A 144179-nucleotide genomic window follows, 5' to 3' on the forward strand; every position below is an offset into this window, starting at 1 on the left:
AGCTCGAAGTGCGATTTCTCGGTTTTTTATTTTAACGATTTTTCCTAATTGGCGGGAAAGATAGGGAAAAAGTTAAACATCCTATCGAAACGAGATAACATTGATTGTATTCGGAATTAAATACTCTTCTAGTTGAACCTAAAAAACCTTAAGAAAGTTATGATTAACCCACTTTTTAAACAATCTAAAGTGAATTTGTTTTTCCAAAAAAATTAATTTTTTTTAATTAGCGAAAAATTGTTGAATTTCTCACTTTTTGTTTAATTTGCTTGGTTTAACTAGAAGCTATAAAAATAAATAATTGGCGCGTACACTTCTGTTAGGTGTTTGGCCGAGCTCCTCCTCCTATTTGTGGTGTGCGTCTTGATGTTGTTCCACAAATGGAGGGACCTACAGTTTCAAGCCGATTCCGAACGGCAGATATTTTTATGAGGAGCTTTTTCATGGCAGAAATACACTCGGAGGTTTGCCATTGCCTGCCGAGGGGCGACCGCTATTAGAAAAATGTTTTTATCAATTTTACTAGAAGCTATACTATACTAAAATACAAATTTTTTGGGGTTTTTGGTTTCAGATGAAAACTGCGACCTGCATCTTTCTCGCTGCACGACACATGCACACTCGAGGCGCCTCGGCAAAATGCTTGTACCAGGCATAATATTGTATGACATATATTTGAAAGAAAAAATTTGATAAGACTGTTGAAATATATAACAATAAAACCTGAAAGTTTCGTTTCAATCGAATATTTCTTTTCTTCCCAAAAAAATCCACGAAAACATCGATTTTTTGAAGCCTCTAAAGCAGGCCCCCCTTAAAGACAAACAATCTGTGGTTGATATTATACCTATTAATTAAAATATAAAATGACATGGGATATATTGTATATGACCTATTTTATGACATATTTAAGTAATAAACTATAAATTCTTTATAAATCTAATCTATTTAGAACTGAAAAACAATTAAAACACATATATTTTTCGGGAATGTCCCACCAGATCCTTATTTATATATCATATATGAAAAAACCTTATTTCCTTTGGCAGTGACAAACTAAATTAACAACTTAAGGAAATTTGGAAACACATTCGTGACATAAAAAATCGCCTGTCCTTTCTTTTGTGCTCTTTTAGTTTTTCTTCGTCCTTCTTTGACTCCTTGTTGCTGTAATGGCATAAGCATTCTGCATGTGTGTTAGGGAAGTGTTGCTGAAGTGACCATTCTTGGCCAGATATATCCGGGTCGTTACGTAGAACTACTCTCTACACCGTTTTTTAGTCGGCTAACTAACACTTTTACTTTTATTAAATGTAGTTTGATATATTTACTTGCATTTAGTACTTAAAAAATCATACGCCACAAATTTGAAGGTTTACAAAAGTTTTTATTATGTCAAGTTGAGAAAAAAATTGCATGAATGTTTTTATAACACAACTACCAATTGCCTGACATACGTTGCTACTCCTTAAGTATTGGAACTGGCTGAAATTCGTTTACTGGGTTTACGTTGACACTTTATTATATTTTATAAAATGTATTATATATTATTTATATAATCTTCAAACTTAAATATTAGTTCCTCTAAAACAATACTCCATACCATATATATTTCTAAAATGAAAAGGCATTTAAATCCTCAAGGTGCAACCATAACATAACACTATTCAAAAACAAAAAAAATTGGTAATAATAGTAATAATGATAATAATAATATCCGAATAAGAATATCCAATAAAAAAAATAGTAATAAAAACGAGTAAATAACAGAGGAGCCAAAAATAGAAAAACTTAAGAACTTTGTAACCGTTAATTTGTGGGCACATTATCAAAACTTTTTCTTTTCTTTTGCTCCATATTACCTTCTTAGTTACTTCCTTAAACATTTTGCATTCTTTTTTTACACTCTGCATATGTAACAGATGAAGCGAATCTACTCCAAATACGTTGTATGGAAATATCCCGTCTCCAGTGCCCCCCACCGAGTCAACTGTTGGCCGAAACAATTTCTTTCTCACCACTTTTAGTAGGGATCTCATATTGAAATTATTAAATTTAAGTTGCGGCTTAATCTCTCATACTGACCCGTGGTGCTAAAACTGCTAAAATCAATCACTGACATTCAACTTTAGTTCTGGAACTATTGGAGCGCATGTTGCATACAAATTAATTATATTAAAAAAGGTGGCAACCCTAAAATTATTTTCGTAATCAAATTTTTTATTCTATTTAGGGATTACCATCTTTAGGTCTTGAACAAATTAATTGTATTAAAAAGAGGTGGCAACCCCAAAATATTTTTGTAATACAATTTCTTAAACTACTTTTCGTTTGATCCTTATTTCAGGTGTATTTTATTTGCCAATCATTCTAAGTATTTAGCGTACTTTTTAGAGAAGACTTAACCAAAATATGTATATTGGCTTGAGAAAATCTATCTTGGAAAAATATGAACATGTTCACAAAAGACTTCCATTTCACCACTTTGACAGCTGAAAAAAAAGTTGTAAGGTTACAAATGTATTTTAGTTCAGTCAAAGGCAAAGAGAAATAAATTACTGAAATGACTAAAAATTAATAGAAGAGGAAGTAAGAATTCAACTCCCATTTGACCTGTTTAACGATCCGTTTTGCATCCGGGTCAGGCCAGACTGCCTTTTTCGACTTTGGACATGAATTTAACATATTTTTATTATAGCTAACCACTTGAGCTTCCAGGTAGCTTCCTAAAATTTATTTATTTATTTAAATCCTATCGATTTTAAAAAAGATCCGCGAGCAAGACGAAAAAAGGCCAGACCCGGATACCCAATCGAAGGTTTTAAAAAAGGTGTTCAACGGTAAATTTGTCCACTCTTCTTCTCTTCGTAATAAATTTTAAAAATCACATCATGCCTTTTTATTTTGTCAGTCGTGGGAGACATTTTCATGGAAATACCCATATGTTTGTGCTAAGTATGCTTAATTTAGTTTTGTTTTCAGATATGTGTGTGTGTGTATGTATGAGAACAACATATGCATTGTACATGCGTGAAATACAATAATAGTAGCCTAACCTTGGCAGATTGAGACGAAGCTTTCTGCCGAGTGCCTGATAGCATTGCACAAAATTCTTCGAAGAACCCTAAATTTTATTGCGCTGTTTCGTATCTGCTTGAGGAGGTCATTGAAACCATAACTAAGATGCTTGTCGACGCACATTTTATTTGGTATATTCAGGGTGCTTTCCTTGACTCTAGATTTTTCGACCTATCTGCTATGTTCGGGAACTGAGATGTGAGCCACTGGTTTAGGCTCATGTGGATACCCTGTGTGCTAACGAAATATGTCAGGCAGCCACGTAGGCTTATATCTATGTAGGCATGTCGGTGTGGATGTATTTGCATGTAAAATGCATTTGTACATGCTTGTATTTTAATGAGCGAAAAGCAGAAATAGCGAACAACGATAGAAACAACAAGATTAGCATTAGCATAACAGAGAGGTAAGGTCAGGGCACAAGATGGTACAGGTGACGATTCTTAAGATAAAAAAGTGTGTATCGAATCTTCGAAAGCAGACAAACTGACTTTAATTCATATTATATGGATGTGACATATTACTTTTTTCTTATTAAGCATTTCAAATTAATCAAAATTAATAACAAAAACAACACACACCGCACAAGAAATGCAGTTACGACAAGAGCAAAATAGAGAAAAAACCAGCGCTGTAATAGTTTGCCAGAAAATTTTTTGAGCCCAGTGAATTTTTTCATGGGTGGAATGCGCAGAGAAAGTGGCGAAATAAAGGGTGATTTTTTAGCTAATATATTATCGCTTTAAATAGTTGGTTTAAGCAGCTGACGCACGTTTCGTGTTTTGTTTCACTGTCAAACATCTTCAGTTTGGTCTATAATTTAAACATGAATCGTCTTAGAAACGAACAACGCTTGCAAATCATTGAATTTTATTATAAAAATGCGTGTTCTGTTAAGAAAGTTTTATGATCAGTTTAATCAACCCACTGAAGCGGCTATTCAAGCTATTGTGACTAAATTTAGAACCAAATTTGCACTATTGGACATCAATGTTGGTGGTACGCTTACGTAGATTGCGAACTGAAGAAAATATCACAGCTGTATCGGCCAGAGTTAATGATGACCATCAATTATCGATTCGTCGCCGTTCGCAGCAATTGGGCCTCTGTTACTCAACAACGTGGAAAATTTTGCGAAAGGGTTTAGATGTGAAGCCTTTCAAAATACAGCTGGTGCAAGAATTGAAGCCGAACCACCTACCGCAACGCAAAATTTTTGGTGAAAGGGCTCTTGGAAAGTTGGCCGAAGATCCACTTTTTTATCGAAAAATTGTGTTGAGCGACGAAGTTCATTTTTGGATCAATGAGTATGTATATAAGCAGAATTGTCGATTTTGGAGTGAAGATCAGCCAGAAGAATTGCAAGGGCTACCAATGTATCCAGAAAAGGTCACAGTTTGGTGCGGTTTATGGGCTGGAGGTATCATTGGACCGTACATCTTCAAAGATGCGGCAACTTTTTTTTGCCCAAAATGCAAGAGCTTGACTGGCATGACATGTGGTTTCAGAAAGACGGTGCCAGATGCCACACAGGACGCGTAACAATGGACTTGTTGAGAGGCGAGTTCGGTGAACATTTTATTTCACGTTCGGGACCTGTCAATTGGCCACCCAGATCGTGCGATATAACGCCTTGAGATTAATTTTTGTGGGGCTATGTTAAAGCTCATGTCTATTCAGACAAGCCTGCTTCAATTAACGCATTGGAAGACAACATTAAAGCATTTATATGTGAGATACTGGTCGAAACATTGGAAAGAGTATGCCAAAATTGGACTAAGGGGATGGACCATTTGAAGCGCACTCGCGGTCAACATTTGCATGAAATATTCTTCAAACATTAAATTATATGGACTGTACTATCGATTTAAATAAAAATTGCATGCATTTTCCTGAATTTTTTTTAAAAACTTTCCTATAGCTCTTAAAAAATCACCATTTATTATCATAACGCCTACATATATTTTTTAAGCATATGTTATATACTAAACGTAAATATAATCACTAGGCTGACTCAATTTCTCTAAATCCGAAAATTTCACCGCCAAATAAGTGAATGAGTGAGTGACGGTATAAATGTGCGCTAATAATTATGGACAGAATTCTTCAATTTGAACACGGTTTCTAATTTCTTCTGGAATGTTTTTGTTAGCATAAATTATATAAACTATAAGCCAAACAATTTATTTGTAGGCAGTTCTCATCCGAGTCTTCGCTTTCGTTTTCATCATGACCGTCCTAATGTATGGCGCACAAGCTTGGACGATGAAAATATTCGATGAAGCGTCGCTTGGAGTGTTCTGAGAGAAATATTCTGCAGAAGATTTCTGGACCTTTTTACATTGGTAACGGCGAGTTTTACAAGCATTAAGTATATTCGATACGGCACCAGCTGGTGGTAGCAGAGGAAGAGGAAAGTCTCCTCTGAGTTGAAAAGATCAGGTGGCGAAGGATTTGGCTTCACTTGGTGTGCCCAACTGGCACTGGTTAGCACGCGGAAAGGAACGACTAGCGTGCTTTGTTAATCTCGGCAAAAATCGGATAAGCGGTTGTCGCGCTAATCAAGAAGAAGAAGATGCCAGAAATATTTTAAGAAACTATAATATTATTTTTGAACTGCAACAAATCAAAAATAACAACCGGTTTTTAGCATTATAATTTTTGAACTTCTTCTGCGTTAATAAAATATATGATTTATTTATTATTATTATTAAAATTAAAAAAAGGGAAAGCTTAAAAAAGAAAAATACAGTTTGGGTGTATGTTCGATGTGCGTGGAACTCCACGAAACTGGGGTGGACAATGTATGCTCTCCGACTTCTGTATCTGCTAATTTGTTATTACGCTGCTGACTGCTTTTTCGTACATATTCTGCTTTAACGGTATCGCAGCGAATAGTGAAAGTATACATATATACATATAAATATGTATATAAATTTTTTTTTTTGTAGTGCGTTTTGTTGTCCAATTTTAACACTCCTTTCCTATGGAAGCAAAACAAAAATATGAACCACCTTAATGTATTCACATATTCATGTATGTATTTCGGTACAATTGTTTGTTTATTTTTTTTCTTCACACAGGCATCATTAATGAGCTTAAAATTTTATTAACATATTGCCAATGATGGCATAAGCCCTTTGCTCTTACGCCAGCCACAACAGCAACATCCAACCCTTCTACTCGCCAATAGAAACACACTTCTTTGTATGAATTCACATGCATAAGCACAAGATTATATGAAAAAGTGCAATGCTTGAGAATTTGTGCTAAATTTAATTTAATACTCATTGAAATTTTGTCGACGGTGGCGTGCACCCTTTCGCCATTGAACGCGCAGGCCATATACTTTTTGTTTTGCTTACAAATGATTACATAAATGCTCACACATATTTACATATAATATATACATATATATAAACATATATATCTATGTACATGCATATGCATTATATATTGTCTTCTCCATCTGCAGAAATTACGACCACTACTTAACCGCAACAGCTTAGCGACGCGTCTATTGCATCGAAAACAACTTCGACCAGCCCGGCCAACCAGCCAGCCAGCCAAACAAATTTCCGTTCTATTCGCTCGCAGTTACACATCAGCACGATTTGGTGACAGTCGCCGTTGTTAAATAGAACCAATTGTTCACAGTTCATGCAATTTGCTAGTCATTTTTTGCCTCGATCCGTTCAATCGTTACAAAACACGCTCCGACAATTGCTCGACACGCAGCGATAAAGCCTCATCAGTTTTTACATTCAGTTGGCGCGTAATTTCTCGCCATTCGTTTGTTTTGATAATTTGTGCGTGGAATTATCTCCGTAAATTGTGCGTCACGTGGCATGCAACTACAAGCAATAACTTTCTAAAATCGCAAGTGATTTTACTCAGTCGGTGCGCGCTTTTCTTCCTCACACAGTGGTACAAAAGCTTACTTCGGAGCAGAAAGTTGCTTGGAGCATTTCGCACATACATACACACATAAAGGACGCTTTGTGAGTCCTAGAAAATGTGAATAGTTTTTTAAGTGACCTTTTAACTGTATGCGTAGTTACGAAAGAAACGCTTTTTGCGTGCGATTTTTTGTTTGTTGTTATTTTACTTTTCTTTTCACTAAAATGTTTATTGATTTTTAATTAGCATATGGCGCATACATATATTATGCATTACATACACTTGTGTTAGCACTAAGGGTATACAAATTTTCGAAGGTCTTCAAGTATTGATTCCCGACCACTCAAAGCTAAGAATATATAATTCAAGTGCGATCGGTTTAAATTTGTTGGAAACGTTGTGAGATCAAAAGTTTTGATGCGCTTTATTGTTAATTTTATCATTTAATTCATTACGCAGTGGGTGCATTTTTTAAGTCCACATACAAGTACAAACAAGGTTTGAGCGCAGCTCCAGCACAGCATTTAAGAGTTTCATAAAAGACGCGTTGATATGCCCAGAATGTGACTCGGAAGCTTCCACCGATGTATTGAAGGAGGAGGAACATTGAAGGAGGAAGCATTTGTGGTATTCTCTGTCTATTCTCACAGTGCGATCGTAAAAGTTACTCAATTATTTACATTTATTTATTCAACAATTCATTAGCACAAAAGGATCATGACTGCATCAACAAAGTTTATGAGTAGAATAAAATACCAAATTCACAGGAATATCAGTAAAATAAATGGAAATAATTTCAAGATAATACGGTTGCATACTCGACTGGGATATATGCAGATAGCAATACTCATAGTGCAATATTATGTGTCAGTTAGCGAAAGTATGAAAATAGAATTTTTGGGGTTAGCTTATAATTTCGATGTTAGTAATCTGTGTTGGTTCCTCCTTTTATTACATATTAACTTCTGATAGTCGTCGAGACATCAATTTGATTCAGTTTTTTTATAATATTATGGTTTGACCAGTTTTTGACCGTTCGAGATTAATACTTTTGAGTTCAAAAGTTTTGATGAATAAAAAAAACAAATTTATATTCAATCAAATTTAAACTCTTCTTTATTGAATCTATCTTAATAATTCTGTTCTAATTCTGTTTAATTGTTTACCGTTTATTTGTCAAGTGCCGAAAATGCAAGTGTGGCTAAAAGGTGAATTTATGTTCAATAAAAATATAAGTTGCATTATTGCACTTTTAATTCTGCACTGCAATTCCAGACGGCACATGGCGGAAATGCAAGTTTAGTTAAATTATGTACATATGTATTAAGGGGTTTAACTATAACATCCCCACCGTTAGTTTGAGGCTCCGACGAAATATACAAAATAGACATCTTTTTTCTTGTGTTATTCGAAAAAACTATTGTTAACAAAATAATTATGACTATGATTATTGCGCTAATGCTGATATTAAGGTTATGTTCAGAAACGCATTATAATGCGTAGTACTTGCAGCGCTGGCAGCACTGTCAATGTGACAATTCATGCAACTGATAGATTTGTTGAAAAATTCCAAATAGATTTGTTGCATTTATGAACGCGCTGTGCAGTAAAATGGAATTGTTACTAAGTTTGGTCAGGGACGATGTATATGAGGAAAAAACCGATAGTCTTTTATTAAATTTAAGAAAAAAAAAACCGTGTAAAGCTTAAAAGAAGGACATATCTTGTCAAAAGTTAAATATCAAAATGGAAAATACCCAAAAATAAGTCCTTTTTTGAAGCCATGATGTTGATTCTCTACCGGATGTATTGTTTCTTTTTTTTATTCGCTTATATGTGATGAGTAAATTAGAAAATTTTCGCTGGGCGATGTTTCTATCTATTTTTAAATCTTTATTAACTTTTTTTACTTCATCTACGACCTTAGCCCAGAGCACGCTCTTTTTCCTCCTTCCCGACGTGAACTCGTTCTCCATGCTCAGTCGGACTCCGATGTACTAAAGTAATCACTAAAACCAAGAAAAGTATAATAAAATAAAGTTTAAATATCGTATTTTTCAGCAATTTTTGCATTAAAAGCTAAAATAAATAATTAAATACCCACTTTTCATCAGACATCATATTAGCGTAATCAGCGGCAGTGTGAAAATTTTTGCTGCAAATAATGCACGACTTTTGATACAAAAATGACGTTTAAGAACGCGTTGCATTTGCAGTACTGCCATATTTGCATTTTTGAACGCACTGCTCACTCTGAAATGGTATGTTGCGCATTATAATGCATTGTTGAACATACTCTAATTAAACTTTAATATACATTTTGTTTGATAATTTGTTGAATTGACATGTTTTCCTTGTTCTAAGTACAGCGATTCTAATTTTAAGCCGCCTATTGTTTAATTTCTTCTTTCTTTTATTTTTGTTAGGGAGTTTGGTAAAATGAATTTGTCAAAATTTTTAATTTTTGTATTAAAAAATATTATATTAAGTGTTTGGATTTCATAGTTTTCAAATTTAATCATAAAGTTTCCTTTCTGTTTTATTTCAATTTTATTATGTGTTATCTTTGAATCAAAATTCTTAAATGTAAGTATTCCGGGGATTATGTCTTCTACTTCAGTTTCTTTGCAGTCTTGCATATCGCAGTATGCTTCTTCAAAACTGATAATATTTAATAAATATGAGCCATTATACTCTAATTATTTTTATTTACGTTAATTAATAATTAATTAATTAATTAATTTCCTAACAAAATCTTAAGTTAATTAATTTCCTAATTTTCTGCTATCTCTTTGTTGTCCTTGTCGAAGTAAATTTAAACTTTTCCTACCTTTGTCTGTTAGACTGGATGAGTCCTTTTGATGCCCTTCCGTTGGGCGGAATGAAGCTGTTCTTCGCCTTTTATTTTCACTTTGTCTGTTAGGCTGGGTGGGTCGTTTCGATGTCGTTCTGTTGGGCGGAATGAAGCTGTTCTTAGCCTTCTTCACTTTGGTTTTAATTTATAGTAGCAAACCTTTGCTTACTATGTTTTCAGTGGAAACATTTTTTTTTTGTTTTTTTGGGTTTTTTTAATTTATAGGAGCAATCTTTTGCTCATAAATATTTTCACCGTTGTGGCAATCTTTAGCCCACAATTTCGCGAAAAAAAATATTTTCGGTACCGCACTAAGAAACATAAATTCACTTATCTTCACTTTTATGATGGGTAAGATGATTGGGGCATTTTACCGACTGCGCGACTTTTGAACAATTCTGTAGAATTGTTTACCGTGTATTTGGCAAGTGCCGGAAATGCAAATTCGGCAAAAAGGTGAATTTAATGTTCAACATAAGTTGATTTATGTATGTATTAAGGGGTTTAACTATAACAATTAATCACACTCCTAAGAGTTTTAGCGCTATTGTCCAACATTTTCATTTGGGTTAAGGTCAGAGCTAAAGGCAATCCATTCTAAAATTGGTCTGTTTTTCGCAGCCAAAAACTCTTTTTGCTTTGGAAGCATGAAGGGCTGCGTTTTCATACTGGAAAGCCCTCTCTTCAACGAAATTATTAGCAAAAAAAAAAAATAATAAGTACTTCGTCTAGAAGTTCTATAATACAGGGTGGCTGATGAATTTTGCTACATTAAGAAACTCAAATAACTTTTTTTTTAGTGTATGGAATTCATTTATTTTTTTTTCAAGTTGAAGGTCATTAAATTTTATTAAATGTAGCTTAACTAGTTTTAAAAATAATTGAATTTAAATGCCCCCCATGCTCGTTGACACAAGTGCGGCGTCTTAGTAAAAAGTTGTTCATTGCTGCTTTGAGAGTTGCGACAGGAATAGCCGCAATTGTTGCCCGAATGGATTGTTTTAGTTCATCCAAATTTGTTGGCTTTGTTTTATAAACTTCTTGTTTACATAAACCCCACAAGAAAAAGTCAGGTGCAGTAAGGTCAGGCGACCTGGGGGGCCAACGAAATTCGGAGTTTCTTGAAATCAGTTTATTGGGAAATTTTCGTCGCAACTCTGTCATAACAGTCTGGGATATGTGAGACGTTGCCCCATCTTGTTGAAACCACACAGAGTTGAAAGGAATTCTCTTTCGGCGTAGTTCTGGATAGAAAAATTCTTTCAGCATTTTCAAATAACGGTCTCCAGTAACCGTAACGGTGTGACCATTTTCTTCAAAAAAATAAGGCCCGACAATACAGCGTGAAGAAACCGCACACCACACTGTCACGCGAAGAGAATGCAATTCCGTCTCGTGGAGTATCTGTGGGTTAGAAGTACTCCATATTCGACAATTTTGTTTGTTCACATTGCCGTTTAATACGAAATGGGCCTCATCAGACATGAAAAGGCAGTTTAACATGTTTTGGTCTTCTTCCACTATTTGCAGGATCTTCTGGCAAAATTCCAAGCGAATCGGCAAGTCTGCTGCATTCAGTTTGTTAACCATTTGTATTTTGTAGGGAAATAAGTCTAAATCTTTGTGCATTATTGTTTGCAAAGACTGTCGGCTGACATCAAGTTGAGCAGATAAGCTTCTTGTTGAAACCCTTGGATTGCTTTGTATAGCTGCAGCTACAGCAGCGATCGTTTCCTCCGTCCGAACTGGTGGGTTTCGATGATAAGGCCTTCTTGCGACTGTTCCTTGCTCAGCAAAATTATTCACCAGTCTCATTATGGTCCATCTGCTCGGGGGATCGCCGCCAAATATCCGCCTGTACTCTCTCTGTACCAAAACTACGGACTCCAGTTCGTGATAGTGGCGGACTATCCAAATTCTTGTTTGCGTGTCCCAGTTATCCATTTTAATAAATTTTAAAGATCAATCTGCAAATTAAAACAAAAATGGAACAGATAACTTAAAAAGAAAAAAAGTTATTCAATTTTTTTTTGGTAGCGGCTTTCATCAGCCCCCCTGTATATACTTGACACTATTCATTTTTGTGGATATAAAATATATGGGCGCTTTGCCTTTGACACTAACGGCTGCCAAAGCTATGACAGAAGTCTCTCCGAAGTTACGAGCTTCGTCTTTGTCTAGCTCATCTAACGGTTGGGCCTGCGGGGTTAGATGAGTGGGTTTGATGGGGCATGTGCCTTCACATGCCGGACATACGTTTAGTATGTCGGGTCGATTCTGGTAGGGTAGGAATTTAACCTGCTACAGTATCCAGAAAGTAATTGTGCCAGTGATACTCACGGGGCACTCACGAGGAAGCTGGAGTTCTTCATCTACTATGGGTGGCGGTGGGACTCCGATGACGGCATTGGGGGGTCGGGAGCTTAAGAATGTGGTAAGAGTCATCCGATGAATGTCGTTAATTGTGTTTCTGTACACTGTTCGATCCAGTAATTGTCGGTCTGTTTCGTCCTGGATCTCGTCCGCGTAGTTGAGGAGGTGCCTCCTGACATGCCTGGCAGGCAGCTCAGGCTCAAGCAGGTGTATGCGTGGATGGGACCTGAAGTAACGTGGACTTCGAGGGGGAAAGTTGTAGGTTCCTCGCAATGAAGAAGCGAGAAAGGTAGGCGAGTTAGTCGTTTGCCTTGGCGCACAGGCCATCAATTTCATTGCCCGACGCCATTATCGTGCAGTCGTCGGCGTAGGAGGCCAGGGACTCCCTATGGTGGCTGGGGGAGTTTGGGTTGAGCCCGCGGCTTATCTGAGTGTTAATGACGGTGAGTGCTGTGGTGGTACTGTACACTCTTCGGAATCCATGCTGGTGTGAGGCTGCGATCAGGTGTTTCATGTAGAGTGGGAGTAGAAGAGCTTTAAGAGTCTTCACTACTGGGAAAGGAGGGTTATCGGACGATACAAAGTATAACAGAAGATTTCATTTTAGCAGTGGCCCCCTTAACCTCATCGCTGGAGGATTCAAGTGATGCCCTGTTGTTCGTCAGTTTGTGCAGCCATCTGGTGGCACTTCGCTTGGGTCCGTCCGTCGGATGATGCAATATGAATTGTCGACTAAAATAGCTCGCACATCTCTTCGAGTCCTACGAAATACAACCGTTGAAGGTGATATCCACCTTGTCGTTGTGCTTAGTCGGGTTCGACAGGCCCTTTACGGTGGACCAGAGCTTACTCACACCAGAGGTGAAGTTGCAATACTTCACTTGTTCTTCCTATTTAGTGCGTTTGTGTTGGATTACCAGTTGCCAGATCTCCAAATTGAGATCCTTTATGCGAGGATCCCCGGGATCGGCTTGGCGTAGGTGGTCACGCTCGTTTGACAGAACAGCTGCATCAGCTGGGAAATTGGGACACATGTCCCGGATCCTTTCAGCAGTTATGAAGCGGCAGGTCTCTCGATCTAGATGATAATGGGCAAGTGGTCTGATGCAAGCGATAGCATAGGCCTCCAGGTTATGCTATTTATCATACCGGAACTAGCAATTGTAATGTCAGGCGAGCTGCTGAAATTACTCACTATCCTGGTGGGGGCGTCGTCGTTTACTGTGCTAAATGTTCAATCGTCTATCTGCTCTGCTAATTGTGCCTCCTACGATCATTTGGTAGGCTTCAATGCCAAAGATCGTGATGCGCATTGAAGTCACCTACTACCAATCGGTTTTCACCCCTGATGAGCGCACCTACATCAGGGTGATATCCTGCCGGGCAGCAGGTGACAGGGCGTATGTATATATTAAAGATTTCGAGCTCGGCTTCGTCTGACCGGACAGTTATACCTTGACATTCTAAGGTGCTGTCCCTGCAGTAATTGCCTTCATCGATGAGACGATACTGCACTGCATGGTGGACTATGAACGCTAGCTCTCCATCATTGTCTCGCTCACGATTCTTTCTGTGCACGTTGTAGCCATCACTAGTGATCAGGGAGGAGCTATCTTAATTCCATGACGGCTCATGAAGTCGACTATCTCGTCTATCTTTCTCATGAGTCCATTGCAGGTCGGTTGGAGGAGCTTGAAGGTCCTAGGGAGTATAGTCGTAAGTCGGGGAGTAAGGGTCGCGTGAGGTTGTCTGCGTTGGTCCTGCTGTGCGTAGTTGTTGCGGCCTGATGTTGACGAGCGGCCGCGCCACGGGGGCAGTTGCGGGTACAGAGCCCTGCAGCAGGGGGCAAAGAAGTCACGTGCCCACCTACGGGTGGTGCGCAGGCCAGAGCATCTCCGAAAGTGGCACCAGCTATTGCAAGAATTGCACTTGACTGATGTCAGGTTCCGAGGAACCCTGGTCTGACTATGCGGGGGGTTTGTGAATATGCACTTTTTTCTGGATAACAAAAAAATATGATTTTTGCCGCTCGGTACCTTCTTCGATTAAAATTTTTCTGTGCAAGAAAAAGGAAGAATGGTGGAACGCTTAGAATCCTTAGAGGCATTGATCCAAGTGAAGATTTCCGAATTTTTTCGCCTTATTTGGACTTGTTAGTAGAGTTTTAAGCCGATCACAATGTAATATTAGAAAAGCAAGAAGAACAAAAATAGTTGTTACTGCAAACAGTTAAATCGTAGATCTGACTTGAATTTCATATTTTAGAAGATCCTCCTCACTTCCCTTTTTTCTGAAAAACTTGTGTAAACAATTTTTGGGTTTAAAAAAATAGGTTTCTTAAAAATTTGGAATCCGATCTTCTTCTAAGCGAAATTCAAAGTAAGGGTAATTAAATTTAGCGCAGGAATGTAATCACCATAAAAAGTAAAACCGAATTCAATAGAGAAATTGATCACAAGCTAAGCTTCAAATTTTATATTCTAAGTTTTGAGTAATTAGGGAACGGAAAGATAGGCGGAAATTAAAAATTGGAAGAGTTTGAAAATTTTCCATACAAATTTGGACACCCTTAATGTGGGAATACTCTGCATATATACGGGCATTTGAAAGGCACATTACGTGTATACGTAATAATTAGAAATTCGTTTGAAACATAGATTATAAGTGAACGAGCCGAAAATAAGAAGTTAAACATATTTATAATAAAAATTTGTAATGAGGTCTTCAATGATTATACTATGTCACATACATACGTTCACATATGTCACGCTTTTGACGAATTGCCTATGTATAGTAATTAGTTTTTTGGCGAGTTCAAAGCTGAATCACCTTTTCTTCTAAATACATTATATACACTTGCGATTGTGAAATCACGTGAATCTTGACAAATGTTTATATGACATCAAACAATGGTCCTGGCGGAAAAAAAATTCAGCAGTTGGATGAAAACTTTTGAAACAAAATTAAAGTTTCGGAAAAGGAACCATTGATTTTTAGTCTACAGCATTTTTTAAAATTCACGCCAAAAGCGCATAAGCGTTCAAAATAATGTTTTCAGAAAACGTTTTATTAATTTATTAGTTGATTAATTAATGAATTTTAATAAATTAAATTAAAAAAAGTTCCATTGCGGTACGGAAGGTCGTCACATTGGATTGATTAGCTTTCCTCAGTAATTCGGTTTTAGATATGAGGCGAGGCCAGAAAATTCGCATTATGCAGCGATTAATGAATATTTGGAGACGCCTTGTGATCATTACCGTGACCTTCGACGTTGTGCAGCCGAATAGCAGGACCGACTTGAAGCATGTTTTAAAAATTTGCAGTTTGGTGTGCGTAGGGGGGTATTTTTGATTTAGAAAACGTGTGCCAAATTTGAAAATAATCGGTTGAATAGTTTCGGAGTTGTGATTGGCACCGACTTTTTAGAAGTCGTTTCGGGAAAAACGCGTTTGAAAAAATGACTCTGAGAAATTATCGATGCTCCGCATTCGAGGTAGAGTGCCTACAAAGGCTATAACTTTGAGAGTTCTGCTCCGATCCACTTTAAATTTTGACACAACATTCTTGAAATGATTTACTATAAGATAAGTGAAGAAAAATAATTTCGATTTTGTAACCCTACCCCCCCCCCCCCCCCCTTAAGGCTTTTTAAAATTTTTTTTATAATTTATATGAATGTACGGCAATCAATACCACGAAGGTGCAGGACATCGGCCTAGTGCAGGACATTCATTCAATTTGTCCTGAATTTTCAGTGTCCATTTCGGCAGATGATGGCCGCAGAAAGACCAGTCTTAACTGTACTCTGCTTAGCGAAAGTATAATAGCGTATTAGAAATTTCTCTGTTAGCCATTAGGAACTGTTGCACTTGTCGCTGACCGATAGAATTTGGTCAGTGTTTAACGACTTTATTCTCCTCCCACTTTCTGCGAAATACGTAAATGTGGACTTTTGTAAGTCCATAGAAGGGCTCATATCGCTAATGTTCTCAGCTTAATAATACTGTGTTGAAGTTCCCTAACGTATTCAGAGGGTTCAGGCACTCAATTACCATTTTTGAGGTGATTGCAGGTGGTAGAAGACTTTCAAAGCCACATGACTATCTAAAAGTATGTAAATGTGGGTTCCTTTCATTTTCCTAAGAAACGTTCCCGGACACATATCTCGATGCCATGTATTTCTACCTGAAAGATTGTTGGGTATAAATCCATCGGAATCGAATTGATTGAATTGAGGCCTACTGATTCCCGCCTCTGTTTTACCATCTTCCTATTTCGATCCATCAGTAAATCATGTCTTACATCAAGCTACCTGGCTGTTTCCTGATCGAAAAACAGATCGATAATGTTGTGATAGATGGAAGACTCACTTCTAGTGTTTTAGATGTACGTACGATACGAGGACCCAACATCGACTCGGATCATTGCCTGGTTGCAGCGAAACTACGCACAAGCCTCTGTGCAGCAAAAAACATACATCCACCTACGCAAAGAATGTTCGACATCCAAAAGTTGCAATCGCAACAGACAGCCTGAAAATTCGCCACTCGACTCTCACTCTTGCTTTCAGAGAGTACTGCCCAACAATCCGGCATGCACGTGCAATGGAGCAACATTTCTCTCGGGACGTACCGCCCCCGAAGAAGAAATCGGATTCCGGCGAGCCGGAAAAAACAATTGCTACGACGAGGAATGTCATGCTGCCGCTGAAAGAAAAGATGCTGCCTATAGAGCCACGCTGCGATCGGGCGCACTGCGAGCCATGTGGGATCGCTACCGAGGGCTAAGAAAGCGAGAGGCCGAAATACGTGAGTGCAAGGAGCTTGCGCTGCTGGCCAAAGAAGCAACGCCCGAAAATTCTACCAGAAATTTCAGCGGCTAACAGAAGGTCTTAAGACCGGGGTGTTTCCCTGTAAGAACAAAGATTGGAATTTAAGTGTGCTCTGCCCAATCCATAAGAAGGGCGATCCTGCAATCTGTGCCGATTACCGCGGGACTACTCTTCTAAATATTGCCTATTAGGTTCTAGCGAGCGTATTGTGTAAAAGGCTGAAGCGCATCATCACCCAAAGGATTGGACCTTACCAATGAGGCTTTAGACCTGGAAAGTTCACAATCGACCAGATATTCACAATACGTCAAGCCTTGGGAAAAACACATGAAAGGAGAATCGACACACACCACCTTTTCGTTGACTTCAAAGCTGCATTCGACAGTACGAAAAGAAGTTACCTACATGTACGATATCTGAATTTGGTATCCCCGGAAAACTAACCCGGCTATGCAAGATGACGTTGCTCAATACCAGCAGTGTCATCAGATTTGGAAATGACCTCTCCAAGCCGTTAAATACCAGTTTCATATAGGGTGACTCGCTGTCGTGTGATTTCTTTAACTTGATGTTGGAGAGGATCATGCGAACCGCAGAACTTAATAGCTCAGACACAATTTTTTATAAGATGATATTGACATCATCGTCCTTATCAACCGCGCTGTTAGTTCTGCCTTTTCCAAACTGGATAAAGAAGCAAAGCGAATGGGTCTGGTGGTGAACGAGTACCTCCTGCCATCAAACAAACAGTAGGCGCACTAGCGTATCGGCACCCACGTCGCAGGTTGGAGGTAAAATACTTTGTTTATTTAGGAACCATCATTAATACCAATTCACGTAAGCGGTTATGGCGTCAATTAAGAAGAAAAAGAAGTACTTCATGTCTGGCAGCCAGGTTTGGAATGATATAATTATTTCTCCAGGCCGTACGTTCATTAATACGTACTTCAAAGTTCCTGATGAGAAAGAGTGTGGGTGATAATGTACCAACCCCATAAAACATATGCTGGGAAACCTCCCTTGTGTCCGCTCAAGGGGAGGGGAGCTTATCTTAGAACATTTTAATATATAATAATATTTCTTATTTGAATAAAAGATATTGATATTATATCATTCAAACAAAAATGTATGCAAGTGCATATTTCATTTATTCGAATATAAGTATATAAAGTAGTAACGAGAAATAAAAGTAAATATTACACTTCAGTCATTAAGCTACATAAAACTGGATAATTTGATTCATTATTTAAAAACTTGGAAATTGATGACGTCCGTCTAATAGAGGTGACCGTTAGGAGAGTTTCCACATTATGTATATGTATACCAAGTTATAAAAGCATATATGTATATATACAGTAGATTCTGTTTTTATGCGGTTTTGAAATAGTGCGGTTTTAAACAAAATAGAAAATGCATGTCGGCCTATCGGGAATTGTACATATAAACAAGATTCTAAACCAGCTTAGCAAAAACTCATCACAGATTACATCAGAAATGCTTACCCTACAAGTATGGAACCGCCTGCATCACCATCCAGATCAGACGTGTGCATTTCCTCAAGTGACGGAAGTGATTTAACGCCAAATCCTAAACGAATGCGTAACATGCGGGTATTGTCTGATTCTATTTCTGACGATGTAAATTTATTTTTCGATTCTAACGTTTCTTAAATAAAGATATAATTTTCAAAAATAAAATTTTTTGTTTATGCGATTTTATTGAATTATTTCAGATTCATGCGGTCTATGGAACGTATCTATAGTTATAATATGGGACTAGTACCCTTTTTTTATGCGATTTCATTACATTTTTCAGATTTATGCAGTTCTTAGCACTTTTGAAACGTATCTATAGTTTTACTATAGAACTGGTAGCTTTTTTTATGCTGTTGCTTGCGGAACGTATGTACCGCATAAAAACAGATTCTACTGTATATTAGGCCGGGTCGATTTGTGGGGAGGCAAAAATATCGCCCATTGCTCTGTGAAAATCATATTCTACGGATCAAAATAAGAAACTTTGCCGAAGGAACCATACCTCTAAAACGAATTCTGATGTCCCCCAATTTGGGTCGAACTTTTTAGTTTCTTTTCTATAACTCACTTAAATTAATTTTTAATTTACATATCGCACCCTAAATACAAAAGGGTCACAACTCAAAATTTTCCACACTCGAGCTTGACTTGTTTACAGTAGCACAGAAAACAAACTATGTGACATATCACGCTGAAATTTGCCATGTAAGCTTATAACAGTCCTACCAAAAAACAAAAAATGTATTTTTGCCATATGTCATCTGCGGACCGTTTTATTGATAACGTCTCGTTCATATTTGAGCAGAAGATACATTTTGAGTTGTGACCCTTTTGTATTTAGGGTGCGATATGTTCTGACTAAATAAATTTCTTAAGAGAAAAAATAGATATTATTATAAATAAATAATAAATATTATTATAATATAAATAAATAAAAATAAAGAAAAAACATAGCCATTTAGCTGATTTTTTCTTGTAAAGGCCAAAAATTGTGATATTTTGAAATGATTGTATGGGGAACCCCCCAGGAGAGTTCCAGGGGGTGTGCCACTGGCAACGGTGGATCGGCCGTCCAAAGTTAGTGGGGGTCGGTCATACATTTGGACTCGATTGGAACACTCTAAATGGGTCAAAGTGGGATTTTTCGTTCGACCCAAATTGGGGGACATCAGAATTCGTTTTAGAGGTATGGTTCCTTCGGCAAAGTTTCTTATTTTGATCCCTAGAATACGATCTCCACAGAGCAATGAGCGACTTTTAAATCGACCCGCCCTAGTATATATATACCAAGTTATAATTGCATATATGCATATATATATATATACCAAGTTATAAATATATATAAATTCTAATTAATTTTAAAGTGAAACTAGCAAACAGAATAAAAGTTTATAATTGCTTCTGGCTACGGATTTGTACCCCTCTTATTGTATGATAGTATGGAGGCTATGTGGACCTATGTGGACAACTTGCAGAGTATTTTTCAAAGACGGGAATCCGGTTATGATCAGCTTAAATTAGAAAAATTTCTCTAACGCTTGTGGTACCCCCGAAGTTCCATTCTCATATGTCCTTGAGCAACTATTAATTTCTCATTCGCAATTTTCTTATTGTGGGTCAGACTGTGCCTAAATCATATTAGTAGTGTAGTAAGTATCACGCCCCCTTAGCCGTATCTACTGCTTTTCAAGTAGCCGTGGTCACTCTCTCGGAGCGTACTATTAGGCAACAATCGTGTAGAATATTGTGTTTACCCCTTTGCTAGGATTTATAAAATTCATAACTGATATTGAAATCTATTGGAACCTTAAAAACTGGTCCTATTCGCGAAGGAACCATAGCAGTGGTTGTTATTCCTTGGGATCTACGAGTAAACTGTAGTTACATAGTTGGTTACATAGTTTTAGTGAGGGAAGTGTTTTTTGTGCTGTCATCTGTTAGATTTCTGAAACAGCTTTGCAAGGTTTCCATAAATTATATTAACTCATTTATTCGCTTTCTCCGTTAATGATACGAAATTTAACTAAAATGGACCATAAATACAATTTTTAGAAAATATCTCCAAAAGGGCCTCTTGAATTTTTAATTGATTAAAATTATAAAACTTTTAATTTACAATATTAAAAAAGGTCTTATATCCCAAATAGAAATATAATAGACTTGCCACCCAAATTAGGTCCCCTAAAAAGTAGCCTAGCCAGGGTACCAGCCTGTAATCAGTTAATAGTTGTGTGATCTCAATTTGCTTATGCGTGGTTGGCAATTTTAAATTAAACATATATATTGAAAATCATTTAAAAGTATTGAAAATTTAAAAATTGTAATTAACTTCCTACACACATGCATTAAAACATTTTCAAGTTCTCTTTGTTTTCTTTTCTTTATTATTATTGCAGTAAAAACCACTACAACGGCTACAGCGGTGCAAAGAATTTTGAAGTTGTTGATGCAACTGCAGCACAAATTGCTGCGGAAACTAGTGAGCCTAAGTGCGGTGGCGATACTTTAGTTCAATTAAAAAATAAGAATTTAAACACGATATCATCAAATATACGCGAAATTTATTAAAAAAAGTATAGTTGAGTAGTCGGCTTGCATTGCCCATTTGCGTTTATCTGCGGAGTCAGAAGAAGCGGCTTGAAAAAAGTTTAACAAAAAGGTTTAACACAAAAATTGCAAACTGGGTAATTTGTGGTTAGTTGTTAAAGGTAAGCTTTTTATTGATCCAAAATAAATATTCCTGGAAGGAGCGTAAATGTGTACAAAGGAGAAAGTTTGAAAGAGATGACTTTCCTAAAAAATTACTAAGCAATATAAAATATAATTGTGTTGGTTCAAATACCTGCTGCAGTGTGAGTAAATGTATTTTGCCTTTCATAAAAAATGTATGCACTAAATTCTATGACAAAACGTCCGAAAAGGCAAATAATGTTGAAAAATATTATTCAGTGCAGTGTTTATTACTGTTAACAGCATTTCGTGAAGAAACGCTAATTCTCAAAATATTCTTTTGTATAAGAACAAAATCAAGGCGCACGCCACAAAGGAGGAGGAGCTCGGCCAAACACCCAAAAAGGATGTAAGCGCCAATTATATACGAAGCGATAAAAGCACAAACAGTGCATCACCAGTGAAAAAGCTCTAAATGTGTATGGCTTTGCTATATAACGTTGGACTGCTGCCAGACTCAAACCTTATTATTATTTTCTATGGTTCCAGGGAGAAGGAAAGGGATTCAAATATAATGTAACACAAATATTACCAATTTTAAATACAAAATAAAAAATAACAAAATAACAAAAAATTAAATCAGTATATGCGAATGTAAGTAAGAGAGAAAATCCAAATACAACAGAGCGGATATTGCATTCTAAAAGTAACACGAAAGATATTAATCTTGCCCAAAACCTCGTTTGATCTCGAGACATCCGAAATAGTCTTTTTACGGCTTGGACGTGCCTGAATATTATCCTCAACGTTATTCTGCGGTTGCCAAGGCTAATAATTTATGTGGGTATCCTTGAAAGTAGACATCTCTTTGTGATGCCAGAAGCGGTTTAAAATCGAAAAAAGGTGGCGTATGTCGATTTACTTGTTCAATTGTGCTTTTGCCAGGCACGCATATATTGAATTGGCTTCAATCTTTCAAACTTATCGTCAACAAGACCTGGCTATAGAAGTTAGTAAACAATAATAAATTATCTATACTAAGTGGTACATCTGACTGTATTCCTTCTAAGCCATTCAGAAAAAGAATTGAACATATAAAAGGAAGTATTTGTAAAACGCTTAACTTTTCAGAGCCACTGCCTTTATTTAATTTTCATGTCAGCTTTTGAATTTGACATCACTATATCTTTTCATATTCCTTTGTATTAAAAGAGCTACTAAGTGGTTTTGATTGCGCTAATATCTTAAGATTACCTGTCAGGACGTTGCGCCAAATGGACAAATTTCACGAGCAATTGAATAAATTTAATTATGCGAAGAATGCCTTTTATTTACTGGAGCGGTAAAAACTCAGTCCAAATCGTATACAAACTTATAGATCCTATTTATAAGTGAACAGTAAGTAAGGTTATAATTCTATTTCATAGTTAAATAAATACATAAATAACTAAGGACACGATTATATGCAACAACCAAAAGATATTAAAAAAAAATCAAAATATGTTATATTAACAAATATGAACTAAAATGATAATATAGCCATAGGTATACATTCTGTAAAAGTACCCGAAATTGTTCAATAAAAACCCAATGATTAGTACAGTTATCAAATCACCTTTTAAATTCGTTTCAAGAGATACTCTTCAACTCCTTCAGCGAATTCTCCTTAATGGCCTCTATCGACTGAATGTGGCATCCGCGGAGGGACAATTTAAGTTTTGGGAAAATGAAAGAGTCACAGGGGGTAGCCCCGGTGAATACGGTGGTTGTTCTGTTTGATGATGTTTGTCGGGTTTTTTGACAAAAAAGTGTTCACAATATGAGCGTTGTGAGAGGGTGCGCTATTATGGTGCAGGATCCATGAGTTTTCTTTCCACAAATGGGGCACATTCTCACTCAAATGTCGATTAACTTCCAAATAATATTCTTTATTTACCGAAGAACCATTTGGAATGTGTTCCCAGTGCACAACACCACGCTAATTAAAGAAAACGAGTAGTATGACTTTTACTTTTGACCGACTTTGACATGGTTTTTTGGGTTTCGGCTCATGTGGATAGCGCCATTCAGCTGCTTGTTGACTGGTTTGCATGTCGAACTCATATACCCATATCTCATCACTATTATGATACGCTGGATAAACGATGCTGATTTTTGAAAGAAATTCAACTATCTTAGAACGAGTCGAGCAGCCACGCGTCTCACAACCCATTTATGATGTAAAATATATCGAAAAGATTTATGAGCCACGCTAAGATCACTAGCTACCTCCCTCAAATTTAAGTGATGGTTTTCCAGCACCATTTACTTGACTTTGACGACGTTTTCATCCATTGAAGACGTCGATGGGCCACCAAATCGGGGCAAATGTTCCACAACTTCTCGGCCCTCTGCAAAAGCCGTATACCACTAGTAGACCCGTTTTTTTGATAAAGCACACTCGTCATAGGCTTTCTGCAAGATTTGCAATGATTCGGCACACGAAACCCCGTTCAAGACACAAAATTTAAGACAAATTCTTTGTTCGATATTTTTATCCATAGTGAAAATCGCAGAGCATACCTGCGGTTGACTGATATAATTAAATGCCAAAAACAAGCAATTGGCAGATCATCCTCAAACTCTGCGACACTATAGAGGACAGTTGTACCAACATTCCAGCAAAAAAATCAACTAGGTCACGGTGGGGGTCGGACATCGAAATGGAAAAAATGGAAACATTGAATTCGTCGCTACTAGGTTGCATGATAATCAGCGAGAGAGCGGCTATCCTTAACTACCACTACTTGGTTCTTAGACTCCAAAACTCAAATCGTGCAAGTGCTTAAGCCTAACTACCACAATTTACGTAAAAATTTTTGTGAGACAATGTTGGAGCAATTCCGTGCGGTAAGCAATGCCTTTTGAAGTCACGAATTCCATTTTTATTTAACTAAGTAAAATTGCCGGTATTGATCACCTAAAAGATATAGGAGAAGAGGGGAAGAACTAATTGGACCATCTGTTTTTGAAAACGTCGAGGCCAAGCAATTTTTGTGGACGGTGCTGAACAATCCTTTTCTGCCAATACTGAGAGAGCATTCTTCCTTCAGTAAAAATATATGGTTTCAGCAAAGTGGCGCTGCGCCGCACACGGCCAGATACTTTTTCTGTGAGGATACCTCAAAAGTAAAGCCCATGAAATAAACCCAGTTCCCAAGACTGTATCCGATATATCGGTCAACACTTTCTCGTGCTAAACAGCGCCAGTTGGACACACCAAGTGAAACCAAGTCCTTCTCCATCTGATCATTCCAACGCAAAGGAGGCCTTCCACTTCCTCCTACTACCGCATCGAGTAATTTTAGAGTTAAATAAGTCACACGACAGCGATTTAGATTTATTGAAGGTTTGCACTTCGACCTCATAGTCTTTTGTGCCAGGATTAACACTTAGTGCCGACATAAAGTACTTCGGGCTGATTCTAGCCCGTCCAAGACAGGTCGACAAAAACGGTCACTGCCCTATATGCATTCAAAGCTATTTGGCGGACAATGTTGGAAAAGATGGTATCAAAGAGCAAACTGGAAAGATTACAAACGGTAACCTTCCTGCCATAATTACCAAAACTCTTGGTACTCTATTAGACCTCTCCTCCATAGAAATCTATACCAGTTTCCAGGTTATTTGTAACTCAATACATGGAAAGATTTCAGATTTGGGCACTCAAAAATCCTAAGAACTCTACCGGGACCACATAGCGAGCTATATTACACTACATCATAATTTGAAAATGATTTCTCATGAAACACTTGGGTGTTGAGCAGGTCCCACGGATCTCATGAATCGGAGTGCACCAATTTATCAGCCAGTTTGGGGCTTTGAACACCACAGTGATCCGGCACACACATAAATTCCAAATTCAGCTTATTCCAGCTTCCAACGGCGTTTGGCCTCAACTAACATTCATCAACAATTTTGGAGGCGGTGGCAGGGGTGGCGCTCACAAAAAAAGAAAAAGTAACGAAATATTTAGAGGTCATTAACAGTTATTTTGACAAAATAATATAAAAACAGCAACATTCTTTCCTATGCCTTTAAAATAGTACATTTCTCGATTGGTTGTTCCCCACCCAATAACCTCAAATCAATAAAATAAGGTTCATAAGGAAATTTACAGGAAAGTATTTATAATTATAGTAACTACAAAAGTGTTTAGCGGCAAATTAATGGCCAAATGAACCTCCCACCCATTCTCAAACAAGCTGAAGAACATTTCAAGTATAATTCAGAACACAACTAAATAGAGAAAATCAATAGCAATTATTTTCTTTATTTTCTTTTCTATATTTACCTGCTTACATTTGTATGTAAGTATTTTGTATATAAATCCAAGTCTTTCGTTCGCTGCGACACGGAAGCAAAAGTGTCCATAAGTGTGACTGACCCCACTTGAACTACAAATGTAGGTATGTATGTATGTGTGGCATAAGAACAGAGAGTAAAAAAAAGTGGATGATTGGTAGTTTTAGATTCTTATTTTTGTTTTGCTTTTTTTCGACAGACATATTTTTATAGGTTTTTATAGCAAATATAATACTTTTTTTAATGAAGCTAGTTGTATTTAACCGTGCAAATATTACAATTTTTTTTTAAAATGGTCACCATTTGCTTCTACACAAGCCATCAAACGATTAAGCCATTCAGCTATTGCAGCGCGCACAGTTTACATGGATATTGACGTCCCTGCTCGAACCAAAGATTGTTTGAGACTCTCCAAATTTCTGTGAGTTCTTCGACAAGTAATGTTCCTCAATTCGGACCACAAACTCTGGACTCCCAAACGACCAAACCTCTGCGGCTATGATCCCAGAAATATTCATTTTTAGCCACTGCTGGGTGGTTTTTGCCTTATGGGCTGGGGCGAAATCTTGCTGGAAGATCCTCCATTGAAGAGAGTACTACCCAACTGCTTCAGCACGCCTAATAAGAGATCCTCGCACTTACAAGGCACTCACCACCAAATTATTGCAAGGGCTGGATGGTGGCCACGCTGAACCCTTGGAACAACATTTTTTGCATCTTTAGAAGTTTTAGCACAGATTTTGTCATTTTGCTTATTAAGAATTTCTTCAACATCTTTATTTCTTATACACTTTCAACATTCGTTCATAAATTTTCTTTTCTTTTAAGCCTTCCAAAAATAAAAATTCAATCACTGACTTCACATACGTTGATATGAAGGGAATATCAACACAACGAAAAAAAACCAAAAGAAAATTTAGGCAGTAGGCTTTGAAATTTGAAATTTGAAAAGGTCGAGCCAAGGAGCACCAGGAGTTTTGGTGGCTCCTAAAACACTCAGGCTAAAGAGCCCATTGTATTTAAAGCTCTGGAAAGGGGGTAGATAGTCAAGGAGGGAAGGAGAAAAGTACCAGAGAAAGAGATAGAAAGGAATAGAGACAAAGATAGAGATAGAAATAGTAGGCTTACTTAATAGCCTAGTATTATAGACAGCAATGGGGTGTGAACAGCATAATAAATATGCCGTGCACTCTCTGCGTACGGTCATTCGTAGTTTTTCTAATGCGGTCGCTAATTTTCTCTGAGCTAATTTTTTGTTAACATTAACCTTAACGCTAACGTGTCTTTCTTTTCACAAGTGTTAATCCAAAAATATACCTTATTATGTGATAAGTATGAAGTTCTTTCAAAATGACCTCTGGGGCTACTTACCTAGGGGAGAATAGGTTAGCTCTTCTATCCACTAGTCCGCAATAAAAAAAAAAATAATAAACTCCAAGAATCTTTTTCTGATTTATCCCAGGTTAAAATAACGGCGCGCGCCGTAGCCGAATGGGTTGGTGCGTGACTACCATTCGGAATTCACAGAGAGAACGTAGGTTCGAATCTCGGTGAAACACCAAAGTTAAGAAAAACATTTTTCTAATAGCGGTCGCTCCTCGGCAGGCAATGGCAAACCTCCGAGTGTATTTCTGCCATGAAAAAGCTCCTTATAAAAATATCTGCCGTTCGGAGTCGGCTCGAAACTGTAGGCCCCTCCATTTGTGGAACAACATCAAGACGCACACCACAAATAGGAGGAGGAGCGCGGCCAACTACCCAAAAAGGGTTTACGCGCCAATTATATATAATATATATATATAATAGCCATATGCGATGATCCGAAATTGCTGAGCTCCGCGGTTTAGTTCTTACAAAAAACTAACGAATTGCAGAAAAATTCTTGAACGCGAAAAATCTTCCTGGCATTTGCCGCATTGAATGTTCGTATCATGTCAATCTGAATTGCGTTAAAGGTACAATATTTGCGCCTTTTCTCAAGGATATGACAGAATCTGAAATCGTGGAAGGTTTAAAACCACATGGAGTAATCTCCGTATACAAATTTCAAAGGAAAATTTCCCACACCGTATGTCCAACAGGAGCCTTTTGACTCATGCTTTTTCCCCGAAAAAATCGACGTAGCTTGATGGAAGCTCTCAGTTCGACCTTATATCCCCAACCCCATGAGTTGTAGGTCATGCCAAATCCCTGAACATACGATGAAGCATTGCAAAAATCTCCCAACTTGTATATCCTGTAATCTGCCTCCTCATATGAACACCGAATGTACCAGAACAAAGTGCGCAAACTGTTCAGGTGGCCATCTATCAAATATGTACCAACACATGCCCATAGTTTCTTCAAGCCTTAGGAATTCTTAAAATCAATGTAATGGACAAATGTTGCTTCGCGAACACAAAAATACAAAGCAAGAGCTCTACAAAACTCTTTTCCTCAAACAAATTTTAGCTCTCCTCTATAGCACAAAGAGAAATAGTTAACAAAAGCAATATTGACAGTTCGTCAAATATATCAACAACATTTTCAAAAAATATAACAGATCCGACTTGAAGCATTAACCCTACCACAAGCCCCAAAAAAATATGGGGAGACATAAAAATCTTAACTGGTTCCCCGCGAATTTCAACCTTTTCGCACATTAACTCTTCAAACGGGGATCTATTTTCCCTAGCCGATATTTCTTACTTCTTCGCTTCATTTTTTTCCTCCCTTTCCTCCAAAATGGTGCAGGTCTTAATAGTAGCTTCTCTAAAATAAAGCAGCGAACCCCGAATCCAAGATTCAGTTATGCTGCCTACTGACGTCAACTGTATATACGCGTACTTATATCCGCCATATACTTATTTGATATAAAGTAAGTTAGAAGAGGTAAATATATTTATAAGAATGCTTTAGACAACGTGTAAAGGCGTGATCATTTCGGTTTTTGAAATATTGTTAATGGATGTGCAATTTTGTAAAACATTTTTAAAATTTGTTAGATTTGCTTGATTGGAATGAAATTATTTAATAGCTATGCGCGTGTGTCTGACAAGAAGCTATTTAAATTAACATTTTGCTACATTAAAGGGGTCATCCCATGTGGCGGGTGGCTTTTTTGTATCTTATTCTGGTATCTGCTTTTCTGATGAGCAATACAAATGTAAAAATTGAGTTTTTGACTACATATTTACTGGCAGTCCGACCGTGGGCTAAAATATTTTTAGACTACAGTCCTCACCGTTGCCCCAAGCTAAAGGCACTCGTACCGAAAAAATTGTCGCCGGTCTACATGATTTTGGCTGATTGGCTCATTTAAAATAAAAACCCATCGGTATTTAATGTATGAAGCTGAGGTTATCGAATGGACCCAAATCATTAGAAATTCTTGACAATGATCTATTGACATGTTTTTGAAAATAAGTTTTAAAATTATTTGTTACTAGCAAACCCGGCCCGCTTCGCTGGGCAAAGCCATGGTGGGTCCACGTTTTGGCATATATTTCGAGACCCTAGTCATCAATAGGTATGAAAATTACCCCACATTAAAGCACTTATCGACAGCTTACATTTGATGCCCATATTGCACATCCACAACCAAAGGTTACCCGGGCCCACGTTTTGACCTATATCTCGAGACCCCAGTCACGGAGCGGCATGAGAAATACTCTGTACTAAAGCATTCACCAACAGCTTTCAATTGATATCCATATTGTACAAACACATTCTAGGGTCCACGTGTTGGTCTCTATCTCGAGACCCTAGTCACGGAGCGGCATGAAAAATACTCTGAACTAAAGCATTCACCAACAGCTTCCATTTGATACCCATATTGTACAAACACATTCTAGGGTCCACGTGTTGGTCTCTATCTCGAGACCCTAGTCACGGAGCCGCATGAAAAATACTCTGAACTAAAGCATTCACCAACAGCTTCAATTTGATATTCATATTGTACAAACACATTCTAGGGTCCACGTGTTGGTCTCTATCTCGAGACCCTAGTCACGGAGCGGCATGAAAAATACTCTGAACTAAAGCATTCACCAACAGCTTCCATTTGATACCCATATTGTACAAACACATTCTAGGGTCCACGTGTTGGTCTCTATCTCGAGACCCTAGTCACGGAGCCGCATGAAAAATACTCTGAACTAAAGCATTCACCAACAGCTTCAATTTGATATTCATATTGTACAAACACATTCTAGGGTCCACGTGTTGGTCTCTATCTCGAGACCCTAGTCACGGAGCGGCATGAAAAATACTCTGAACTAAAGCATTCACCAACAGCTTTCATTTGATACCCATATTGCACATCCACAACCAAAGGTTACCCGGGCCCACGTTTTGACCTATATCTCGAGACCCCAGTCTCGGAGCGGCATGAAAAATACTCTGTACTAAAGCATTCACCAACAGCTTCAATTTGATACCCATATTGTACAAACACATTCTAGGGTCCACGTGTTGGTCTCTATCTCGAGACCCTAGTCACGGAGCCGCATGAAAAATACTCTGAACTAAAGCATTCACCAACAGCTTCAATTTGATATTCATATTGTACAAACACATTCTAGGGTCCACGTGTTGGTCTCTATCTCGAGACCCTAGTCACGGAGCGGCATGAAAAATACTCTGAACTAAAGCATTCACCAACAGCTTCCATTTGATACCCATATTGTACAAACACATTCTAGGGTCCACGTGTTGGTCTCTATCTCGAGACCCTAGTCACGGAGCCGCATGAAAAATACTCTGAACTAAAGCATTCACCAACAGCTTCAATTTGATATTCATATTGTACAAACACATTCTAGGGTCCACGTGTTGGTCTCTATCTCGAGACCCTAGTCACGGAGCGGCATGAAAAATACTCTGAACTAAAGCATTCACCAACAGCTTTCATTTGATACCCATATTGCACATCCACAACCAAAGGTTACCCGGGCCCACGTTTTGACCTATATCTCGAGACCCCAGTCTCGGAGCGGCATGAAAAATACTCTGTACTAAAGCATTCACCAACAGCTTCAATTTGATATTCATATTGTACAAACACATTCTAGGGTCCACGTGTTGGTCTCTATCTCGAGACCCTAGTCACGGAGCGGCATGAAAAATACTCTGAACTAAAGCATTCACCAACAGCTTTCATTTGATACCCATATTGTATATACACATCCGAAGGTTACCCGGGTCCACGTTTTGACCATTTTCCCGGCAATTATTCGAATTTTTCTCACCTTTAAAACCTTCCCTAGACCTCCACGAATAATTCAAGACCAAGATAAGATAAATCCGTTCAGCCATTCTCGAGTTATAAGCGAACATAGGGACAGATTTTCACATTTATATATATAGATATATATAATATATTGTTATTTGTGAGGTTACTATTTTAATTCAATCGATGATGATTATTTGCCAACCTACCATTTTACAGCAATAAGTCGACGCGTTTTTGAAACATACAGACATGACTAAATGGGCTCTGCTATGCCTATAACTACCCGTATTTGAAGAAAATTATAATACCCTTGTGTATATTAGTGCGCGCGGGTATACAATTCATAAGCGTGAAGTTCATTGGCGTGTTTTCTTCTCCCCACAGAGGAGCGTACATATGCGATTGTATGTGCAATTCGACGTGAATTTTCAATTTTATTTTATATTATAAATAAACATGTTTAAAAAGGTTCAATTTATCTTGCGGTTGATTTTTATTTGTTGTTAAACTTAGATTTTCCGCGCTTATGTGCCATAAATATTTGGGACGTCAGTTTGCACAAGCCTCTTTAATAAATAACTGTGCCAAATGGCAAAATGTCAAAGAAAACATTGGGTGAGAATTTCATACATACGTAAATACAATCATGAGATTTACAAATAGGGACTAATTTGCGAAGACATAAGTACATGCGAAACGAATTCAAAGCCAAAAAATCGGACGAAAGCAGCAGCGGTAGCGTTCGGCAACTAAATCGATGTCAGAAGAAATTAATAACAATTAAATCTATTTTTAAGTTGTCTGCATGTACCTAAATGAAATTGCAAATCTGTTGTAAAGGGTGTGTCCAAATGCTTTGGACGAGTTCAACAAAGCACGTCAGTTAACTGGTGCCTGTTAGGCGCCCCAAGTGCGCTGAGGTTGTTCTCCACTTGATCCTTCCACCGCAAAGGAGCCCTATCTTCATCATGTCATGTCAAGTCATGTAAGGCAATTCTTTAGTTGGACCACATTAAGGCGGGCTGCGGCATTTTCCCCTAATTTAATGACGCCATAACGAACACCCCTTAACACTACTCAGTCAAAGTCAAACAGTGACTGATGATAATTGATAGAGTGAAATTTGGTAATTTTATTTATTTGACGTATTGACTAAATTTAAATGCTGACAATTTTTCCAATGCAATAACCAGTCGGCACAGTCTATGGTCTGCTGTCTACGGTTCTTATAAGGAAAAACAATAAGATTTTTCCTCACAGATTCGCAGTTCAAAGTTCAAAACACGCAGCCTCAATGGAGCATCCAATTGCAGTTCAATGCTACAGACTTATCTCTGCTTCCGGGCCAAAGATTCTTGTAATTTATTTTTCTATAAGTTGCTAAACGGAATAGTAAATAACCTCCTTGTTCTAAAATTGTGGCTTCTTAAACTATTGTCAATGCCAATACTTTAATAATGGTGGTGGTGGTAGTTGAGGTGACACAGCCCATCCCAATTAGCACGAAATAAGCCATTTTGATACATAAATTGTAGAACTACTTGACTATGAATCTTGAATAAGTATGTCTTTCCTGCAATTTCTTTCAAGTTAACCATCGAGAATCCCCCCACCATTCTAATGTCGTAGAGCACCCATACTCGGGCACTCATACAGATAGTTCAAGACTGTTTCCTTAGATTCTTCTTGATTGCAGCTTTTACATCTTTCGATGTACGGTCACCTCATCTTCCTTGCATGGTCTCCCAAAGGCCACTGGCCGTATATTGTTGAAGCAATTCTGAATATGTCTACTCGTGGCTTTTTTAACAACTCGTCAGTTTAGAATTTGTTAAAATTGTGCCACATTTAGTTAGTTATTTTGCAGGCATCCGTGTTAGCCTATCTGACAACGGCATGCTTCTGGAATAGACTTTAATGCTACTCTAGGTAAAATATCAATGAAATGACTCGATAACCGCCGATAGAAGTGAACTTAATTTTGGATCCTAGGGCTCGGATCTGTGCTGTGTTTTTCTGGATCAGAGCATTTTCTAAAATTCTTTGTTTATAAATCTATTTATTAATACGTTAGCATAAATTCTGTCAGCGTTCGTTTTGCGGTTCTACTGCCTTGATTTTGAAACCAATAGCAACATTGGGAAATTCATCTGTAGACGATAATTACTGCAAACTATTCAACTGCAATTTTGCGTACTTTTAATTTCGGAGTTTGCTATTTATTTAAGGTAGCAAATTTAGTTAGTGAATTTTGTTGAAAAATAAAAATCCAAATGCATCGTAACCGCGGGACCATAACTAATGCAGTTGAAAAACTGAAAAATAAAAATTAGAACAGAATGTCGGAAAATGTTAGGAAATGTATCGAATAATGAAACCAACGATTTAAATTATTTATTTCAATCTGTTGCTAGCTAAGTTCCACCAATATTTGAGTAGTTCAGTTGTGGTTCGTTGACATTGCGTTGCTGCTATTGCGGTGTTAAACAATTCACGCCAGAAATTACATTCCATGCAAAATATTGGTTTTAAGGAAGTTTTGACGGTCCTCTTCAAATACTTCAATGACAAACAGTTCAAAAACTATTCATCTTTAGCCAAAGTGGGTTCGGAAGCTAAGCTGGATGAGAAAGTTTTATGTGGACTGTACCATTTCAAAATTAATGACTTGACACAGCCGTAAAAATCAAATTGGGAATGTGAATTACATTTTGAATTAGATCGCGTTGATAAATTTATGGTGCGGAAGATAAAAAATTCTATTCGTAGGTAAAGTACTTTTAATATGCGGTAATTTTCACCAAATTTTACCAGTAACGCTTCAACGTTTTCGTCAGATCCAAATTGAAAATTGTGCATTTCAAAATGTTGGATCTTCATTACGCACACCTGCATTTTCTCACGAACAGTTGTATGTTGCTACCAGCAGAGTTTTTTTGTTTGGTTAAAAAGAAATTGTTGCCCATTTAACTGTTAAGAACATTTAAAAAAAGGTAAAGAATACATATATTTAAAAAATTATTTTAAGAAATAATACAATTGATTGATTGATTAATTTTTCCCAATTGCGTGCACATTTTGACCCACAGTGTGTCCGGTGGCAAAATTAGGAATTAAAAACTAAATTAACAAAAAAAAAATAATTATCTCCTCTATCTACACTTTTGGAATCTGGCTTCCGTACTCGCTGGAGAAGTAATCTCAGGATGCCATTAACGTCGCGAACGATATTTTTTTTACTGTTGAGGTGGTCGCTGAGCTTGTTTTATAGACTTTACTTTTGAGGTACCCCGACTGAAAAAGTGCAGAAGGTAAGATCGGACGACCTAGATGGCCAGCATGTGCCACCAAACGGCTTTTCAGTTTGTTAAGAAAGAAATAATGTGGTATCGGAATAGTCTCTTTCGCCGTGTGCAGCGGGCGCCATCTTGCTGAAACCATGTGTGTCTGCTCAAGGAAGGATATTCTCCCATTAATAGCAGAAAATAATCGTTCAGCATGCGCCGATAAGAGTCACCGTAGGGCACTATGATGTCGAAGTGCAAACCTTATAAAGTATTTATTTATCTAAGAGTTACGGTCCACATAAATTGCTTGCCCTCGATGATTTTCAAGAATGTAATAGGACTATGAATAAGTTCGTGCGGTTTTTTTTTCGAAATTTGAAACTTTATTGACGTAAAATGGTTACAAATTTAATATTCAAAGTATTGTCCATCGCTTACTACTACTTTTTCCCATCTTTCTGGCAATTCACGGATTCCCTTTGTGAAAAATTCGGTCGGTTTTGCCGCAATCCACGAATCGATCCATTTTTTGACTTCATCGTAATTACGGAAGTGCTGGTCAGCCAGGCTATGTTGCATCGATCGGAAGAGATAGTAATCGGATGGCGCAAGGTCTGGACTATACGGCGGGTGGGGTAGGACATACCATTTGAGCGTTTCTAAGTATGTTTTGACCACTTGTGCAACATGTGGCCGAACATTGTCATGTTGCAAAATAACTTTGTCGTGTCTATCGGCGTATTGCGGCCGTTTTTCTCGCAGTGCTCGGCTCAAACGCATCAATTGTCGTCGGTAGACATCCCCCGTAATCGTTTCATTCGGTTTCAGTAGCTCATAATACACAACACCCAGCTGGTCCCACCAGATACACAGCATAACCTTCAGGCCATGAATATTCTGCGCCGACGTCGATGTTGAAGCATGGCCAGGGTATCCATACGTTGCCCGACGTTTTGGATTGTCGTAATGGACCCACTTTTCATCGCCAGTCACAATTCGATGCAAAAAACCCCTTTCTTTTGTGCCGTTGAAGCAGTTGTTCGCATGCCATAAAACGGCGTTCAACGTCTCTTGGCTTCAATTCATACGGCACCCAATGGCCTACCTTTCGGATCATTCCCATGGCTTTTAAACGTTTGGAAATGGTTGATTGATCAACTCCCAAAGTTTTTGCAACCTCTTCTTGCGTTTGAGCCGGATCTTGATCGAGCAATTCCTCCAATTCGGTATCCATGAACTTTGGCGGCGCACCCTCGCGTTCTTCGTCTTCCAAGCCAAAATCACCACTTTTAAAGCGTGCAAACCACTTCTGGCACGTTCGCTCAGCTAGAGCATGCTCACCATAAACTTCCACCAAGATACGATGACTTTCGGCTGCTTTTTTCTTCATATTAAAATAATGAAGAAGAATTCCCCGCAAAAACACATTATTTGGCACGAAATTCGACATTTTCAAGTGTGGTAAAAATATTGTTGTTTACGCTTCAAATAAAAAACTTATACTGACGTTCGTGCCTTACGACAGTAGCTCTCCAATGAATGTTTGGAAATGTGGATCGATGGAATAATAATCAAGTTACGCCATCTGTTGTAAAACCGCACGAACTTATTCATAGTCCTATTATATGTATATATAATTAGCGCGTACAACCTTTTCGGGTGTTTGGCCGAGTTCCTCCTCCTATTTGTGGTGTGCGTCTTGATGTAGTTCCACAAATGGAGCGACCTACAGTTTCAAGCCGACTCCGAACGGCAGATATTTTTTTTTATTTTTATGAGGAGCTTTTTCATGGCAGAAATACACTCGGAGGTTTGCCATGGCCTACCGAGGGGCGACCGCTATTAGAAAAATGTTTTTCTTAATTTTTGGTGTTTCACCGTAATTTTTCTTACTTACATTTCCATTTGAATGAAAGTGGGTTTCACCATTCTCAATGGTAGTTTTTTCCGTAAAAAATCTCTCCAGCATTGCCTCGCAGAAACTTTTGTGCAAATCACTTGTACGATTTTAATTTGGTGAAGTCTAAGACCTTTCCTCAATATTTCATGCGCAATACGTTTTGAAAGTTTCAGGGCAGCCGCTTTCATGCGCACGGCCTGACCCGGATTATCGTTCAAACTTGAAGCAACGAGTTCAATATTTTCATTTGTTTTCGATGTTCGGCTGGGGCTCTGCCGTGAGCTATTTGCCACCGAACTTGTTGCCCGGAACCTTCGCGCCCATGAACAAATCAAATTATCACTTGGAGCATTATGTAAATGTCGAATATTGTAATGTGAATAAAATCTACGACGAGTAGTTGCTACGAATCATTGGCCTTGAAGCACGCTTCGATTGCGCACGCTCGTTATTCACCCGCCCACTGTGGCATCGAGACTAAATAACCCGCACGTATAGCGAATCAGCTCCGCACTCATTCGCTTAGCAGTTAGGACGAAACTTAAACTTTAAAACCTTATTCATCCCCCAGACACCCTGCATTTCTACGAAATTTTTGTATTTAGATTGTTTTGTATTTTGCATCAATTTATTCGAATTTAGTGTTATTAGTACACATTACTAGTTGGGATCAAAACACATTTCTCAGCCTTGTATTGGATCTATAACTTAATTTTAAGGATTTTCTGAGAGATGGCGCTACCAATATAAAATCGCAACAGGTCATACATTAACTAACGTCATTGTGAAGCGTTATTATTGCGCTTTATTTTTCAGTATGTGTCATTTCGTTAAAGTGTAAACAATATTTTTTTTGTAGCCATCAACGTTTCAACTTTTGTGCCAACAAAACGCAATTTGCGGGAAGCATTACTTTTCTGTTTCAGTTGGAAGAAAAAAGCAGCTGAAAGTCATCGATTGCTGTGTGAAGTTTATGGTGAACATGCTCCATCGCAACAAACGTGTGAGTACTGGTTTCGACTTTTTAAGAGTGGAGATTTTGACTTGGAAGACAAGGTACGTCCAGGACAGCCAAAAAAGTTTGAAGATGAAGAATTAGAGGCATTACTTGATGAAGATTGCTGTTAAACTCAAGAAGAACTAGCAGAATCATTGGGAGTCACTCAAGCAGCCATTTCAAAACGTTTAAAACCAGCCGGATTCATTCAGAACCTTGGAAATTGGGTTCCCCATGAACTGAAGCCGAGAGACGTTGAAAGGCGAAAATGCATGGCCGAATTGCTGCTTGAACGCCACAAATTGAAGTCGTTTTTGCATCGGGTTGTGACTGGGGATGAAAAATGGATCCATTATGATAACCCTGAGCGCAAAATATCATACGTGAAGCCCGGCCAACCAGCGAAACCGACGCCGAAGAAGAATATTCATTGCGCCAGGGTAATGCTCTGTATTTGGTGGGATCAGAAAGGTGTGATCTATTATGAGCTGTTGAAATCGGCCCAGACGATAACAGGGGGCCTCTACCGAACACAATTGATTCGTTTGAATGGAGCAATCGCCGAAAAACGGCCGGAATATGCGACCAGGAACGATCGGCCGCATGTTGCCCAACCGGCCAAAACATATTTGAAAAACAGTGGATGGGAAATTTTACCTCACCCGCCTTATAACCCAGACATTGCCCCGTCCGACTACCATTTGTTCCGGTCGATGCAGAACGCTCTCACTGGAATGCGATTCACTTCAGTTGAGGGTATCAAAAATTGGCTCGATTCCTTCTTGGCAGCCAAGCCGGCGCAATTCTTTTGGGACGGTATCCACAAATTACCAGAAAGATGGGAAAAAGTAGTGGCTAACGATGGGCAATACTTTGAATAAAATATATTGTACTAAATTTTTATAATAAAGCTTCAAATTCACTCAGAAAATCCTTAAAATTAAGTTATAGAACCAATATCTGTTATAAAATTTGGTGCTAATAACTTTTGACGATATTGAACAGTTATTTTTCTCATTAATTATAATTTCTGTTTATAGGAAAATGACATAAAATTTCCACAAAAATTTCCATCGATTGCAAGTTGCCTTTAGGGCAACAATTGTTTTAAGTAGTCAGTTCGATTGAAGGGTTCATTAATACTTATAAATAACGAGCGGCAAGAAGTTAATAACTGTCATTCATTTGTAGCACAAACTAAATAAACAAAATTGTAATAACTGGCACAAAATTTGTAGATGGAATGTCGGCACGAACTGTAACAGTTGTGAGTTTTGTAACAGCAACAAAATATGCACTGGTGGTCAAAATAATAGCAACGTGATGTGTTAAAAAGTTGCGAGTATTTATTTATTATATATTTTATTCTAGTTTTCTATAAAATTACAGATCATATTACAACACGCACTACATATATACATTTCAAACTTTATATTGAATTAAGAAAAAAATCACAAAATTTTCTTCAAAGTCATATTCTTAGATCTGAGTACGCAGCCTTGTAGTCCAATGCATTTTGGTATAATACTGTGCAAGTTTGAAATGACTAAACATAATTTTTGAATTTTGTTTTTTTTTGTTACAGGTGTTCTATGTAATAAAATATCGAGTTTTCGTTAGAAGAAAGAACATACCTACTAAACTCGGTCTGAAAAAAAGTATCAAAAATCAATAAAAATTTTTACTCACTTTTAACTTGCACTTTATTATAATAGATTTAAATCGGCTGTAAAGCTATATACTTAAAATGTTCTAAATATTCTCTATAACAGATTTAACATTTTATGAACATTTTTTAAATATTTTAAAATTTTTCACAAAATCGTATAAATGTTTTGATTTATTTGAACTCTATTTTTATAAATAAAGCCCACAGCTTTACTTGCGCATAAAATAAAATAATTTATGTATTTATTTAACAGTTATAAAAAAATTAATAATATTAAACTTTTGAATGGGAAACAAAACCAATTTCTATTGTTAGTTCACATATTCTTTATATGAAATAAGGCAGGTCCAAACTTGTAGAATTAAAAAATTGGTAGCGTCACCAATAAAAAAAAACGTTACACACAGACCAACTTTGCAAAAAATTATATAAATACATATATGAATGTGTACAGATAAGTTAAAATTAAAGAAAAAGTAAATATATGGTCAAAATTTGCAATATATATAGTATGTCGCACTGCTTTTTTTTTAACCGCCGCTGTATGTAAGTCAACAGCAATGTGACAATATATCACGAAACTTGATTATTTGAAATAAATTATTTGGTCGCAGTACAATTATACATGCACATAATAAAAATTTGAAGCATCACATTTATTGAGTGGAAACAATTTCCATTATTAACTGGAGTGAAGCGAAAACTAAACGAAAGCGATGAGGTTAGAGTTGTATGGCGCCTGGCACTTGGTTGCTATAAAAAAGCGCTGTAACCGCTTTAAGTGCAGACAACGCATAGAAAAGCTTCTCCTGTTAACATGCTTTTCTCAATAGCTCCTGAGAGTTTATCCTGCGTGGAGAGCGCCATGTATAAAAAGAATATCCATGAGCCGCGACGCTCATTCGCTTTAGGTATATTGAATCGGACGAATTGAAGCGTTTTGCAAACTGTGATTTGTGTGAAAAGAATTTGTGAAAAAAGTTATTAAGTATTAGAAAAGTAAATGAATGAAACAGCTGTGTCGAAGTAGTGAACATTTTAATAATTAGTGAATGGCATTTCGGAAATTGCTCTTCAATCGGAAAATTAAAGATTGTGAAAAAGAAGACAGTGCAACGCCCTTTTGTGTACCCACAATCCGCCGGAAAAGCACAAACATTCATATTTGGCCGACACTTGACACAGATTAATTGTGCAGATAGAACAAAAATCGATTTTTTCGTCAGAAAATTCGGGATAATGATACTCGTATAGGGTGAACATTGATTTTTTATTGTAACTAAAGCTGTTATACCGAAAAGTCGAATTTAATATTATAACTCGTGCATTTCACTTTGCAGATTGAATTAACTGCCAAAGCACTCGAATCAATAATTTACTGGATATACAAGAAAATTGCTTATAAACTGGTCTTTTTTACAAATAATCGACAAGTGAATAACTGTATTAGGAGAATTCTCTTTAACTAAAAACGTTTTAAAAGAATTTTTAACACAGTTTTCAAACAAACTACAACAACGGAGCCAATACTAAAATTCCAATTCCAACTAGACGTCCCGGACGAGTCCGCCTATCCAGCTGGGCGGCATTCACGTCCCAAAAAGACTACACCGCATCGGTAGCCGAACAGCATCGAAAGCCGCCATACCTATAATATGTCAATTATCGGTAAAGCCAGCTTAAATATCCACATATAGAATTCTGAATCGATGGCGTACTTAATAAATATCCTTAAATTTAATGTGAAATATTTAAAAAGCAATTAATAATCGTAACACACAACTTAATAACAATAACTGTAATAAAAGTAATAGACTGTTCACTGACGCACAAAGTACGCTAATAGCAGAGTAAATAATAAGATAAAAACAGAAACCCGTTTTTCCCACTATGGATCAATAAACAATTACATTAATAACCCGCTGGCGATAGCAAAAAGGAGAATTAAGAAAGCAGCACTTGGAAGAAGAAGAAGAACCTCTTCGCAGCAGAAGTCAATATTGATTAGTGTTGGCAAAAAAACAAAAAAGCAAAAATATACATTTCCAATTTATTACTCAGTCACTGCGTACCTTTGCCGCTTGGCAAGCTTTAGACATTTTTCTTTTGGACGCCACTTTGTCCTTTTCTTTACAACGCCGCCCACTGTACACATTTACGCCCTACGCATAGGAAATATATTGAATTGTCCAAATTGGGGCAAGGCGTTGAATGATACAATGGAAAAATCTGAACAATTTTCAGATTATCTTTTTGCGAAAATGGGTCCGCCCAGTAGTACAACTGTCAATGGTACCGAGCTGCCACCAAAGACCACTGAACGTAGTGGGGCGCCGCGTGAGCTTATCGGCTACCGGAAATGGCTGCGGGAGAATCTAATGCTGCTGGTGACGCTGTCGGGTGTATTGCTGGGAGTTATTTTTGGTGAGTAAACACGATATACATACTATACATATGGTTTGCACGTTTCTTTCACATACATACAATTTGTGAATTTAATATACTCGTACTTATATATTCATTTATGTGTTTAGTGAGTTGTACGAGTACTTATTCAACTAAATTGATAAAGCGTGCTTCTAGTAATTGCGAATGCCCCCATTTCACGCGCACTTCTTTTACCCATACATAGAGTTTCTGTTTTTCATATAATTTATCGAAATAGGAGGAGCACTTTGGCCCGTGCCTCTTTACTACAAAATAGAGAACACAGGAGGACAATAAACTCCAGTTCGTTACCTTAACAAAACTCGAGTGGGAAATGTGTAGTATTCATCGATTTCTAAACTTACTATGCAATATTTTAGTTCTGTATACATAAGTAAAGTTACACACCTAATAAATTAGCAAAATCTCGGAATAAATCGCTGAAATGGCACTCGCATCCTAAGGCACATGAGCTTCAACATATCATCGAGAGATTATTATAATCTTCTGTGCACAAAGTTGCGTATGAGTGATATACCGGATTGCCAAATATTTTTAACAATCTTCAGCATCGTTCTTTTATATTTGTTTTTATGTATTCCTAATAATTAAAAATTATCATTTTTAAATTTACACATTCAAAACATTTTTATATATGTATGTATGTATGTATGTGTATTAGGGCGGGTCGTTTTAAAAATCGCTCATTGGTCTGTGAAAATCGTATTCTAGGGATCAAAATAAGAAACTTTGCCGAAGGAACCATACCTCTAAAACGAATTCTGATGCCCCCCAATTTGGGTCGAACAAAAAATCCCACTTTGACCCATTTAGAGTGCTCCAATCGAGTCCAAATGTATGACCGACCCCCACTAACTTTGGACGGCCGATCCACCCATGCCAGTGGCACACCCCCTGGAACTCCCCTGGGGGGGTCCCCATACAATCATTTCAAAATATCACCATTTTTGGCCTCTAGCAAAATTTTGATTTGTAAATTCAATAACAGAAGGCGATTTAATCAGTTTCGAAAATCTGGCGACAGATTTAAGTTGAAATTACCAGGAAAACATACAATCAATTTTTTTATCCTACATGCAAAATGTATAAGTGATGCGGTTACCAAAATATGTTAACTTACTAGCAAGTAGAACTTTCGTAGCTAGTAGTTGTGATGAATGAAATAGCATAAATATAGCAAATAGTTGTACTCGTGGATGTTTTTCATTTATAATTTAGATTAAGAACGATTTAGCCAGACGAATTCAAATCTCAATCAAAGAAGAATGTATATGGACATGGAGCTTAACCTTTTCGTTTTGTAAAATATAACATAATTTATTGACTCAACCTAATACGGAATTAGCGCTTACGTTTCCATATCTTCTATGTGCTTGTAAAAAGGGAGAAAAGGAAGAAAATATACATACATGTATATGCATAGGTATATCAGACAAGTACGAATTTGGTGCTTACTAAAAGGGCTTTACATACAAACATACCCAAATACAATTTTGTACACCAGATCAATGGCATTAAATTATATGCATTGGAAGATAAAATATGGTATAGGGTGGGCCATGTAAAATTTGCTTTTTGAATCGGCTATAAAAAAAAACTAATCAATATATTTTCAATTTTTTTTTTTTATTTTGAAGATTGAACATTGTCATTTATGAATAAAAAATAATATCGTTCAAATGACTGCCACGACTGGCTTTACAGTAGAACATTCGATCAACCCAATTTTTAAGCACATTTTCGATTGTTTGGGCTCCAATTTCATGAATGACAACTTCGATTTCGTGTTTTAAAGCATCAATCGTCTCTGGATGGTTCGCATAGCTTTTGTCCTTAACGGCTCCCCACCAAAAATAGTCCAACGGGCTTAAATCACAGCTCCGAGGCGGCCAATTGGTATCGGAATTTCGGCTGATTATTCGGTTTTCAAAAACGGTAGCCAAAAGTTCGAATGTAACTTTGGCAGTGTGACAAGTTGCACCGTCCTGTTGAAACCAAATGTCGTCCATGTCATCCTCTTCAATTTTTGGAAACAACTCGTTGAGCATGTCACGGTAAAGCTCGCCATTTTTTTAGGTTTTCAATATTTCCCAATTTTGTTCAAGCGTATAGCGTCCCATTTCGTAAATGTCAAACCTTTTGGTATTTTATGAACCCATTTGACATGCCATTTGTGTTACCATTCTTAAAAAAATAGATGGTTCAAAAAGCAAACGATATATGGCCCACCCTGTATTTCTTCCCCTTTTTGGTATTCTCTTTTAGTTTGGCTGTTCGAAGGCTGATCGAGAAACATAGAATATAAAAACTACAGTTAAAGTATGCTCACATATGCAGTAATTAGCAATAAAGAAACAAAATTATTCTTCCCGGCAGATTACTTACTGCTGGTGGTAAACTATTGGACGAAATCCGTAAGCGAAATCTACTGAGGTTTCAAAAAGTTATGGCAGCATTACGCATGCGATATTCGTAATTACATTTTATAATAAGCGCTAAGGTAAATACAAGCTGGCAAAACCTCACAACATGCGAACTAAGCAGACAGACATGGCCGAACTGGAACAGCGGTCGATCGAAGATCTTGCTGCGTACTCTTGATACAGCGTTTCTAACCGATGTAGCGGACATACTCCATCTAAAACTAACGAAGCTCTGCTCGTTTATTAAACTACCGGATGGTTTGAAAAGGAACACGTAGAGTAAGGATAAGCTCCAGTGGTATCACAATGGACCTGCGAAAGGTCTAAGTGTGTCTTTATGACAACCACCCCACCTACCTACCTACCTATGTCTACAAGCCTGTTTTCTTTGCCGGCGTCCACTTTATTTAGTTTTTCCTGCGACGTTTCTCTTTACATTCGTAAAAATAATTATCGATAAAACAGTGTTTTATGTAAAAAAGTATGGTTATAATCTCAAATCTCAGCAGAGAAATTTTATATGGGTAATCACGCTTTTTAATTACGGATTGGGAGTTAAGCACGAAAAAGATGATAATCTACTTATATGTGAACGTAATAATACGTTACGCATATAAATATTTTTAATTTTACTTCAAAGAAGAGTACAGTAAAGCTGCAGTTAGCGATGCCGTAACTAAAAAGCCATATCCATCACCATAGCAGCAATTGTAAAGCATGTTTCGATTAGTGGTGCCATAACCATAAACAGCTGATGTCGAAGTAGACTTAATTACAATATTTGCATTTTGTCATAAAACCCGAATGATTTTTCACTAAATCACTAAGTGCGTAAGCTGGTTTAAATGTAACCACACTTTCGCCTCATTACTTCAGCACAAACCATAAAATATTCAATACAATATTTGCTCGCCTATTTATGCATGTGTGTATTTGCTATTGTATTTGGGGATGTAGGTATATATGAAAGACAATTTTCATTCACGCAGAAATTACCCCATGCTGATGAAGTCAAACAACTTTCACATGAAGGAATAACAGCTAACGATTTGCGTACTATTCAATTTGCTATAAATAAACGATGATCATTTCATTTCGCTTTTTCATGTACGAGTATGATAAAATTATTTCTGCGAGATTAAATATGTATGCATATTTTCGTTTTGTTTTTGTATGACTGACTTTTACAAATGAAGAAAAATTTTGGTGGGCTAGTTGTGTAGAATCCTGTACGGAGTGAAAGCAATCTTCACATTTCGAAAGGCGCTTACTGAAAATGCTTGTGATGGCAGCTTCGAAATGAACTGTTATTAGTTAAGAGTTGGTTAAGAGTGAAATATCATTTTCGGTACATCGCCGACTCAAAATATATTTAAGAAGTACGAGCGAGCTTAAATGTATCTTTATATCTATAGCAAAATCTAATATATATGAAAATAAGTGAAGAGTCTAAATCAAAAAAACAATTTTTAAATTTTATTTTTATTATTTTTTATTTAATTTTTTTTTTTTTAATTTTACTTCATTTATTTGTTTGTTCCATTGGATTTATATTGGTTTCATTAAACGAATTTTTTTTGGTTTTATTTTATTCATAACTTTTTTTTAAGACTTTGAGCGAGTCAGCCTGTCGATAAAAAATATGTTGCATCATAAACTCAGGAGCAAATATAATTCAGAAAAGTCCTGATCTGGGTCAAATTCTCGGTATATGCTTTGTTAATTATGTACACATTGGTGCCAGCAATGTCAATAAGAGTAAAAAAGAGCCGCAATACTAGGAAATTGTAGTATAAATATTGTAAAAGTGACCGTTAAATGCTAATCTTAATACCCAATCACCTGCACAGTTCCGATTGTAATAAGTGCTCGGTAAAATTTAAAGCACAACCTCTAATGAAGATGAGCCCAAAAACACCAAAGAACACATAAATTGTTAGCCACTATGTAATACCAGTGGAAACCAATTTCGGTGATTGGTAGCGATGAATGTCTTTGAGTAAAGTAATTAAAGAAGACTGAAAGTAAGCAACTAAAACGACTTTTTTTCTAACAAGTAAAAAATTCCAATTTGTTTTTACAAAAGAACAAAAGATGAGATGATAGATGCAATTGTCACGCTAAAGAGCCCGTATCCTATCACACTTGTTGAACACAAGGTGTTTGTTAACAGGAGAATAGAGGCCTAGCGGGATGAATTTGCAGTAAGGAAAAGTTATGCCACTTATTCATGTCTTATACTGCAGGATTTTATCTCCATAGTTAAACCCTTGCTTTAGTATCAAATCGTCCATAAATATGTGGCGAAGTTAAAATGGGAAATATTTCCACAATGTCTCCCAAAGGCGTACAGAAGCTAATTGCTTTAGTTTTTTTCTGGTCGAAACGTTAGAGAAACTCATTGCCTTTTATATTACATAATATAATACGCGTACACCCTTTTTGGGTGCTTGGCCGAGGAGCTCCTATTTGTGGTGTGCGTCTTGATGTTGTTCCACAAATGGAGGGACCTACAGTTTCAAGCCGACTCAACGGCAGATATTTTTTTTTTAATTTTTATGAGGAGCTTTTTCATGCCAGAAATACACTCGGTGGTTTGCCATTGTCTGTCGAGGAGCGACCGCTATTAGAAAAAACTTTTTCTTCATTTTGGTGTTTCATCGAGATTCGAACCTACGTTCTCTCTGTGAATTCCGCATGGTATTCACGCACCAACCCATTCGACTAACGGCGGTCGCCTTTTATATTACCGGCAATTGTTATCTGAATGGTAAACCTCTATGTGACAGTCAATATATATCAGGTAGCCATACAGTGAGTAACTCTGGGCATTGAAAAACATTTGCCCAATTGATGCTCTGCGGTCATATTGGGTCTTGAAGAAACATTATTTAATAATCTCGTTATATTCGGATATCATGCACCAAAATTATAAAATAAAATTTATCATAATTCCTGAAAGAGATCACTGCCACCTCTCGATGAAGGATCTCAATTTTGGTATAGCGATAGATCAAAGCTGGCAGAGGCTTAGGCATAGGCTTAATACATAGTGACGGCAAACCTCTTCTTATAAATTGAGTATCTACTATAAGGTACATCCAAAAGTTGTAGTACAGAAATATTAAGAAGAAAAAACTTATTATAGTAAATGCAATTTTGTGTATTTTGAATAGAGTAAAGGTTCAATTGACTTACATATACAACAGTAAATCATTATCTTTATTTACAGCTGTATTGATTTTGGTGAGCTAAACGAGTCATCTGACTAATACTGTGACTACTATCGCGTAACAGTATACTTAAATTTTCATTTAAGCGTTTTTATTTCTGCACCTAATTTCAAATCTCCCCTCGTTGCTGAAATCGAAAATTCTACGCTACGTTTTTGTGGGATGTTCCATACAAATTGTAAGCCATTTCTGATACTTGGCGCACTTATTCAGAGAAAGCTGTACAAATAATTGGGGGCGTAAAGTTATTCATCAAATTTTGTTTTTAAATAACTCTTTTACTAATTAAAAAAGTGATTTTGAGCTATGTAATTTTTATTTTGGCTTGACGTGCATCCGTGCTACGTCTGTTTTTATACTGCAGCTGATGCTTTCCATTTCAATTCAACCGGGCTATTCGGGTCATGGTCATCGATTTCGACGTAACTCATATATGTTGCTCTCTGGTCAAAATAATGAGACACGTATTTTTTTGTTCGCCCGAAAAAATTTTTTTTCAAGATTTATTGGCAATTTTGTGTTTCATTTAAAAAATGTTCAATTACTTTTTTGCAATTGTTTCTACATGAAATCGCTCGTGCAAGTAATGACGATCATTTTGAACCTAGAATCATTAAAATCGGTTCATTTTTGACTAAGTTATGAGCATTGAAAAAAAAATTTCTTATATAATTAAAAAAAATTGATTTTAGCCGAAAAACAAAATTGCCGATAAATCTTAAAAAAAAAAAATTTCGGGCAAACAAAAAAATAAGTGTCTTATTATTTTGACCAGAGAGCAACATATTTGAGTTACATCGAAATCGAAAAACCTGACCCGAATAGCGCGGTTGAATTGAAATGAATTGAAATGGAAAGCACCAGCTGTCTAGTTCACAGGTGTCAAATACGATTGACGTACAACGTCATTTGCAAAAATTACTAATCTTCCGATAGGGTGATTAATTTTGTGCTACCGTGTTTATCACGAACACTCAATTCTCGGATCATACGAACTAAAATAACTTTGTAAATATTCAGTCAGTTATTTGTAAATATTCAGTCAGTTACAAATATAAACATGTTCCGTGTGTAAATCACCCTAGTAATTTTTTGATGACAAACATAACTTGTTGCAATTTTTAAACACGTTCTAGTGGTCACATTTATTCATAAACTTAGTCATTAAACACGTTTGAATATTGCATTTTACATTACTTTACCTTAAATAAAAATTTCAAAAATGTATGGATAATATTTTTTTTACAAACAACACCATTCATGTGTAATTTGCACGCAAATAAATAAATAGCTAATTTCAAAGCACAAAATTGTCACATACACTCGTAGACACTAGCATACATACATACATCTGTTTAGCGAGTTAATAGTAGTTGGTGCAATTCGCCGCAGCGTAGGTATAGTAGATGTATATAATATGGATTTTATATAAATTGTGACATGCATTTAATTTTTATTTTTTGCCATGTTATAGTCTTTTTTCTCAATTGTAGCCCTTATCCATATCGGCCTTATTTTCTCAAAGATGAGTTGAGTTAAGTTGACTGAAATATGATTTTTTAGAGGGTTTGTCGATCTCGAAATAAAAAATATTAAAATTTCTGAGCCAAATTTTTTACAAATACAGTTTTTTGCAAGTATGCGGTTTTTAAAACTTATATGAGTATTTTCAAACATATTTGGGTATTTTCAAACAATAAAAAAATACATATAGCCAAACGAACGTTTAGTTTGTTAAATGAGTTTTTTTGCGATATGGCAGTTCTAACAGAAACACATTTCTTTCTCCCCTGTCAAATTTTAGTAACAAATAATTTAATTGTAGCTTAGTTAATTCCTCTGATAAGTAAAAAATCAAAATGCGAATCAGAAATTGATGACCAAATCAACCGTTACCCTTTCAAGTCACTTTAAAACGCAAGCGCCCTATTAAAAATTTTATTAATCAAAAGGAGAAGGAACAAATAAATGGAATGTAAATTTCTGTAACTGCTGTCACCTTAAGAGTGCTGTCATATCGAACTAATGATTTCACGCTGATTTTTTTTATTTAGCATTTTTATTAGTGGCTGTTCTACCAAAATCTAAAAAAAGTCGATTTTGAAATAAAGGGAATTGCGATCTTTCCATATTGAAATAAAGTTATGTAAATAAAAGAGGTTTTTTCAAAAAAGATGATTTAATTTTTTTTTTTAATTTTTGCACCGAGTAAACTTGTACCAGACCCTTTCCAAGCCTCTGATATGCGTTTCCCCCAATAGTGGGAAATCTCCGGACTCTTAACATTTTTGAGAAGAGGAGATACAATGCTATGAATTAGTGGATATGATTAAGGTTTTGTTTTTGGCAAAAAAAAAAAAAATAAAGTGCAGTGATGCATTAGCTGGCGCATTATTATGGTGCAGTACCTATGATTGGTTGTCCCGTAATACCGGTTGTTTCTTCGTATTGATTAACGCAAACGGCGCATAAATTTCAAAATACAACAACTTTTTGCGAAGAGCTCATACCAATACACTTTTTCCCCCTAATGCCACAATTAGCTTTTTAAATACTTTAGAGCTCTTTGTGTCATTTTGCTCATACTTTCTTATCCAGAATCAATCAGACCAAAAAAACACATATACCTATGAAAACACACATACAAAATACAAATACAAAATATATTTGAAAATAGACTTTGCAAAACCTGAGTTCTTTTTTTACATTTTTATAAAGATATTTAGGATATGTTACTGGTAAGTGAGAGACCTTTTGGAATGTATCTTAATTTAAATGCGGATACATATTTTGTTCTGTTTAAAAGTTTTCGCATACTTATTTGTTACATATGCAACAACATACATTCTATAATACAAGCCGTGTGAGGAAACTCCGCTCTCCTCCTTGGACAAATGCCAATTTCTCCCAGTGGTCTTCGAAACATTATTTTAAAATCTTTTTAACATAACTCAAACTCCATTACAGTCCGCTAAAACATTAACTTGGAATGATTATTCCCCCTGTTTCTAATGAGAACTAAAATCAGCTAAGGATCCAGGACCCGTTTTTTAATGTGTGATTCAAAGAAATCTTTGCTGCATTGTACAATGCGTGCATTCCAGAAGGACATATTCCTTTTATATGGAAAAGGCAGAATTTAAGCCAAAGAACCATTGACTTACCCGCCTCAACTCCGTTCGCCTTGAATATTCGACTTGGTGGGAAAGATATTATATTTGAACGTGTTATACCCGTCAAAATAAGCTCATAAAAGCTTCTGGGAGAAAGCCAACTTTTGAAGTCATTAAATTGGTAAAGAATATGGCGCAGGATGCCTAAAAATCGAGAAAAAACAGCAGCTCGCGCTAGGCTTAACCATCAGAATAGCGGCCATTATGCTCGACACAGCTGGAAAGTTCCTTGAAAGATTGATCAAGCCTCGGCTGGCCGCAGGCATATACTCGTATAACGATGGCTTTATGTGTGGAAAGTCCACTATAGGGGCAGTATTCAATTCAGAAGCATAATCCTCCTTGCCACCTTATATGTAAAGAACGCTTTCAAAAGTGTAAGACGACCGGAAGTATTAACCGCCTTAGAGCAAAGGTTCAAAATTCCGACATACCTACAGCACATAATGAGGAATTACTTGAGAGACCTATGTATATACGTCCGGAGTGGCACAACGATCAATTCCCAATGTTTTCTTAAGGAACTAATCGAATACGCAGGCGATATCGCCGCAACCATCACAGCATGAAACCTTAAAGAAGCAGAACAAGAAAAAGTGGAAAACTTAACCAAGTCATGGTAAAAGACATAAACGCGGCTAGATTCAAGTGGCCTAAAATTGGCCACAGAAAAAACGGAGTTAATGCTTCTAATAAGCTTCTAATAAAGAAGCACATCCCACTAGAAGTTAAATGTAAACTTGCCTCCAATATGCATCCCTGCTCATTAGACTGATGACAATAATGATGAATGGAAATAATGATGGCTACAATGCTCTCTGTTCTCTTAAACGGAGCTGAACTGTGGGCAAATTCGGCAGTTTTTCCAGAAATACCTATTCAAAATAGGAGAAAGTAAACACTCTACATTCATATACGGTGATACATCCGAAGATTACGCGAACACACCTGTACGCGTTGGAAACAAGAATGCCGAACGTCGGTCATAAAACCACCGAAAATGTGATCGGCAAGACGCTGATCAGCGACGAAACGTGAGAAATTATCAATGGATTCGCGGAAAATATACTCCTCATGAAAAAGCGGGATCTGAACGCAGCCACACAAGCACAGACATTGTAGTGAGAAATATGGAACGCCACTCTGAAGTTATGCGAAAGCGGTTCTAGAGTGGGTGACAGTTTAAAAGGAAGTTTTTTGTCCCTGATATACCACTGCTGGCGGCAGAGAAGCTGGCGTGAGTTGTGCGTAGCTGCGCCATGAGTTATCAGTATGTTTTTCCCTTTTTGTGCATTACAATGAGATGAGTAGACACGTTTTTGTATCATATTTTATATTGAGAAATGAAATAAAGCAAATAAATAAGATGCCGCAAAATATTGTGAAATATAGAACTTTTTACAAGAAAATCGAATCTGTGTCAAATCAAGTGTGAGTGACTGTACCTATATACTTGACATTAAAGATATGTTTAACTCGGGGTCCTAGCGAGCCCATGTAACTCCCTGGGGTAATAGCAAACTATTTTAGTTTTAGGGGGTTAAAGTTTTAAGCTGGCGAGATATACAGGCATCTAATGCCCCACCTCTGAAACTTTCAAAACTCTTTAGTACACACAAGTGAAATTGACAGCGCGAAAAACTAAAAATCAAAAACAGATGCATTATTTTAATTGATGCATCCTTTCTTATTTTCAAGGTAACATAACAATTATTATCACATACATTTAATACCGATATTTTTAATAAATAAATAAGTATTTACCAAAGATTCTACATAATAACTTAAATGCCCTATGGCAAAAGCTATTTAGAAAAAGGAAATTTTAAACTTATGTAAACGAAAACACAAACATCACACAACAAGTTGCAAATTATGCAAATGGTCATGTGTATGTTCGTGCGCATAGCCATTCTTCAAGGCATATGCTTTTTCATAACGCTAAAATATATGAACAACAACATCACACCAAATGGCTGTAGGAGGAATGCATTGCTTGGCGCGGATGTGCGCACTCCTGACACTTGCGGCATATTTGCCTTCTGACGTGATAGCGCGATAAAAATGTTTTATCGCAATATAATTAGCTTCATTACATCCTCATGTCAGCACTCAAAACAAAAAACAAAATCATTATTGTTATTGCTTTCCATTCATTACACCGCTGGTCTCGCGCCCGCTGGCGATTAACGCAATTCCTCAGTTTCGGTGTGCACAGACTGCAATCTAATTTGCACTCAAACAAATTATCTTTTATCGGCAGTCCCATAAGGCTCTATTCGCAGTTCACTGGGTCTGCGCTCAACACTTGCACACTTGAGTAGCTGTCAAGTTCAGTTGTGTTTTGAAAACATGGAAAAAATAGCAAACCACTTGCAACAGCGAACGAACGAAGGTGGCCTTGAGCTTGTTGACCCAGTTTATTGCACGAAGCAACACTCGTGTTTGCCTTTTACTTACATAAATACAAACACGCAAACATACAAACATATGTGTAAGTATGCATCTACATACATGCATTACATATCAAAATTGATGGATGAAAATGTTTCTCCTGTGCGCTTGCCACAACCCTTATTTTGAATGAGGTCAGATGTATCCATTCTTCCTCTTCCTCTTCATTGTTTTTAGTTTTTGTTGAGGATGTCTCTCCTAACAATGGCAATAAAGAATACAAAATTTAATTACATTAAATAAGCACAACTTCCAAGAGGGGGTCAGACGACTTGGGATGTATTTAATTAAAATAAACAGCATTCGATTGAATAGTTCGTAATATCATTAATGTGACATCTACAACGGCTGCTAAAGTGGCAAGGGTCAGAACTACGGATGAAATTTGCTCATTGAAAAATCTTAAGCTTTTTTTTAAATCGAAAATTAATTAATTATTAATAAAGTCAGCTCTAACTCACTTGACGGTAACGGTATAACCACGGTGTACAGAAGCTATCTATAATTTTTGAAATAGAACCAAACACTTTTTGCTGTCCTTTGTTGTAAATAAACCGCTACCATCTCTCTGATTACGACAGCAAATCAGCTGATTCTTTCAAATCAGTCAGAGCTGAATGTCGGTTTAATTTTGATCACTTCTTTACATTCTTTCGTGAGTTGAATATTTTAACGTAATAACGTCTTATAATTCGATTTAGCCGGCTGCACGCTCGAAAAAATGCGTCGTTATCTTGCTCATTCATCGTTATGGTGCTCATGCGTCGTTAACCTTGCTTGAAGTGCAAGCGCGAGCGCGGAACGAACGACAAAGCGCACAATCGGCACCCGCGTTCGGAAACGTTCGACATCTGACTCTCTCCTACTTGAGTGAGCATATATATGTATGTATATGTATGTATATGCGCATGTGTATATAAATTCACATATTTGTATTTGCATATGCCTTCTTCCTGTGTGCATGGTAATGAACCATTTCTCTGTTGAGAATAGGACGATGATAGAAAAAGTAGGAAATGAAAGGGGGTGTTTCGAGTATAATGTGTCTTGAAAAAGGAAAATCGATGATGTTGCCTCTTAGTGTTGTTGACTTATTAACGTCTGATGTCCAATCGAAATTGAACATATCTTTCATGAATTTGATAAATGTTTCGTAATTTTTGACGTTTGTGTAACTTGACCTATTCCATTGCGATTCCTCCTCCATCTCTATATCCATACAAAATATCTATCAAACAAATAAAATTAAAATTTTGTTTTGAAAATTGCAACCATTACATCAGTGTTTTCTTATGACGTTGTCACGTTAAACTATCGTCAGTAAACCGACTTTACAGAAAACCTCTTTCTTGTTTTTTACCTAACTATTCAAAAATTATGTGCTCCGGACTAAGTCACTTTCTGAAATCCCGTGAAAATGGATTTGTATTCTTAATTTACTTTCTACTACTTCAACAATTCGCAAAAAACTCAGATTAAAAGCTCAATAATGTATTTGTGTCTGCCGTAAATGGTTAAGCTCAGCCGGACTTAAAATTAAGGACCGCAAACCAAAAAATATGTACTCGTATGTATTTATTTCCATAAAAGGTTTGGCTAAGCTTTGACTAGCTTTGGTCCTTGGTTGGAGTTAAAAATAAACGAAAGGGCTCTCGTGTAATCGCAACGGTTCTTCTCATGTCTAACATACAAATATAGTTTACATACATACATACATGCATGGTGTTTAAGTGGGAAACGGGAATGTAAGTACTCGACCAAGTCGAATTGTCAAACCTGTTATTGACTACATAGCTAAAATTTATTAATGCTTATATTCAAACTTCAACTTTTGTTTTATAATAGCCGAATAATAGTTAATTAAATTTCAGGATTTTCGCTACGGCCTTTGAATTTGCACGAGGACTCTATTATGTTGATATCCTATCCGGGCGAGCTGTTCATGCGCGTTTTGAAGCTAATGATTTTGCCATTGATCATATCGAGTTTGATTGCCGGTTCTGCTAGCCTGAATGCCCGAATGAATGGTAAAATCGCACTTCGTACTTTGGTGTATTTCGTTACGACTTCGTTCTTAAATGCGCTGCTTGGTATTGCTTTGGTGCTACTCATTCATCCCGGTGACCCTAATCTTCATAACGCTGTCGATCGCTCCACTGACAAAAGGGCTGTGAATCTGTTGGATAGCCTTTTGGATTTGGGAAGGTGAGTAGGCGATTTGCATTTGTATTTCTACGGTTTTTTTTACATTTCTTGTACTGGTTTAGCTGGTTTACAGGTTTAAATAATTCACATACCTAAATAGAGTCATATAAAAGCCATAAATGTTATTATGGTCCTCTTTAATCTATTTTAAAACTATGGGTATAGTTACTATTGGGTTGGTCCTGTACTCGATGTGCCTTTTCGCCCTTCGGCAGGTGAAAACGCTTCTCATAAAATTCAACCTATAGGTTATTTGCCCCCAGCAGAAAGGAAAAGCTATTCGGCTACTCGGCAAAACAGAGGAAGATCAAGCAAGGTATTCCGCAGGGTGGTGTCTTTTCACCCTTGCTGTTCAACTTCTATATCTCGAAACTCCCCCAGCCACCAGAGCGAGTCTCTCTGGTCTCATACGCTGACGACTGTACAATAATGGCGTCGGGCATTGATGGCCTGTGCTCCAAAGTGAACATCTACCTCACCGACCTTTCTCGATTTTTCACTACGAGGAATCTCCAACTTTCCCCCAATAAATCTATGGCGACCCTCTTTACCACCTGGGCAATGGAGGCCAAGCCGGAACTCAAGGTAAAAGTCGATGACACACCAATTCCGACTGTTAACAATCCCAAAATTTGAGTGTAACTTCGACGGTTTGCTCTCCTTCTCTGCGTACACAACCGCAATTGCCACTAAAGTCCAAAATCGCAACAAGGTGCTCAAATCGCTAAAGCTCCAGACTTGCTAAAACACTGCCATTCGGACAGCGACGGGTTGCCTCCTGATGTCCCCTCTTCAACACCTTCACAATGAGGCACAGATGCTCCCTGTAATGGAGCACAACAAACTGCTCAGCATGCAGTTCCTGTTAGCGTGCTACCGCAGGTTTCACTCTTGCAAACACCTGATTGAGTGAGAGCCGCCTCCTAGGAACGTCAGGAGACACCTATTAAACTACGCCGACGGGATCCAGGACAAAATTAACAGACATTTACTGGACCAGACAGTCTTTAGACCGACATTTATCGGGAGACCGTCACCAACTTCTTAAATTCCCGACCACCGAATGCCCCAACTTCCGCGTGAGACCCGCGCAACACTGGCACAATTACGTTCTGGATACTGTAGCAGGCTAAACTCCTACTTATCCAGAATTAACCCCGACATACCAAACATACATACATATGTCCGGCATGTGAAGGCACCCCGCACGACACTAACCACCTTTTCACGTGCGGGGCTTGTAAAGGGTTTTTCAATAAGGGCGGGTAGATGTTGAAATGGAATAAAGTGGCGTTTGCTGTGTGGCACGTAGCGCCGTCCTGCTGGAACCACATGTCGTCTAGGCCCATATGGTTCAATATGGGCCATAAGAAATTGGAGGGGCCATCACGTTTTGCGTTTATGAACACTAATTTTGATAATAAAGTTTTATCATTTGAACGTGCTGTTCAATCGTGTAACTTGCCATGATGATTTGGCATAAACAACTGAATAATAAACAAATGATTTGACAGATGTCACCCAAAACAAAATGGCTCCCACAGGGCGCCAAAATCGACCCGCGCCAATTGAAAAACCCTTTATTACTGCTACAACAACAACAGCAGTTCGGCCATTTGCCCGATAGAGGACCGCACATATTTGTATTTGATAACTTGCATACACCCTGTCATCTTCAGTTTTAAGATTTTTTTTAATTTTCGTTTTATTTTCCTTTAGGTGTTGAAATATTACATATCACATATTTCATTTTTTCCGAAAATTAATTATTATAGTTTATAACAACATATCAAATAAGGAATTAGCAGCCTCAAATTTTGAAGTTTATAAATCTTTCTACAGCCCTCATATTTGTGATCTATATTAATCACCCTGTTAGTACAGTCGCTCATTTTGGGTTTAGGAACTTACGTTCCAGTTGTGGAAGCTATGCAACACAGGGTGAATGCAAACAGAGAACTTTGTAGAAAAGGAACAGAGAACTTTCCGAAGTTGTCTGATGAGAAGGCGGAAAGTTAAATGAGCTTTTACCGATTTCTAACTACAGAGGCCGCTGCTAAGAAGCTTACCACCTTGGTAAGTAGCTTACTTCAGTAGCGAGCTATTCACCACGCTCGTAGAGAAATTAACACTTTGGGAAGATCTTTGCTTATTTACTTGGTGAAAAGGTTAATATTAAAATCAAAATAGATTTGTTGTGGTAGATAAGGGAATAAGAGGAAACAAATCTTTTTTGTAACTGCTATAAAACTCATAATTTTTGTGTGTATTATTTTATTTCACACTTTTTACATATTGCATTTTCGATCTCATTTATGCAATATAATTCTACTGATATTTTTAAATTATCAAAAAAACTTCTCCATCAAAATAAACAAACGGGATTTGTATAGTTTTCACAAAATTTAATGAATTCGCTTCACAGTGCTCAGACTGCTGCACAGAAGCATTAAAGGAGAAAATACATACATAAATATGTGCAAACGTATCCATATGTGTAAGAGAAGAGCATTGACAACTTCTCCCTGTGAATTAGTGATTTAGGCCCGGTCTTTTAGTGCTACTTCAACTGCGGTGATTTTTTTAACCCGAGCTTAAGCTTGCAAAATTCGGCGTTGAAACATTTGCTGTGCAGTTGTCCCGGTCTAGCCAGAAGTCGACTCGCTCTTCTAGGCTCTCCAACAATTGACAACCTTTCAGTACTCTCGAACCTGAAAATCGAATCTCTCATCAAATTCTCGAAACGAATTAATATCTTTGACCAAAATCTACAATAAAAATCTCGGTTAGGTGGGGAAATCATATAACATAATGAGCTCTAGGGCAACACAACGGACCCAACTTGCGGTGTACTACTGTGTCCAAAAAATAAGGTGACATTTGATTTTAAACTGCGCGCTTTGAAGGATTAGGAGAATTCTTTTTTTTTTTAGGTTGGTAGTACTGTGAGTGACATCTATGTCAAATTTCATGTGAAATATTCATTTACTGTTTGAGATACGCGTCGTTTTGTGAGCTGCTAAAAGTGAGTTTCTCGTTTTTTGCAATGTCGAAATTTGTTGAGCAAAGAATTTGCATTAAATTTTGTTTGCGGAATCAATTTTCGGATACGTTGAGGATGGTGCAGAAAGCCTTTGGTGATGAGGCTATGTCTAAAAAAAATGTTTACAAGTGGTATAGTGAGTTCCAAGCCGGTCGTGAACGTGTCGAAGACGAAGAGCGTCCTGGGCGACCATCAACCTCAACTGACGAAGCTCACGTCCAACAAATCAAAGATTTGGTGTTGAAAAACCGTCGATTAACGATTAGAGACCTTGCTGATGATGTTGGCATATCGAAAGGCTCAGTCAATACCATTTTGAAGGATGTTTTGGGCCTCAAGCGCGTCAAATCTCGACTGGTACCAAAACATTGAATTTTTTGGACTCGTAATTCGTGATCATTTCATCAAAAACTCAACCCATATCGTTCCGCAACCACCGTATTCACCTGATCTGGCACCGTGCGACTTCTGGCTGTTCAGCAGGCTCAAAAGACCGCTCCGGGGACACCGTTTTGACACGATAGAGGAGATTCAAGCCGCAACGAAGACGGAACTGAAGGCCATCCCGGAAAGTGACTACAACCAGTGTTTCGAAAATTGGAAAAAACGTTGGCATAAGTGCATTGTGTTGGGAGGGGATTACTTTGAAGGGGATGAAATTGATTTGGAAGAATAAATAAAGAATTTTCAAAATAAATACAATGTCACCTTATTTTTTGGACACAGTAGTATGTGGCACTCCGATGCGGGGTCACCCTTAAACCAACCAACCAACATAGTTTAACTGGAAAGCCCAAGTACTGAAAAACTGACCCTTAGAAGTTAAAATTCAAAAGTAGGATGTGAGATAGCTCTCACATATTCCAGTTACGAGTTTTACTTATCAAACAAAATTTAGTGGCCAGTTTTAATTTTGTTTTTATTAGAATAAATTCGCAAAAATAAATTAGAACGAAACAAGGGCAAACGTATCTTCAGTATTAATATTAGGCAAAAATCGTAAGTAAAATATGGCCTGCCTAAATTAATAACTACTGTTTCTATCTTTTAATTTATAAGTACGATAAAATTAATTTTTTTTTCTTTTGTTTTTTTCTTTAATGTAATCGTTGGGTGTTTAGACGAGTTCCTGCTCTAATATGTGGTGTCTTTTCATGGTAGAAATACTCTCGGAGTTTTACCATTGCCTGTCGAGGAGCGACAGCTATTAGGGAACACGTTTACTATCATTTGATGTTTCGTGACCTCATTGGGATTCGAGCCCGGGCGCAACCGAAGGGGAGCTTCGACGTAGGTAGGTAGGTGAAATGGTTGAAGTGCACCTAGCACTCCTAAAGTTGCACTAAAGCGCCGTTTTGATACCATTATGAGACCTCCAACAGGCAGATATCTACATCCAACCAGAGCTGTTGATATAATGGAGAAGATTGATTGGATTTAGGTTGGCGCACTGCCCCAGGCTGTCGAAGAAAGGAGCTCCCAGTGACCTTAGTCTTCTAGCTGCCAAACCCGGACATTTACAGAGAAAATGCTCAACGGTCTCCTTCTCTGAAAGGTTCCCACAGCTTTTGCAATGGGGGTTAAATGGTATGCCTAGGTTTTCCGCGTGTGTGCCGATCGTCCAGTGACCGGTAAACACAGCTACAAGTGTGGAAATTGAATGGCGATGAGTCCAAAGAACTTTCTGAGTTTTTCATATATCGTATTGGGGCCAAAGGGTTTTCGAAATAGCACACGAAGAAATGGAGCTCCATCTTTTCTGCCCTTTCCTGAGAAATAATTTGTGCAGTTCCCCTTTAACAACTGTCAGGGAGTCCAAGGCCGATGACCGACGTTTAGCCTTAATAAATTTTCGCATACATTTCTCACCCGCCCAGTCCATATTTTGGAACGCTGTAACACGCAGCTGGTTGCACCAACCACAAAGAACTCCTTTTGAGATCTGATGACATCTTTGAATCGCTGAATAGTGGAATGTGGCTCACTAAAGACACTTAGCGGAAAAACTCAGAACTTTTTAATCATCTAATATAAGTATTTAAGAATCGAAAAGACATACCTTTTGGCAAGCTTTCCGATTAACTGTAAAATATAATTAGAATGTAGTAATCTAATAATTTTTCTCAGTCTGAATTAGCTTACTTCGTGCAGTATGATATGGAGCCGTTTCGCGAGGGTTAAGCAACGCATTATGGTGGAAGGTTTGTTCGTTGTGGTTGGTTTTTCAATTACGGTCTTAACTTGTGTAAACAATAAGTCGTTTCGGGCGTGAAACAACTTAGGAATTAACATCATAGTATTACGTGCAATTCTGGAGGAAATATCAAAATATCAGGCAATCCGGCCTCTGAAAGTACTACTTTTGTTGGCGAGGTTGGGAAAGCTCGAATACTTCTTTTAGCTGCGGTGGGGTACGGAGCATGGAGTAATTTGATGTGGGTCTTGGCGCAGTGTCCATATATCGGCAGTCCATAATCGATTTTTGATAACAAAAGGGCTTTTGTAATATTTACAAGTGAATTCGTATGACACAAACAATGTTTAGAAGATGCAAATTTTATAATGTTTAATCTAGAGAATAAGCTTAATCCTTCACTCTTATTTGCTTGAAAATCACTCAAAATCAATTTCAAATATTCTACTTGCAGAAACGTCTTCCCGGATAATCTCTTTCAGGCATCATTTCAACAAGCGCACACTGTTTATCTTCCCAAACCGAATATTGTCCATACCTTCAATGAGACACTTAACGACACGGCGATCGGTACGGAGCTGGAGCCCACCGAAGAGATACAATCGCAACAACAAATGAATAATGAGCTTCAACCAGCGTTGATACGCGTCGTACAGTATCGCAGCGGTACCAACACTCTCGGCATTGTTTTCTTCTGTCTGGTTTTCGGCACCATATTGGGTACCATCGGCGAAAAGGGTCAAATTGTGGTGGATTTCTTCACTGCCGTTTTCGATGTTATCATGAAGATGGTCACCTGTGTCATGTGGCTAACACCAATCGGTATTAGTTCGGTGATAGCGGGCAAAATTTTGGGCGTGAACGATTTACATTTGGTTATGGAGCAGCTGATGTGGTTTATAGTCACAAATCTGATTGGGGTGTGCCTTTATCAGTTCATTATAATGCAGGGGATTTATTTTGTGTTCGTGCGACGCAATCCATTCAAATTCTATGCCGGACTCATACAGCCTATGCTGACCGCTTTTGCGACAGCCTCAACGTAAGCGAAAACTCCTACATAAATCTATGTAAATTCTTGTATGTATGTACCATAATCGCATAACTGCATACATGCATATGTACTTATTGTACTGACTCATAATGCATCTAAAGTTTATCTATGTATCTATGATAATTGCATTTAATTGTATGTTTAAGCTTATTTGAACGTCAGAAATTGACTCATAAAAATTTATGAGCACTTACATATTTATGTCCTTTATGGTGGCTGCATTCAAGTGCCCATATGTACATATATAAGTAGTATATATCTACACATGTGTACGTACGTATGCCTGACAATGATTAATGGATGCAGCACCGTTAGACTTTTGTTTAATTGCTACAAATATTTTTTCCTTCTTTTTGGGTTCCAATTTTTGATTTGTGTCTTAATTTACATTTCAAAAAAAAAAAAAAAAAAAAAATGAAATTGATTCGAAACATATAACCAACAAAACACCATTAAATAAAAATTAATACAAAAATAACGAACAAATAACCAACTTTTACAACAATACAAAACGGCTGCGAACAATGTGTTGTAAAATTATCCTGAAATCAATCAACTACTTGACCTTCACTACAACTCCGTTCCGTTCCGTTTCGTTCGGTTCCGTTCTGTTTGGGTTCCCCTATATGAAAATTATGGCTTCACAACTGCAGTGCTGCCGCTCTACCCATCACATTCCGTTGCATGAACGACAAGTTACGTGTGGATCAGCGTATCAGCCGCTTCGTCCTGCCAATCGGTTGCAACATCAACATGGATGGCACGGCACTCTTCATAGCGATTGCTTCGATCTTCATCGCCCAGATGAGTGGCATTCCGTTGGGCTTTGGCGAATTGGTGACAGTTTTATTGACTTCCACTGTTGCTTCAATGAGTTCGGCTAGCGTTCCCAGTGCTGCTCTGGTTCTGCTGCTTGTGGTGCTGACTGCCATCGATGCGCCCGTACAGGATGTAACCCTGCTCTTCGCCGTGGACTGGTTTGTGTAAGTATCATTCATGCTTTTATGGCACATATACTCGTATGTACATACAATAACATATGGCGTAGGCCTGCCACATAACCTGATACAGGTTATGAAAAGGCTACTAAAAAGTGCAGTCTTAAGCAGTAAGTCGCAAACAGTTTTTGAAAGCATCGCGTTAATTTCAAGGGCAAAAAAAGGACCCATACTGCTGACCAGAAATGGATTTTTGCAAATCTATCGATAAGGGTTTTTCTTACTAACAATGGCTAATCGTGAAGGACAAATTCCGATCGGAAAGATCTTTTGTATCCGAATGTACGCAGGATTAGTTCAAAAGAATGGGCTGAAGTCTTTATACTGGTCAATATTTAACCATCTAAAATCTTCACATGAGAAATAAATACTAAAATCAAATTTTTCGAAAAAACACACATTTACCACCACTTGTTGCTTTCATCCAAGGAGAGGCCTTGAAAGCCATCTTCAGGCTGAAACACAATGGAAACTGGTACGGCCCCTGTCTGGCATTGGAAAATAGAGAAGGCTTGGACTTCGATCCAACAATTCACTCCATCCCCCTTGACTCCATGCGGTCAAGAGTCTGTACTGTAGTACTGTCAGAGACTCCGTTGTGGAGTCTGCGCTCATGGCCTTAGACAGACTCCCAACCACATTAGGGCCAGACGAGTTCTGTAAATCCAGGCTGACCTATGTAGGTAGACATAATAGCCTGATGCTTATATGGGCCCCGGGACACGTGGGTAACGAGACCTCTGACTCCTTAGCTAAGATGGGCTCTGAGGCCAACTTCTTTGGCCCGCAGGCTTCTGCAGTCATTAAAGCCACGGTTAGCAAATGGGTTACCACAACCCACAAGTGAGCTTGGCAAGCTAACAGATTCTGCAGATGGAGTACACTGATGTTACCTATCAAGTCCGACCGACTGTCGCAAATTCTCCTGTCATTAAGCAGAATGAACTGCAGATAGCTGGTTGGACTGATGACGGGCCACTTTCTGTGGACGAAGCACATGAAAAAGGTGGGCAGTTCCTGTGCGTCTGCCCCGCCTTAGCTCGAATAATTAGGTCTTTGGCACTGATGTGTTAAGAAGCGACCACATTGGCTCCTTGGCCCCACAAGATCTACTCAGATTTCTTCGCAGATCGGGTAGATTTAAAGAAAATCAAAAGGGAATCCGATTGCCGTACAATGGACTTAATTGTGTCTGAGTGCTGTACGTGCTAGTTGTTCCGACAAAACAAAACTTCGTAAAACTTAAATTCGGGTGCCTCGAAATTCACTTTAGAGATATGCTCTAGCGGACCTTTTTTGAACGATGCCGAAGAAAGATTGACCTGTCCTAGCAAACATATATTTGTAATGTATGAAACATAGAGGGGAACAGATTGAAGACTATACATTTATTTTGTTAAATTTGTTTAGTCGCATGGGGTTCCGGTAATTTGTTAATTAAATTTAAACGAATTAAGTTAAGAGAAAAATTTTTATTATCAACTTTAGTCTCGTTCTAACATTATATTCTATAATGATTCCAACATAGCTTCCATGATTGGAAGAATCCTTGGTAGTATTTCGAAATTAGCCCATTAAGGACCGCGGCTACAGCTTCCTTGATAGCATTTTGAGTTCTCTTGAAGTGCGATTTCATTTTGCAGAATAGCTGCAGGAGCCAATGGGCTACAGGTGGAAACGTAACGGGGTGTGGAAATGTTGAATTGCTTGCAATGATCGGATCATTGTCGTGGTACAAGGTGTAAGAAATTTTCGAGCAAAACCTTTCGCCCTGAAGCCGTAGTCGAAGCGGCTTGTGCATGATTACCATTCGGTAAAGCCGAGGTTCGAAAACGCACTGTTGGCGTGAAACACAAAAGCGGTCGTTATACTCGTATAAGGGGCCCCCTCTCCGCAGGCAATAGCACACCTCTGAGTCTATTCGAATATATGTAAGAAATTTTCTTCAAATGCAATTTTTTTTTTAATTTTAACCAATAATGGGACATTCTCAACTAGCCTGGTCTCGTCTCCAATAACTAACCGCCTCGCTCAGTCACTGCCGTTGCTTTGAATGCAGGAATACCAATCTTCGCAAATGAATTTTCGCTCATTTTCACGATGTCAATTAAAGAGTTCGAAACCCATCCAAGCTACACCTAAATTCTTGAGACTTAATTGCATTGTATATTAAATATGTTGAAGAAAGAATTCTTATTATACCATAGTTGTTATATTAGCGCTACAACAGTCCATCCTTTTTACAGAGATCGCATGCGCACCACCAACAACATGCTGGGTGATTGCTACGCAGCTGCCGTCGTTGAAGAGTTGTCACGTAAAGAGCTAATGGCGCTGGATGCCGCTATACTTTACCAGGTAATACAATCGCCTTTGATATTTAACTTAAGAATAAAGAAAAAAAACAACACGAAGCACAAAGAATGTAAGTGGCGAAAATCGGTAGGAATGTGAATAAGTCCATTTATTAGTTACATAAAAAAATAATTCTTTCAAAGTTTGACAAATTCAAACATGCCATGCTACATATTTGCTATGATCACTAAAAATCCGATTGCAGATGAATTGAATGTTCTGAGTGTACGTGGCGTCCAATCAACCATCGGTCAGGAGCGTGTGTCCCACAACCAACTCACAAAGTACAACTTCCAAATCACTTATGCCGGCACTACTTACATGTGTTGCCAGATATTTCTAAAATAAAAACAATTATTTACGCATTCTCTTCAAGTTTTACTAATAACAACTCTTGTTTTCTTTACTATTTCATTTCTACAGGAAGTGCCACTTGGTACACCGAATGGGAATGCGTTAATTGAGGGGCAAACAGAGTTGGACAGCAAATGCTCCATGACCGATTCAGTGGTCATCGATATCAACAATGTAATCAACAGCAGTAATCTACAGAAGGGGAATATTAATTATCGCGCTTAGAATGGGGAGTTTTGCGATGGATTTAGAACACACACACGTGCACTCTCCCGATCATACATGCACACACATGCATTCATACCAATAAGTAGAGAGGATCAAAGCGATAAATACATAAGCAAACTATTCAAATGCACGTAGTTCTGAGTGCAATATTTAATTTTTCCTATTGTATCGAAATCAATATGAATGAATTTGGTCGCGAATGTAGCGATATGTGTAGTATTCTTGGGAATAGCTTGGGTAAATGGCTACAAATGCAAGATTTCAAAAACAAAGAATAATAGTTTTTAAAAGTGACATACATATGAGCTTTGATTATTTTATAAGTGCGTACAAGAAGAGAACAATATATAAAATGTGCAATAGAACTTCCTGGTCTACTCGCTGTGGCATTAGCACACACATATAAACATTTATAACATATACATTCGTACATAAATGCATACATACTTATGTATATATTCGTCTACACATCCACGGGCCATTTTATTCGAAAAAGGTTTAATTTTTTTCTGAGCGCGCTAAGTAAAAACAAAAAGCGTAATGAAAACCAACAAGTAATAATGACCCATACAATAATAAAAACAATAACGAAAAGCAAATCAAATGAAATATTATGTAACGCATGAGCAAAAAATGTGTGTTTTAAATTCTGAGGAACTACCAAAAATCCAGCAAAAATATTATATGTGAAATATCATTACATAAATACATATTTACCAGTACATACCTTCATGGTAGCATTTCTAGTATGTATGCACATATGTACTTCTGTGTGTATAGACCCCATAGCTACACTTCCTATTGCATCCGTAAATATTAGAGACTGTCATTTTCTAATTAATGTTGAAAATTTTTGAAAAATGTATGTATGTATATGTATGAACAAATTATTAGCCCACCAATTGACAACACTATTTTTTGTTTCTCAAAATATAAGTATACAAGTCAAAGTTCCCAACAGATGTATTCATAATCCAAAGTAGCCACAAATATTTACAAAAGTATACATATATGTAGGTATGTATGTAACCAACCAAAATAAAAGTATATATATATTCAAAAGAATAATAATTTTAACTAAAACATGTCCAACAAATGTGCAATTTCACCTGTTTGTAGTAACGCCAATTCAATGATTTATTTTAGCAAATAATCGTATGTTCATTTAAATGGTCGGACGGTATTTTTATTTACACATCTGTATATCTGTATATTAATTATTCCTAAGATTTCCAAAGTATTCATTGAAAGACGGTCATGCATATATACAGATTTACTCCTACGTATAGGCAAGTTTTAAATTGACATAACGAAGATGTTGAAGCGCATAATGATAACAAATAAATATGTATTTTCATATGTATGTCTGTATATTGGGTATTTGTTAATGATGGAGAAGAAACTTGTGTATCTCGGTAACTTTTGTGATCTTTTGATATAAGAAATACATATGTATGTGTAAAATAATTTCGTTAAATGAATTTCAATTTAAAATTTTCTTTTGCGCGAATATACGAGCATTAGCAAAAATAGTTTTACAAGGATTTCATAGTCCTAACAAAACTATAATTTCAATTCGAACAGCAATAATATTTGTGCAAATCGAAGAACAACTCAGCAAACCAACAAAAAATAAGGAAAACTAAACTGCGAAATTCAACTAACTCCAATTTTCAATAGTGAAATCTTACATACTTACATACATACCATATAATAGATGACAAATCTTTGGTAACCGAAGTTACAGAGTAAAACAAACATCAACAAATCAAGTTTTTATTTCCCATTTTTATACGCGTATGCTGGTGGAGAAGGTTGTATTTTTACTTGCAAACAAATCTGTTAATAATAGTACGGAAGCTTGTCCAGTGAGGCTCAAGCCTGTGAAAATGTAACAAAGTAAGATAGAGGCTATGAAAAGTGCAAATCAGTTTCACGAGAAACTATTAAGGTTGAGTATTTTTTTACTAAGTATGTAGTTAGTCCCCTTTTCTTCTCTTACATAATTTATATTGGCATTGCACTTTGGCACTATGTTTCTATTCCAATTGTAACCAACTAACCAACCAAAGAAAACAAAATTACTATTTGAGCTGTCCTATTCGGGAAAGTAAACATAAAACTCTATATATAGTACACGTAAATGTTCGTAGAGTGAAAAAGAAAATAAAAATATAATTGACTTAACCAAATATCACATTCGTAGACTGATTATTATTATATTTTCTTTAAAGTTCATTTGTAAACATTTTTATGTAAAGATGAACTAATAAATATCCATGTACGAAAAAGAAATGAGTGTTTTATTCGAAACAAAGGGATGCAAGAAACGTTAATAATTAAGATGTGTTTTTATCATCTGAAAATTTGAAGGAAAAACGACGATAAAAAGAGGTTGTCTGTAAAGTCAGTTTACTGACGATAGTTTAACGTGACAACGTCATAAGAAAATACTAATGTAATGGTTGCAATTTTCAAAACAAAATTTTAATTTTATTTGTTTGATAGATATTTTGTATGGATATAGAGAAGAAGGTAAATGGAATCGCAATGGAATAGGTCAAGTTACATTTACACAAACGTGAAAAATTACGAAACATTTATCAAATTCATGAAGGATATGTTCATTTTGTTCGATTGTGCATCAGACGTTAATAAGTCAACAACACGAAGAGGCACCATCATCGATTTGACTTTTTCAAGACACTTTATACTCGAAACACTCCCTTTCATATTTCCTACTTTTCCTCTCATCGTTCTATTCTCAACAGAGAAATGGTTCATTACCATGCACACAGGAAGAAGGCATATGCAAATACAAATATGTGAATTTATATACATATGCGCATATACATACATATACACACAAGGAACTTGACGTACCAGCCTCAGCGATTCTGAGCCTACGAAAAGGATATGGATGCACACAAACAGCGACGCTAAGAGTAACGCCGGAGACCGCTACCAAGCTGCTTGAAGCAAACAAAATTCGAATAGGCCTTGTAATTTGTCGCATACGAGAGAAAATAGAACCAAAAAGATGCTTCAAATGTATGGAATATGGGCATGTGGCAGGAAGTTGCAAAAGCCCAGCTGACTACACTAGCGTCTGCGTTAAATGTGGCAACAAAGATCATCAGGCCAAAAATTGCACACAAGCAGCAAACTGCATAATATGCAAGAAGAAAAATGTAAGTGACACAGGGCATGCGATGACCAGCAGTAAGTGCCCAGAATACCAGAGAGCTCTGAAAGAAATACGACAGAAATGAAGATCTTACAACTAAACCTTAACCACTGCGAAAGCGCGCAAGACCTACTCACACAGTCTATACGGGAACACAAAATAGACGTTGTTGTACTCAGTGAACCCTATAAACACCTAGAAGGCAATGGCTGGGCCTCTGATATTACTGGCAAGTCGTCAATCTGGAACTGTGGGACAAATAGCTCCCGACTTATGAGCGTGAAGCCAGCTCGCGGATTTGTACGAGCGCGTATTGGGGAAACATACGTCTATAGCTGCTACCTACCACCCAGCTTAACTCTGACCGAAGCTAGCTGCATCCTAGAGAATCTCGCCCAAGATATCAAAGACCACAGACCTGTGGTCGTAGCTGGTGATTTCAACGCATGGGCTGTGAACTGGGGATGCCCGCGAACAAGTCAAAGAGGTCAAGCCCTCTTGGAAACTTTCGCCATGTTAGACATAGTCCTTATGAATACAGGGAACCAGCAGACATTCCAAAAGGCAGGAACGGGATCGATAATTGACCTTACCTTCATGAGTCCCAACCTTGCTCGCTCCTTGAAATGGTTTGTTAGCCAGCATTATACCCGGAGTGACCATCTCGCGATAATATGCGAAATAAAGAAACATGACGAATCAAAGGTGCCATATACATACGACGCGAGATACAGGGTCGACTCAATGGAGGCTGAAGTAATCGAAGTCATGCTGGCAGATGTAACACTCACTGGTGATGCAACTGAGAAGGCTACACAAACTATGAAGCACCTAACAAAAGCATGCGACGCAGCCATGTCTAAAACAAGGCCTAACAGGCATAATAGTGAACCCGTTTACTGGTGGACAGCGGAGAGTGCGGAATTGCGTAGCGAGTGCAACAGAGCAAGGCGAGTTTATCAACGTTCTAGGGGCACGCACAGTTTCCAAGGAATCAGCTCCAGTATAAGCAAAAAAGGAAGACCCTGAAAAAGGCAATTAAAGGGAGTAAACGATAATGTTTCCTCCAACTATGTGACGAAGTCGATAGTAACCCTTGGGGACTCGGGTATAGGCTAGTCATGAAAAAACTGAAAGTTTTCAAGCCACACCCAACAACGTGCCCGGCCACACTGCGTAATGTAGTTGAAACATTGTTCCCAGTACAAGATGCTCTCCGAGCCTATGATTTGGAAAAATGTTGTGAGGGGGACCAAAATATGCAGTTGACAGACAAAGATGAGCTCCTGATGATCACTAAACGGATCAAAAACAATAAAGCTCCTGGCCCAGACGGAGTCCCCAACGAGGCACTAAAAGTGGCAATTCGAAGCCATACCGACATTTTTGTAGATCTCTACAATACATGTCTAAAAGAAGGCGGCAAGAAATAGTCTAGCGGTGTTATATCGCACGATCTTGGAGGCCACGCCACAGGTCCACGGCGCGAGATAATGCGCTCACCAAAAGTTTCCTTCAATAAATCGATTGTTGCGTTGGCTGTATGGCATGTAGCGCCGTCTTGTTGGAACCAAAGGTCGTCCACATCAACATCGTCCAATTCAGGCACGAAAAAGTCATTAATCATGGCTCTATAGCACTCTCCATTGACTGTAACATTATGGCCGTCTTCATTTTTAAAAAAATATGGACCAATGATTCCCTCTGCCCATAGAGCACACCAAACAGTGACTTTTTGAGGATGTAACGGCGTCTCAGCAATGGCTTGTGGATTATATTCACTCCAAATGCGACAATTTTGCTTATTGATATACCCATTCAACCAAAAGTGAGCTTCATCGCTGAACAAAATTTTCTTCGATGCGTCGCGCGAACCGAACCATTATTTTCGTAATAAATTTGCACGATTTGCAAACGTTGTTCAGATGTATGTCTATTCATTATGAAATGGCAAACCAAACTGAGCATAAATCAAGTGACAGCTGTCAAAAAGACCATCTACGAAAAAAGAACTCAGGAAAGCTCGCTCGCAAACGAACTGTGAGTGTGTCATGTGCATTTTAAATAGGTGTGAAAAAATGTTGCTGGCATGTTTGCGCAGTGCTTCCACGGCGTAAACTGAGTACTACAATGAGCGAATTACCTATAGTATATGAGACCCACCAATTTCATAATTTTTCTTCTCAAATAGCTGCATAATACTTTCTTGAGAAACCATAAGGGAAAGTTCTAAATGTGTTTTAGGATTTGCCGGACAGAGCGCAAATGTGATCGACCTTTATATTATGTCTGACATATATTTATCCTCGAATACAAGGTAAATCAATTGATCAACATCCATGGCGAATTCTACGCTTTTGTGCGTGTACATATCAAACACGTTGGAGTGCTCGAATGGTTCCACCGGCATGCTTGTCGGTGCCACACTGTCATTGGAAAATATGTAGATATTTTTTGGCGCCTACTGTAAGCAACAGAAGGTAAGAGTTTCGCCTCGTCTTTGTAATCACTGTAGCTGAAATTCTAGCCATTAATGAGGTAGCTGTCTGGCTAGGCAAAAATGTGACTATCATTAAAGAAATCTATACCTATTCTTATAGCCGAGCGCCGATTAAATCTCCTGGTGGGACTATTACTAATTTCATCATTGCTCGCAAGTACCGGGCATATAAAATATTGAAATTTGATCAGGGTTTTTAAATTAAAATCAGAAAACAAATTTCAAAATGTTTATAGCAGGCGTGAAACCAGCCAGTGTTGTATACATTCCGTTGGCCCTTATTGAGTTCTTCAATGTACATACTCGTACATACATAAATAGGTGAAAAAATATTACGTTCCTATTAACGATTGTTTTATTTGTATTTTCCATTTCGCTTTTTCACGACATCAGTAATTAGACGAATTTTCCAAATTTTTTCTTCTCGATCTTCCAAGCTGCTATTTTTGAAGTGCATATAACGGAAAATGATTTGATTGAATGATTTTGCATACTGAATATTCAAATCCGTAACTAATTTTTTTTTGTGGGCATATGTACCTCGTGATAATCAGACCTGCAACTTTCTCTCACTTATAATTCTCGACATTTTTCTTGTTCTCATTTTACACACGAAACCAAACAAAGCGATGCGTCTATTTACATGCAAAACTCAACTGCAACTGTTGTATTTTAAATATAATAAATAATTTATTTTCAGTGGCCAATATACTTAAGGGGGCATAAATGGGTAAAGTGCTGTCGTGATGTATACGTCATCCTGGTTCTAAATGGGTTAATATTCGTACCGCCTGCTGCAAAATCATGATTTTTATATGGGATGACCCGTTAGCAATGTTTTTTCAATTGTTAATTTAATTACATGCAGCAGTAAAAATATTCAGTAAGGATTGCCATTTCATTACGCTTCCTGAACGTATGAAAATCATTAAAAATAGTATCACAATACCGGTTCTTATGTAAATACGCAACGTTAACTCCATCCTAAGATCGGAAAAGTTCCATTTTTGGTTCAGCGGCGAGAAGACACACTTTACCATCAATTGTACTCGGTAAAGGGCGATGCCTTGCATTTGAAATGCTTAAACTGCTCGCCTTATTTGACCACCCTATACTTTCATCTGAGTTCTTTACACTATGACCTTTCTGTCGGAAATTAATTATTAATATTTTATTATTGTTTTTATTTTATCTCTTTAATTATTTTCACTTTGTCTCCCAGCAACTTAATTTTTTTCATCTCAATACTTGCACAATTTCAAGTTATTGTGTCATTGAGCTATAATATCTTGAATGCTTTCCCATGTGTTTTGTATAATATTTGTAAATTGTGTGTATGTAATGTATATAACAGGTGGCGCTAAAGTAATCCTCCTATCAGAAAATGCTATAAATTTTGCGATTGGCCCCTAAAGTCAGTTCTGTTTTGACATTTATGTAGTAAACACATGCGAAATACACGTTAATAAACAATGTTACGCTACACTGCTCCAGAACGCGTAATATTGCTGACTATTTATTTGACCAATAATCGGTCGGTGATTTTGGCACAACGTGAATTTCGTCGCAGATTTCCTCGCCGTCCAACGCCTACTGGTGAAACACTGCGACGTTTAGCCGCTCGCCTCGAAGAGACTGGCACAACACGAGATGCTGCCAGGCGTGGCAGGCCCCGGAGTAGCCGTTCTGCAGGGAATATTGCTGCTGTAGCCGAGGATGTCATGGAAGCGCCGTCGACATCGACCAGACGACGTGCAACGCAAATAGGTATCAGTCGACGGTCTTTACAGCGAATTTTGGTACAGGATTTGAAGATGTCTCCGTACAAAGTCCAGACGGTGCATCAGCTGTTAGCTGCTGACCGCCAATCGTGTCTAACATACGCTCAAGCCATCCTTAATCACCACCAAGAGGAAGATGATTTTTCATCAAAAATAATCATGAGCGATGAGGCCCATTTCCATCTTAGCGGGTACGTAAATAAGCATTACGCTTCTGGGGCACTGAAAATCCGCGTGTAACCCACGAAGAGCCATTACACCCGCTCAAAGTCACTGTATGCTGTGCTGTTTTCGCTGGAGGAGTCATCGGACCTTTTTTCTTCGAAGACGTCGCGGGCCAAACGGTTACTGTGAATGGTGAGCGCTACAGAGCAATGACCAACGAGTTCTTTTTGCCGCAACTTGATGAATTGGGATTGGAAAACATTTGGTTCCAACAGAACGGTGCAGCGGCACACACTGCACGTACCACAACCGATATGCTGAAGGATGCATTTCCCGAGCGCCTAATCTCCCGTTTTGGCGATTTGCACTGGCCAGCAAGATCGCCTGATTTGACCGCTCCAGACTTCTTTTTGTGGGGCTTTTTGAAGTCGCGGGTTTATGTCAACAAGCCTCAGACTCTTGCAGCTCTTAAAGACAATATCCGTCAAGAATGTGAGGACCTATCGCCGGAAGTTTTCGACAAAGTGATGGAAAATTCCATAAAAAGGGCTCAAATGGCAATCAACTGTGGCGGCGGCCATTTACTTGACATCATATTCTCGACTTGATGTAAAAAAAATTAAAAGACCAAATAAAAATAATCCACAAGAAGAATCAAAGCTTTTAATTTTTTTTAAATTACAGCCAAAAAAACGTCACAAGGTTACTTTTGCGCCACCTTGTATATGATAACTACTTTATCAGCATGCTTGAATTTGCATCCACGTCGATCATAGGAAAATATTAATTAGTTACTGCTTGAAATGCGACGAATCAGAAATCACTTAAATCAAACTATTTTCAGCCACTACTTTACCACCGGCACTTATCCCTCGCCGTCACCGTCATATGTATGTGGTTGTTGTTGCATTGCTAACTTTATCTCTGTACACATTGGCTACTGGTAGTTAAAAGACAACCGCCGCCACGCCGCCACTAAAGAAGAGAAAACTTTTCATGCTCAAAATCTAAGCCAAATAAACTTTGTTTAGAAACTAAAAAAGTTTGTCAACTTGCTGTGGTGGCTGAGTCGCAAACGGAGTTGAAATGAGGTGGCGACACACTTAACCGACACGTACGTTCATGTATGTATGTATGTATACGGCGGTGTAAGCATTTATCCACTGTTGCCCACTTTTTGACGCTGGAGCCTAGACCTAGAGTTGGAGCTGGGGCTGGCGCTGGAACGCTGCCAGAGATGATAGCATGTACGCCCATATTTTTGTATACGGTGTGTTTATTTGTATTGTTGGTGTGTTCGAGTGTATTTGAGATTTTATTTTGGCTTGTCATAAAGTAATCACGCCAGATGCTAACCTCTGTTTTAGCCGATGTGTGCTTAACATCGATTTTGTTGACGCTGCTGTTGTAGTTGGTGTGCAGCAGTCGCTTCTGGTCGGCAACATTTGCCGACAACGAGTAAACATTCATGGGCTTTTAGACGATCAAAGTAGATACATATACTTATGTATAGGTACACGGATGTGAAGGCCCACGTGTGTATGTTTGTTTGCATTAAAAGCACGCTGAGTTGCCGTAACTGTATCGCAAATCTGCATGAGCCGACGAAACTCAGTAAAGTGTTGCTGCGAATTTTAACTTTTAACAAAATAATTAAGTGTGGAATGATAGACACACACTCACACTAAAAAAACTAAGTCAACTGGAAATGGAAAGAAAATTCTTGTAACGAAATAATTTTTGTACATACATACATACATACATGTATATACAACACAATGAAGCAACCTCCGAACAGCCTCGCCTCCCAATTTCTCCACTTTTGAGGTTGTGACAGCACATTCTGTGTGCAGAATCTAAAAAATCCGCAAGAAAACTTCACATCTAACATTCTGACTTGTTCAAATGTTAGTTGGTATGCTACGGCTACGCTGTTCCTTCGGACTTTCTACTACAAGAGACATGTAGTCGCTGCACACACATGTGTGGGAAATGTGAAAAAGCCCGTAAACCAAAGGTCTGACTGCCACCACCTTTCTTTGCCAGCATGATATCCCCAAAATTATAGTGAATTTAAAAAAGTTTTATTTAATTACAATTTTTTATGCGTTATGTATTTATGTATTTTAGAACATCTATGTTTATATCGAGTATATATGTATATGTATATATATAATTGGCGCGTACACCCTTTTTGGGTGTTTGGCCGAGCTCCTCCTCGTATTTGTGGTGTGCGCCTTGATGTTGTTCCAAAAATGGAGAGACCTACAGTTTCAAGCCGACTCCGAACGGCAGATATTTTTATGAGGAGCTTTTTCATGGCAGAAATACACTCGGAGGTTTGCCATTGCCTGCCGAGGGGCGACCGCTATTAGAAACATGTTTTTCTTACTTTGGTGTTTTCACCGAGATTCGAACCGACGTTCTCTCTGTGAATTCCGAATGGTAGTCGCGCACCAACCCATTCGGCTACGGCGGCCGCGTATCGAGTATATAGACACATCAATTATTGCAATCCATTAACTAGAGTTACTCGTCTAACTGAAATTTACTAATGATCTTTTAATTATATCATCCTTAGCCGTCCCATAAATTCTGTGACACATTTTGCAATATATACGGCGAGAACAAAATCGCAGAAAAAAGTTTCGTTATTTTCGCTTTTGTTCGTATGCATCTCATAAATTATACTAAGTTCCATGGCCAATTTCGCTTGTTAACAATGGAGTGAGAGTAAAGGAAAATCGCATTGCACTGATTGCACTAGATAAACAGAAAATGATTTCCAGGGAAATAAATGTATCGATCAGACCCATGTCAAGACTAATTAGAGATGATCTGCATTTGAAAGCCTTCCGTCGCTCAACTGGTCATCTTTTGACAATGCGCTTGAATAAAATTAGACTCGACAGATGCAAGCAGCTTCTTTGGAGGCACGCGCAACTGTCATTAAAATATTCTTTTCACAGATAAGAAAATTTTCACTGTTGAAGAAGTTTTTAATGCGCAAAACGACAAAATCTATGCTAAAACTTCTAAAGACGCAAAAAATGTTATTAGAAGGATTCAGCGTAGCACCATCCAGCCTCCGTAATGGTTTGCTGGGGAGTGTCTTTTAAAGGCGTTACATCTCTTCATTTCTGCGAAAAAGAGGTTAATACCAGGGCAAAAGTGTACCAGGAGGACGTCTTAGAAGGCGTGGTGAAGCAGTTGAACAGTACTCTCTCAAAGGAGAGTGTTGGATCTCCCAGCAAGATTAGAGTAGAATCATAAGGAAAAACCACCCAGCTAATAAATAATATTTTTGAGTTCATAGCCTCAAATCAGAATCCACTGGACTACAGTTTTCTATCAGAATTTGAGAACACTGCCTCTCAAATGTTTTTTTAACATTCACATGATTAAATAAAGCTACCTTCTTTAAAAAAAAGTATTATAATTTCCTATCTATAACGCACTTTACTTGTAACAGAAGTTATGGCAGGTAAGAACTACTGTGGGCAAAAAGTAAGGTGTATTTATTTGTCAAACTTCGCAGGATTAAAATTTCGCTCTAGTCATTTTTTTTCATGAGTTGGCAGCACTGTTAGTAACATCTGGGCCAACTTTCATGTGAATGTCATTATCAGTAATATATTTACGCTTGTGTTTACCAAACGACCAAGAGTGCATTTTTCGATTTTTACAATGTCTGATTTGATTGAGCAGAGAAGTGCCATCAAATTTTGTTTGCGGAATGAAATTTCGGCTGCGGAAACGTTTAGCATGTTGTAGAAGGCATTTGGTGATTCGACCATGTCGCCGAAAAATGTTTAGAAGTGGTACAAAGACTTCAAAGAGGGTCGAGAACGTGTTGATGACTTGGAGCGCTCCGGACGACCATCGACGTCAACAGATGACCAACACGTCAATAAAGTGAAGGAGTTAGTGCTCAAAAATCGTCGGTTGACTGTTAAAGACCTTACTGATATGATCGGAATATCAGAAGGATCTGTGAAAACCATTTTGAAAGACCATTTGGGCCTACGAAAAGTCAAATCTCGTTTGGTACCGAAAACTCTCAATTTCTTGGAAAAAAGTCGTCGCGTTGATGTGTGTGAAACAATGCTTTGAGACTATCAGGACAAGCTCAAATGCATCATTACGGGAGATGAGACTTGGATACATGCTTATGAGGACAGTTTTTTCGATTTTCGTGGTGTGGTGCACTATGAATTCCTTCCACCTGACCAAACTGTTAATAAGGAATATTATTTGAGCGTTATGCGTCGTTTACGTGAAGCGATTCGTTTAAAAAGACCAGAATTATGGGCCAACAACTCTTGGTTTTTGCATCACGATAATGCACCGTCTCACACTGCACTCGTTCTTCGTGACCATTTCGCCAAAAATTCCACGCATATCGTTCTGCAACCACCGTATTCGCCTGATTTGGCTCCGTGTGACCTCTGGCTATTCCCAAAACTCAAGAGACCACTCGGAGGAACGCGTTTCGAGTCGATTGAGGAGATAAAAGCTGAATCGAAGAAGGTGCTGATGGCTATACCGGAAATGGACTATTTGGCATGTTTCGGGGACTGGAAAAATCGTTGGCATAAGTGTATTTCATCGAGCGGGGATTATTTTGAAGGGGATGAAATTGATTTACGAGAATAAATAAAGATCATCAGAATCATTTTACAACCAAATTCACCTTACTTTTTGCCCACAGTAGTATATAATTTTTTCCCTCAGCTTAATCACTGTGTTCGTCGTAGAACCCACTAAGACTACGAAAAATTTGCTGCGAGTATCACTGATCCTTTGTGAACGCGAAAGAAGTGCTGCCAAACTAAGACGCCAAATTTTTATGCTTCAAAAGCAGCTGCCATAAAGTAAAAAAAAAAAATTGCCCTTGAAAAATTATTTATTTAGCATTAACGTATTTTTTAGCTATTTTTTAAATTGAGGCGAGCGAGGTTGTCGTCAATGAATGAGGTTCATAGTTGGCCTCGGTGTGGCATCATCCAACTTTAATAATATCATAATTTGCCCAAGAATTACGGGTATATTTTAATTTTTTCAATGAAATCGTTGGAAGGACGAATACTATAATTTGAAAATTTTAAACCGATAATTTGACATAGTCTTACTTGGTCTTCATGTTGAGGTTGGCATATTTTCATGCACAATGCTTCGTCTCTTAACTAAAGCATGTTAATGGTAATAAAAATATTTATTATAATCTATATCGAGCCTTGCCTAGCTGCAAATAACTATCGATAACTATGGTTAGACAGCTGAGAATGGCAATGGAAATGTGTTCACATTTCTGTTCAGTAAGGTTTGGCGGGTCATCGTTTGAAGAAAAAAAAAATTTTTTTTGTCAGGTTCATAGAGCACTGGCGGTATCATTGGTTCTTATTCCTTTCGACATGAGGAAGGAGCTGCCTTTACGGTGAATATTTTTAAAATATTCTGATGGACCATGAACTCATAGCCGCGGCGGACACTTGCCGGATATCATATGCATAATAAAATCCCATGAAATTATCTTGCAGATTATAGTAAAAAATAATCAGTCCAACAATATTTCTACTTTGTATTATCATTTTAAGTTCTGAAGCTCTTAAAAAAACACTCGGTATAATAACTGAACTCTTGATTCAATTTCTATTACGCTTAGGGCCAAACATCGAACAGAGTAAGTTTCAATTATTTCTGCTGTCGGATATACAACTTTCAGCATATTTTTTAAGCCTACATTTGCAAATTTATAGTCCTCAAAATGGTCTTTTTGTATGCGCTTGGGAAATTAATTCCACTTTCCTTTGAGGTCAGCAGGGCATTTTCATTTAAATCGAAATGGGATTTCTCTGATAACAGCCAGTTAGAAGATCCATCATTCGAAATTCGACACATCTAGGTTTCTAGTCTCGACGGTTTCAAAAACCGCTAAAAAGTTGTTACGCTCTAGTAGTGGGGGTATCACGCCTTCTAATTCAGTGGTTCGTGAAAATGATTTCAACATTTCTCCTTTCAAATTACACATAATGTTCATGGGGAAAAAAATCGGCGATGTCTTGTTGTTTCTTGGAAGTCTATAGAGAAAGTAGGAACAAAACCACTGGACTTCGATAAATCGGACCGTAAATTCAACTTTTTAAATACCTTGAGTCTAAAAACTACAAACAAACTTTCACATTTACTTATTTATTTCAGCCTATGAACAACAATTCCGCAGACTAGTTCAGGAATCGTTTTATTTTTTAATTCTGACCCAAATATTTTCAATAAAAAGTAGTGAAAAGAAGATTGAAATAAGTAAAGTATTAAATTCTTTTAGATCCAGCCAAGGGAGCATTTCTAGCAAATCGTGGTTTGACTTTTGCTAAATTATAAGATGGATAAGAAACTCAAAAAACGCGCTTGGGAACATTGAAACTAATCCCTTCCAAAAGATAAGGGGATTAAATGACTCCTTAAATAACATTAAAGGAAATGTTAACGATAAGATAGATCTATGACTTTTCAAAGATTATAAAGTTAGCAGCTGAGATGCGATGCATTGCAAGGACTCTCATATTTCAGAGATCGTGAGCTAATTCATTCTACAGAATGTTGGTCATGGGACTTACAAACTAAAGCGGCATTTTCAAGATGAAAACGAACTAGCCTTATAAATAACGTTTTTAAAGCATATGGGCCCAAAGTATAGTGCACAAAATCAAGTTTAGATTTTCGTACTCAAATAATGGCTGTTAAAAGACAGTTTCAGGTCAAATATAACTCCTAGATATTTACTTTCGCTAACAGAATTCAAAACCGTGGAATACGTTATTTCAAGGCATTTTTTCATACTTAAAGATGGACATGATATCATATACTTCTATAAAGGGGAAGTGCGTCAATATCACGTTGAAGTTTGATCTCATAAAATAAAGAATTTCCGAATGAGTGAGTAATAGCTACTAATGCTATTTATAAAAAGAAAAACCAATAGAAGACCTAAATCGCATCCTTGCGGGACCGCTGAAGAATCCACAAATGACTCAGAAAATAAAGCATCAATGGAAACAATACAATGCGTATTTAGATAGGTAGGATTTCATCCACTCTAAAAAGCACCACCGAAAACCTAAACAGGAAACCTTTTTTATTAGTATTTTATGAGGAGCTTTGACAAAAGCTTTCGCGAAGTTTTATAAACAGAAGTTACGAGTAGTTCATTTGAAGCGACCTATAAAAGTTTGCTTGTCTTTCTTTTCATCCAAGATTTCATTTATCACAAACCACCCAAACTTTTTTCTTTGAAAAACTTTGAACTAAGTAGGAAATTGAGTAGTAAAGTCTTCTCTCGATGAACAGAACGAACACTCTATAAGGCTTTTATCATATCCGTCTCAAGGTATGGCACAGAAGCTTGGACGATAACAATATCTGATGAGGCGTGCCTTGGAGTGTGTGAGAGAAAGACAGGAAGGCAAGTATCGTAGACGATGAAACAACGAGCTGTATAGGCTTTACGACGACAAAGACACAGCGCAGCTAATAAAGATCCAGCGGCTACGTTGGCTGGGTCATGTCGTCCGAATGGATACAAGCCCTCCGGCTCTGAAAGTATTCGATACGGTACCAGCTGATGGTAGCAGAGGAAGAGGAAGGCCTCCTCTGCGTTGAAAAGATCAGGTGGAGAAGGACTTAGCTTCACTTGGTGTGTCCAACTGAAGGCGGTGAGCACGAGAAAGAAACGACTGTTGCGCTTTGTAAGAAGAAGAAGACTTCGAACACTTTTCTGAACGTGTTTGTTGAATCAACCCAGTACTCCAGTATAAGGATTCTGTAAATACTCTTATTCAAGTTCATTAAGTTTTTTTGTGTTTTATCACAATCACCAGACAGTGAAATTAGCCTTTGCAAAGCAAGTTCAAATTCAGCAAACTTAGTAAATATAAAGTTTAAAATTTCAACTTTTTATCGGATCAGATAACCTACTGCTGACAATTTGCAAAATAGTTCTGGGTTAATACTTTAGATTTTTCGATAATCAGCGTAACAGGAAAAACCAATTTTTATTTGCAATTTTTTACTTAAAAACGTTTTAACTTTTGCTTTATAGAAACAATATTTAATATCTTCTACAAGATAATTTTATTGGTTCTCGAATGAATCTATTTTCTAAAGCACAATACTTCCGCATCACAAAACATACTAGTTTTAAGACACGCCTTCATAATTAAGTTCGACTCCAACTTTTAGGGCTCTTTCGTTATAAAATGAAGCACAGAATGCCACCCTAAATACTTTGTAGTTGTTAACAAAACACCCCGTATATACATTAAAGATATATTAAAAAAACAAGTAGTCACATTCACATCGATAACCAGAGAGAAAAACAAATAAATTATGCTTAACTAATTTGACACAGCCCATTGTTGTACTCATATTTTGAAATTACTTATATGTCATGTCGGTCTCCTTGCCGCGGGGATGAGGCTTAAGTGGTGAGTTAACCCCATGTTATGAAGATTAACTTACCACGAACTAAGAGGGCAGCTCCATATAGGAATTGTGTATCCACTCATCCGCGGAGCGGCGGAATTGGTGGCCACTTAAGTACTATGTGGAGAGTACCGCACCGACAATCTGGCAGGAGGTATAAAATGCATTTTCTAACATGTGGAGGCTAACAATGGATCTCTCTGCACGAGGTAATCCACTTTCGGGAAATCCTCCCGTCGAGCAATCGACGGCTCGAGCATCGGATGTGCAGGCCCGAACCCCACATCCCCCTATGACCGGAACTGACACCCAGGGCTCCGCAGGAAGCGCACTACTAGTGGTGAAACATGGCGCATTGGCTATGCCAATGGATAGCCGAGTGAGTGTGAGCGATACACCGTCGTCGAAACGATCTGAAGCAATTGAACAAGTTGTGGAGGATGTGGAGATAGCGGACAATCTCTCAGTAGACTCAGATGGACCTCTGGTACCGAGTAAGTCTTTGACAACGGTTAAACCTGGTGCGAATCAGGTAAGTACCGGTAAAAAGACTGAAGTTATTGGAGAGTCGAACGCAGGTGTTGGTCTAACCGCAAGGCCGATCAAACGAAGAAGACAGAAGGCGAAACAAGCCGAAGCATTAGCTAAGGTAAGTACTCAAGCTCCGTCAACTGCGATACCTGTAATGGAAACGGGAAAGCGTGGCAGAACAGAGGATTCCTCTGTAGCGTTGCACTCTTCCAGAAATGAAACGAGGTCTGTGTCAACGACCGGGAAGAGGAGAAAGGCAAAGAAGAGGAAAGTCGAGAGACGGAATTCGGAAATGCCTGCATCCTCGACCCAATCCAAGGCAGACAAAGGCAATGACGGTGGAGATACATACCGACAAACAAGACGGTCTACTGTCCAAAGGGCAACAAGACTATCTTGACAGCTATCTTTGGAAAGCTATCAGTGAGTCGAAAGACGCGCCGACTTTTGAGAGGAAAAGCGTGGTGGACGGCATCGTAAAGGTGCACTGTTCCAATGCTTTTCCCGAGAATGGCTGGAAAAAGAGATAGTAAAAATTCCAGGCTGCGAAAACAGCAAGCCTCAACGATTGTTCAAGAACGTAAGAAGAAGCTTAATTCTGCCGCAAGACAAAACAGGCTTGTTCAAGGAAATGAAATTGCAGACGAATTGGCCAACCGTGGATCAGCGGTGCCCCCACAGGGGCCAGAGCCAATAATCGGAATCAGTTCCGCAGGAATCAAGAATTGGATCAGCGATTATATAGGCAATCTACATAAAGAGCGATGGTCCGGTCTGGAACGCTGCAGAACTGCAAAGTGTTTTGTGACAAGTCCGAACAGAAAACTGTCAAACTTTCTACTAAAACTTTGAAGGAAAGACATTCGGTTGATGGTCGGCATCGTTACAGGACACAACCCATGGGGTCAGCATATGACCACCATTGGAATCATCAGGGACCCGGTATGCCTGTCATGCTTGGGGGAGGCGGATAGCACTGAGCACTTTCTCTGTGAGCGTCCTGCCTTTGCTAGAGCACGGCTACGAGTATTGGACTCCGATGTCATGAGAATGAGTAATATTCGTTCTCTAAAACTGGAGGATATTTAGAGATTTGCAATAGAATCTGGAAAATTCTCACAGGACTAACTATCTCTGTCTCTATTCTTTCCTATCTCTTTCTCTGATACTTTCCTCCTTCCCTCCTTGACTATCTACCCCCTTTCCAGAGCTTTACAATGGGCTTTTTAGCCTGAGTGATATAGGAGCCACCAAATCTCCTGTTGCTCCTTGGCTCGACCTTTTCAAATTTCAATTTCATATAAAAAATATCTTGGACCTTCGACTTATTCTTTTGAATTTGATTTATTTTGTGCTTATGCGTATAACAAAGTAGGATTAAACTTCTTGTTTTAGTAATTATCTTAGCTGAATTTGTACAAATGAGTTTGCTGTTAATTATTGTAAACAAAGCCAAAAAATGGGCAATTTGTTTACAATTCATTTTAAAGGTAATTTAGAGAATTGCATAGTTAAAAAATGAATCTGCACTTGTTTGCGCCTTTTGGTTTGTTGGGAGAATATTTATATGTATGTATAGCACGTATGTAGATATGATACGTGTTAGCCAACGTCCGACCAAATGCCTGCAACCCCCCGACTGGCAGCTGAGTGCGGGTTGCCAAAATGGCATATTCTATTTTTCGATATTAGGCTACAGTGTAAAATAATAAACTAAAATAAAATGCCTCACTGCGACGACATCCCACATATACATATGTGCGAATACATATGTGGGTATGTAAGACGGGGGATAATCTCATATAAAAAGTATGTAGTTTTGTATTATCTATTCGTAACTCTATTTGAACTGGTGTAAAATAGGCTTCAAGTAAGGACTCGAACCTATTTCTCTCGTGTAATGCGATCCGGCGTGTAGACAACAGCTTCTTACGTTTCAGTTAAATTAATACTCTTATAAATATAAATTGATTGGATAGTCTTAAATTTTAATAAAATTCATACCTATTACTAAATAATATACAGCAACATTAAAAAAAGTAAAAAAAAAAAAAATGTTAAAATAGGCTAAAAAAATATTTCTTAACCCTTTACCGCATACGAACCCAAACATGGTAATGCAGTTTTGACTGAATTTTATATATAAATTAAGTATTATAAAATAATGCAAACTATTTTAAGCCATGAAATATATCGCAATAATTAAACGCAAAAAAATTGTCTATAGTTTTATGACATTTTGAAATAACCTCACTTTTGTGGAAGTGGGCGGAAGAGCAGAATTGCAATGCGAGTGATTGATTTTCAAAAAACGATAACAGAGTAAAATGTAAGTACTCTTTGACAAAAAATATAATAATTTCATGGAGTTGCTATACTCATCTTTCTCGACGGATAATGAATTATCGCTTTTCAACTGTTTTCTAAACTCTTTCTTTTCTATGTGGTTCAGTAAAAAAAAACCAAAATATAAAACTGTTTCATTATTTTTCCTTTAACATGCCTTATTTGTAACTAAATAAAGCTTTTTCCATCGGGAATTTTTTTTTAAGGTTTTTTTAATTCATGCAGTAAAGTATTAATATTATGCTATAATCTTATTCTCTCTCGGAAAATGGAAACTTTTTAATGTACAGCATTTAACTCTGCAACGAGCGTCTTTAAAGGATTGGCTCAAAACGGAGCATTAAATATGGAATTTAGCAGATCCAGTGAGCACGGGCTTGCATCGCCCCAAAATGAACTAGTTCCACTTTGGTCTGGCACCAGCTCAATTCGCTACAGTATGGAAGTTGCATTAAAGTTGCTAATATTGAATTTCTTATTTTGTTTTTGTTAGTGCACATTTTTGTTGACTGGCGAAAAAATGCGCGCCTGCACGAGTATATGTATGTATGTATGTATGTACATTGAGTCAAACTTACTTTTGCCTTTTGGTTCGTTTTTGGGTCTCATTTTTTCTCTGGTGCACATTTTGGTTATTTGTGTAGTAAGCTACTCGATGCTTTGCTCGCTTCGCGTTCTTACGTCGCTTGTTGGAGTTTTTTGATATTTTTTATTCTCGCTGTTGCCTAAGATGCATAATAATTTATGATCGCGTCCAAGATGTGGGTTAATCGTGTACTAGGCTAAGTTTGAAGTTTTTTCGCTATTATTTTTACATGGCAGTGCTGTTTCTACATTTTTCCGCGCTGAGCCGCCATGCCGCTGATCCATGCAGAGATTTTTCTTTCACATATATGTACATACTTCTGCTTACAATCTATATATATGTGCACATATGTAAATATACATGCACGTATCCACACATTGCTAGCAGATGAATAATTTCTGGTTAATATAATTTGTTTTTATTTCTAAATTAGCTAATTGAATATTTTAGACTTCTAGCATTTAAATGTTGCACCGCAAAGCTACCTTTGATGCCTTTTGACCCTTTTTCCCCTTTCAAACACACCTATGTAGCTACTGGATATCAACGTCATTTCACACTTGGCTATTCGCAAACAAACGATAAAACTACGGCAAACATTGAGCCAAATTGCGTCGGCTTAACATTTTCCCAACAAACGACCATTGATTTGCGCACATTTACACACAATCGCACATATACACATACATTCGTGCATACATATTTAGATTAAAGTGGAGTAAAGAAAGGTTCAGGTAGCCAACTGCACTGAGAATGCACTTTATGTTCATACTCGCCATACAAACAAACACATTTTTGATAGTTCTGCCGGTGAGCAAATCGACTGTTTTTACGATCCAAACAATGCAACAAAATCGCCTGTGCCTACAATGTTAATTGTTCCTAATGCATGCGACTAATTTCCCTCTCTTCTAACTCCATCTGCGCGCTTGATCTTTATCTGTATTGCGTCGGCAGCTTCTGTTTGCCGTTTGATATTTGCTTAATGCGGAAAATTGTTTGCTGTAAAAATTCACATCCTCCAGCCATTACGATGCGCAATTGACGGCGACTTCTTACTCGTATAAACTTCTAATCCGGCTTTGTTGGAGGTTGCTACGGTTCTTAGAAACCAAATTTCAAAGGCCACCGGCTTTGTTTATTAACATGGTAATGCAGCAGAATTTTTGTTTAATGAGTTCGGCAGGTGAATTACGATTGCACCTAATGCTGGTACTTCCATAGCATATGTTAGGTTGTCTGCCGCGATAAACATGATAGAGTCAATTAATTTAAGCAGCGGTATCAATTGATTACCTCAAAAATCTATTCCATGAAATGAATTTAGGGATACTCTCACCCGAAAACCAATAAATGATCGGTAATTAAAAGTATCCGCGTGGATTTAGCGACCCTTTTCTTTGTTATTGTTGCTGCTGTAGTAGCTTACAAATCACTTGCTTAGAGCGTTGAAACTATCAGCCCTCGCCGTCAATGTTATTTAACGGTAGATCCAGAAAACGGGTGGTTTCGACGAAGTGGGGCCAAAGGGTGAGGATTTGTAGATGGGCAGGTTTAAGCGGGCATGTGAGGAGGTCGTTAAAGTCATGCGAGCTACATTTAAGTGCCTCACATATCGATGCTTTTCGAGAAAAGCGACACAACTCAAAATTAACTCAAATTCGGAGTTTTGCCGTTAAAAGCAAAAATCAACTACAGAGTTTATATATTTTTATCTGGAAAAGCGTCATAAGTGAATCTTGAAGCAATTCTGAGAGATGGCGTTAGTGTCGTTTTGTCAGGTGATCGAATTGGCGCGTCAATTATCCAGAAAACTGACCCACCTCAGTATTTTGTATTTTTGAATTATGCCACTTTTCTCGAAAACCATCGATATGTTAAGAGTGCCGGGATGAACTCTGGATAGGTGGGAGCTTAGTCTGCTACAATTTTCAAAACATAATTGTGTCAGAGTAAAGAACCGTTAGACTTGTCGTTTTGCTTTGAATTTCTGAAATTAACAAATTTTGGTTTCCTTCAGCAAGATTGAGTTTTGATATGCTTTTAGGTTAGAGTGACTTTAGGAGCGGAAAAACTTTTATTTTAAATTCTGCAATAGGTAGAGCGAAGAAACTCTCGATTACCTATAAAAATACTCAACCTCCTCTATATGTGCATAGATTTGTTAATTTATCCCTAAACCACTCGAAAATAGTTTTTTGAGTTTTAAGCCCGCACCGACATATGCGGCCGACTGTTCATACAAGTTGCGTTGCGGTAACGTCACTCTATTACTTACGCTTAGTCTCGGTTTGTCGGCTAATTTGTGCGGATTGCTTTGTATTGCGAAGATGTTAGTGGAACTAAAAAACATTTTCTTGGTTGGCGAGATAAATTACCAAATAACAGAGAAAAATTTGAAAGTCATTGAAAATATTGTAGTATTTTCAAGTTGCATGCATAGGCATTAGTATTTACATATGCATGTATGTATATATAAGTATATATAAGTTTGCAATCATGAAAAGAAAGTGCGGAAAAGTGACTGTGGAACAACTCTAAATTTTAGAGAAAGTGGCATCAAACAACATTTATTTCATGCACTGCTATGCCGAAAAGATGCGCTGCTTAGCTACGTCACTTTGCTCAGGGCAGTTTATTTGGATCATCGGCTCAATTTATTATAATCAAAATCACAAAAATCGCTGGCAAAGGAAAATTTAAGAACTACTCCCAAACAATTTTTCAACTTCAAACAGATAGTACTTACAAAAGTGCATGTTTTGAATGTGAAAATATGTAAAACCATTTTTGTTGCATGTTTAGAGTAAGCCTTACTCATGTGATTTTTGAAAATGTGAATGAGCTGGCTTTTATCGATTGCGAAGGAACTAACGAATACGACAAATTATTTCTTAGTGTTTATTTGGACGAAATAGTAGAGGAGACTCTGATAACAGTCCCCGATGACGAATAGTTTGAACTTCGTTGAAATCGACAATTTTGAAAACATTTACATGCGTTCATCGTTATAAAAAATAAAAAATAAATAATTGGCGCGTACACTTCTGTTAGGTGTTTGGCCGAGCTCCTCCTCCTATTTGTGGTGCGCGTCTTGGTGTTGTTCCACGAATGGAGGGACCTACAGTTTCAAGCCGACTCCGAACGGCAGATATTTTTATGAGGAGCTTTTTCATGGCATAAATACACTCGGAGGTTTGCCATTGCCTGCCGAGGGGCGACCGCTATTAGAAAAATGTTTTTATTAATTTTGCTTTCACCGAGATTCGAACCAACGACCCCTCAGTGAATTCCGAATGGTGATCACGCACCAACCCATTCGGCTACGGCGGCCACCGCGTTCATCGTTATATGCAGATATTTTTTGCTCTTACCAAAACCTCCATCGTTGTATTCGTTGCATCAGTTGCGCATGCATCTGTGGAAAGAGTAACAGCATAATAGGCCAATCCCAATGGGTCCGTTGCGTCTGTTGCGGCAACGAATTTGACTGACAGCAAAATAGATTATGTGTATTTGAGTCGAAGGCGCCACACACTTGCCGTACGCCATGCCGGGATGCACAACAACTGAGAACTTTCTACTGCCAACAAAAACATGTTTACGCTCAACGAAATATAATATATGCGTTCACGACAAGAACATCTGATTTTTTTTTTGTTTATATGCGGCAATACTTTCATTGAGGATCCACGGTACGTTTCACACGTCACGTCAGTTAAAGGCGTTGCCGCAACCTATTGTGGAAGCCATATAAATTTCTATCATTTTGTGTGACATGTGCTACTCTGCTTCTGTTTACAATTTGAAAGCTGTAAAGTAAACTGTGAGAGTATAGCAATCTTTTTTGAGGCTCACGTCGAAAGAAAATATTACCTACGCCTTTTGTGCGCATTACACTACGTGCTGCTTCTTCCGTGCTGTCTTATTCATCTTATTCAGATATTGGTTATTGAGCGCTTTCCCCTCCTGGCGCCGCACTAACCGGCGTCCATCAGACCTAAATGTATTAAGCTTTGACTCATCTGTAAAAATTACAGTATCTCAAAAATCGTTATCGCTGGGATATACATAAGAGTAAGTATTCTCTGGCATTTTGTAAACGTTTAGCAATACTTTCGTTATATATAAATATATAATTTCTGCGTACACCCTTTTTGGGTGTTTGGCCGAGCTCCTCCTTTAATTTGTGGCATCCGTCTTGATGTTGTTCCACAAATGGGACCTACATATTCAAGCCGGCTCCGAACGGCAGATATTTTTATTTTATAAGGAGCTTTTCCATGGCAGAAATACACTCGGAGGTTTGTCATTGCCTGCCGAGGGTCGATCACTATTAGAAAAACTTTTTTTCATTTGTTGTTTCTCCGAGATTCGAACCTACGTTCTCTCTGAATTCCGAATGGTATTCACGTACCAACCTATTCCGTTACGGCGGCCGCAGTAATATTACTAAGTTTAAATAGTAAGGGAATGTAAAAAATTTCGCACCCTTTGGGGATGGACTTCTGCAATGGCAGCTTCTACTAACTTTTTGGGAGAACTATACTTTTATGTATATCGCATAACTCCCACACACACACACGAGTACTTACGTCTCTTCGCCAATTTAAGAAAAACACTTGTTAATTTAAGAAAACTTTTGTTTAAATTTGTTCATTTATAACTTTGTTCGATATAACCGATCCGCACAGTTCAAGAATAAAACAGTAATTTAATTTATGCTTAGTTGGTAATTAGTGTAAGAGTATGAAGAGCGGATAACGGTTATATTAGAAGAAATAAATGAGCAATATTTATATTGAGAAATATAGGATAGTAACATAAATATATACAGGGTTGTTGGTGTGGGTACATTTATGTAACTCTATGGTGGAAGTTTAGGCTCGTCTTCTTTAATACGACGAGCAATTTTTATCTCTACCTGCGGTGTGCAAGTGTACATATTTGGCCTCCACTATCCCTTGCTACTGCCAACTTTGTCGTTTTTCTTGTTGGTTGGCTGAAGTGGTGATTCGTCCAGAATCCAGCCTGTGCGGTTCAGCAACCTTATCAGGTTGTTGATATCCAAGCCAGACAGTTGTTCAAGACTCCCAAAAAGCGGTTGCCCAGGGTTAACTTTCTGTCCTTCCATAGGGCAGGGTATTCACAGAGGAAATGTAAGATTGTTCCCTTTTTCTCCTGTTGTTTGCAATTGTGACAGTATGTATTGTGAGGGATGCCCATTTTGGCTGCTTGTTCTCCGACAGACGAAAAACCGGTTATGACTGCCATTAGTCTCCAGGCGTCCCGTCGTTTCATGTTTATAAGTTCACGATTGCTCAAGGGTGGGCCATAATGTTCTGCTAAGTTTGCATTTCTTCTGGTCTCTCCTGCTACAATCCGCGACTCGGAGGTATTTTAGGGAAATTGTATTCGTGACTATACCTAATGCGGTGAGTCCCGCTTCTTCTAGATCGTTATTCATGGCAGATCCCCTTCTTGCCAGTTCATCTGCTTTTCATTACCTTTAATGCTCCGACGTCCCGGAACCCAGATTAAGGTAACTTCATGGTTTTCAATCAAGGTGGTAAGACTATTCCTGTGTTACAGCTTGGCTATCCGAAAGAAAAGCGATGTTGTCTTTAAAAGAGATATCTGCGATTAGTAACATACAAGCTTCCCCAATCGCCAGTACTTCCGCTTGAAAAATACTGCAGACATTAGGGGGACGTACAGATTCTTCAATTTTAAGTCTTTTTATATACCAGCTCCTACACTAAAATCCATTTTACTGTCATCTGTATAGATTGTAGTGTCGAACTTGTTTAGAGAGAATCCCTTATTCCATTCTTCCTCAGATAGAAAGAGAGTGGCAGTTACTGCAGCACTCACTGATCTTGGGATGGAACCGGGCTTGGTAGGCTTCATTGCCAAAATGCTAAATAGCAGAATCATTGAAGCGAAACTAGGAGAATCGGTGCTCAGGAGATTGGTAAGTAGAGGGACACCGCAAGGTGGAGTCCTCTCACCGTTTTTATGGAACGCAGTTGTAAATAAGCTTCTGTTAATACTGGAATCGGTGGGCTATAAGGTGACAGCTTACGCCGATGATGTTGTTATTGCTGTCTTTGGCAAATTTGTATCTACATTAAGAGACCTAATACAAAATGCTCTAGATATACTTTCTAGGTGGGCAGGAAAGTGTGGTCTAGGAGTCAACCCAGACAAAACACAACTCATATTGTTCACTAGGAAACACAGAATCCCTCAGCTAAGTCCAATTATGCTCGAAGGAGAAGCTGTTGTGATTTCGGAAGAAACCAAGTACTTGCGACTAAACATAGGTAGGGAACTGGCTTGGAAGTCAAACATCTTAGAAAGAGTCAGGAAAGCGAACCTAGCTTTTAATGGCTGTAAGAGAGGTTGAGGTAAGACCAGGGGAATTAAACCTAAGGTTGTTCATTGGCTTAATGCTGCTGTCGTCAGACCCATTCTTCTATATGGAAATGTTGTCTGGTGGTTTGCTATGCAGAAAAAAACCTATTCTAATTTATTGAACAAGATGCAGAGATCAGCGGAATTAGAAATATGTGGTGTCTTGAAAACCACGCCCTCCATGGCCTTGGACATCATGCTACATCTGCCACCCCCGGATCTAAAATGGACACCGGTGTAGGATCAGGGTTATTTTGCGAAGAGATTTCTATTAGTGAATCCTTTAAACTACCGGGTCACTGTAGTGTTTTTCAAGTGGAAATAAACGCTATTCATGAAGCCTTAAAATGGTTAAAGATAAACAGAATATCATCAACGGATATCTGCATTCTATCAGACAGCCAAGCTGCCCTACGAGCCCCGGATGCATTCCAAACAACATCAAAGAGTGTCTTACGTTGTCGCCAATCTCTAAATGAGATGGCCAAGCAATATCGAATAATCTTATGCTGGGTCCAGGTCACAGAGATATATCGGGGAACTGTAGGGCAAACCAACTTGCAAGAGAAGGTACCTGTATGCCAGACATAAGTAATTTTATGGAGAAACCTCTCGCAACTTGTAAGTTTCTCATAAGGGCGCACTAATGAGTTCTGCAAATCAAAGATGGATTAGCGTTAACACCTGTGAAATTGCTAGGCAAACATGGCCAAGGCTAAATTTACGTCTGTCCAATTGTATTATAAAACTGAGTAGACATCAAATCAGGACCTTAGTAGGGGCCCTCACACGACATTGTCTCATAGGAAATCATGCAAGGAGATTAGGCGCTTACACGCATGATTTCTGTCGTAGCTGCAGAAATGAGGAGGAATTGGAAACAATTCAACACCTTTTTTACACATGCCCAGCTCTAGCCAGAAGCAGAAACCGATTTTTAAAATCCTACTTCTTAACGAACATAGATAATCTATACACTTTAGGTATCAACAACCTTTTACGCTTTGTCAAAAGCTCAGGATGGTTCAATATGGAGAGAGAAATGTACCCCAGCCCCCGCGGCTCACAACGAACCCATTTCGTGGTATAAGTAGCATCTTTGTCTCTGTGTGCGATGCGGCTGCCAAACCTAATCTAACCTACACAATGCAGAAACCTCTCCAAATCACAATACCAAGATAGTAGTGGATAAAAATAACGGTACTTACTAAATAAAAGTATTCAAATTCGTGTCGGCGCAAGTGTACAAGTTTTTTGAGCCCTCGAAAATGGAGTTATTTTCGTTTCTAGTATACATATAAATAAAATATCCTTTTAGTTACTTTGGGCTACAACTTTAGAGCTGAAAAGGTTCTGGAGATAGTGCATGTCAAGGAAAAATCCTTTGGTGTATAAGTTCGTTTTGTTTTTTGTTTTTGTTTCATTGTACCTAATGTTTTAAAAAAAATATAACTTTCTTGAATTTTCTTCTTTAGTCTGAATTTTTAAACAATAACACATGTCAATAGTAACGATAGGACGACGTAGAGATTACGAAGATGGCGCCATCCACAATGACGATTGATTTTCGCCAGTAGAGAAAATAAATAAACTTTTGTGTGAAAATAAACTCTTTTTATCGTTTGCTTATTTTTTGCACTGACGTCACTGGCCGTCACTAATTACAAAAATACAAAAAATATCAACCTATCCACCCTGAAAGTATGTATTGAAAAATTGTATTATACCTTTACACTCATTGTGAACATTTTCTCTGCCACAATTTAAGAGTTTCATATGCATTAGGTCGTGAAAATCGTATTCTAGAGGTGGATCGGCCGTCCAAAGTTAGTGGGGATCGGTCATACATTTGGACTCGATTGGAGCACTCTAAATGGGTCAAAGTGGGATTTTTCGTTCGACCCAAATTGGGGGACATCAGAATTCGTTTTAGAGGTATGGTTCCTTCGGCAAAGTTTCTTATTTTGATCCCTAGAATACGATTTTCATAGAGCAATGAGCGATTTTTAAATCGACCCGCCCTAATATGCATGTATCAATAGCGCAGTATTGTTATGGTGAGTTTCTTGGGTCGATACTTGAGAGGCTATTTTTCTAATCTGTTGTTCACATACTGGAAGTGATGGATGGCCACTCCGCACTGTTTTTGGTTTGTAGCCAAACTTTGAAAATATCGAAATTTTTGTGCAAGGATAGTTCTGAAAACAGACTATTTGTGATGGAGGCGCAAAATGGCGCAGACGAAATTTGATGCCGATTCAAGAGCACAGTTCCAACTACATTTGCATATAACACATACCATATACATAATCCATGACAATCACCGAAGTTCTACTCTAAGGAAAGACAAATACAACATTATTTGCACTGTTCACAAGCATTTTTAAAGCCACATTATTAAAATTGCTAAAGTTATTTGATTCTACATGTCTTTATCAATATTTTCCATACTAAAGTATTAGTTTCAACACAATTCCGTCGGGCAAAGTGTCTCATAAACAGAAATAATATTGAATTTGACAAGTTTTTTTTTTAGTTTTTAGAACTCTAAAAATATATAATATTATTAAGCTCCACAGTCGATTTTTAAAAACTAAAAAGTTCAAAATTTAACTTTATTCTCCATACTCAAATTCTTGGTTCCATTTACGATTGTTGTGAGGAACGATGTGAGTTGCTTTACTCAACATATGTACATATTCAATAAAGAAAATCGGGAAGCCAATAAATCAACCAAAAATTACCATTGGGATGGCATCATTGGCCAATTATTTTCAAAAAGACTAATGCACAATGAAGGAGCATTGACAATGTCTATCGATATTATGTTGATAATTCAGAAATAATTTCTAATTCCAGATCTTTAAGGCGAATAGTGTAACGCCACGACTCTCTAATGGACGCACATCTTGCTATCATTTTTATGTATCCTAGAGAAGGGCTTATCAATGTCTTTTTCGTACTCCAGCAGAGCATTTAAGCGTTGCTAGCGGAGTTTTACTCTGAAGAGAGAAGGTATGATCATGGAATACTTGCTCTCTCAATATGCTCTTTCATTAGCCGATTTAGAGACGCGGCCGTGTGCTAGGGTAGCAAGATAACTTGCTCCGGCAATTTCACCAACTGTTTTACTGGTAAATATTGCTCTAACTGTTCTATTCTATTCTATGACCATTTTACATGTACATACTACTGTGGGCAAAAAGTAAGGTGAATTTGGTTGTAAAATGAAAACTCTTTATTTATTCTTGTAAATTAATTTCATCCCCTTCAAAATAATCCCCTCTCGATGAAATACACTTCTGCCAACGATTTTTCCAATCCCCGAAACATGCCAAATAGTCTATTTCCGGTATAGCTATCAGCACCTTCTTGGATTCAGCTTTTATCTCCTCAATCGACTCGAAACGCGTTCCCCGAAGTGGTATCTTGAGTTTCGGGAATAACCAGAAGTTCCACGGAGCCAAATCAGGCGAATACGGTGATTGCAGAACGATATGCGTGGAATTTTTGACGAAATGGTCACGAAGAACGAGTGCAGTGTGAGACGGTGCATTATCGTGATGCAAAAACCAAGAGTTGTTGGCCCATAATTCTGGTCTTTTTTGACGAATTGCTTCACGTAAACGACGCATAACGCTCAAATAATATTCCTTATTAACAGTTTGGCCAGGTGGAAGGAATTCATAGTGCACCACACCACGAAAATCGAAAAAAAACTATTATCATGACCTTTATTTTTGAACGACTCTTTTCGGTCTGCCCTCGCCTTTAGCACGATATTCGCTTGATTGGTCGGTTGTTTCAGGGTCCTAAGCACAAATCCAAGTCTCATCTCCTGTAATGATGCATTTGAGCTTGTTCTGATAGTCTGAAAGCATTGTTTCACACACATCAACGCGACGACTTTTTTCCAAGAAATTAAAAGTTTTCGGTACCAAACGAGATTTGACTTTTCGTAGGCCCAAATGGTCTTTCAAAATGGTTTTCACAGATCCTTCTGATATTCCGATCATATCAGTAAGGTCTTTAACAGTCAACCGACGTGTTGATCATCTGTTGACGTCGATGGTCGCCCGGAGCGCTCCAAGTCATCGTCTCGACCCTCTTTGAAGTCTTTATACCACTTATAAACATTTTTCTGCGACATGGTCGAATTACCAAATGCCTTCTGCAACATGCTAAACGTTTCCGCAGCCGAAATTTCATTCCGCAAACAAAATTTGATGGCACTTCTCTGCTCAATCAAATCAGACATTGTAAAGTTGGCCCAGATGTTATTAACAGTGCTGCCAACTCATGAAAAAAATAACTAGAGTGAAATTTTAATCCCGCGAAGTTTGACAAATAAATTCACCTTACTTTTTGCCCACATATGTACATATGTAATGGGCGGTTACATTCTTTATTGGAGGGACATGGAATAACATACAGTTTTACACCGCCTCTGAACGACAGACGGGTTTTCGTGTCGGATATATTATACAATCGTGGCTTTGCCATTGCCTGCGGAAGGGTGGCCGACAGTAAAATAACATTTTCTATAATTTTATCTATTTTTATCTATCGAGTCCGGGCACTACCCAATGATAGTCACGCGCTAACCCTTTCGACTACGGCGGCCGAATACATTTAATATATCCACCTCGGCACGGTTAAATCTCTAACCCGATCACATTTTGCTCCAAAATCGAGAGAAGTACATACTTAGCTTTCAACCACTGAAATTTGAATCTTGTAGGTATTTTACTATACCCTTTATCATCATATTCCGAAGTGGCAATAGTTTTATCGCCAACACCGCTGATAATTTCTCTACATTTGTTTTCCTAGAAATAATAATGAAAAATTTAAAGCAAATTACAAGGATGCATGAACCAACCGCAAATGAGTAGCAACCATGGATACACGCCGAATCAATCCCACATTCGCGCCACGTTTGCTACATGGTCAACACATTTGCGCACAAGCACATTTAGATATCCGTGGACGCAAGGATGATACATTGGCATAGCAAATGGCGTCTGTCGTCTCCCGCCTGCCAAATGCCATACACCTATGCTTCAACACGCCTGTTGATGAACTGACATAAGGCCCACCGAAATTGGCATTATGAGCAGACAAAAAGCCATAAAATTATTTTATTATCAGCATACAGTGGCGAACAATGGCCAGTGTGTACTGCAGAGTAAATAGTTGGTCCGAAAAACTCGAAGAGCATTTACGCAAAAACCTGTTGCGGTTGATTTAGCCGGCACCCATCAACGTATGTATACTACATATATGCATAATATGTGAGTATGTATGCAAGTATATACCCTGCCGGAAAAGAGGTGTTGATTCTCTTTTACTTTCTTCAGCTCGGTGATAATTCATTCGGCCACCCTTTTTCATGCCACTGAAGTTATATTTATACGTTTAGATACTGACATATTTAGTTCTCTATTTTATGGCCTGCAAATTATTTAGTCGATGTGGTGTTGCCGGTCCTTTCTCATCAATCCAAATTCTAATATGCAGCCATAACCCTCTCAAAAAGTTTTTTCTAATAGCGCTCACTACTCGGCTGGAAATGGCGAAACCTCCGAATGCGTTTCTGCCATAGAAATCTTCTCATTAAACCAATATGGCGTTCAGAGTCGGTATAAAAGTGTTAGTATTTCTATTTGTATTTTATTTCGGTCGTTTGAATACAAAGATCTGTTTATTGTATCTTATCTGAAATGATAATGATACCTATTTCATTTTGATCCTGCACCGAGGTGGGCAAAGCAGCAAATAGTGCTAAAAGGAAATTAGGCTGCCTTTTATTGGAAATTTTGTTCTACATACGCAAATCTCTTTTTATTAAAAACTCAAATAAATTTTTGGCAGTTTTGAAACGTGTTACGGAAATTTCTTAAACAAGTTAGGTTTTCCCTGCAGGGTATATCCTTCTCCATAATGTTATGACACTGAGTTGTTTAACAGCCGATTGACCAACTGTGTGACAGATTATTATGGTACAAGTAATTTAGGGCCGTTTCAAAAGCCAGATATCATTTTTATTAGTAATATAGCTAAGGTTCTTAAACTGAGCGAAGTAATTGTTTTAAAAACTAATAGGGAATTCTCTTTAACTCGCAAGTAAGCATCAATTTGAAATCGGAGTCTGCTGTTTCATTTACTGTGATTGACTTTCCAGAAAACTATGAGCGAGTAACAGAATTATAAAACTCAATGCCCGACTCAACGAAATTAAGTATTGTTAGGCATTGCTAGGTGAGAATAGCTTACGGTATTTGCCACTCTCCACAAGGATGGAGTACCTACATTTTATTGCTTTTTTGCGGGAAGTATTATTACTCGGTAGATGTATTCTGGTAGTCTGACTATTACAGTGGATAGTGATCGGTTGTGTTGCCATAGACGAGTTCGCAGCCCACAACACAGCTCCTTTTATAGCTTTTAACTCAGCTTAAAAGCCACTACAGTAGATAGGCAGCCGTAGCCGAGGTTCAGCTGCAGCAATTTTGAGTCAACCGACCCTATTATTTAGTTTAGAGTCGTCAGTCTTAGGTTTCTGGCTCCAAATGAGCACAAAGTTGAACAGATTTGAAAGGGGTTAGAGTGAGACTCAAACATTTTGATCTAAGGGTCTTGAGCTTTTTTATGCCGCCTTTCCCAAGAAAAGGTAAAATTTGGTTATCGTGTAAACAAAAATTAGACATAAGTTTAGAAACAATAGAAGGTATTCCCGGCCTATTACATGCATAAATAGTAACTTTCCATTACCAAAATGTCACCTAATCGGGAACTGCATTGGTAACAAGACTAATAACATGCATTTGAGTATACTTCAAACTTCTGCCATTATATCATGTAATAAAAATGATGCGGACTTTACAGTAGCATGGGCAAGGCAAGATTGCAAATTATTTGAATATATGAAGCAACACATTTGTTGGCAAACATTTTTTGCAATTCAATAACTTTATTTAAATAAGGTGTAGAAAAATGAATTAAAAAATTTGGTTGCTCTGTCTGTCCTGCTGTCTGTTCGCGCACTGCGTTTTTTCCTACACGGCTTTCGATTTCCTATGTTTCTCCCATTTTTTTCTTTTTTCAGCGACCAATCACCGATCGACACGTATTTCAGTGTTGCTTTTGAGCCACAGTAGGATCTATCCTGACCATGCTGTCAGACTGTTCGTAACAACATTTCTTTCCAATCATGCTAATAGTACTATCTGCGCATCATATTAGACGTCTAATAACGGTCCCGTACGTTAAGGAATGAGCGTAATTATAAGAAAGTAAAATTTAAAAATTTAAGTATCAAATTTTTTTATGAAAAATCCTCTCAAAAATCTACATATTTGATTGTTGTTTGTTTGTTACCCGACAGGCCGTATCGGCAATTTCGATTTCTTTAATCTGAAACCGCCATTTGACGATATTTCGGAAACTACTTATACGAGTATGACTGAAACAAATACATATTATGAAGATTTTCGGACTCAGTGACCAAACACTTCATAGGATTGAGTCACCTAATTCTTGGGTAAAAGGACTATTAATTATTTGTAAGGCTGTGTTGTCAATGTAAGTAATAAGCAACGTCACCGTTTTGACTGCTAAGGTGACACCCAGTTACCTACATATTTATGTATATATTTTATTTTCGACACCTTTCTAGCAAAAAGTTAATTAAGAGTTAGTTTAATATGATTACCATCGGTACAAAAAAGATTGCAAGTCCCTGGCCAAAAAGTTGGAGGTTGGTTAAAAAGCTTCGAAATCTTCTACTATAAATTAAATAGAGTTATTTCACAGATAAAATATTAAAGTATATATTAGGTTGGGGAATAAGTTCGTAGCGTTTTTACCGAAGGCTTTTATTCAAACAAAAACCAATAATTATATCAATAAGTTAATCAATTATATATTCCCCGTTGCTGTTTACAACCTGTTCCCACCTCTCGATCAATTTGTTGATGCAGTTCCTAGTCTGGTGTCAAAGAAGTTGTTGAGCCAGTTTTTAAGGACCTCTTTGTTGTCGAAGGTAGCGCCATCATATGGTTTGATAGGAGGCGGAAAAGATGGTAGTCGGCCGGTGCAAGGTCTCGATACAGCGGATGCTGAAGAATTCCCCATTCGAGCTTTGGTAGTGGGAAGTAGCCATTTTTGAACATTGTAAACCATTTCCGTGCTGTAGACTAGCCCATGACACCTTCTTCACACACGTCGCAAATGTCCCGTGCTGCTTCGGCAGCTTTTTGACCTCGGTGGAAAGCAAAGAAGAGTAGGTGTCAAAAATGTTGATTTTCGCCTGCTGGATATTACATTTCTAAGCCTCAAAACTAATAAAAAATGGAATAACTCAAGAATACAATTTTTTTCCTCCTCATGTTGGTCTCCTTGCCGGGGGTATGAGGCTTAAGTGGTGGTTTGACCCCCACCAATTCGACACGAACTGAGAGGGAAGCTCCATATAGAGATTGGCTAGCCATCCATCCGCTTTATGGCGAAATTGGTGGCCATCCTCGCTCTCCTTGAAGCTTGATGGTGCCAGTTCTGTGAGTAAGAAAGGGCCAGAGCTAAGCCAACCAAGAAGGGTCACTACAAGGCTGCGGTCAAAACCTGCGACCGGTTTAGTGGCATCACCAATCAGACGCAAGCTGAAGCGGAACGACTGGTATGGGCTAAAAAGAAAGTTGAAAAGTGCTCACTATGCAAATCGCGCTGGGTGTGCTGCATCAAACTCGGAGTTCTCCAACAAGGTAGAGGAGAGACTGGCCGCAAAAAGGATGATGAAAAGCCGACAACGTCCAAAGCAGCGGTAGCGGCCAATGAGATTTCTAAAAGCCAAATTTATTGATCGTGGTGACCCAAAACAGTGGAAATGAAGCTGTTGGAAGCTCTCTTCGCAAGAATGGACGCTGATGCGAAGGCTTCTATGTCTACATTCGATGGAGCAGGATGGTTCAGCGGCATTAAAATCATTAAGTGCAAGGACGACCCCCCTCTCACATGGGTTAAGGAAGCTTTGAAGAAGCTTCAAGGCCTATGGGAAGGAGCCGCACTTAAAATAGTGGATCGCAGCTGTGTACCATAAATCCGAGGCATGCACCATAAATCCGTCTGCTACAAATGCCGAATAAAGATGTACCTACCGACGACTGGAAGGTGTTGAAAGTCGCCAAATCCGCGAATGCAGATGGAACTACCTCCTCCAGATAAATAAAACGACGGAAGACATTTTGTACAAACGATTTGGGAAAATGGCGTTGGGCATTGGGAGTGTGTTCGTTCGTCTCAGGAATGAAATATTACTTCTTCGGTCCTGCTATACATCACACGAGCTCACGTGCAGAAGTGGAAGAGAGTGTTAGAACGGTAACAAGAGCACTTAATAAAAGTAATACCTTATCACTTTTTTATCGAAAAAATGTGTTCAGCGACGAAGCTCATTTTTGGAGCAATGGGTACGTAAATAAGCAGAATTGTCGATTTTGGAATAAAGATCAGCCAGAATAATTGCAAAAGCTACCAATGTATCCAGAAAAGGTCACAGTTTGGTGCGGTTTATGGGCTGGAGGTATCATTAGACCGTACTTCTTCAAAGATGCTGCGAATCGTATCGTAACTGTGAATGGTGAGCGCTACCATGAAATGATATCCAACTTTTTTTGCCCAAAATGTAAGAGCTTGACTTACATGACATGTGGTTTCAGCAAGACGGTGCCACATGCCACACAGCACGCGTAACAGTGGACTTGTTGAGAGGCGAGTTCGGTGAACATTTAATTCACGTTCGGGATCTGTCAATTGGACACCCAGATCGTGCGATATAACACCTTTAGATTATTTTTTGTGGGGCTATGTTAAAGCTCATGTCTATTCAGACAAGCCTGCTTCAATTAACGCATTGGAAGACAACATTAAAGCATTTATATGTGAAATACCTGCCGAAACATTGGAAAGAGTATGCCAAAATCGGACTAAGCGGATGGACCATTTGAAACGCAGTTGCCATTTGAACTTACTGCATCTAAACTAATAGCATATGAAGATGACATAACCATAGTCGTGACAGAGAAATACCTAGATACCGTGAGCGACATAATGAATAATATACTCGCAACAGTGCATTAATGGGCAACTCAGACAGGCTTAGGGGTAAACGCCGATAAAACGTGATACTTTTTACTAGAAGGTACAAGATCCCGAAGCTAGACGGAGTAGAACTGACTTTTAAAGACCACACAAAGTATGATACCTTGGAGTAATTTTGGATAGCAAACTATCATGGAAGCACAATAAACTGGAGAGGAAGAAAAAGGCCAGTAACGCACTATATGCATGCAAAAGAATACTGGGAGTTACGTGGGGTATACTTACTTCAATAACGTATTGGTGCTACTCAGCTGTAGTAAAGCCAATATTACTCTATGGTGGTGGAAAAACGACACATAAAACTCCTATGATAAGTATTGAACATCTTGGTGCAATCTGCAATTAAAACTACTCCTACGGCAACACTTGAAAGAATACTCAACCTACCACCGATTGACATTGACTTAATTCAACGGGTAAATTTACCTGTAAAATATTCGGGCATATCACAATAGGCATGAGTTATCGGACCAATACGGATTATATGACTCCGAAATACAATTGGGTAAAGAGATTTGAAACAACAATAGAAGAAGAGGGATGGAAAAGAGGTATGAAATCTAGCCCCAATACGCTTAATATAGTTACTGGCGGCTCGAAAATGATGGACGGAGTAGGTGCAGGGATTTATTGCAGAGCTAGAAAACAAGCGGCCAACTAAGCTCCCTGACCCAGTATTTTTCAAGCAACGTTCAACGTTCTTAGGGCCAGGGAAGCCATAGAGACTAGCGGCAGATAGACAGTTACACATCTATTGCGTACCTGGACATAAAGGCATTGCAGGAAACGAAATTGTAGATGAGATTGTCAAAAGCACTGTTTACATACAATTCGAACATGAAAACGACGTACTGAAACCTTCAAATACGGTATACCTACAATCACATCGCTGCGGACATGAAAACATGGATAGACAGGAGGTGGAATAATCTAACCACTTGCAAAACCGCGAAAATCATGTGTACACAGAATGCAGATAAATACGCCAGATTTGTACTAGCCCTGTCGATTAACGATTTTTTATGGCCGGAATTGGATGGTATTGATCTGGACAACGTTTATTTTCAATAAGACGGCACTACGCGTAACACAAGCAACGAAACCATTGATCTTTTACGGGAAAAGTTTTTGGACCGTGTTATCTCTCGAAAAGGTGATCACAATGGTCACCGAGATCTTGTGATTTAACACCTTGTGACTTCTTTCTTTGGAGCCACGTGAAAGAGAAGGTCTACGCCAACAGCCCAGGATCGATTCAAGACCTCAAAGATGGAATTCGTGAGGCTATCGAGGACATAGGGCAGCCACTTTGCAATTCGGTTATGGAAAATTTCATGAAAAGGATATTGTCATGTAAGCGTGGTCGTGGTGGTCATTTGCCTGATGTTATTTTTCGCTATTAACGGCATACCTTCCACTTCATTATGAAATGAAATAAACATCCGATGATTTATATTAAAAAATTGCATTTTTCTTTGAATATCAAAAATATTAAATATATTAAAAAAATTAAAAATATATTAAAAACCCCTTTATATTTATTTGTATATTGGAACATGTTTGATTTTGTTGTGACCGCAATTTAAGCCTAAACTTCCTTTCGTTTAATTTAATATGCCTTATATTGTCCCAGTCGTGTATTTCATGCATGGCTAATTGTAATTGCACTGTCGATGAGTTTTCCGTGTTTTTAAAATGGCGAAATCAACGAAAAATACAATTAATTTTAAAAATTGAAAAAATCAAAAGAAGCGGAATTCAAGATCTCACTAAATTCGCAAAGAGCTTGAGTAATAGGTCCATTGGCCTCTAATTGGAGCGCGCATGCTAGAAACGGATTTTCTTAATCCGATACTGAAAATTACTAGACAGATTTTTACTAGTTAATTTTATCAGAAATAGTAATTTTGTCGAGTATAAAGGAAACAAGTAAATATACTCGTATTATTCTATTACGCAAAGTTAATTGGCATCGAGAAATGTATGAAGGTATTAGTTCGGAGAAATATGAACGCACAAACATATTTTGTCGATCTGCCAATTCATTCTTTGTTTATAAGCGATTTAAGCTGACGTGCCAAGGTTTTTCTTTGCGATGGAAATAATGGGATTTTCTGGAAGGATAAAATTATTACATAGTTTTGTATTGAAATTGAACGAAATTATATTAAACAAAAATTTTAATTCTTTCTTTTTTGCCTTCAATACTTTTCAACCAACCTGTATAAATCATATTTACACCGTCTCACAAGCAACCGGACAGAAATCAATATTTTGATTATTTAATCAAACCAGTTAATTGCCTACTAAATATCAATTTGCATAACGTACAAATAAAGATACATACCTATGTAAGTGGAAAAAGCTTAGACGTCAATATAAGCCAAAAAGTGCCGATGCTGTATCATCAACAGCAACAGTTTGGTCGAATGGTGTAATAACATTTGTCACCTGCAACTCGCAGTGCCGCTAGTCTTTGCCGACGCCAAGGTATGGCGTGAAAAGCCAATGCTCGAAGACATTCTTTTGCCGCCAGAGTCATCACACCAACAACGAATCGGCAATAAGTGTTGCCAATATGGCAGCGGTAGCGGCGCCCAGTGGCGATCGAATGTTCACATCAACCAAACCATTTGAATTGAAATGTGCATTTGTGTCTGACCACTGGATACTGTCAGGTGCTTTATTGGCTCACTAGATGTTCGTCTGTTTTGACGTGCGATGCTTCGCGGAGCGGGTGTCGAATATAGCCTAATTGGTAATATGAAATTAATACAGATGCAAAAATAAAAGGATCGAGCTAACAAGCAAACAACATCAAGCATCCGAAATTCAAATGAAATTGCAATGATCTGACAGTTGGTTCGCCGAAAGTTGCTCAGTTAGTGCGCTGTACATACGCATGCGCCGATAATGGTTACGTGTGGGAATCGAAATTTGGATTTGGGTATTGTGAAACGCTTACGCCGCATTAAGTGCGATTACTGGTTACGGCACGGACGATGGTAGTGATCACTGCAGTAAGAGCCAAAAAATAATAAATAAAAATTAGCCACAGCCGAAAGCAAGTGCAACAATAGTGCCAAAAGCAACACCAACGGCTTTGACCGCAGCAATACCTACACTCGTACGCGTTGCAATTACTACGGTGAATGTCTGTGGCACGCAAAATGTCTATTAGGCACCAAACTACGCTTTTGTCACCGGGTGACTACCTCTTTTCGTTGTCCATCGCTTTGTTGCTGCTATTATTGCTGGTCTGGTTGGTGGAAGTGGTGGTGATGCTGGCGCTGCTGCTGTGCGCGCCGCATGTAGTCGTGGCAACAATTTTTACGAATTACCTGTTAATTTTTGACACTTCATAGATGCGTAGATAACATTTGATTGCCGAGTGTTGGTGTTGGTTTTGTTAGTGCTGCTCCTGTTGCAAAGCAGTTTGGGTAAGCTTTGCATTTAACTGCTGAATTTATAGTCGTTGAATTGTCGGCAACCAATTGGCGCGGCTACTGTTTTTTAGCAGTACGAGTACCAGTAGCTAATTTCAGTTAGCTAATATTCATTCTTATTTTTGCAAAGCAATTTTGACCTCTTTTCCTACAGAGCACCCAAAGTGTAGCCAATTAAATGGATTGGTTCCTTTAGTTATCATAATTTTTACTAGTTGTACTTCATTTTCAGTTCACAACTCAATTTTCGACGCTTACAACGAACGGAAGTCGCAAACAGTGACAACTATATTCAGTGCTTTTCAGTCGAAGATTATCTACTTGAATTTTCAAAGTGCACTTTAGTTATTTACTCTGTATAATACATATGCACATACATTCTGTCAAAAAAGTACCAGGAATTGTTCAATAAAACGCAAAATAATTGTTTAATCATCAAAATTGATTTTGTCGCCTTCAAAATAAGCTCAATTTGAAGCAATCCACATATGCCAACGATTAGTCCACTGATCAAAGCACCTTTTAAATGCTTTTGAAGAGACATTCTTCAACTCCTTCAGCGCGGAGTGACAATTTAAGTTTTGGGAAAAGGAAAAAGTTACAGGGGCCTAAAGCCGGTGAATACGGTGGTTGTTCGATGATATTTGTCGAGTGTTTGGTCAAAGAAGTGTTCACAATATGAGCCTTGTAAGACGGTGCGTTATCATGATGCAATATCCATGAGTTTTCTTTCCACAAATTGGGCGGTTTTCTATGCACATTCTCTCTCAAACGTCGCCTAAGTTCCAAATAATATAACCGTTTGGAATGAATTCCGAGTGCACAACACCGTGATAAGCAAAGAAAACAAGTAGCATGACTTTCACTTTTCAACGAGTTTCACGTGGTTTCGGCCCGTTGGGTTTCGGCTCATGTGGATAGCGCCATTCAGTCGCCAGTTGACTGGTTTGCATGTCAAACTCATATGGGTCCGAATTCACTTGATCTTCAGCCACCATCTTCCTATGAATTTTTGAAAGAAATTCAACTCTCTTGGAACGAGTCGAGTAGCCACGTGTGTCATGCGCAATTGATGGTGTAAAATGTTACGAATTGATTTGTCAGACACGCTAAGATCACGAGTTACCTCACTTAAACTTAAATGATGGGTTTTCAGCACCATTTTCTTAACTTTGTCAACGTTTTCATCCATTTCATCCATTTCATCCACCTTTCACGATTTCTAATCCCTCTACGAAAGCCTTATACCACTCGCAGACCCATGTTTTTGATAAAGCTCACTCGCCATAGGCTTTCTGCAACATTTTCAACGATTCGGCACACGAAACCCCGTTCAAAACTCAAAATTTAAGATAAATTCTTTGTTCAATATTTTTATCCATAGTGAAAATCGCAGAGCAGACCCGCGGTTGACTAATATATTAATTATAATATAATTAAATTCCAAAAACAAGATAAATGTTACATCACGCTCAAACTCTGCGACTCTATAGAGGACAGTTTTTAAATAAACAATCCCCGATATTTTTTGACAGAATGTATGTGTGAGTGCACTACGTATGTGTATATTTCCAGACATTGAATTCGAACCAAAACTATAATAATAATAATAGAAAACCTATTTTCCAATTAGGTTACCACAAGATAGGCAGTGCAAAACTCAGAGTTGAAATTTTAAGCTTATAATTTTCTAAGAGAAAAGAGAAATTAAAAAGAGAAATTAAAATGCTAAAAAATAAAAAATCCCCTGGTTTCGATATAATCACTGTAAAATACTCAACCTAAAAGCATCCAAATTCTCTCTAGCACAATGAATGCATTTTTAAGTTTCATTACGTTCCTATTCTCTGGAAAACTGCAGAGGTTATTATGCTGCAAAAACCAGGCAAACCTGGACCCGAAGTTTCATCGTATATACCTATATCACTCCTACCCGTGATCTCAAAGCTGTGTGAAAAGCTGTTGATTAAAAGACTCAATAAAATAATAGAACGAAAAAAAATAATTCCAACACATCAGTTTGGTTTTCGAAGTAAACATTCTACAATCGACCAGGTACACAGGATCACGAACGGATTAGAAAAAGCACTAGAAAATAAAAAAGTATGTTCTGGCGTATTCCTCGATGTGGCAAAGGCATTCGATAAAGTTTGTCACACAGGCTTGCTTTTTAAACTAAAATCAATACCTCCTAAGCAATACTACGAAATCTTGGAGTCGTACGTATCAGATCGCTATTTTCGAGCCAAGCTAGATGATCCTTATTCAAGTCTTCGACAATAATTGCAGGCAGCGTTCTTGGGCCTCTGCTGTACCTTGTCTTTACACATGACCTACCGTCTGATCCTAATTACGTCACAGCAACGTTTGCAGATGACACCGCCTTGATTGCAGTTGGTGAAACTGAAAACGAATCGACAGCCTCATTACAAACCGGGTTAAATAAGATCTGCCAGTGGACTAATACATGGGAAGTTAAACTTAACCAAATAAAATCTGTACACGTAGTTTTCACAAACATTAAAATACAATATATACCCCTATACATAGATGATCGACAGGTCCCATACTCAAACTATGCAAAGTACCTAGGTATGACACTTGACTGCAAACTTCGATGGAAAGAGCATGTCAAGAAAAAGAGGCAAGCTGTCACGGTAAAAAACAAGCTGTTAATTTACAAGCAGATACTAAGGCCAGTATGGAGTTATGGTGCGCAACTATGGGGGTGCGCCAGCCAAAGTACGAAAAACCAAATCAAACACTTCCAAAATAAGGTCCTTAAGTGCAGAAGGTACTGCAGAAGTTCCGACACTGAGCGCGACCTTAAAATAAACTCCGTCAACACTGAAATCGCAAAGATTGCAGTTGCCCATAAAGAAAGATTAATAAACCACATCAATGAAGAAGCACTTAATTTAATTGAAACCAACGGATTATTACGAAGGCTCAGATGCAGTAAACCTAGCGATCTCATACCTCCATAGAAATGCTTTATGTCATGTAGAGTGAAAATTGTGTAATGTTATCATAATTAAGTTGCTTGTTAGTCATTTGTAAATATTTATGAACTAGTTGCAATAAAAAATTAAAATTAAAAAAAAAAAATAATAATAATAATAATAAAAATTTTCTATTCTGTATAACTCTAAATTATTTAGCATAAATCAAGCTCATTTTATGATCAAAATTTAAATTTAATTAATTATGGCACTTAGATCTTTTCAAAATCTTTCTAATTGGAGTCGCCATAAAACTATGAACTATTTGTGGGACAACCACATGCACACCGCAAATCGGAAAAGTCGCTCACAAAGAATGTATGCGTTTGTTATATACTTATTTGTGTAGTTATGTACGTGTGTAATTGTATTTGCTATTGATTTTAACAGTTACAGAATAGATGGCAAAACATTTCCGCACCACGTTGCGCAATATAGGCACAAATTCGAATTTGATTTGAGACGGCAGCATCCCGTGTAAAACCTATTGAGCGTCCGTAGGGCTTCTCTGTCTAAATTATGGAGTATATTTGATATCGATTTTGATTGGAAGATAAACCGTTTGAATGGACTTTGTTCTAAATAATTCTAAACCAGTACTCTTCAACTTTTTTTCTTCTTAGTTGCTTATGAGACTCCCTTTGCTTTTACTGTTTTTACTTTGCCAAACCAACAAAAAAGAATTCCTACCCGCCAAATAGCTACGTGGCGCCGCTATTTGCATCTCTTTCATGCCATCATAGCGCTTATGCCTTGATACAAAGTGCTATTTTTGAACACCAAAGTGCTCAGGATATTGATGAGTCATATCGCTATTGATGGATCTTGATGCACTTCGAAAATAAGCCCTATCGAAAGCATCTTTACCAGAAGTTTTTACTTCGGAATCTACACTTAAACGTAGTGGGATAGTAGCCTATTGGCTCGAGGTTCAAATCGACCAAAAAATCAGCCCATTTATATTGAATGCCTCCGGGGTAGAGATGAGCATGTGAAACATTTTTACCCACCTTCACGCACACTTTCGCTGATTCCTTTTTGTTTATTTATTTGACTTACGCTCAGGAAGGTTGGGGTTTTTTTATTAAGCACATTTTTTGACTTCATTAAAAACCATCAGCCGTTCGGAGGCGGCGTAAAATTGTAGGTTTCAAGTACAAGTTGGTTCTTATAGAGGGTTCTTTTTAAAAATTCAAAATAATTAATTAAAATGAATTTAGTTCGATGCACTATTGTTTTATTCGAAAGATTAAATATTACCATTTTTGCTTAACACGACTTTATACAGGAAATACATTTCGATCCTTCTGAAAATGCCCAGTTATGGTCAAGAGATATTGAAATTAAATAACTTCCAATGATGAAAGGAAATTTCGAAAATTTCACTTCATAATAAATAGAGTGCAGCTCTTATGGGTATGGTACGAGGGGTACCTTTTATATGTCGGGATATGGCAACTCTGGTGTTGCAATCTGGCAACTGACAGCTGTATCGGAAAGTTTGACATTTTTTGGTTTCTACGTACCTAGAACGTTTTGAAATACCACCGCTATTTGTGTTGTTTACAGTAACTTAAAAGATTCATCTCGGTCCAAAAATGGAATTAAATCGTGAACATTTTCGTGCGATTATTTTTTACAATTTTCGACGTGGATTAACTCAGCAACATTGCATGGATGAACTTAATTTATTTTTTGGCTATGAAGCTCCATCAAGGACTAGTGTTTATCGATGGTATGGTGAATTCAATCGTGGTCGTAGTTCACTCCAAGACGAATTTCGTGAAGGTCGTCCAAAATCAGTTGTTGTTCCGAAAACCATTGATGCTGTGCGCGAACTGATATTGCAAGATCGTCATGTAACCTATATTGAGATTGAGACAATCTTAAGCATTAGTGGGACCAGCATACATTCAATATTGCATAAACATTTGACTGTTAAAAAATTTGTTCGCGTTGGATCCCACACAATTTGTCAATCGCTGGAAAAAAGGCTCGTGTCGATTGGTCGAAGGATATGCTCAAAAAATACGATCGCGGGGCTTCGAAACCCGTCTATGACATCGTGACAGGTGATGAATCACGGATCTACGCGTATGAGCCCGAAAGTAAACAGCAGTCGACTGTATGGGTGTTTCAAGATGAGCCAAATCCAACAAAAGTTGTTCGCGCACGAAGCACTTCCAAGCAAATGGTCGCCTGTTTTTTCGGAAAAACTGTACCACTAGAAGAACGCAGAACAGTAAATTCTGAGTGGTACACAACCATTTGTTTGCCAGTTGTCTTCCAAAAAATTAGGAAAACCAATCGCCAAAGACGGATCACTCTTTACCAGGATAATGCGAGCTCTCACACATCGGCTCAAACAACTGCATTTTTTGAACACCCAAAACCTCGAATTAATGGGTCATCTGCCGTATAGTCCTGACTTGGCACCGAATGACTTCTTTTTATTCCCGTACTTAAAAAACAAACTGAGAGGTCAACGTTTTTCGACACCTGAAGAAGCGGTTGCAGCATTCAGAATGCATGTTTTGGAGGTACCTCAATCCGAGTGGCAAAAGTGCTTCGACAATTGGTTCAAACGCATGCAAAAGTGTATAGATCTTCATGGAGAATATTTTGAAAAACAATAAAGTGATTTTCGATGATTAAAATTTGTTTTTGTTCTCTAATCCCGACATATAAAAGGTACCCTCGTACAAAAAATATTTTAGAAGTTGTATAGCCTACGGATGAACATTTTTTATATTTTACCGATCCTGGGATTTACAGCTTCTCCTTATTACAAACCGGCGATCCCAGGACTACTTCCGGGATTTAGATATTCATTATTTTGCAAAAACTTAACTCGGAAATAATTCCAGCAATATTATTTGGGAAGCTCTCCAAAACAAAACCCAAATGGAGTTAAAATATAATTTCGTACTTAAAGTGAAAATTATTTCATTGAAAACAAAGTACAGTTGAATTTGAGTGCGTTTAATAAAACTTTAGGGTGTACTTATCTAATTTGGTCTGTCAAAAAACCCCAATGAAATGTTTGAGTGGTTGTGTTTCTCAAACTGGGAAACACATAATTAACGTCTGGTTTCGTTTTAACAACGGAATCCTCCGTTGTATTGGTGATGGGATTTTCAAGAGTGACATTTCCTATAGACACTTCGTTGCGTCAAGAAAGAAAAGTAGATATCTCAATTCTAATTCTTAATTTTTTCAATGTTATTGAATAATGTTTTGCCAAAAGCTCGTAATATTGCTCTTAACAACTCAGGACAATTTCAGAGATAGTGAAAAGGAATTCCCCCTTTTCCACTTCTACACAACTACGGTGTTATGTGGTACATTTAACGTCGTCGTGTGCTCCAGTGTCCTGTAAGAATCGTTGTTCCCTGATTGCTAACAATTCTGCTTGGGATACGCTAATAGTCAGGATAGTTCCAATTCAGAGTAGAATCTTGCTCCAACGCCGCAGACTATCTTGGACGCTTCAGGACGCCCGTCGGTGGGTGAAAGTAGTTCATAATAGTTGTCGTACAATTTAAGCGAAATAAGCGGAATGAAGAGACTTGCACTTATAGTCACTCATTCGTTCTAAGGTTCCTCGTGAATTGGAAGCATCAGGTGGCGATGCAGAATCTCTTGCAAAACGCGAAACATACGGCAGAATTTATTCAACAAGTGCAAGAGATCATTGACGAGGACCTTTGAAAATGAAGATTCTCTGAAGGTTTTATCCGTCGAGTTGTCCATGAAGATTCATGATTCTGGTATAAATCCTACGTTATGCGCATAAGACAGTTTATGTCGGAGCAAACAAACAGTGAATTGTCCGATCACATCGTCTTCTAAACAAAGCTAAACACACTGAAGCGCCTGAAATGATATGGCTTTTTTCTTGACGAAAAAATTGTTGACCAAAAGCAAAAGATCAACGGCAGTAATGACCAGAGTGACTATGTGCCAATCCTACAGAGATTCTTGCTGTCATGCACTCGAAGTTTCCAACCACTATCGTGGTTTTAAGTGTTATGAGCAAACAAAGACATGACATCCACCACATTACTTTGCTCAAGGATTTTGAGTGAATTTTGTTGCACGTGTTCAGAAACGGATCGAGGACGGTATTGCAGCAATTGGAAATTTTATTGAATGATTTTATAGATCCATATATAATAAGATAATGTTGTGTAAAAAATTCAGGAAGTTTCTTAGCATTTTCTTGAAAATAAAGTTAATCAATTTTACTCTCAAGCTGTCCTCAGGTGCCGTACACCCCCTGTTTAAAAATAAAACAAAAAAAAACGTTCAATATTATCCATATTAGCTACAACCTATAAGTTACGGCGACCGCCGTAGCCGAATGGGTTGGTGCGTGACTACCATTCGCAATTCACAGAGAGAACGTCGGTTCGAATCTCGGTGAAACACCAAAATTAATAAAAACATTTTTCTAATAGCGGTCGCCCCTCGGCAGGCAATGGCAAACCTCCGAGTGTATTTCTGCCATGAAAAAGCTCCTCATAAAAATATCTGCCTCTCGGAGTCGGCTTAACACTGTAGGTCCCTCCATTTGTGGAACAACATCAAGACGCACACCACAAATAGGAGGAGGAGCTCGGCCAAACACCCAAAAAGGGTGTAGGCGCCAATTATATATATATATATAAGTTATTGTTGCTTTTTTGCTATAAGAGGAGATTTGCTCTCGATTTCGAAATCCCGGGATTGACATCATTACTACCTACATATTATTAAATAACGAGAAATCTAAATGATACAGTTATCTCCTATGAGCGGCTATTCTGAATTCTTATTTTTTTCATAAGTTTAGCACAAAAGTAATATGAAATTACCACTTAATTGCATTTTAGTTATTCAATTTATACCGTTTTCCTTAGAAGCATTGTATGGAGTTTAACAAATAGGATTACAAAGACTAAAGCAAACTATAGAAGGATTGACTTATGATTAAATATGTCATTCAGGATGTAAAAATTTTTTTTTAGACAAAAAATTGGTAGCTCTGATTAGGTTGCTCTGTACAAAAATCACTTCGTAAGTGCAGCCGTGGTAAACTAGGCTATTGCAGCGAAGAACGACTTTATCCAGCCTGGGGGCCTGATTGTACTTTGTATCCAGTGTGCAAATTGATTATATTTTAGAAAAATATAACTGAAAAATACATCGTCAAATTAGCTAAATTTTGCAGCCCTAGTAATTTACATCTATTTATTGGGAACCCATTTGGCCAGTGCATTTTACGTAATTCAATTTTCTTACAACGAATATACTCAATTAAACCCAACGAATATACCTGATAGAAAACTATTTAAAAATACTAATAGATTTAATTTTATCGAACGTTTTTGAAAAAACCAGTGTGTTTAGTACTGGCCAGCTCCTTTTGAGCCGAGAGATTGAGAGCTCAAAGTAGTCAGTTGAAATACTGAAACTACTATATCTAAGACATATGTTGGATCGCATATCCTATCATCAATAAAATAACTTTTCTGGTATACTCAACAGAATATTGTCAAATCTCAAAATATTGAGTAGTCGAAAAAGTCTTTTCGTATTTTGTCAATAAATGTCGTTGGAGTCATCTATCTCCAGTGCTACCAATCACATTGTGTCATATCATATGGTGTTAGAAAGGTCACATTTTAAGCTTCATTTAACCAAAAAAAATTAAATTCGGAGAAGTTGAAAAAAAGCTATAGCTGTTCAAAAATGACTGAAAATAATGAAGAAATTCGCTATATTTTGAAATTTTTGTATAAAAAAATGGAAGAATGCCACGCAAGCTACCAATGAAATTTGTGAAGTTTACGGAAACGATGCTGTATCAGTTTGTGTAGCACAAGAATAGTTCGCTCGCTTCCGTTCTGGAAATTTCGATGTGAAAGATGAACCTCGCTCCGGTCCACCTATCGTTGAAAAAGTCGATGAAATTATGGAAAAGATTGACCAGGACTGTCACATTAGCTGCCATGATATCGCCAAGGCACTAAACATTCATCATCAAACGGTTTTGAACCATTTAAAAGAGGCTGGTTACAAAAAGAAGCTCAATGTTTGGGTACCACATGAATTGTTTGTGAAAAATTTAATGGACCGAATTAACATCTGCGATTCTTTGCTGAAACGAAATGAAATCGAACCATTTCTGAAGCGAATGGTAACAGGAGACGAAAAGTGGATCAAATACGACAATAATGTGCGAAAAAGATCATGGTGCAAGGGTGGTGAATCTCAACAAATGGTCGCAAAGCCAGGATTGACGCCTCGAAAGGTTATGCTGTGTGTTTGGTGGGATTGGAAAGGAATCAACCACTATGAGCTCCTCCAGCCTGCTCGAACGATTGATTCTACACTTTACTGTCAACAACTGATGAGATTCAAGCAAGCATTCGAAAAAAACGGCCAGAACTGATCAGCAGAAAAGGCTTCGTCTTCCATCAGGACAACGCTAGACCACACACATCTTTGATGACTCGGTAAAAACTGGGAGAGCTTGGCTGGGAAGTTTTGATGCATCCACCATATAGCCCTGACCTTGCAGAACTCCCTTAATGGAGTAAAGTTGGCTTCAAGAGCAGCCTGTGAAAATTACTTGTCGCAGTTTTTCGCCGAGAAACCACAAAAGTTTTACACTGTTGGAATAATGCCTCTAGAAGAAAAATGGCAAAAGGTGGTCGACCAAAATGGTACATATTTGGTTTAATAAAGTTCATTATAAATATAAAAAAAATGAGTTGAAGTTTGATTAGAAATACGAAAAGACTTTTTCGACTACTCAATACGATACATACTCGTATACTGGATAATCGTTCGTTTTAAGTTTAGTGGAGTTTGACTTTAATTGGGACTCGACTTTTATTTATGGAGCTCGTGATACTTCGATTTCAAAATTAACAAAAATCCTTAAATTTTTAAAAGGCTCCTAAAACTGATGCCCTTTTAATTCCTGTATATTTAATTTTCTCGTTTCTTTCGCTAAATTTCTTTAACGGCCCACGTATATACTTACTACTTACATATAACATGCGTATACGCATACTCAATTTAGAAGTTTTTTCATATTGTAAAACAAAATATGGATCTTTATGACGTCCTCCAACTTTTTAACGACTTTTGGCACTGACTTGTTGTTCCTACCCGTGTTTAATGAAAAATGCGTAGGAACAACATTTTAATGACGGCTTTTAAAGAGTTTAAGCATTTTTTAATGTTTATTGCCGCTTAATTAAAATTGTCACTGAAATTTGCTGCCTTTCCGTCATAGCGTATGTATGTATGTTCGACGATTCTTGAGACGATTTGCCTCCCAAGTGCACTGCTGGAAAAACCTGAGAATATAAACAACAAAATACCAGTTTACGACATAAATGTAACAACAACAAAACAAATTGTCAATAGTAGCAGTGAATATTGCTGCTGCATTTGCGACAAGTGTACTTAGTAGCTAAATGCTTATATCTGGTTTCAATAAAATGATTTGCCTCATGCTCGTAGATTACTTTACGAGAAATTATGTGTATTTGTGCTTTTCTATTCCTATGCCTATATGAGTGGCAGTTGATTGTGTGCCTGCACATTCAGATCGTCCATATCGACTCTAGAGCCATGAGACTTAGAAACGTAGAAAATATTTGCCACTGTAGGGGTATCCACGGTTTCTAACTGGTAACCATTTTCTTTTCCTTATTTACAGAGCATGAACAGAACGATCTTTCTAGACGTCGATGTAATTTTTATAAAGATCTGATCTTATTTGATGGGGCCACCGCCGTAGACGAATAGGTTGGTGCATGACTGCCATACGGTGGTGTACGGGTTCAAAACTCCATGCGTGAAACACCAAACAGGTGAAGGGTTTTCCTAATAGCTGCCGCCCTTGGCAGGCAATAAAAAATTCCCTGAGTAAATTTTTTCCATAAATCAACTCCTCATAAAAAACCATTTGGAGGCGGCGAAAAATTGTAGGTTCCTCCATTTGTGGAAACACATCAGAACGCACATTTAAAATTGGAGGAAGTATATATATATATATATAAGTTTTGCTATTATAAAGTAAGCATGTTAGGATGTGTTAAATTCAGTCCGAACCGAAATTTATATACCCGCACATATTTAATTTGCCCTGGCTGTAAAGTTTTAAACTTATAGGCAAAGAAGGCTACAGCTCTCATGAGATGGACGGACAGAAATTTAGTCCTAATATATAAAAAGTGGGTGTGGTCAAAAATATTTTTGTCGGACCAGATGAGGTGGGTAGCAGTCCACGTTTCAAGTTCGAACGAGTTGTATTAAGCCGTTGTCGAGATATTCGTATTTACCCAAAAGTGGTGTGGTACCTCTATTTTTCGCGATAGACCTATTTCTATAGCAACCTACCTTGGACAAAGAGTAATATGTGTACCAAATTTCATTGAAATATATAAATTATTGCTAGAGTTATCGTGAGCTCGAACGGGCAGACAGATGTAAATGGGCCCTCTCATCATTCTGAGCGTTTTTGGTATATATGTACTTATAAAAAGGGTTTTCCAATAACAGGTGTTACAGGTGAATGGATTGCGCTATCAAGAGATGTTTAACGATTTTTATGGCCGGAATTGGATGGTATTGATTTATATTCAACAAGACGGCGCCACACAAGCAACGAAACCATTGATCTTTTACGGGAAAAGTTTTCGGACCGTGTTATCGCTCGAAGAGGTGGCCACCGAGATCTTGTGATTTAACACCTTGAGACTTTTTTCTTTGGGGCCACGTGAAAGAAAAGGTCTACGCCAACAGCCCAGGGTCGATTCAATTCGTGAGGGTATCGAGGACATAGGGCAGCCACTTTGCAATTCGGTTATGGAAAATTTCATAAAACGGATATTGTCCTGTAAGCGTGGTCGTGGTGGTCATTTGCCTGATGCTATTTTTCGCTATTAACGGCATACCTTCCACTTCATTATGAAATGAAATAAACATCCGATGATTTATATTAAAAAATAGCTTTTTTCTTTGAATATCAAAATAACACCTCTTATTAAAAACCATTTATTTACTATCTCGATTCTTTTATTGTATTTTCCCACATAATATACAACCGTTATGTGAGCAAAATTTTAATACCCTTGGAAACCAATGGAATTTTCAAGTGGAAAATTAATAAAAAAAATTATTTGGTACAAAATTTATGTGACCCCATATTCCGCACTGTAATATTCTATGTTAAAAATTTTAAGGAGCACACACGGATGACACAATATTCCGCACTGTAATATTCTATGTTAAAAATTTTAAGGAGCACACACGGATATGTTTTAACATCGATACTTTTTTCTGAATTTTTATTTTTTATTTTCATTTCTTTTTTAGTTTTTGATAAATATTAATTTTTTTATTGAAAACAGAACATACTTTTTTCTTTGCGCTACTTTATATATACAGAATTATGACCCGAATGAATTTAGTCTGTTTAGAATTTGCTTCACATTTTTTCAGAATTTTTAACCATGCAGAATTTTGGATGGCTGGTAACTGGTGGGCCACAGTGGCACATTTTCCCAACAACTTCGATATGATTACGAGTATATAATTTTTAACAACTAATTTTCTTTAAAAACAGTTTTGTATACAATGAGGTGCGTATTTAATTACTTTAATTTTGTTCAAGACTTTAATCCAAGCTTAGCTTATGGTTCGCTAAAAGCGTCAGCTTAATCTCTCTGGCCACGCCTGTAATGGAGGGAGCTTCTAAGCCTAGCACAGCCTTTGCACAGCCGTAGCCGAATGCGTTGATGCGTGACTACCATTCGGAATTCAGAGATAACGTAGGTTCGAGTCTCGATGAGACATCAAAACGAAGAAACAGTTTTTTCTAATAGTGGTCGCCCCTCGGCCAGCAATGGCAAACCTTCAAGTGTATTTCTGCCATAAAAAAGCTCCTCATAAAAATTAAATATTTGTCGTTCGGAGTCGGCTTGAAATTGTAGAACAGCATCAAGACGCACGCAACAAATAGGAGGAGGAGCCAAACACCCAAACAGGGTGTACGCGACAATTATATATGGCCGATGAAGTTTAATCAGCCATTTTATCCTTAGAGGCAACTAATTTACTGACTTAAAAGCTGTTAAAAAGGGGTTTGAATCGAAGACTATCTGCCTCCCCGGGATACTCGAATATTTATATGAGATTTGAAAGGGATTTTCGGCTCCCAGGTTCCCGTCCTACCTTAGTTTTACTACACAGATGCAGTTGTATTTCTTTTAAGGTTGCGATTTAAATGATGCCAAATAGGCGTTTAAAAACGAGTTTCGCCTCCTTTTTCCATTTTTTAATAAAACTTATATTCGACACATCCAGAGATAAATCGAATTTAAATGAAGTAAGTTTTGTTCACATGTGCTGTATCAATTACAATTTCGTTTCAATAGTGGGATTTATTTCAGTTTTCTGAGATTTCAGCAGCAGAAATTATTAGAACTTACGGCATACATACATTTTTTTATAGGTGCTAAGGACCAGATTTGATCAGGGTACTGTTAGCGACATTTGTCTTCACTGACACGACATTGGGAACAGGCTGGTTATCGTTAGCTTAAGACATAAATTTTATATACCTTCATATGCCTGTCTGTCGATTAAATTGCACTTTTTTTCATATCACACCTCTACTCCTTTTCAGGCACTAAAAAGTATGTGTGTAGTATGTATTTATCAATATTTATTTTAAATGTACATAGGCGGCCGCGGTGGCCGAATGGGTCGGTGCGTGACTACCATTCGGAATTCACAGAGAGAACGTCGGTGCGAATCTCGGTGAAAACACCAAAATTAAGAAAAACATTTTTCTAGTAGCGGTCGCCCCTCGGCAGGCAATGGCAAACCTCCGAGTGTATTTCTGCCATGAAAAAGCTCCTCATAAAAATATCTGCCGTTCGGAGTCGGCTTGAAACTGTAGGTCCCTCCATTTGTGGAACAACATCAAGACGCACACCACAAATAAGAGGAGGAGCTCGGCCAAACACCCAAAAAGGGTGTACGCGCCAATTATATATATATAAGCACATACATAATATATGTTGTTATGTACTTTAAATAAAATTCCCTTCTAGACGCAGCAATCCTTTGTTCTCGTCGTCTTCGTGTTCTCACTTAACCCCTCAGCAAGGGCGACTTCGAAACTCCGAATGGTTCCCTTTGGTCTTTATAATAACAACCACATCAGCGACAAGACATCAAGAAAAATGTGCCGATTTGGCTTATTGTGTAGTTGTTGTTGGTTGCATTGCCTTTACTGGAGCAGAATGCGCGCGCTCGCAATATTTCCAAAAGCATTTTAAACGAAAAGCCAGAAAATTACGATGTAATTTTTGTAATTTCTGTAATTGCCTAATTCTGATTAATTTGAATGGGCAGCAGCACGAGTAACAACAAGAAACGATCACAACAACATCCAACAAAAAAATAAGTGGCTCAAGTGAAATTAGCAAAGGGGTAAAACAATGAGAACGACAAAAAAGAGCGCAAACAACGCGTGTATAGATTGGTAACACCAAAAAACAAAAACAAAAACTAAACACAAAAAATAAAGTTACACACGCACACAATACTGGCAGCTCTTAGAGCCAAACATACTTACATATATAATATATTGTTATTTTTATACGAGTGTATCCGCGCAGATGCAGGAGTACCGAGTCATCAGTCAGGGATGCTGAACTCCAAACGTTGAATGTTTGTGACCGAATTGAGAGGTCAAAATTAACCATCCATGCCGCATGGATGTACATAGTAGCTATCCTTATTGTTGTCGTTGCACAGTGTTTCGTTACTGATACAGTTCTACAGAAAATCGCAGTTTGCTCTTTACTTTTATATCAAATCAAACTTTGGTCACGAAACGTTTGTTTGTAAGTCCATAAAATAAACTTAAGCATATAAAGGTACAATAGGTTATTGTGGCCGAGCTTAGCATTTTCCCCCTAGGCATGAATTTCATTCAGCACATTTGCATAATTTTTTCATTTACCCGATAGCTTAATATTATAAGTTAAGAATTAAATACCGATTGTGTTCAAAAGCTAAGCACCCAAGAAGGACCTGAAGGCCAGCAAAACTCAAACTCTGTCATCGAAAAGCGGACCACTGGAATGCGTCACCTACAGAGGAGCAGCGGCGGTCGTTAATCCGAAAATATATTTTAAAAGCAATGCCATTGTAAATGTACAAGTATTATAGCCAAATAACTTAAACTGTTTTACTTAATCGCAAATTTTCTTAATTCTTCCTCTTAATGATATTCTTCCTCAGATATCTGCCGCGGCTGTAGGGTGATCAAGTGTGCCGATGAGTTCTCCAGGGGTTTTCTGGAGAAGTGCGTTGCTGAGGTCAGCAAAGCATGCGTGGGGCTCTCACTTAAGCTCATTCCAGCTTCGGAAATCCCAAGAAGACCCAGAGCCTGTATTTGGCCACCGAAAGTGAGTCTAGAGTGCCGAAGATCCTCCACGGCTTCAAAACCCTGAGGTTCCTACGGACAGCTGATCTATGATCAAGTTGGAGGATCCTCACAAAAATAGTCCCATTGCACTGCTGCTAATTTCTGAAGAGTCCCTGAAGGTACTCGAGGAAAAGAAGCTTAAACTTAGTTTTGGCCAAACTTAAGATCTTCCCCGCGTCTGGTGCTCCGGATGGCAATAGGGGAAGTAGCAAGTCAGCCTGATGCTCTACGGCCATCTGCGACGGACGCGGTACCCGAGGTCAAGAGCTCCATGAAATCATCGGAGCTCGGTCATAAAACAAGCTTAGGTGAGAATCCTTTAGCAAAGAAATGTTAAAGGTAGCTCAGATTAACCTTCGCCAAGCTAGTTTAGCCACCGATAACCTCTGCGACATCCTCAGGGAGGAAGACATAGATATATGCCTGATCCAAGAACCCTGGGTTCGGCAGTGTTGGATCATGGGCCTCCAAAGTAGATGCTATGATCTTTTTTATGTCAAGTCGGAAGGTAAGCCTAGAGCTGTATCTTCGTTGGAAATACTAATAATGCTTTTCTGACTTCTCATTTAAGCTCACCAGACGTGACAGTAGTCCGTTTAGAAGCATCTAGGGGGCGCTGCTACTATTTGGTTTCTGCATACATGGCCCTTTTGTCTGCATTCATGGTTAATGCAACTCCTGGAAGGAGTAGTGTGAGTCCATTGCATCTGTGAAGGATTCTGCCAGGCTAAGCAAGATCCTTTCGAGAGACCACTCCTGAAGAACTTTTATAAAAAGGTAGGATGGGGAGTGAGCAGAATCTGCAGAAGAATCGTTGACTGTCCTGGAAAATAATCACTTTCGCGAAAATTCTATTACCCCTCGTGACATCGTCAACACGACAGGCAGGGCTGCTCGATGTTTCCCTGAAATATATCCTGTCAGTTGACAGAACCACGTGGGCAATTAAAAGTTTTTCCCTCTTTAAATATCCTGGTTCCTGTCCTCTTTTTACAAATTTGAAACAACAGATAGAGGCGAATGGAATACCACTACAAAGGCAGTAAAACTCGGGAAATGTGTTATTAGTACGAACAAGAACAGTTTTCACAGAAGTAGAGGATTTCTGACCGATATTCTAACCTGAAAATTGACTCAAAATGGCATGAACTTCCACCCGATCAAAAGCTTTCTCAAAATCAGTCGCTAGAGGCATGATTCTTACAATTCTATGCGTCTTATACGTAATATTGAAGTTGAATAAGGAAATCTTATAGACTATGTTTATTTTTCAAAGTTTTGTATGTGTGGCTGATGAATTGAGTAATTAAGATATATTTAGGTCTGAAGGAACTAAAGCCCAGTAAAATTCATCATAAAGAAAATGGAGTAATCTGTAATTTATAGATATTTAAGAGGCTTCGACAGACTAAAAAAGTTGAGTTCACCTGTTGCTGCACGAAATGACACACTGTGAAACCGTCGCTGCTACTAGCACTTGGTTGGCTTGGTGTAATTGCCACTGCTGTTAATTTTTATTCTGATTTTGATTTTGATTTTTACATCGTCACTCTTTCATTATCCTACATTTGTGTTACCACTTCCTCGTCTGCCTCCGCCTCCTGCTAACAAATACACTTGCAATATAAATACATACATGCGTATTGCTTACTGTGCTGTGGTTGAATTTGTTTTCTTAAATCCGCCAAACGAACAGCTCCATTTCGCGTTCACCTTACACTTCATAATGCTGACTTAAGGTCTGATTCATAGTTTGTTTAAATTTATTAAAAAAAGAAAGAAAAACAAACTTACTCAGATCAGCTACACAAATGGATGGCATTCGCATTGGTTTGAATCTTCATATGTAAGAGTTTGTATAAATATGTGACTTGTGGAAGCGCGCTTAGTTGAGCTTTTGCTGGCGAAATATTTTTACTGGTGCTGCTGCATATATTCCGCCAAGCTACATAGGCAACAAACTGCTGGCTGACCGGTTAGGATTGGCTTAAATTTGTGATCAACGAGTACGGACAATTGCTCTTTGGCTGCGGCAAATTAACATGCTGTCAGTTGCGGCTTATTCCACCGCTTTCAATACCGAACGGTATGCGTAAGGCGGCATTATGTTGTTGTTGTTATGTTTGGATTTAAGTAAGATTTGGTTCGCAAGCGATATCGTCGTTCTGCTTGCGTATTAGGTATAATTGTTAGCTTCGATCGAACATAGACATTTTTTTGGTCTTCCAAATGGTCTGTGTTTCAATGGCTTTTTAGGCTTAGATGCCTTCCGCTGATCTTCAGATGCTTCTGTGTATTTACGACATTGAGATTTACAAGAGCCAGTGATCAGAATTAATGCGGGTTTATGTGACTTCAACAATTTTCCCTCGTCCGTTCCTTCTGCAGTCTTCATATTGGACGGCATACCAAAGGTAAAGGTCCTTGGTAGGCTTGTGGATATTTTTTCGTTACGTACTTGGATCCGTAGTCAAGTGAAGTTGCGCAGGACTAGTATGCAGGTGGATCTAGCTGCGATGACCACTGTAGAAATGATACATTATATGATGGGAAAAGTCTTTTCTGGTGACAGTCGCTCTTCGGCAGGCATTGGCAAACGTTTGACTGGATTCTTGCTATGGGAAATCTTATTACAAAGAACTATCTACTGATCGGAGGCGACATAAAGTTGTAGGCTCGTTCAACTCAAGGAAACCCTCACGATAAGTATTCCAAGTATTTCTATGGAGCACTATTCGACAGAGTCAAAATAAGATGTTTCGATTTGTATTTTAAAGGAACGGCATGCTCCCCACAGTTGTTTCCATTTTCGTAACATTTGTAAAAACAATTTTAACAATAAAGTTTCAATATCATATGACCCGCCATTATATACATTTATTTATTTTAACTATAAAAGGCCTAGGAAGAAAAATCCGATAAAAATATATGGTTATTAAGTCATCGAAAATTAGGTGAGCGTGTTGACCTGACGGGTAGGTCCTAAATTCTGCATTACAATATTATTTTGAGTAAAAATTCTGGAGAAAATGTGAAAGGAATTCTAAACAACCGCTAAAAACCTTGTAGGCAAAAATATCAAATTCCGAATTGATACTTATGTAGGTTAGGATAAATGAAAGCGAATACCCTCTTGGACAAAGCATCAAACTCCACTTCGATTGTGATGCCATACAGACAAAAAACAGAGGGAGAAACCCTTCAATGCTAATGAAATTCACCAGGTGTGTGTTGCCTGAACTTGCTATATTCGCAGTTGTAGCAAAAAGTGAGAGCCCAGATGTCTGAATCTTAGCCCGGCGAGAGCTAAGGGTAGGTGTTAGGAGAGAGTTACTAAGAGCATACCACAGGTTCTCAAGGGGATTCTAATCCTCTCATTTCGCGGGGAAAGCGTCTCGAGGGGCCCCATCAGCCCAGCAGTTACCCCCTATGAACCTAATATCGAAGTATTCGGATGATGTAAAGAGATCAATCAGCCACTCACCGATTAAGAAGACGAGCTTCGTCTTCAGAGGATTTACCGAGAGATCGCAATCTTCAGTTCATTTCACAACTAGCTTTAGGTAACCTTGCATCAATTCCATCAGAGTAGCTAAAGACTTCCCTCAGGTAATAAGTGCCACGCCATCCGCAGCCACTCTTCTCCAACTTCTCTAGAAACGACACATAAAAACGCTGACTTAATTTTGGGTCGTATTCCGTTTTTCGGGATCTTGCTAGTTTTCACTCAAATATTTCGATTTTAAGTTTGCAATTTTCCTCAAGACATTTGAAAATCTTTTCGCTGGGAAGAAAATTGCCTCTTGCTTGCGGAATTTAGCATCACTACAGAGTAATTATTAGTGGTAAAAAGTGGGCAAGTGTTAGAGAAGTGGACGTGGCGGCTTCGAACAAAGTTATTAACTTATTTTGCGCGACCACAATTACAAAAATTAAGCTGCCTACATTAGCTAAAGACCTGAAACGTTTCCTCGCTATGGTTAACTTTTACAGACCGTTATTGCCTCAACCACTGCTTCATAAAGCGTCGTTGTTAAAGATGGTCCCTAGGAACATACGCAACGATAAAACAGTGTTAGCTTGGCCTGATAAAAACATTCGCCATTTCGAAGCATGTAAGGAAAGCCTTGCAAAGTTGCTCATCCGATGCCTAACGCGACACTTTCCTTATAGATTGATGCTTCGGACAATGCCAGTGGTGCTGTTCTACACCAGGTTCCCAACAACATGCTTCAACCATTAGGTTTCTTCCAACGATCATTTTCAAAGGCTGAACAACGATACAGCACTTACGATAGAGAACTTACTGCGATATTCCGTGCTATACGCCACTTTCGTTTTATGCTAGAAGGACGAGATTATCACGTTTACACCGACCATAAGCCGCTAATTTATGATTGCCGGCAGCGCCTCGAAAAAGCCTCCGATCGTCAAGCTCGTCAATTAGACTTTATCGCTCAAATTACAACGGAGCGGTCAACAAAACATTACGGCAGACCTCCTATCTCGCATTGAGTCCATAACAGCGGAGCCGATTAATTACGATGATCTAGCCGACCACCAAGCCAACGATGAGGAGCTCCAATCCTATTTAAATGGTAACGTAAATCATTCACTTAAACTAAAATGCTATGTCCTACCTACAGGCTCGAAGAGAGTTTATTGTGATAGCTCAACTGGTCAACATTTGTAACAAAAAAGTTTAGACAAGTAGTACTGCGAGCAACACACAACATTTCGCATCCAGGCATGCGAACAACGTCAAAGTTGATAACCGAGAGTTTCGTTTGGCCTGGTATACAACGGGATAGTCGCCAGTTTGCAAAGCACTGTATCCAGTGCCAACGTAACAAAATTGGCCGACATAGCGTGTCACCGTTCAAACGTCGTGAATGCCCGAGCCTACGTTTTTCACATTTACATATTCAAATCGTAAGACCGTTTCCGTTATCTGACGGTAAGCGCTACTGCCGCACCGTAATTGATCGGTTCACTCGATACCCAGATGCGACAGCACAGCCTCGACTGTAGCAAAAGCCTTGATAGAGAGCTGGATAGCGCGCTTTGGCGTTCCAATTCACATATGTAACTTCAGATCTTGGGCGTCAATTCGAAAGTTCCTTATTTCAACAACTTTTACAATGTCTTGGCATAAAGCATCTACGCACAACTGTTTATCATCCGCAAACCAACGGCATGGTCGAGCGATGGCATCGGACTCTAAAATCGGCAATCTTATGTCATAACTTCGAGCGATGGACAAGTTTTTTACCACTTACCACGGAAATGGTAACACATCTTCGACATGTCATGAGAAATATTCGCCCAGTTGATACTACTTGGCACACAAAAGAAAAATCCTTTGTGCACACTAATCTTACGACGTGCGATCAAGTTTTCGTTAGAGATCTTTCTGTTCGTCCATCATTAACGCCACCTTACAAAGGACCATACAAAGTGTTAGAACGTCATCCTAAATACTTCACACTGAGCATCAACGCCAACAAAGTGAACATCTCCATTGACCGGTTAAAGCCAGCATTTATTGCCACACCCTGTAACTAGGAGGGGAGTACTGTGCGGACACCACAACTAGATAAAGCTCATTACATTCTTAACCATTATCCTTTAATTTGTTCATATACTTTTATTCATTCTTAATACTTTATAAACGCAACCATCTATGACTTTTCATTTGCTTTTAACTTCTCATTCTTTCGCTTTGTACTGTTGAGCTAATAAACGAAATAATTTTCGGTCTCGTTCTTTTTTGGATCGAGCCGTACAAGTGAACACATCGTTTTCGCTATTCACTAGCTCCCACATATATATATATATATATACTCGACTCTGGATAGGTAAGAGTTTAGCTTGGTAAAATAGTCCTATAGAAGCTCTTGGGCTGAAGTAAGTTACTATTAAAAGACGTCTTTCACTATTAAAAGACGTCTTTCAAAAGCCAGTGTATAAATATGGTTGTATATTTTCGATGAATGCTATTCAAGGCCTGTCTATATTCCTTCAGTTCACATCGGTTATTTGGAAGCGACGTGCCTTGAAAGTGGCTTTCCTTAATGTGGTAGTTGTGCTCCATTTCATCGCAGCCTTTATTGCGGTGCTAACACGGTCCTATATTCCACCTAGGAACCACAAGAAAGTATATCTATAATAAGCTCAGTGGCTTCATCCCCTCCTGCTAGCCTCCAGATGCTGTTTTAATGCTTGATTGAAATATTATAGGTCATTGTCAACCATACAGACAATTCGCCGACGGCCTTTCAATCCGGGTAGAAGATAGAAGTCTTTAATGTCTTCTAGTAAAAACACGAATTCTGACAATATGACTTAAGACCAGAGCAGGTCTTAAGATATATCACTTAAATTGATTGCTCCTAACTGAAGTAGAGTTCGAACGGTGACAGTGTGAACTCAGAAAATGTACACTTCGACAACTTCGCTGCGTAGTCTTGCTCTGATTACGAACGACCACAGATGGGGTTTACTGAACTGAACTGAAAAAATGCCTGTTTCACCGAAAAACTCATAAAAAATAGATAGTTGATGAATAGATGCGCGCAAATATCTGGCAGCACACAAGACTCGTTGTGCAAAATGCCCGCCATATGCTGAAAAATTGCAATCTTGATGACTTTATTCTACAATTATCGTCACCAGTAAAAATGAGACTCCTTGCGAATTTCAAATTCGGTAGAAAACAGGGAGGATCATTTCCAAATACAGTTTTGACAAATTTGTGATTTACACACATAAATGGCCTGAAAGGAAAACCTGTTTGTTTAGGTGAGAAATTCTTCTCATAAGCATTCAAATTCTTCTTCTACCCATCCGCTTTTCTCTACAAACACTAAGAATTCAATTAAATGCCTCCAATTAATCATCTATAAGTCCACGGCATTTTGTGGCAACATGCATCGCCGTTACACGTACAATATAATGTCGTTGCTGCCAACACGCTGATCACCAACAGCATCTGCTGAATGTGCGTTGCATACGCGTATAAATGCACAAGTGCAAGTGTACTCGTGCGCGCATGCGCATCTTAAAAGTGCGAAAATTACCTGCGGTGTTGAAAAATTTAACGTAAGTTTAAGAATGCGTAGATCATCTATGAAATTTAATACGCCAATTCCAGTACAGCTCGTGCAATGCTGCGACAGCAACCTTCCACAGATGATGTGAGGAAGCGGGCGCAGCTGCCGCATAGAATAAGGCAAGACCAGTTTGCCGACAGTGAATTGCACAGAGCAGGATAACTATTTACTTTGTTGCACTCCAAGCTGTTGATGGTGTTGGCAATGGCTGAATGGGTGAGTATTACATAAATAACAACAACAACAAATATCTACAGTAACAACTACATAATTATTATATAATGATTGCTGCTGACTAGTCTAATATTCTTATGTATGATATTTGTATATGTATATATGTATATGTATTGGTAGTTTATGTGTACACATGTGTGAGTATGTAAGTTTGCTGTTCAAATGCAGTGCAAATAACGCGAGCGAGCTGCTGCAACAATTAGTAGCAAGAACAATCAACGCAGCCGGAGAAATACTCACAAGAACTTAATTAGCTGCATTCAGCCGTTGTCATGATAACGTGAGTATGTACGTAGTCATATATGTGCGAACAATTCTACATACATACAGTGAATAATATGCGTACGTATGTACTGTAAAAATGCAGGCTATATAAGGCGTGTGACCAAGTGAGCGTAAGTGATGTGAAACTTATGCCACATATCCCAGTGATCGGCAGAAGGAGACCAATTCAAGCTAGGATTTTGGAAAAATCGTTTTTCTTTTTACTGATCCCGGAACCACCACCGGTGGCTCTATAGTGGAAAAATGATTTAAATGACTTAAGCCTCTCTGTGAAGCCACATGGCCTAGGAACTGTTCGTAAGTGTTCGTTAAAATTTAAATGCGATCTTGCCGCACCCCCATTTTTTACTTTGACATTTTACGAATACCTTCATTATTCCCATTTATTTCGGAGATTTATTACACTGCAATAAATAGTCTCAGTCCATCTGCTTTATATTGGGCACTCACCTCTTTCATTGAAGTATCGTATAGGTATACTTTCAGGAAATATTGAGAAAGTTTGAGGGGGTAAATTAACGCCCTGAAGAGAGATCCGAGCTTTTTTTACCCAAAATTAATCGCCAAAGGTAAGAAAAATGTAAAACGAATTTTCCAAAATGTATATATAAAATACCTTGAAACTACACACCCTGATAAACCATATTCGACTAATCAAAAAACTTTGTTAAAAATTTATCTGACTGTAGTCGGTTCTTCCTTCTTAAGCTATTTTATATTAACTGTCGTCAGCTACCAAATATTTTCAGGATGGGAGGGTTCGCATCTGCAATCATCCCTCTCTCTCTCACTAATGTAATCTAGTCAGTAAATCTTTCGCATAGCTTTTTTCTCGAATTCTCCAATGACCCTCTCTCCTGACATTGTGCATCTCCTTCATAAAAAAAGAACGGCTAAAATGGGAACATATAAATAGTCCGTTCGTTGAGAGAAAGATTATCGTTGTTGGCGAAAGTGACTTCAGGGCTGACATTATTATCGATGCTTGTTCTATGTAGTTCTAAAAAAAGTGAATTTTTCTGCTAATTATTTGGGAAAAATATGTGTAACTGTTTGTATGAGATATATAGTTTTATTCACGGTGGAAACAATACAGAAATCGTCCAAGAATGATAAAATACAAGGTTGTACCTCAGAGAGGTATGGCGTCACACTATGATGTTGCATGAGGGAAATGTGAAAATGCACACAAGAATGCAAGAAGAAGAAGAAATTATATAAACGACACACGAAAAAATTACCCCGGTGTGATGTCACGCACACAGCGATTCTGTCAAATTCACTGAGAGCGGAATAGTGGGGAGAGATATCCGTGGCTTATGCATTCTGGACATCGTGAAAGGTGGCGCCATCCGCGAACCGCTATACTGCTTATTGTTGTACTGTTTTTCATTTTTATTGTCAGCCACAATCGAATTTGCCCTAGGGGTTCGTTATTTTTCTTGTTTATTCAACTATTACGCCACAGACATACATACTCCCACCGATGTCACAATCTTGTACTCCACGATGTTTCAGTTTTGTCTCAGTTATCGGGATACGTTCTTCCTCTTAATACGAGGGTCATTCAATAAGTGCTTAGAAAATTCACAGATGACGCTCGTTGAATTGAGAACGCTTAGTTTTAGCAAGCATCATCACTCAAGAACAGCTCCGATTTTGATGATTTTTTTTTATTTTTTTTTTTTATTTGAAATCAGAAACCTATGAAGAGGGGGAAATAATTATTTATATTGTTTAATTAATTTTTATACAATTAATATAAAAAATATAGTTATACATTACTTTTCCTCACAAAGATTGTTCATATATTAGTTGTAATATAAAAAAATAAATATCAAAATAAAATGTTCAGTAATAATAAAATATTTAAAACCTAAAAATTCGTCTATTCGCGTCAATGAACACATAAATGAGGCTTTTGTCGGAAGTCCTCAAGATCAGCTCCGATTTAGATGATTTTTTTTTGTTGAAGTTTTTTTTTTATTTAAAATCAGAAATCTATGAAGAAGGGGAAATAATTATTTATATTGTTTAAACAATATGTATCCTTTTCGTGTGGAAAAAAATTTTTTTTTCTGTACAGCAAAAGGTGAAAACGATTGTGTACTGCAATTCCATTAGGCATTAAAAATATTTATTACGTAAATTATAATGGTGATACTAATATAACAATAATAATAATTTCACCTTGTCATTATTATTTTATATTACTTACCGTAATGCCTTCATTAAAAAGTACATCTTCATTTTGTTCTTCAATCATGAAAGTTTCAGCAGCTGCACGTAATTTATTATCACTATTACGAATTTTAATAAAAGTATTCTTCTCTTTATTATAAAAAGCCGATGTAGTATCACATCTAGTAAATGCATGAATGAATAAGAGATGATTTTTCATTATATTTGGATATTTTATATTATTAACATGGTTTTTGTTGAATAAACTCTCTGTAATATATGTATTATTCTTTACTGGTTTCAAAAAAAAAAAACATTTCTATATCATCAGACGCTAGAGCCATTAATAGCACTAATACATCAATGTCCTCTGCTACAACAACTATATTATCGGAGGAACTGTCTAGAGCTGATTGTACAATCAAATGTTTTGCTGACAAATATCAATAAACTTTTTATTTTTTTCCCATATATATATTTATATATAATTGGCGCGTACACCCTTTTTGGGTTTTTGGCCGAGCTCCTCCTCCTATTTGTGGTGTGCGTCTTGATGTTGTTCCACAAATGGAGAGCCCTACAGTTTCAAGCCGACTCCGAACAGCAAATATTTTTATGAGGAGCTTTTTCATGTCATAAATACACTCGGAGGTTTGTCATTGCTGGCCGAGGGGCGACCGCTATTAGAAAAATGTTTTTCTTAATTTTGGTGTTTTCACCGAGATTCGAACCTACGTTCTCGCTGTGAATTCCGAATGGTAGTCACGCACCAACCCATTCGGCTACGGCGGCCGGTAGTAACATACCACTATCAATTATGTAGGCAAATTTAGTAACATCATTAACATCCGCTTCACATTGTACAAAAATATCATGTAGCGTCGATTTTGTTGTTTTCCTCATTCCAGCATTGTCAAAAAGTGAGAGAGGATAGGAGCCAGCTCCTACTTAAAATATTGTCGAAGTTCGTTTTTGCTTTTTCTTAAAAAGCATACACTTTTGAAAATAAGGTTTGGATCCACAGCAACTTCAATATAATATTATTGCTAAATGCTTATTGAGTGACCCTAGTATAGTATTAAAAACATGAAATGTGTCGAACATCTGGCGTTAGATCTTGAATTCTTTTATAACTAAATAATTTCTTACACTTTTCACATTCCATACCATTTTGCAAAAAACCCAAATGAATGAAATTCACGGAAAATAACCGCATTTTTTGTTGTTTTCATCAGTTATACAAAGATTTTTTTGACACTTTTTAAATAGAGTAAACATCTTTTTTGTTCTTGTTTTTCTAATGTGTGTGTTTATTTAATGACTGTTGGCGCCTAATAGTCGTAGACAAGTACAGTAATGGAATGTGTGTATACATTTTTTGTTTGCTTTTTTATTTGTTGTTGGAATTCTCGATCAAAGCTAAAATTTAAAATTTTTCTTCACTATGCAAAGATATTCTTGACAAACTGTATATATGCGTTAACAAGCATAAATATGCTTATTTAAAGTATGCACGTAGTGCACACATATTTCTCTTCACAGGTTTCTGATTTAAAAAAACAAAACAAAAATTTCAACAAAAAAAATCATCAAAATCGGAGCTGTTCTTGCGAACTTCCGACAAAAGCCAGGGATGCCTTTTATATTTCGAGATTTGGCAACCCTGGTGTTGCAATCTGGCAACTGACAGCTGTATCGCAAAGTTTGACATTTTTTGGCTTTTACGTACTCAGACCGTTTTGAAATACCAGCGCTATTTGTGTAACTTAAGAGATTCATCTCGGTCCAAAAATGGAATTAAATCGTAAACATTTTCGTGCGATTTTTTACAACTTTCGTCGTGGATTAACTCAGCAACATTGCATGGATGAACTTAATTCATTTTTTGGCGATGAAGCTCCATCAAGGACCAGTGTTTATCGATGGTATGGTGAATTCAATCGTGGTCGTAGTTCACTCCAAGACGAATTTCGTGAAGGTCGTCCAAAATAAGTTGTTGTTCCGAAAACCATTGATGCTGTGCGCGACTTGATATTGCAAGATCGACATGTGACCTATCGTGAGATTGAGACAATCGTAGGCATTAGTGGGACCAGCATACATTCAATATTGCATAAACATTTGACTGTCAAAAAAATTTATTCGCGTTGGATCCCACACAATTTGTCAATCTCTCAAAAAAAGGCTCGTGTCGATTGGTCGAAGGAAATGCTCAAAAAATACGATCGCGGGGCTTCGAAACACGTCTATGACATCGTGACAGGTGATGAATCGTGGATTTATGCGTATGAGCCCGAAAGCAAACAGCAGTCGACTGTATGGGTGTTTCAAGATGAGCCAAATCCAACAAAAGTTGTTCGCGCACGAAGCACTTCCAAGCAAATGGTCGCCTGTTTTTTCGGAAAAACTGTACATGTCGCAACCGTACCACTAGAACAACGCAGAACAGTAAATTCTGAGTGGTACACAACCATTTGTTTGCCAGTTGTCTTCCAAAAAATTAGGAAAACCAATCGCCAAAGACGGATCACTCTTCACCAGGACAATGCGAGCTCTCACACATCGGCTCAAACAACTGCATTTTTGAGCACCCAAAACATCGAATTAATGTGTCATCCGCCGTATAGTCCTTTTTTTTTTTTTTTTTTTTTTTTTTTGTCGGGACAACTAGCAAGTGCAGCACTCAGACATTAATTGAGTCCATTGTACTACACTTGGATTCCCTTTTAATTTTCTTTAAATCTACCCGATCTCCGAAGAAATCTGAGTAGATCTTGTGGTGCCAAGGAGCCAAGATGGTCGCTTCTTAACACATCAGTGCCAAAGACCTCAAACCTGATTCGGGCGAAGGCGGGGCAGACACACAGGAAGTGATCCGCCGTCTCATCCTCCTCTTCACAAGCTGGGCAGAGTACACTGTCTGAGATGCCCAACCTTTCCATGTGCTTTGCCCACAGAAAGTGGCCCGTCATTAGTCCAACCAGCCGTCTGCACTCCCCTCTGCCTAATGACAGAAGGGTTTGCGACAGTCGATCGGACATGACAGGTAACATCAGTTTTGCCCATCTGCAGCCTCTCTCAGCCTGCCAAGCTCGCTTGTGGGTAGTAGTTACCCATTTGCTAACCGTGGCCGTGATGGCCGCAGAGGGGAGTGGCAAAGCGGGCTCTGGGCCAAAGAAATTGGCCTCAGAGCCCATCTTAGCTAAGGAGTCAGAGGTCTCGTTACCCGCGATACCCACGTGTCCCGGGACCCATGTTAGCATCAGGCTGTTATGTCTGCCGACATAGTTCAGCCTGGATTTACAGGACTTCACTACCCCTGATGTGGTTTGAGGGCTGTCTAAGGCCATAAGCGCAGCTTGGCTGTCGCTGCAGACACATATAGATCTGCCTCTCCATCGTTTTTCCACAACAAAGTTCATCGCTTCTTGAACTGCATACACCTCCGCTTGAAACACAGATGCATGCATTCCAAGAGCAAAGTGCAGTTTTGTCCCGCTGGATTCCACGTAGACCCCAGAGCCGGAGCCATGCTCGGTCCTGGAGCCATCCGTAAAAATGCGAAAACAGTGTTTGCCGGGCTCATTTTCTGAGTCTCCCCACAACTGAGCCTCTGGTAGCACTACACTGTATCTCTTTTCAAGTACGACTCTTGATGGCATTGAGTCAAGGGGCATGGAGAGAATCGTTGGATCGATGTCCATACCTTCTCTGTGTTCCAATGCCGGACAAGGGCCGTACCAGTTCCCACTGTGTTTCAGTCTGCAGATGGCCTTCAGGGCCTCTCCTCGGATGAAAGCATCAAGTGGTGGTAAACCAATCAGAGCATCTAGTGCCGGGCCTGAAGTAGTCGGAAAAGCTCCGGTGCAACAGATGGCCACAGTGCGTTGTAGTCTCGATAAGGTCCTCCTGACTTCCACTAGGGATAGTCTACTCATCCAGACCACTGATGCATAGGTGATAATGGGTCTTATCATAGCTGTGTAGATCCATAGGACCTTGCTAGGAGAGAGACCCCACGTTTTCCCAAAGACACCTTTGCACTGCCAGAAAGCTGTCAGCGCTTTGGATGCCTTTGTCTCAACGTGTGATTTCCATAGGAGCTTACTATCGAGGATTACTCCTAGATATTTAATTTCCTTGGATAGCTGGATTGTGACTCCTTTTAGCTTTGGCAGAACGATTCCGTCAAGCTTCCTCCTTCTGGTAAAGAGGACAATACCAGTCTTGGCGGGATTTGCCGACAGCCCGTTCGCACAGCACCAAGTGTCAATCCGATCCAGAGTTTTCTGCACTTTCCTGCAGATGTTCATAAGCGAAGAGCCTGTTACCAAACAAGCAACGTCGTCCGCATATGCTTGTGCGTAGACTCCCGAATCGTTTAAGGTGGTGAGTAGAGGATCGATTACCATGCACCAGAGCAACGGAGACAGCACACCGCCTTGGGGGCAGCCTCTGTTAACCCCAGATGACACCAGCAGATCTTCCTCTGCTCGCACCGAAACGATTCTTTGGGCCAGCATCGAACGAATCCAATTTACTAGCACCCGGTCTACGCCGTGCCTACTAGCAGAGTTACACATACTATCAAAAGTGGCATTATCAAACGCCCCCTCTATGTCTAAAAAGATACCCATAGCGTAGTCCCTCCTGTCGATGGCCAGCTCTATCCTTGCAACAAGGTTTTGCAGTGCCGACTCGCAGGATTTTCCACTCTGATAGGCATGCTGAAATAGAGACAGAGGGTGAGCCTTCAGCGACTTCTGACGTATGCGCAGTTCCACTAGTCGTTCGAGACTTTTCAGCATGAAAGAGGTCATGCTGATTGGTCTAAAGCTTTTGGGGCTGGTGTAGTCGTCTTTTCCAACCTTTGGGATGAAAGCGACCCTCACCATCCTCCAAGAGCGTGGTATGTAAGCCAGTGCCAGGCATGCCGAGAAGATTTTCTTCAGGGCTGCTGTCACGAACTCTGCACCCTCCTTCAGCATGGCAGGAAATATGCCATCTGGTCCGGGCGACTTGTAGTCGCCAAAAGATTTGATGGCAAATCGAATGGCGGCCACATTCACCACAGATCTGGCAACGAACCAGTCATGCCGAGAAGGTGTAGCAGCTCTGACAACTGCCTCTATCAATAAGGGCTGTTGCCGGCTGATGCTTATCTGATTACCAGGAAAGTGAGACTCCATCAGCAAGCTGAGTGTCTCACTTTTCCGCTCCGTGAAGGAGCCATCAGATTTCCTAAGTGACCCCAGCTTTGCCGTTGGGTCCCTTTTCAGGATCCTAACCAACTTCGCCGTGTCACTCAGAGATTCAATACCGCTGCAGAATTCCCTATATGAGGCTTTTTTCGATTCCCGAATAAGCCTCTTGTAGTTCTTCTGAACATCACGGTATCGCTCCCAGTCCTCTGCAAGGTTAGTCTTGAGGGCCCGGTTTAGGAGTTTTCTCGACTCACGCCTCAACATCTGGAGCTCTTGGTTCCACCAAGGAACGGGAGTCCGGCTCGGGAGAGGTCGAGTTGGACAGGCTGACTCAAAACAGTCGGTTAGGGCAGCGTTGAGTTTCTCAACAGCCGCCTCAATGGCCTGTTCTTTTCGAAGTCTTGGTGGCGCAACGTCAAGGTCCCGCAACGCCTCCCTAAACTTCTGCCAGTCTGTTTTTCTTGGGTTTCTAGAGGGCAATGGCATTTGTGCCTCCTCGCCACACTGAAACTCAATGTACCTGTGGTCCGAGCACGAATCTTCGGCAAGGACTCTCCAGTTCTTGATTGACCACCCAAGTTTTGAGTTTGATAGGGTTAGATCAATCACCTCCTGTCTTCTAGACGTTACAAACGTTGGCTGTGAGCCCTTGTTTTGTATGTCTAGTACGTATAGTCCTGACTTGGCACCGAATGACTTCTTTTTATTCCCGTACGTAAAAAACAAACTGAGATGTCAACGTTTTTCGACACCTGAAGAAGCGGTTGCGGCATTCAGAATGCATGTTTTGGAGGTACCTCATTCAGAGTAGCAAAAGTGCTTCGACAATTGGTTCAAACGCATGCAAAAGTGTATAGATCTTCATGGAGAATATTTTGAAAAACAATAAAGTGATTTTCGATGATTAAAATTTGTTTTTGTTCTCTAATCCCGAAATATAAAAGGCACCCTATGCCGGAGTTCTGAAAAAAGTCATAAGACACTGTTACATATAATATTATCGTGACTAGTTGGTGATCTCTAAGTCCTTGTGCAGATTTCTTTACACTCGAAAACAAAATAATAATATCAAAGCTATTTATTTAAATATTAATTTCTAGTGCTCTTTGTATATACGTTTTTATTTAATATTTGCCATTTATCATATTTTGCTAGAAATATTTTCAAATCTTTACCAAAAGATACTTTTTCCTAGTTTCAAACAACAGCCAAGGTAATTTCTGCTCTAAGTGAGGGTGATATGTGTCGATCTCATTTCCGAGAGTTGGTCAGATCTGAAGTTATGTGCTTCAATCCTAAAAATTTTGGATAAGAGTAAACTAAGATATTACAAAGCGCCTGGTAAACAAATTTTGAAGCATGGTAATTCGTTTATTTTCTCTAACAACTCTTATCCTCGAAGGCTTTTTACGAAACCATCTTAGTTTAGGAAGTACAAAGGTAAGGTATTTATACTTTTTACTGTGAGTTTCGTTTTATATTTTTGTAATGAATGCATTACCTGCCTCTCAGCAATATTGTGCCGAAATTTCTAGTCAATGGGGTCAAAATTATCGTTTTATGCGTATTTCAACATATACCAGGGAAACAAGCAGCGTAAAACAATGAAGAAGGAAGAGTTTTGTGTCGCAAAATACGAAAAGATGCTCTAGATCGCCTTGATGTAAGTTTTTTGCTCTATGGGCGTGGCAGCGATGACTCTGAGAGAGTGTAAAAGAATTATTTGGAATTTTTTCGTTTGCAAAACTTTACAACGTTTTCTGAAATTTGTTATTTTTGAATCGCAATGCAATTTTTTCTATATTTCCTAATATAATTCACCAGGTATCACTGGAAGCGTTTCTTTTTTTTTTGTATTTATGAAGCTTACAATAACAATGGGTCAATGTTTTTTTAGCGGAAATGAGTTTTGTGGCTTCAAAGTGCTATGAAAAATTCAAAAATCGAAACAAATCTTCTGAAGAATAGCTCAAGAAATCTCCCCTTTAACAAATGAATTTTGTGTTTTTTGTTAGATGATTCCGCAAAGCATATTTTTTTCAAGGCGCTTTCTGAGATTCAGCGTCAAGTTTTAGTATTTGGGTATCAAAATTTTAGGACAATATTTTCAAATGTTATTATATTGAAATGGACTGAAGAAACTAACACTGTATTCATCACAAAAAGTATGCTTTTATTAAGGAATTCACCTTACATCTCTCACTTAAGACGAAATTGTGAAATAGTGGTAATGGGTATTACCGAATTTGTTTCCTAAATATCCTAACACTGACGTTGAATGAAAAACTTGCCGCTTTAAGGATCTACAGATCGCGTTTAGCGGATTTTTTTTAAGTAAATGGAATCAATTCCAACGGACGCAGTGGAATTCGAAAATATAAACTTTTATATAATATTATTTACTACTGGGAAATACTTGAATACAAGTGCTACTGCAACGAAATGTGCCAGGCGAGTGAATACTAAACAGCAAATTATGGAATTTCCAAGAAATATGGAAAAAATTAAAGCGCCGTCGCCGCCTTATAGTATCGACAAAAAAAAATCTAGAACAACAAGAAAGTATAAAACACATATATGTATGTTTGCCTGTAAATATATACGTATGTATTTGGCGAAGAAGCTTTAACAACGGCAATGGAGCTACAACAAAAACATGAGTATGAGTATGCACATGAGTATGCTTGAGTATTTAATAAAGTTGTAGCTAAAACATTTGAAATATTTCTCATTGTTCACTTCTGGCCATTGTTTTTGTTATTGTTGCTGTTAGTTAATATAATAAATGTTTTGAAGCTTAAGCACTTGCGGGTAAAGGGGGCAAGCAGTCATCAATCAATGGCCGCTAATAAGTTGAGCAACTGAGTCAAATGTGGTGGCGTGCCACGCGCATGCGCCTCTGATTTGTTTTATACAAACGCCTCAACATTTCATTTTTTTTCTATTCTATTGGCCCAGCAGATCGTGCAGCTGAGGTGGTCACATGTGTTACTCAATGCTGTGTAGCATAGTAATTAATTAATTAAATCACTTCGTTTTTTAATTTCACTAGAAATTGAAAAAAAGAAAAATTCAATTGTTAGCTGGGGCTGACGCATTTATATTTTCGTATTTTTTTTAATTCATATAGTTTGTAGTTGCTTTTGGTTTTGCGTGCGTTTCATAACCAGTTGTTAGTATTTACAGCTTGGTTATTTGAATTTCTATTAGCATTTCACTTTTCGTTTGCCATAATTCGTTTTCATTTTTAATTTTCGCAATTTTCATTTCGCGGCACAATTTGTTGATTATCATTTGATCACACAACGGGTGAAACCACAACGGGACGTGTGAAATCTGCGCAGGCTCAGCCACAGTCCATAAATACCAATCTGGCAAATGCGCACGGGCCGTTGGTTGCAATGAGATGGATGTGTGCAACATGCTGCCACTGCTACCAAATATCACTTGCGACGCCTGTGTGCACAACTCCTACAACAATTTGTTGCTGGCAATCTCAGTCGCATGGCGAACATTGATCGTACATACATACGTACCATATGCACCATAAGCACGTATGGATGTGTGTGTTGGAAGGCGAATGTTGCATGTGATTTGTGTTGTCTTTGTTTTCTGCACTTATACTTCCTTGCCACCGAGATTATATCGCACTTTTGTTGTTGCAGCCATTGTTGTTGTCACATATTGTGGCTGCGTGGTCACAAAACACTCGCCAACATGCCACAGCAACCTTACCAGCCTGCCCAGAGTCTGCCTTGCTCACCTCACCTGCTCATTTTGCCAACTTGATTTCAATTTTATTTTTATCTTATTTGTTTTACTTTTATTTTTAATTTCGTTTTCGATTTACAATTCCATTTCAATTTTCATTCCCATTGCCGTCGCTCTTTCGATATGAATTTAGGCGTTTTTTTTTTTGCTTTGCTTTGATATTCGCAAGCACCCATGCGCATACGTATTTATGTGCATATGTGTGTATGTATGCTCTGGTGTTAGGGTGTAATTTTCGGGTTTCGCTCAAGGCTTGTTCGCATTTACTTGTATAGATATGTACGATTTCCCCTCAGCTCTGCAAATTCAAGTTGTTTTGGCTATTTTACTTTTGGATTTGTTTTGCTTTTGCTCTCTTGTTGACCGCCTTGCCTTTTTATGACATCGTAAAATCAACGCATCCAGTCCACTATCCGCCCTGCTCACTGACAATTCCCTTTGCAGTGCTGAAAATTTCCATAAGCCTCCACAATATTCACTTCGACTTGGTATGCAGTAAAGCTGTAAAAGTGCAATGAGGGAGCAGGCCATTGTTTCGGTATCAGTTGGCTTGGGAAAAAGTGAAAAGGCTTGTAAAATGCATTGACATTTCTTCACTTTATTGCCTTGTTGACAAAGTACTGGGTGCTCTTGTTTAAATGCGACCAGCATTGACCTATTGTGGGTGTGAGGTTGCCTATAAAAGTGAGAATTTCACTTTCCCTTTTTGAATTCTGGCATTAAGCAACAGTACTGGGACAGAAGACCTCAACTGTTCCACTCTTGGTTTCAATTTCATTACCAATGAACTCAATTTTATGAATGCGCATACATACATGTGCAAGGTATACTCATAAATACTTATTTGTGCATTTCGGGATTAGCCTATGCAAGTTTCATACTATTACAAATATGCAAACGGTTTCAGAATATATTGAAAGAAGCCTAGTTTGTGGTAAATAAGTAAATAAGTTACACAAATTTCGTAAAATTATTAATAAAAAAAAAATACTTTTTATAAAAATATTTACAGAGATACAATTTTGCTCTGAATGGTGGTTGCTGAACAACGTTTCATGCCCGTGGCATTAAACGATATGCAACAAATAATATGAAACATAACAAAAGGTCTAGAAAAAATCAGCTGTTTAAAGATATAAAAAAAACAAATATAATTTTGTTATTAATATACCAAGTTTCCATAAATGGCCTAAAAAGTTGAGAATATTTTTTTCTAGACTCATAGAATTAGTTTAGATAAGTTTTGATTTTATTTATAAGCTTTGATTAGCTTTAAGATATTTGAAATGAAAAACGTGGGACGCATGTAATAGACTTGGAACTCGGTTCGGACTTTGTTGAGCCATATACTCTAAAGCTGTTTTATATCTCGCCGGTGCGTTCTAAGCTGGAATACGCCGCCTTTATTTGAACATCAAATTATAGTTGTCATATTAGTAGGCTTGAACGTGTCCAGAAAGCCTTTGTGCGTTATTCTTTGCCTTCTTTGAATTGCATATTGATCTAAAAACCCTAGATATTAGAAATGCTATTCTCTTCCTCACTTTCGTTTTCAATTTGATAAGTGGGGCGATTAACTCCCTCCAAGAAATTAATGTCAATATTCTTCAGCGAAGCTTACGAAATCATGATATTTTCTGATTAGGGAAGAACTATGTATGTTAATTATGCTTCCAATACTCCGATTTCAAGGAATTTGATTGATTTTAGTTCGCCTTCAAATTATATTGGTCCAGATTTTTTTCCACAAAGCATCACTTCAAAATGCTACAAAATCAATTTTTTAACTATATCCAAAGTTTTCCTTCTCTGTGAACTATAAAAAAATGAAATGAAGTAAATAATGAATTTAATTTATTTTTGATTGAATTATTTAATATAGCATTAATCTGTTTTCATAACCTGCAAGAAATACTGTATTTTTTTAGATTATTAAATGAATAAATAAATAAAAAATCATAGTAACAGTTTGTTGACCCCTTGCGAATAATAGAATTTGTCCACGCCTTAAAAAGTAGCCCCTCATTTGTGCAATCACTTCCTCGTTTGAGCAAAACATTTTTCTCGATTCAAACGAATGACTGACACAAAGAAATGTACCGACCTGACTGAAACTTGGTGTGTGTTTTTCCAAGAGATGTTACTAACAAAACATGACTAGTGCCATCTCTCTGACTTTGCACGGATTTTTCAAACGACCAACGTATAGGTATATCATCTTATTTAAGTACAATAGCGGATCTTAACTTAACTGCCTAGCTTAATAGCGTAACATATGACAAAATATATGGAAACTGAAAACAATCGATTTATATCTAAATAATCTTTTGTAAAACTCGATGAAACCTATAACAAACTGCTAAATATTGAATTGTAGTGGGGGTTTGAGTAACTCAAAGTTTTAAGTCTCCAGCTCATCGTTAAGTTGCTTGAACATCGAGTACAAAGTTCCCATTAAAACAAAGATAAAGAGAAAGCAAGTTAAAAAAAATAAATAATTGGCGCGTACACTTCTGTTAGGTGTTTGGCCGAGCTCCTCCTCCTATTTGTGGTGTGCGTCTTGGTGTTGTTCCACAAATGGAGGGACCTACAGTTTCAAGCCGACTCCGAACGGCACATATTTTTATGAGGAGCTTTTTCATGGCAGAAATACACTCGGAGGTTTGCCATTGCCTGCCGAGGGGTGACCGCTATTAGAAAAATATTTTTAATAATTTTACTTTCACCCAGATTCGAACCAACGACCTCTCAGTGAATTCCGAATGGTGATCACGCACCAACCAATTCGGCTACGGGGGCCGCCAAAGCGAGTTAACATCAAGGTAGTAATGGAAGACAAAAACAGAAACTGGTCAAAATTATATAAATTGAAAAGAGTTCAAGTGGAGTTAGTGAAGGAACTTATAAGAGCTGCATTACATTAAAATACCAGCAACGAAAGAACTAAATTTGTCAATTAGCTGTTTTCTATCTGCTAAAGTAACAGGCAATCGAGGAAATAAAAAATGTCTTTGAGAAGAGCAGATAACTTTTAACTGGAAGTTTGAAAAGCGGAATTTAAAAATATTATTTTTTTTGTTTACAGAAAATATATTTGTTTAAATATATCTTGAATCCTTATTTGGTCGGTAAAAGTTCGACCGTAATTAATCTCATGGTTTCGGAATTTTGCGTGGCTGCGTTCAGAGGTAAGGTTCTAAGTAGATTGCATTCATACAGATTTTCCCAAGGTGTTTCATTAAGTAAAAAGCATTGATTTTCATTTAGTTTTCTTCGAGGATCATCTTTAACTCGCTTATCCGTTCAAAGATAGAGTATGCCAAGCATAGTTTTGAGCAAGTTTTAGTTAATTTTTATAGACCTTTGTTCCCACATCACGCGATGTACATTAATGGGAATAATGGCAAAATATTTCACCAGAAAGCAAAAAAGCTAGTATTTTTAATGATACAAAGGATACAACATACCTTAAAAGTTGTTTTTTTAGTCAAAATAAAAGTAAACTTCTCTCTCTCTCTCTCTTCTTTTCTATGAATAATTTTTTAAGTAAAATATTGAACGACAAGATCTGGGAACACCGACTCGCCATCTATCAAAACCATTCAACATTTCACCCACCAGTTGGAATCGAATCTTACAAGGTCCAATTGTGGAAGGGCATTAAAGACAAGAACTTGTAGGATCTTTGGTTTCAGCAGTATGAGTCACATTGTTACAATCGATATTCGGCGCGTCACCTTGGACTTGCAATTTGACGGAACTTTTTTTGCAGCGTGCCGTGAGGAAATAATGGGAGTATGCAAGAATGATAGAAAGAAGATTGCGCCCATCAGAAAGTACGTGACGTAACGTTTGCTGAGTTGTGCAGTATTGCCAACCATTTGCTCTTCGCAATAAATTTAGTGCTTTTTTATACCGAAAATGCGAAATTTTTGAAGTTTCGTGTTTGTTTCTTTTTTTTTAATTTAAAGCTACCGAAACTTTAGGTTAAAAAAAAACTGTATTATTATACAAAAGAAGGTTAAAAAAGGCCACTCTGAGAAGATTTTAGTGCTAGTGAAAATTAGTTGGTTTTTATAAAATTTGATATTTTGAAAGTGTGAATTTAAATTTTTGGTCCTTTTATGGTTATGCAAGAATATTAGATGCCCTTCTCTCAACTCCATTTAAAATTGAAAACCTTTTTACACATTTTAAAAGGCGTTGGAATTTACGAATGCGGATTAAAACCATAGAGGTGTAATCGTTTCTTCCGGCCATCAATCCTTAGCGGGACTTATGGCATCAAGAGGTGTATTCATTGTAAAAATAAGCCACAAAATGCCAAAAAATACTAAGGAAACCATATTGACATTATTACAAAAAGAGTACCTTATCTAGTTACATAACCTCAAATATAGCAAATTAGTCGTTCCCTTAACAAAAGAGTTTTTTTAAAAAAAAAAATTCATAAATTATTTTGTACATATCCATAACACATTTATTTAAAAAAAACGCACATTTTAAATACAATTTGTCGCGCGTACAAGGTTCTTTAAGTAATTCAATAAAAAGTTGGTATTTTATAATCTTTAAATGGGCATTTGAGTGCGTTTTTATATCCAAAGCTAGGCAACACTGCAGTAGCCAGAGAGAGATTTGACTGCTGCAAGCAGAAGGACACCAAAAACAACTGCAATCGCGGGCAATGTGACCAGATGTTAAAAAAAGCAAAGTTAAATAAAACTGAGTGAATTATTTAACTAATTTTTAAAAAATGTATATTTTACAAAATTATAAACATTACTTTTAATTAGAACAGGCTAGAAAAATGTCATGAAGAAAGAACTTAATCTCCGAGACTAAATAACAAAACAAAAATGCTAAATCAAGTTACAAAAATGGTAATCTGGCCATACTGGAGCTAAAATCACGTAACTCGTTGTCAAATTCGTTGAGAGCAAAGTAACGGGACCACCCCTAGGCGCCATCTCATTATTCTTTCCATCATGGGGAGTATGTGCTCTTTCTTTTTCAGCCTCAAACTGTCGAAAGAGCACGCAGACCATGATACCGTAACATACCACAACAAACATGCAAGCTACTAATTTTTAAAAGGCGAAGTTTTAAAAAAATTTTGGTTGGACAAACATTTGTTTGTCTTTCCTCAAATAATAATAAATGTATAGTATATGTTCAATTATTTCTATAAAATCTGATAATCGCTAATTACATAGATCGATTAGATTTACAGAGAAAACAAATTATATACGAATAAGCCATGAGAACATTGATTAGTTATTATAAAGCATATTATAATAAATTAATTTCAATCTTTTTTTGATTATTATTTATCCTTATCACCAATCAATTATTAATCATATCCAAAACTGTGACTTAAGCGTGTACTGTGTCATAAATTTATAAACACAAGCAAAGTTATATCAGACTGCAGCAAAAGTTGGAACCCCCCCCTAAATTTGAGGGTCTGCG

The 144179-nt window shown here is 38.0% G+C and overlaps 1 protein-coding gene across 7 annotated transcripts; it reads left to right on the forward strand.

The window, feature by feature from the left end:
• Nucleotides 1-6658: 6658 nt before the first annotated feature.
• Nucleotides 6659-67110, forward strand: LOC129246924 (excitatory amino acid transporter). Of its 7 annotated transcripts, none has more exons than XM_054885676.1 (8): nt 6659-7095; nt 20971-21282; nt 40898-41077; nt 54256-54589; nt 60281-60868; nt 61534-61863; nt 64125-64236; nt 64657-67110. In XM_054885676.1, exons 3-8 carry the CDS (start codon nt 40915-40917, stop codon nt 64810-64812), a joined length of 1683 nt encoding a protein of 560 aa, XP_054741651.1. In that variant the 5' UTR covers nt 6659-7095; nt 20971-21282; nt 40898-40914; the 3' UTR covers nt 64813-67110. The 7 variants fall into 7 exon arrangements, with proteins under 7 accessions (XP_054741651.1, XP_054741650.1, XP_054741646.1 ...); XM_054885675.1 differs by having other exon boundaries at nt 6659-7079; XM_054885671.1 differs by lacking the exons at nt 6659-7095; nt 20971-21282 and adding an exon at nt 39394-39928 and having other exon boundaries at nt 39994-41077.
• The last annotated feature ends 77069 nt before the right edge of the window (nt 67111-144179 follow it).

Source organism: Anastrepha obliqua, chromosome 5 (assembly GCF_027943255.1).
Source record: "Anastrepha obliqua isolate idAnaObli1 chromosome 5, idAnaObli1_1.0, whole genome shotgun sequence".
NCBI lineage: Eukaryota > Metazoa > Arthropoda > Insecta > Diptera > Tephritidae > Anastrepha > Anastrepha obliqua.

What these genes read in the sequence shown, in the direction of transcription:
- LOC129246924 (XM_054885670.1), top strand. Translation starts at nt 40,873, where the DNA reads ATGGAAAAATCTGAACAATTTTCAGATTATCTTTTTGCGAAAATGGGT. An exon ending in AGCCTTTTGGATTTGGGAAG is followed by an intron (nt 54,590 to 60,280) that starts GTGAGTAGGCGA and finishes TTCTACTTGCAG; the next exon opens with AAACGTCTTCCCGGATAATC. An exon ending in ATGCCGCTATACTTTACCAG is followed by an intron (nt 64,237 to 64,656) that starts GTAATACAATCG and finishes TCATTTCTACAG; the next exon opens with GAAGTGCCACTTGGTACACC.